At 44.1% G+C, this 108206-nt stretch overlaps 2 protein-coding genes across 4 annotated transcripts; one reads left to right on the forward strand and one right to left on the reverse strand.

Moving 5' to 3' along the window:
* Nucleotides 1–11029: 11029 nt before the first annotated feature.
* On the forward strand, nucleotides 11030–57443 carry LOC138769513 (galectin-5-like). Its single transcript, XM_069948048.1, has 5 exons — nucleotides 11030–11113; nucleotides 31071–31097; nucleotides 31204–31292; nucleotides 35643–35808; nucleotides 56947–57443. Exons 2-5 carry the CDS (start codon nucleotides 31080–31082, stop codon nucleotides 57088–57090), a joined length of 417 nt encoding a protein of 138 aa, XP_069804149.1. The 5' UTR covers nucleotides 11030–11113; nucleotides 31071–31079; the 3' UTR covers nucleotides 57091–57443.
* LOC138769512 (32 kDa beta-galactoside-binding lectin lec-3-like) lies at nucleotides 53769–92869 on the reverse strand. Of its 3 annotated transcripts, XM_069948045.1 has the most exons (7): nucleotides 92837–92869; nucleotides 88309–88393; nucleotides 81565–81603; nucleotides 81384–81478; nucleotides 71425–71596; nucleotides 56246–56318; nucleotides 53769–53888 (listed from the first exon to the last, which is right to left on the reverse strand). In XM_069948045.1, exons 3-6 carry the CDS (start codon nucleotides 81580–81582, stop codon nucleotides 56265–56267), a joined length of 339 nt encoding a protein of 112 aa, XP_069804146.1. In that variant the 5' UTR covers nucleotides 81583–81603; nucleotides 88309–88393; nucleotides 92837–92869; the 3' UTR covers nucleotides 53769–53888; nucleotides 56246–56264. The 3 variants fall into 3 exon arrangements, with proteins under 3 accessions (XP_069804146.1, XP_069804147.1, XP_069804145.1); XM_069948046.1 differs by lacking the exon at nucleotides 56246–56318; XM_069948044.1 differs by lacking the exons at nucleotides 53769–53888; nucleotides 56246–56318 and adding an exon at nucleotides 67097–67313.
* Nucleotides 92870–108206: the final 15337 nt, after the last annotated feature.

The raw sequence follows: 108206 nt of genomic DNA on the forward strand, positions 1-108206 counted from the left end.
GGATTTGAACGCTTATCGAGTATTTATCGAATATTCGCGGGATATTCATACGAATATCGTATATTCGAATATCTCACGATTCGATCGAATATCTATTCGCTTATCACTAGATCTTACATATAATATCTATAAATCAATGGCGGCTTCTGGGGCACTGTTATGGTAAACTGCTTTATCTTTCTATTCTGTGCTGCATAATATCCTTCTATAAGTTATCAGTATCCTTCTCCACTCCAAGGTGGGTAAAACAGGCGCAGGTCCAAGAGGTAATAGTGATATATATAAAATATCATAAAATTTATTAAAAGAATTATGCCAGCGACACAACGCGTTTCGAGACCGGTCCGGTCTCTTTATCAAGTGTCTAAGACACTGTCTTTAATCCCTGTGGGGATTAGTCGGGAGTGGCTGCGGTTCATTTACATGTCATCAGTAAGAGTTGTTTCTTAGCACAACCTACTCAGGTGACAGTTCTATGTGCTTACTTTCACCACTTCAGCCCTGTCTGAATTACGCTATGGAGAGCTGTCTTATATTTTGTTTCTATAAGCTATGACATGGATTATATTTCACCACACAATAAATGAACCACATATATGGTTTCCAATATATATTATCATGGGGCACCTCTACCAAATAATGTTCTACAAAATACAAAAAAACATGACCCACAACTGATCTGAGACACTCACTTTCCCTTTTCTTCTCCATCCGGACCAGTCCACCATGACAATTTCTTCCAGCTATAATTCATCCCTTCGGAACTTTATTTTCTTGCTCCCCATTATAGGGTCCTAAACAGTAGAAATTCTGCTGTCTGTTGCAATAAAGCAGGTAGGTGTGTAGGATCCCCCTGTATGTATAATACCCTGCTGTGGCAGGGTAATAATGCCCCTCATATATTAATAATACTCTCTGCTGTACCCCCCCATACAGTAATAATGCCCCATGCTGAGTCTGCCATATAGAATTACTGTCCCCTGCTCTGTCCGCCATATAGTAATAATGTCCCCTGCTGTATCTTCCATATAGTAATAATGCCCCCTGTTGTGTCCCCCATATAGTAATAATGCCCCTGATGTGCCTTCCATATAGTAATAATGTCTCCTGCTGTATCCTTCGTACAGTAATAATGTCTCCTGCTGTGCCTTCATATAGTAATAATGTCTCCTGATGTGCCCCCATATAGTAATAATGCCTCCTGCAGTGCCCCCATATAGTAATGATGTGTCCTGCTGTGCCCCCATATAGTAATAATGTCTCCTGCTGTGCCCCCACATATAGCAATAATGTCTCCTGCTGATCCCCCATATAGTATAATGTCTCCTGCTGTGCCCTCCATATAGTCCCCTGCTGTATCCTCCATATAGTAATAAAGACCCTGCTGTGCCCCCATATCGTAATAATTTCTCCTGCTGTGCCCCGTATGATAATAATGCCTCCTGCTGTGCCCCCATATAGTAATAATGTCTCCTGCTGTGCCCTCCATATAGTCCCCAGCTGTATCCTCCATATAGTAATAATGTCCCTGCTGTGTCCCCATATAGTAATAATGCCTCCTGCTGTGCCCCCATATAGTAATAATGCCTCCTGCTGTATCCTCCATATAGTAATAATGTCCTCTGCTGTATCCTCCATATACTAATAATGCTCCTGCTGTCAATCCCATATACAGGGCCAGCTCCAGGTTTTTGTGGGCCTTTGGGCGACAGGGCCTCAGTGGGCCTCTCATCCATCCAACCACTGTGCACAATCACTGGAGACACCAATAACTTATACAAACACACATTACTGAGGCACACTTACTGACAGACAGGGCCGCATTTACCTTTAGACACCCATGATCCGGTGCCCGGAAAAGGAGGCAGCACCAGGGAGCAGCGGGAAGGAAACAACTTTTTTTGGTTTTGTGTTTATTTTTTTGTTATTGGTCAGGTCTGGTTTGGCGGTGTTATCAAGTCACAGCATGGCGGTATTGTTCAGGTCTGGTGTATCGGTATTGCTCAGGTCTGGTATGGTGGTGTTATTCAGTTACAGTATGGTGGTATTGGTCAGGTCTGGTATGGTGGTGTTATTCAGTTACAGTATGGTGGTATTGTTCAGGTCTGGTGTATCGGTATTGCTCAGGTCTGGTATGGTGGTGTTATTCAGTTACAGTATGGTGGTATTGGTCAGGTCTGGTATGGCGGTGTTATTCAGTCACAGTTTGGCGGTATTGGTCAGGTCTGGTGTGGTGGTGTTAAATGTGACGCCTGGAGCTATTACCTACCAATCTACCAATCCTGTGGTGAGAAGTCCTTCAGACAATATGCAGACGGCTCTAATCATTGATTCAATGCGTAAATTTGTTTCTGTTTAAGCAGTAAAAAAACATGAAAAATGTGATTCAGACAATGTTTGTACATGTAAAGAAATGCATGTGGCCGAAACCACGCTCCCATTTCTTCCCTAGTAGTCATGTGCTGCTACCAGGATTATTGAGCATATGCTTATTGGTTACTGCATGAAGTGTCTGGTTTTGGCTGCATGTAGTGGCGTACAGTAAATGTGGAAATGCGGCCTTAGAACGGGTTCACACTACGTGAAACACCAGCAAATTGAAACAACGGCCGTCATTTATGTGAGAGATACGTTGTGTGAACTTGGCCTAAGACTGATCAGATATCAATATGATGTTTAGAAACTAGAAAATCATGATGCTAATAGCTGAGTGAAAATGGGGCGTCTACAGGTTTAGCGCCTAGGTCAGCAGCAGCTTTTAATTTAACCCTGGACATAGACACATACTTACTGGCAGACACATTTCTGACTGACACACATTTACTGACTGATGCCCACATACACACAGCCCTTACAGCTTAGTCTTCTCCCTCTTCATCTCTGTTGGGCTTTTCTCCACACTGTAGTATTGAGGACCTGTGGGTCATGTGATCAGGTCCTTCACCCCTTTCTCTCTGCAGTTCGCTTACAGGTCCTGCTTCGTCTCCTGTGTCTTCTGGTGTTCAGCGCTCACCCTGCACTACAGTGAGCAGGCTGCACATCAGAATACCAGGCTTCACTCCCTCTCTGGGCCCCTGGAGGCACTGGTGTCTGTGGTGTGGTGAAGCCAGCCCTTCCCATATAATAATAATAATAATAATGTTTTCTGTTGTGGCCCCATATAGTACTACTGTCCCCTGCTGTGCCCTCCATAGTAATTATCCCCCTACTGTGCCCTCCATAGTAATAATCCCCCTGCTGTGCCCTCCACAGTAATGATGACCCTCCTGCTGTGTTTTCTATAGTAATAATGTCCCATCTGCTGTGCCGCTTATAGTAAAAATGCTTGTTGTGCCCCTCATAGTAATAATGCTCCCCCCGCTGTGTCCTCCATAATAATAATGCCCTTCTCTGCTATTCTCTCCATAGTACTAATGCTCTTCCCTTGCTGTGCACCATTTAAAAAAAAACATCATAATCACCTAATCTATACAGCTCTTCTGTCTCTTCTAGCTGTGAAATGTGGGGACGAATATTCTAGCGGTGTGATTACATCATATCACTGTGCCTGCTGGAGATATCATGTTCCGGTGTCTCATAGGCTGCAGGCATGAAGTGCCAACAGCCTTTGGGATTAAATGGAGGAGCAGGATGCAGACAGTTCCTGATTGTGCAATCTGCTCACTTTAATGTTTAGCCCATTCACCCTGTGTTACAGTGAGCGGGGAGAACATTAAAGTGAGCAGTGCGCGGGCAAAACTTCTAAGAAAACTTAAAATGACAGTGTCACAATTCCCATCAGTGTTCTACGCACCCCTGTTGGAAACCACTGTAGTAAGTTTAGGAGCTCAGTACTGGTTCCATATAAACATACACATATGCAAAGTTATGCAGATCTGCTCCAGACAGAACAATATGTGTATTGTATTATGAATGGCGGAATAAGTGTTACTGTAATACAACCTGGGTTCTAGTTAATAATCAACTACCTCTAAAAAAGACACTGAACCTCTCCTTCATCACAAAAATGAATAAACTTTATTATTAAAAGCACATAATTTTAACAATTCATATAAAACAATGAACCACGACTGAAAGAATGGTTAAAAACTGCGAACATACAAAAGGGAGCTGCTACAGATGGACAATGTAAACTGTGGACTAATGGATAAATAATTCAGTAAAAAACAACAAAGTGCTATAGATAAGGTATATGTAAACCTGATAGTACACACATAGGTCTCTCATAAAGAGAATTATAAACAATGTAGTGAAAACGAATAGTGTTACCTAAATGGTGAATGGTAAAGGCGTCCAATGGCTGCCCCCACCCAAACGAACATTTTGGCGATGCCTTTTTCTTTTTCTCATAAAGAGGGGAATCCCCACTACTTTAAAGGCTGTTCTCCACAGATGAGAGAAAGAGGAGCAGCTCCCCACCACCAGTGACCACTGTCCCCACTTGGGGGAACCCCCCTCGCAGGCCTGAAGCACCTCCTGCACCCTACACCAGCCCCGCTCACCTACTCCTCTGCTATCTCTCCAACACTCCACAGAGGCGGAGGGGAGCAGACGGCTCCCCTCCTTTTTGCATTCTGACATTTCTATACAGGTGTAAAGGGTAAATTTAGCGGTTTTCATACCTTATTTTATATTATACGTCATGGTGCTTGTTCAAGTAAAAAATCATCTTTTATCAACTGCAGATTGTGTTTAGTGTGCGGGGCTTCGTGGCATTAGCGCCACTTAGCCCCACTTAGCCCCGCCCAAAGGGCAACAGTTGGCGCAGCCCCCTCGCTGGCCATTGGAACAGGCTGGCCGAAAAGTCTAGATCCCACCCCCTTTACGTCGGCCAACCAATGGGTGTCAAGGGGGCGGGGCCAACGGTGACGTATGATATAAAACAACGCACCATGACGTATGATATAAAATAAGGTACAAAAAACGCTAAATTTACCCTTTACACCTGTGTAGAGATGTCAGAATGCACAAAGGGGATGACAGTATCAGTTTAAGCAGGGCCTCCGGCGAAGGAGCTTAGGTGCTGGTGGGCTGGGGAAGGGTGGCAGGGGTGCTTCCCCAGCTGTGGGGACAGCTGGAAATGGTAGCAGGGAGCATCGGGAGCCGGCGGCTGATAGGCGAACTGTACTGCAGTCTGGCAGAGCAGGGGATTCCCCTCATTATTAGGGGAATCCTCAGAGTGTGCCCCAGAGAGAGGGGCAGAACAGGCGGCCGTTTAAACTTGCCACGCCACTCCTGCTTCTCTCAGCTGCAGGTAACACCCTGTAAAGAAGCTGGGACCCCCCTCCAGCCTCCACACTATGCTGGAAAACTTTCAATGACTGCAGCTTCCCTGTCCTGCCAGCATGTGGTGAGCCTTCCAGCAACAGTTCCTCTACTTTCAGGCTCCAAGGCTCACCACATGTCGGTAGGACAGAGAAGCTGAGAGTGGGTGGGGGTGTTCTCATGCAGTCAATTTTTGGCTGGCCAAATATTGAAGGGAACCACAAATCAATCACAATAATTTACTAAGTCCTGCCCTGTCCTTCCGGCCACGCGCTGGCAGGACAAGGAAGTTGAGGCTAAGAACGGGGAGGGGGTGTTTCCGGTACAGCCAATTTTCGGCTGGCCGAACACTGAAGGGAGATGGCCGGGAGGGATGCTGTCTTCACTGATCATCAGCGATCAGCACAGGTCTCTGAGTATGTCTGTGGCACTAAGAGTCCCAGCCAGCCCAGCAGGTATGTGACCAGTAGACTCACTGTTGGTCCACTGTAGTGGCCAGCCCTAATGCTCCTTTATCTAGTTAGAATGTTATAAGTTAGAATGAAAAAATGTAATAGCCAGAGTGCCAGATCTAGAAACATGGGCCCTGACACAGTTAATCCCTCAAAATTTCCTGAGGAGATTTAATGAAAATTAAGTGGGGTACTTTAGCTTTACCTGCTCTTTGCCAACAACTGGGGACAGTCCGGACAGCTGAAGGATTGCCTGAGGACAATTTTGTAGAACATGATCACTCCAGACATAAACAGGTTAGGTCCCTTTGGTGGTAGTTGCCCCTTTAAGGGTCTTAGCAATGCATGCTACTGTGACTCACACAGGAACAAACTGGATAGATCTCTCCACTACTAGTCTACTTCCACACCATAGAAGAGACCGGGCCTATTTTCCCATTGGACAGTAGAGGAACTGTGAGGTGACTCAATATCCCATTGGTGGGAACTTTCTAGAATAAAGCTATAAACATAATCACACTGTTAAACATGTAAAACATTACATAGTATTAACAATACCTTAACTCCAATTAGCTTTAATGTGCTGGACAAGGCAATGCTCAGTGGTTGCATCTTGAATGAATACAGCTGATCCGAAAACACACTAGAGGATCCCTGTATAAAAAAATACCTTCAGGGGCTGACTGGACTAGGAATGAAACTCATCAGTGGAACATGGACCCTACAAAGACCCTACTACAACATTCAGAGGCAGGATTACTGCATAAAAGGGAGTGATAACTGCCCAGGAGCTGTGACTACAGTCCTGTAACCATGACTTTTTGAGGGAAAGAGACCTCCCACACGACTATTTAATGCTGATTTGCATAGAGTGCGGGAAGTAATAAAACTACTGTTATGAACGGCCAGTAGCAACGGGTGAAATAGACAAAAAGACACAGACAGTGAGCCCTGCGCTGTTCCAGCCTACTGTTCCTGCCTACTTGCCACTGACAGCCCTAGGCGGCTGTGGACAACCACAAGGACGGTCCCTGCCCTGGTATAGGTGGTACACAAAAATAATAATAACAGACAAGACAAACAAACACAATTAAGACAAGTCGACAGTCCGGGTCACAACAATCGGGCAGTGCAGTACAAATCAGAGTCCAATAAGCAAGGTCAAAAAACAGCAACATGGTAAGGAGCAGGCAGCAAGCAGGGATGGTCAGAAATACAGGTAAAAGGGTCAGAATAAACACAGAGATTAACAGAAGCAGGCAGAGACAAGTTCAATAACCAGCAAGGAGTATACAGACTTGGGGTGTAATATAGAAGGCCAGAATACAATTGGACCATCCCCCTGATCTCCAACCACAGGCACCTGACCACAAAACACATCCATTGGAAGACCTTCCAGTCACAGATAGAATCAAAACAAGATTAACCATGAAGTGGCCAGACAAAATTAACCAGTGTTCAGACTAACGTAAAACAAAACACAGAACCAGCACAAATTCAAGAAAATCTGCACCGAGGGGAGCATCAAGCTCCGCAAAGATGCAGACCTGACAACTACATTTTCAGGCAGATGGAAGCAACGTGAAACTAGCAGTCAATATGGCAGGAAATGCTGCAGCACTTTTCAGAACATCATTATTGTAAGTCAGAATCCTAAATCCTCATGGGTTTAACACTGACCAATCCTAAAAAAAAATTGTATTTTTACTCTTACATAAAATATGGTTTTCCCATGGAATTGATATTACAACAATTATATAACAATTATAATATTTGGTTTCTTTTGTGTATGTATAAACAATAACTCTTTTTCTGTTTATTTATCCCATCACTTATCATTATAGTATCTGATATTGTAGAATGTAATAGTTATACCAGCCCAGCTGATCCTGTAATGGCTTCAGGGCACTAGGTGATTGCTTTGTAGCAGCTTGTGGTTTAGTAACAGCCATCACAAGCAATGTAACATATGACTCATAGCTCACAGGCATTATCCAAGGAGAAGTGTTCATACTTAACTCTATAGTAGATGAACACGACCGATGTACTTAAAAGTAAAAATTATGCACCTAAACCCCCCCCATGTGTTTTCTGAATAACCAATATAATCAGAGGTTTAGAAACTAATAAAACACTGATGTCTATAATTTTAACCCCTTTAAGGACACAGTGGATTCTAGCCTTAACCTCTTAAGGACGGAGCCAATTTTCGTTTTTTCCTCCTTGTGTTTAAAAGGAGCTGTCATGTTTGACAGCTGCATCCAACGGTGTTAATTAGAGGGAGCAGCGATCGGACCGCTCCCGCTAATAGCCGCGGTCCCGTGCTGCACATAGCAGTCGGGATCGCGGCAGTTCAGAGCGGGGTCGCAGCGCAGCCCCGCTCTGAACTCCTCTTAAGGACATATGACATGCGGGTACGGCAAAGTTGTATAACTTTGTAATATGTGTTATTCTGTGAATAATTGCTGAGCGCCGCACTACCCCTTTAAGGCAGGGCTGCAATGATGTTGAAATGTGTTTTGGGGGATAAAGTTCATTTTCTAGGCAAACATTCACTGTGCAAGTAATTGCTGTTAAGCTGATCACTCTTTATAACATTCTGGAGTATATGCTAATTGCCATTTCAAAAACTGAAGCAGTAGACTTTGTAAAAATTAAGTACATGGTTTTGTCTACCTGCAATGCCTGTGTTCCCGTAAAATATACGTGTTAATCGATTTAGGTCTATTGCAAGCAGTCGTTGTACTGCTACTACAGCTACTACAAACTACAACCAAAAAAGTGTAAGTGACAGGAGCAGCTGCGTGGATCCCAATCTCTCTGCCGGACCGCCGGAGGTTTCTTACCTTCCTCCATGCGGTCCGATCGGTGCTCTGCTCATTGAGTCTGCCGCAGGCAGGCTCAATGAGTAGAGCACCTATAAAACTGATTCATGCTATGCCTATTGCCGATAATTCGCCCGATCGCACGATTAACGATTTTGAATAAACAATTTTTTTTTAATAACGATAAGCGTTTAGATGGAACGATACATGGTACAGAAAAATCGTTATGCGATCGTTTAAGCCTACAGTATCTCACACATAGGTGAAATCGTTGAAAGACTGTTTACACTGAACGATGTGCAAATTTTTTGCGAACGACCATTGATAATTTGAGAACATGTTGAAAGATCAAAATTAACGATTTCTCACTCATCGTTTGATTGTTCGCTGCGTTTACATGTACAATTATCGTTCGAATTTGATCGTTATCGTGCAAAAACGAACGATAAATCGTTCCGTGTAAAAGGACCATTAGGCATAGCAACGATCAGTGCAAGCAATCTAATTATTGCATGTAAAAGTTCCCCAGTGGGACTTAAAATGTGTTAAAAAAAAAGTAAAAATGTTTTGAAAAATACCCCAAAGCCCCTCCCACAATAAAGATTAAAATCACCCCCTATCCCATTATATAAATAAAACATATAAAAATAAATGAATAAACATATTATATACCGTAGCATGTGTAATTGTCTGGTCTATTAAAATATAACAATCGTCATCTGCTACGACGAACGGCGTAAACGAAAAGAGGTGGGAAAAGTGTCAGAAATGCTGATTTTTTTTGTTACATTAAATTAAAAAAAATAATCAAAATTAATCAAAACGTCCAAGCTATACAAATATGGTATTAATAAAAACTAGAGATCATGGCGCAAAAAATGACACCCCATACAGCCCGTAGGTGAAAAACTAAAACTGTTATAATAGTCACATTAGGCCCATTTTATTAACTATTAATTGCAAAAAAAAAAAAAATAGAAAATCTGTGTAAACCTGCATATGGTTGTGTTCGGGCTGACCTATAGCATAATGGTATTATGTCATTTTTACCGCATAGTTCATTACGTAGACACAGGAACCCCCCAAACGTTATCATATTGCATTCTTTTTTTCCAGTTTCACCAATTTATATTTTCATAATGTTCCATCATACATGTTATGGTAGATTGAAAGACGCCATTACATAGTACACCTAAAAACAAGCCCTTACATGGCCCTCTAGATAGATAAATGAAAGTGCTAGAGCTCTAAGAAGGGGAGGATGAAAAACCAAAGCCCAAAAATAAAAAATTGGTGCGGCCCTTTGAGTCATTTTGGGCTTAGTCCTTAAAGGGTAAAGGACTTTGCATTTTTTTATATTGCACCTTTAAGAAAACTCAATAAAAGCTTTCACCTGGTTAAGTTTATTTTGTAACTTAATACCACTCTATAGGGACACAAGGACTAACTTATTCAACGGGTGAGTGTTGGGACCTAGGGAGGGCTTATACCACTCTGAGCGCTGTGACAAATCCCATAGCGGTACCTCACCATCATCCCATGCAAGTACCACCTAGCACAACCCTCTCTGATTATTTGATAATTAGTAAAATATAGGTAGTTTTCTGCCACACGGCACTTGTATTTTATTCCCCGAACCAATGACAGCAAATGTACCATGCCTTTTTGAATAATTAGAAGCTAGTAAAATGCAGATGCAGTTGTTTTCACACCAAAAGAATACAGAACATTGTTTAAAGGGGTTTTCCAGCGCTACAAAAACATGGCCACTTTCCCCCTACTGTTGTTTCCAGTTTGGGTGGGGTTTTGAAACCCAGTTCCATTGAAGTAAATGGAGCTTAACTGCAAACCGCACCTGAAATGTGACTACAATGGGGCACATCACAGGGGAGAGGGGGTAGCTGCAGATTGGATGGCTGCTAGGCATTATGAGGGATATCTTTTTCATGGGTTTCATTCCTCTTCACATCCTGGTGCTCTAATCCATGCATAGCTGCCATGATCAAAAAAATAATTGGTTGTCAATGAAACACACAATTTTATTATTTTTTTTTGCAGAATCAATTTTTCCTAAATTTCAGATTAAAATTGAGTTTGATCGGTTCAATTTGTTCATCCCTAGCTTGGTTTTCTTTTGCATCAAGCCCAGAATATTACAAAGTGTTCTTTTACCTAAAAAAATAAATAAATAAATAAATAAATAAATCTTGAACATCTCTGGGGAAATAAGTCACATCTAGCATACACATATACAGATGTGGCCATTAAGATGGCAAAACCACTGGGTACATACACAGGGGGTCACCTTTATATTGGGTAGGATATGTGTACATATTAGTAGTTTTGGGTGCCATAAAAACTTGAGTTCCGTAAATCAAATATACTCAAATGAATCTAGCCCACATATTTACTCAAACAAAATTATCCTTGGTGTGAAAAACTAACATTTCATTCAAATCAGATGATAATGACAAAGAAAGGTATACATGTGTTATGCTCTTCTAACATCAGCTTCAAAGGTAACAGGGTGAAGATTCCATTCACTGCTTTTTTTCACATCAAGTTTGCATTGTAAGTATAATAATGTATTTTTATTTATTTATTTGTATATATAGGTTGTATTACCAATAGAGATGAGCAAACTTCGAGTACATTCGGGTTCGTACGACCCCTAACTCTCAGCATTTGATTACCTGTGGCTTTAGCAGTCTGTACTGTCATCGCCTATGGCTCTGCATTCTTTATTGCTGCTGCAAAAATGTAGCCACTAAATAGCCCTAATAGCCCTAAAGGAGTTATTCGGGCTTAGGAAAAATATATCTGCTTTCTTTTAGAATCAGTTCCACTCTTGTCCTCAGTTTGGTAGTGGATTTGCAGTTTAGTTCAATTGTGGTGAATGAAGCAGACTTGGGGACATGGATAGTGCTGGTTTTGCATGACAGAAACTGTGTTTTTTGTGATCCTGAATAAGAGCCTTAAAAGGGCTATCCATTTGGGTAAAATACATTGTGAATCATCAGACTAGCAATTCATTCCATACATATCATTGCTTTTCTTTTTCCCAGTTCTGAGCCTGCTGCTTTTGCTGAAGACACAGAAAAATGTATGTGAGCTGTTCTCTCCATCTCCCCTTTCTTCCCCTTCTGAGACCTCTGGACAGCTGTTTGTGCTCTTTTTGAGGCTGGGAGGGTAAATCACTCTGAGGTCACAAATTATGTGACCTTAGATTACCCTCCTGGCTTCATAGAATGCAAAATTAGCTGACCAGGGACACTATTTACATGAGCCTTCTTGGAAGGGAGGGGGGAGAAGGGGTAATTGGAGAGAGCAGCTTACATACAGATTTCTATGTCTTCAGCAAAAGCAGCAGACTCAAAACTGGGGGAAGGAGACAGAAACGGTAATGACTTGTATGGATTGAATTGTTAGTCTCCAGGAAGTGGGGTGATTCAGCGTGTATTTTACCTAACTGGCTAACCTCTTTAATTTCTGGGAACACTAATGGTGCCAAATTGATCAAAATAAGCGTTTAGTGTGTGGAATCACAGCTCAGTAACATTAAAGTGAGTACATATGTATACCTATATGTGATCCAAATGTATAAACAGGTCCTCTTGCAAACCCTATATATCAAACCAAAAAGAAGGTGGGATGATACCACCAAAAAACAAATGCAGGACCAAATGTAAGGAAATATATAATTTATCTTTTATTCACATATATGTAGAAAAATAATATACAAAATACTTTAAAAACAGTATAGGAGCTGATACATGAACAGTTCCCCAGGAATTGGTGGTAGTAGATATACAAACACAATAACTATCCACAATACAAAAAATGTATACAGTAAATGGTGTTATTAATCTACATACACAGAGCACTGGGCATTGGGCATATAGCTAAGTAATATTATATGAAGTCATATGTAAAACAAATACAAATACAAAACCCATGTCCATAACCATAAATACTACCCATAGAAGTTGTCCTTAGTGCAATGACCACCATACCACTCACCCGACGCGCGTTTCGCGTATTAGCTTTATCGAGCGTGATGTCACAAGTGGCAAGCTCTCCTTATTTATATCACAGTCAACCAATCATGTACATACCCCATATGTGTTGTATATAGATATAATCAATCGCCATTATGTGTCTGCCTCGGCAGCCCGGAAGTGACGTCATCTCCGAGTCACGTGGAATCACATGACCGGAGTCAACAGTCATATATATATACCTACATGTATAAATACATAAACATATATGAGTATATATTAGCATGCGTCTTATATAAACCCCCACCTACTTAGAATTACAATACTCACAAGTGATCCGTACATAGTATACGCCAAACCGGATGTGATGAAATGTCGCGTGATCACCCCGGCTGGTCACATGACTCATGTGACCAGACTCCGGTCATATGTCCACATATCTGGAAACATCAACTATGGTATACATTCTACCACAATATTGATAATACCGCAATGACTAACTAAATTCACTACCATATAGATCCAAATTAAATATAAATTAAATATAATATAAAAAAGGGGGAATAATATGTTTACTCCCGCGGTCATGTGACCAATAAGGTCACATGACAGCGGTTCCATAATATGTGTCTAGAGACATAAACACATGTGTATGGGGACCTAAAAAAATATATATAATAAAGATGAAAAATAATAAATAATAAAATAAATAATAAAAAGTAAAAAGTAGATGAAAAAATAAATTAAATAAATAAAATAAAATATCACATAATTAAAGTGACAGTGCTCAAAATAAGTGCGCAAAAAATAAATGGTGCTCAGCGCCAGTGAAAGTGCCATGCAAAACGTGATGTGATACTTACGTAAAAACCTGTGTGCTAAAAATTCTTAATTAGTGATCTCTCAAAGACTTTGCTAGAAAAAGTAATAACATGATTATAATAATAATAAGATTCACATGATTAGGTATATATAAAATACTTTTCTAAATATAGTTGTACTAGTGTATAAATATTATTCATATTAAATTTAACAATAAATCCAGTGTAGAAGGTATATAGTATAGAGTGATATGTAATGTACATGCATAGTTGAGTGTGTAACACATAGTGCATAAATAAAGAAATGAATGAGAAATGAAAATGGATGTAAATAAAAAATAAAAAATATAAAAAATGAAGAAAATAAGAAAAATAAATGAATAAAAAATATATAAAGGGAATTTTATGTATATAATGAAATGAAATGTGAAAAATGTGTGTGAATTGTGTGATAATATCAATGTGTAAAATAATGTGTCATAAATGAGACATGAAAGAGTGACTATAGTGCAATTGGTTGACGTGTCCAAATAAAATGGACATACCGTGCAAAATTTCGTAATTACATAGTGAAGAAAATGAATGGTGCAAAAATGTGTTAAAGATAGAATGGGCATCGTCTCCCCTTCCGCATAATATAACATATAGAAAACTGTGTAATCATGTAGCCGAAGCCACCATTGGATATATCAATATATTGCTCATAATTGTTCCAGAAAATGTGTATTACACATATTGCACAGCATCACGGCCCATCCCATAAACTTAGTAGAATTGCAATGATTGTGCATATTGCACTATGCCCAATGCCACAGTACCGGATAAATAGAGGTAGGAAAGCCGGGTGGGGGAGAACAGAAAGAAGGAGGGGGGGTCACAAGGAGGTATAGCACCAGGCAAATGAAAACTGAGGCTGTTTACAATTAAGAAAAACCGACGTTGGTGTCTTGCATCCGTCTTTTCACATATGGGGGAAGAGCAGTTGACCAACCTTCAAAACCTAAAATCCTATACAAATAAATAAATGAATACATGAATGAGACACATAAAAATACCTTTATTACATGCATCACTAAAATGTCTCTACAGAGACAGTATAAAATAAAAAATAAAAAACGAAGGAAAGAAGAAGAAGAATTAAAACAAGTAAGAGAAAAAAAAAGAAAAAAGGAAAGCCCCTTACTTGGACAAAAGCGGAACAAATGATTCAAACTTCTTATCACAGACTTTTGATGACTAATCAACACCTTATTTCACTGGAACATAAGAGGAGGCAACGTAGAACAAGATCCAAAATCCTACGAATAAAAATAATAATGATGGCAGATGAACGGACCGGAGCAAAAACCATCCCTGTTACAGATAGGATACAAAGCTATTACCTTCGTTTAATCCAAATGGGGCAACTGTATTTAGAAGGTATATCCATTTAGTTTCTTTTTGAGCCAAATATTGTTTCAGATCTCCTCCACGCATATTGGCATATACATGATCAATGCCTCTAAACATTAATAATGTTTCGTCACACTGGTGAACTTGTTTGAAATGTCGAGGAATTGTTTTAAGTTCAGAGCAATCCACTATATTCTTGGCTGCTGGTATATCCAAGATATGCTCTCTTACTCGACGTTTCATCTGGCGTGACGTCATGCCTACATAAATTTTCTTACACGGGCAAACAGCATAGTATATTACCCCTTTGGTCTCACAATTTATTGAATGACAAATGGAATATTCCTTTGATCCATCTGAGCTGTAGAATCCTGTCTCATGACCCATGTTGGGGCAAGCAACACACTTGCCACATGGTGTAGAACCCCATTTCGGGCCTTTTGTCCCGAAAATGCCTTTCATTCCTCGGGGATTATAGAAACTTCTTACCATGTGGTCTCGTAAATTTCTAGATCGTCTGTATGTGATGGATGGTCTTGTGGTAATCTCTTCTCTCAAATCATGATCTGTTAACAAGATAGGCCAATATTTTTCAACTGCTGCACACATCTCAAAAATTTGTTATATATCTCACCTGAGAGTTATTTTTCGGAGTCCCATTTTTCGGCTGTAATAATGATCTTCTGTCGGAGTTTTTTGCTCTGTTATATGCCTTCTTTATAGATCTTTTGCTGTATCCTCTTTCTTGAAAACGAGATATCAGATCTTGTGCTTGACTTTCAAACAGTTCATCACTCGAGCAAATTCTCCTTGCCCTCAAGAATTGACCCACAGATATATTTTTTATGAGATGTTCTGGGTGTGACGATGTAGCGTGGAGTACCGTGTTAGCAGAGGTCTTTTTTCTAAACAGGTTGGTCTGTATGTAGCCGTCCCCATCGACCTGTAATTAAACATCCAAGAAGTCAATTACATTGCGGCTATGATGGTAAGTTAGCTTGATGTTTAAGATGTTCTGGTTCAATCGGCTGATAAATTCATCTAATTGGGCAGTTGTGCCTTGCCAGATTAGAACCACGTTGTCTATATAACGACCCCAGAGATGGACACGTTCTATTCCAGGGATGGGATCAACCTGGAAAATCTCCCTTTCCCATACCCCTAGAAATAGGTTGGCATATGAGGGGGCACATGCTGCCACCATAGCCGTTCCTTGTAGTTGTAAATAGTATGCCCCTTTAAAAAGAAAGAAATTATGCATCAGCACGAATGTCAGGGCTTCCACGATAAATGCCTGTATCTCTGGGGGATATTCGCTTGATAACAAAGATGATCTTACTGCTTTGATACCATCCTGGTGACGAATTGATGTATAAAGGGATTCCACATCACATGTCACAATACACATATCGTCTTCTAGCTGTACCCCATCCAACTTAGTCAGCAGATCTGTTGTATCCTTAATGTAGGAAGGCCGGATTTCCACTAATGGGCGTAACATTTCATCCACATACCTACACAAGGGTTCACAGAAATTCCCATTACCTGAAACGATCGGCCGTCCTGGTGGGTTGTGAATATCCTTGTGGACCTTAGGTAGCAGGTATATAGTAGGGATTGTTGGTTCTTTTACGGTGAGTGCTTCCATCTGTTTAGTGGTCAAGGCTCCATCCTCACAGGCTGCCATCATCAAACATGATAATTCTGTTTGGAAACGAGACAGGGTGTTAAACGTTAATTTTTTGTAGCAATTAACGTCTCGCAGTTGTTTGTACATCTCTTTTTCATAGAGCTGGGTAGGCCAAAGTACAACATTACCCCCCTTATCGGAGGGTTTGATCACCACTTCACTCTTTTTTGACAGGTCCCGAAGTGCCTGTCTTTGTTGTTGTGTCAGGTTATCATTGGCTATGGACACTGGGATTTTTTAAACTCCTGTGTCACCATTTTGATAAAAAGACCTATCGCAGGACATGTGCTGAAGGGGGGAAACTTTTTTGATTTTGGTACAAGAGATTTTGGGAACTTACCCGCTGATGTAGTCCCCATCTCTGGGTCTTGTTCATCCAATAAATCAACCAAGGTTTGTATTGCATCTTGTTCCATAGTTGTCTCCGCTGAGGTTCCTTTTTGAACCATTTCTTAAAAAATAGCTTCCGTCCAAATAGATGTAAGTCTTTTACCAGCTTTAGATTGAGCAGCTGGTGAAAATGATAAACCTAACTCTAAAACTTGTATTTGAGCATCAGATAATTGAACAGATGACAAGTTAATTACCTTTGCTGGTCTTTGTCCACCTTCCCGTCCTCCTGAGAATCATTGCGGTATTATCAATATTGTGGTAGAATGTATACCATAGTTGATGTTTCCAGATATGTGGACATGTGACCGGAGTCTGGTCACCTGATTGCACATGTGATCCGTGCCGGTATAACGTCCGGGACACTTCCGGTTCATGACGTTGTTCTGAGTCATGTGACCAGCCGGGGTGATCACGCGACATTTCATCACATCCGGTTTGGCGTGTACTATGTACGGATCACTGGTGAGTATTGTCATTCTAAGTAGGTGGGGGTTTATATAAGACGCATGCTAATATATACTCATATATGTTTATGTATTTATACATGTAGGTATATATATATGAGTGTTGACTCCGGTCATGTGATTCCACGTGACTCGGAGATGACGTCACTTCCGGGCTACCGAGGCAGACACATAATGGCGATTGATTATATCTATATACAACACATGTGGGGTATGTACATGATTGGTTGACTGTGATATAAATAAGGAGAGCTTGCCTCTTGTGACATCACCCTCGATAAAGCTAATACGCGAAACGCGCGTCGGGTGAGTGGTATGGTGGTCATTGCACTAAGGACAACTTCTATGGGTAGTATTTATGGTTATGGACATTGGTTTTGTATTTGTATTTGTTTTACATATCACTTTATATAATATTACTTAGCTATATGCCCAATGCCCAGTGCTCTGTGTATGTAGATTAATAACACCATTTACTGTATACATTTTTTGTATTGTGGATAGTTATTGTGTTTGTATATCTACTACCACCAATTCCTGGGGATCTGTTCATGTATTAGCTCCTATACTGTTTTTAAAGTATTTTGTATATTATTTTTCTACATATATGTAAATAAAAGATAAATTATATATTTCCTTACATTTGGTCCTGCATTTGTTTTTTGGTGGTATCATCCCACCTTCTTTTTGGTTTGATTAAAGTGAGTACAGCCAACACACACAGCCTAAGGACAGGTGTGGGGCTGTTTTAGAAGAAAGCACCTGTTTTTTTCTTAAGCCTGCTTAACCACTTTCACCTGTTTTTTCATTTTTTGGGAAATGTGAAAAATTGCCAATATTGTAAAAAAAAAAAAAAAAAAAGTAACAGGACGTTTCAGAAATTATGCTAAAATAAAGACCTAAGCTATGTTTACACAGCAATGGCTGTTGTTATTAAACACAGGTGTTGTTTTTACATAGTGTGAACATAGCCTTAAAGGGAAGGGATCAACACACATACGATCAGGTACACCTGCTGATATGTACCATTAACTGCAGACTTGGTGATTCCTGCTCCTGTCTTCTTCTTTTCCTCCCTGGCGCCAAAAAAACTGCTGGAGGTTCTTTACTATGTTGCCCCCGACACTCTTTATGTGGTTCTACAGTAGTGCCACTCCTCTAATGCAGTTTTCTGCCTGCTCAGTCTCCCTTGCTATTTCTCTTCCCATAGACTGCTATCATTCCACATTTTCCACCCCTTATGAGGATGGGGGACTCTGCCTACGTGCCACTCTTTCCACCCCTGTTCCACCCCATGTCACGTCTGCATCCTCAGTCTGTGCTTAGAAAACAAGCTGCATGTGGAACAGCAGTCACATGATCTTTGTCTCCTGTTTGAAATCCAAAGTTAATACATTATATAGAAACATCTAACTAACTTTTATTGTATTTTTTAATATAAATTAATAGAGATGAGTGAACCGGGTTCGAGTCGATCCGAACCCGAACTCTCGGCATTTGATTAGAGGTGGCTGCTGAAGTTGGATAAAGCTCTAAGGTTGTCTGGAAAACATGGATACAGCCAATGACTATATCCAAATTTTCCACATAGCCTTAGGGCTTTATCCAACTTCAGCAGCCACCGCTAATCAAATGCCGAAAGTTCGGGTTTGGATCGACTCGAGCATGCTCCAAGTTACCTCATCTCTATAAATTAATTAATTATTTAAAATGGGTGGCACGATTTTGTCATGTAAGTTTAGTAACTTAGGGTTTAAAAATGTCACATTTTCGAAATGGTTACAGAAAAAAATGACCAAAAATAAGTAAATATTAACATAATAAAAAAAAACGCTCACAATCACTTGGAAAAGTAAAAGCATTAGAACATATCAGATTTGAAGAATGAGTGAAAAAATATACCTTCAGTTGGGCGTAGCTAGGATTCATAGGGCCCCAAAGCAAATAAACTGCATGGGGCGCCATGAATCCTGTATGAGTACCCCTCCCCCCAAGCCCAAGCTCACTTCACAATGCTGGTATCAGCAGCCAGGTACTGACTCTTAATAACAGGCTGCCAGGACCATGTGATGATGTTGTGCTGGTGGTTGTGGTACAGCTGAGCCAGTGATGGTACTGTTGGGACACCAGTGCTGTTTCAGCACACAGGTATGGTGGTATACCTGCTTTGGTTAATGGCTGGCTATGCTAGTCCCCTAAAATGGTTGGTGACCTGCTGGGTTGTGATGGGTCCCTTGGACTTTTGTCACAGTGGTCCGGAGTAGGAGGATAACCCACACAGACTGTCGATACCGCGATCCACAGAAAGGGGAAAATAACCCAAGGAGTGTGTAGCCAGTGTGTGTAGGAGCTGGTGCAATGATCACTGAGCCCCAGTAGACTAAAATAACTTTACTGTCTCTGGTAATACAGGAATACCTGGCAATAGATAACTTCAGTTATACAGACTTGAGCTCACTGTATCTGTGCTGGGAGATGCTGTAAGTGTTGAGGTAGAATAGCAGTGCTTGTTTAGTTTTGTGTGGAGTACTTGAAGAAGTACTTGAAGAAGAATACTTCATAAAAGAGAATAATACTTGTTCCCATATTTTACTAAACCACCTTCTGCCCTGCAGTGTCGGGGTACCTGTCCTATGAGGGTGACACAAGCCCCAGACTATATTACCTGGGCAAAGCTAAGTGTACGAGGGTGTAGACCTTGGTTACGGTTGCTTTTCTCTATCCGGGTCAGTTCCTCTGTCCTAGGATACCGCCCTTCACTGTTAAGAGATGTTCACAGCGTGGGCTGGGGTGATCTCTGACTTGTCCTCCTATAGAGGCTTAAGGGCCCTTTTACACTGAAAGATTATCTGACAGATTATCTGCCAAAGATTTGAAGCCAAAACCAGAACTGGATTTGAAAAGAGGAGAAATCTCAGGCTTTCCTTTATGACCTGATCTCTGTTTATAGTCCATTCCTGGCTTTGGCTTCAAATCTTTGGCAGATAATCTGTCAGATAATCTTTCCGTGTAAAAGGGCCCTTACACTACATAGTGTCTGTAGTTATAGCTTAAAAGTAAAAAGTCTCTGGGTTCTCCATACACGTGTGTCTGACTACTAACATGACGCAACTGGACTGTTCCCTAAGGGTTGTGTGTGTATGTATATAGAGCAGAGATAGGTAGAAAAGAAAGAGTATCTCCTATTGGTCAGCACAGATCATGTGGTACAAAATTAGTAACCCCTTAGCAGCTACAGCTGTGCAATACATAACAGAGTTTAAACATAACACGGGCACCTTGTGGTGAAACTAAAGAATGCCCCTTCATCATCACTGAAGGGATAACTTTCTGACCGGTGCCTAAAGCACTTAACTGTGGGACACCACACAGAGGCAGCGCAGAGAGCCAACGGCTGGTTGCTCTTTCAGTCTACTGTATTTAAGTATAAGGGTCCATTAGGAGCCCTTATGGTTAAATACATAGGTGCAAGAGCAGAATAGCTTCTGCCCATATAAAGTATATATACAGGTGTGAGCGGCTAGTATACAAGAATAGGAGACTACAAGAATAGGAACTGTAACTGGTATACAGTGATGTGAAACTGGTGGTATAAGTGGTATGATGATGATGATGGAGATGATGATGAGTTGTATGATGATGAGGGGCTTGATGATGACGGGGTAGTAGTATGAAGGAGGGACTGGATGAGGGGGTAGTAGTATGATGATGGAGGGACTGGATAATGTCGGGGGTAGTAGTATGATGATGAAGGGACAGGAGGATGAGAAAGAGGGGTCGTATTATGATGATGGAGGGACAGGAGGATGACAAAGGGGGTAGTAGTGTGATGATGGAGAGGAAAGAGAATGATGAAGGGGTAGTAGTATGATGATATTGGGGCAGGGTGATGAAGGGGGTATTAGTATGATGATGGAGGAGCAGGAGGATGATGAAGGGTAGTAGTTTGTTGATGGAGGGGCAGGATGATGAAGGGATAGTATTATGATAATGATGATAACGATGATGATGAGGGACTGGATGATCCAGAGGGACTGGATGATGACGGAGTACTAATATGATGAAAGAGGGACATGATGAACATTAGTATTATAGTAGTATTATGATGATGGTGGTGGAGGGACTGGATGATGACGGGGTAGTAATATGATGATAGAGAGACTGGATAATGTTGGGGGTAATAGAAGGATGATGGAGGGACAGGATGATAAAGGGGGTAGAAGTATGATGATGGAAGGGCTGGATGATGATGGGATAGTAGTATGATGAAGGAGGGACTGGATAATGTTAGGGGTAGTAGTATGATGATGAATGGACAGGAGGATGATGAAGGGGGTAGAAGTATGATGGTGGAGAGACAGGAGGATGATGAAGGGGTAGTAGTTTGATGATGGAGAGGCAGGATGATGAAGGGGTAGTAGTATGATGATGGCAGTGAAGGATGATGAAGGGGATAGTAGTTTAATGATGAAGGGGCAGGAGGATGAGGAAGGGGGTGGTAGTAGTATGATGACGGAGGAGAAGGAGGATGATGAAGGGGGTAGTATTTTGTTGATGGAGGAGAAGGATGATAAAGGGGTAGTAGTATGATGAGTTGAAGGAACTGATTAATGACAGGGTGGTAGTATAATGATGAAGAGGCAGGAAGATGAGGAAGAGGGTAGTAGTATGATGACAGAGGAGCAGGATGATGATGAAGGGGGTAATAGTTTGTTGATGGAGGAGAAGGATGATAAAGGGGTAGTAGTATGATGATTAAGGGGCAGGAGGATGATGAAGTGGGTAGTAGTATGATGATGAAGGGGCAGGAGGATGAAGGGGGTAGTAGTATCATGATGGAGACGCACGAGAATGATGATGGGGTAGTAGTATGATGATGGAGGGGCAGGATGATGAAGGAGGTAGTAGTATGATGATGGCGGGGAAGGATGATGAGTAGTTTGATGATGTAGGGGCTCTAAAATTAAGGGTGCTTTATTGATAAATAAATAACAATATTAATAATAGGGTAGTAGTTTGTTGATGGAGGGGCAGGATGATGAAGGAGGTAGTAATATGATGATGGCGCGGAAGGATGATTAGTAGTTTGATGATGTAGGGGCTCTAAAATTAAGGGTGCTTTATTAATAAATAAATAACAATAATAATAATAATAATAATAATAATAATAGGGTAGTAGTTTGTTGATGGAGGGGAAGGATGATGAAGGGTTAGTAGATTGATGATGGAGGTGAAATATGATGAAGGGTAGCAGTATGATGATGGAGGGACAGGAGGATGACAAAAAGGGTAGTAGTATGATGACGAAGGGAGGGGCAGGAGAATTACAAAGGGGGTAGTAGTATGATGATGAAGGGGTAGGAAGAGGATGATAAGGGGGTAATAGTAGGATGATGATAAGGGGGTAGTTGTAGGATGATTATGGGGGTAGTAGTATGATGAGGGAGGAGCAGGATGATGATGAAGGGGGTAGTATTATGATGATATGAGGTGCAGCTACATCATATGGGCACAAACTACCAGTATATACAGTCAGTAAGTAGACTGATAGCTGTGGGACACAGCCTGCATGCTGCTCTGAGGCAGACCCATGCCTGCCAAAGGTTCAGTGTCATCCACAGTAATGTTACCAGCTACAACTGTATCACATCCTGCTGAGCTGTGCATCTAAGCTCATGAACTGTGATTTAATTTGCTGAGCCACTGTACCTCATCCTATCATGTGATACTGTCTGCTCAACTGTGTGGATCTAATCCTATCCAGTATGATATTGTCAACTGAACTGCTGTATCTGATCCTATCATGTTATACTGGGTGCTCAGCTGTGTGTTTAATCCTATTCAATTTCCTGTCTGCTGCCCGGCTGTATCTTTTCCTTTAATGTGATATTTTATGCTGAGCTGTATATCTAATCCTATCCTGTATATTTTCTACCATATTGCTGTATCAAATGCCATCATATTATACAGTGTGCTACTGACCTGATAGTGGGGTGTATAATATTCTGGGGACCTGATAGTGGGATGTATAATATATTGGGGAACTGATACTGGGGTGTGTAATGCTCCTTTTGTGTTGTTCTTACTGTAACATTCTAACTGGAAAATTCTGGGGAGGGGGAACACACCCAAAATAGGTTACACCTACAATAAGTCACACCCCTTGTTAGTGTCCCTGAAAAAAAAGAATTAAAATGTTGGCAACTATGCATGTTGTATCCCTGTATACTGTATAATACAGAATACAGGGACCCTATTATAAATGAGCCATGTTGTTGCCCCTCTGTAGCTATGTATGAACCATGTTGTTGCCCCTGGTCCAGGGCAAGGGGGGGGCAGTTCATGGTTTTGTTAAGTGTGTGTGTGTGTGTGGGGGGGGGGTTCCACAGTTCTTCCCAGGGGCCCATAATGAATTTAAGAAGGCCCTGGTGCATGACCCGCGGCTCTATTGATTCCTATATATCTGCTGGAAAGAACTGAGTGCTGTACTCAGCTGTCTTTGGCGGCTCTACTCTCTCTATTCTCTATAAGCAAGTCACAGATTTATTTTTTTTTTTTAGTTTTTTTTTCTTAATATACTAGACTTACAGTGGGGAAAAAAAGTATTTAGTCAGTCACCAATATTGCAAGTTCTCCCACTTAAAAAGAGGAGAGGCATCTGTAATTTACATCATAGGTAGACCTCAACTATGAGAGACAAAATGAGAAAACAAATCCCAAAAATCACATTATCTGATTTTGTAAGAATTTATTTGCAAATTATGGTGGAAAATAAGTATTTGGTCAGTGACAAAATTTCATCTCAATACTTTGTTATATATCCTTTGTTGGCAATGACAGAGGTCAAACGTTTTCTGTAAGTTTTCACAAGGTTGGCACACACTGTTGTTGGTATGTTGGCCCATTCCTCCATGCAGATCTCCTCTAGAGCAGTGATGTTTTGGGGCTGTCGCTTGGCAACACGGACTTTCAACTCCCTCCAAAGGTTTTTCTATAGGGTTGAGATCTGGAGACTAGCTAGGCCACTACAGGACCCTGAAATGCTTCTTACGAAGCCGCTCCTTCATTGCCCTGGCGGTGTGCTTTGGATCATTGTCATGTTGAAAGACCCAGCCACGTTTCATCTTCAATGCCCTTGCTGATGGAAGGAGGTTTGCACTCAAAATCTCACAATACATGGCCCCATTCATTCTCTCATGTACCCAGATCAGTCGTCCTGGCCCCTTTGCAGAGAAACAGCCCCAAAGGATGATGTTTCCACCCCCATGATTTACAGTAGGTATGGTGTTTGATGGATGCAACTCAGTATTCTTTTTTCTCCAAGCACGACAAGTTGTGTTTCTACCAAACAGTTCCACTTTGGTTTCATCAGACCATAGGACATTCTCCCAATACTCTTCTGGATCATCCAAATGCTCTCTAGCAAACTTCAGACGGGCCCAGACATGTACTGGCAGTGGGACACGTCTGGCACTGCAGGATCCCTGGCGGCGAAGTGTGTTACTGATGGTAGGCTTTGTTACATTGGTCCCATCTCTCTGCAGTTCATTCACTAGGTCCCCCCGTGTGGTTCTGGGATTTTTGCTCACCGTTCCTGTGATCATTTTGACCCCACGGGGTGAGATTTACCGTTGGAGCCCCAGATCGAGGGAGATTATCAGTGGTCTTGTATGTCTTCCATTTTCTAATTATTGCTCCCACAGTTGATTTCTTCACTCCAAGCTGGTTGCCTATTGCAGATTCAGTCTTCCCAGCCTGGTGCAGGGCTACAATTTTGTTTCTGGTGTCCTTTGACAGCTCTTTGGTCTTCACCATAGTGGAGTTTGGAGTCTGACTGTTTGAGGGTGTGCACAGGTGTCTTTTTATACTGATAACAAGTTTAAACAGGTGCCATTACTACAGGTAATGAGTGGAGGAAAGAGGAGACTCTTAAAGAAGAAGTTACAGGTCTGTGAGAGACAGAAATCTTGATTGTTTGTAGGTGACCAAAAACTTATTTTCCACCACAATTTGCAAATAAATTCTTACAAAATCAGACAATGTGATTTTCGGGATTTGTTTTCTCATTTTGTCTCTCATAGTTGAGGTCTACCTATGATGTAAATTACAGACGCCTCTCATCTTTTTAAGTGGGAGAACTTGCACTATTTGTGACTGACTAAATACTTTTTTTCCCCACTGTACGTGAGAGTCATGCTACACATATAAAATAATGATTTACTTGTCATTAAAGGGGAACTCCCATTTGAAAAAATAATTTTATATTAGAAAATATATTAAAAGTTACTGTATACAGATGGCAACTTGGAAGAATACTAGGTGCAATTGTCATTCAGGATACCGGAACAGATGGGTGGCAAAACATGGCCTATTTATTATTCCATAAGTTTCAAAATGTATGTACTTTTTTTTTTATCATAGGCTAACTTTCTTTTGACATATCCATTGCATATTTCATGCGTACGTTATTCATAGACAGCAAAGAGAAAAAAAAGTATATGTCTGGCATTCGTCTTACAAAGTATACAAAAACGGGGTCAACCATGCAAAAACATAATCACAATGGACACTGTGGGGGAGATTTATGAAAGGGTAAATATACAACTGGTGTAAACTGCCCACAGCAACCAATCACAGCTCAGCTTTCTGCTCTGGTAAAATATAAGAGGAGCTGTGATTGGTTGCTGTGGGCAGTTTACACCAGGTGTATATTTTCATAAATCTCCCCCTGTGTGTATATGCTGCGCTATAGAAGTCAATGGATATGTTGTATTGTACATCCTTTTTGTTTTAGGTAAAGGAAGTACATGTCCAACGTAAATAAAAAAATATGTAAGGACCTAGCCATAGAGGTTGTGAGGAATATGGACAATCTTGTCTTAATTTATGTTATATCTGAAGTCATATTATTTGTGGTGTGCTTTTATATGTATTATTTCAGTGGATATTTTATATATTAAGGCTATGTTCACACTACGTAAGTTTCCGGCCGTAGCGCGCTCCGTGAATAAGCGGCCGGAGATTTACGTAGTTTGCGTACAATGGAAAGTATACGATCTACGGCCGCACAGTTCACACTACTTAAGAACTTACGCCCGGATCGTATGTGGCGCCGTAAAAAATTAACCAGACCATTGTTTTAGGACGGAAATGCTGTAACTTACGCCCATAGCGTTACATGCGGTCCCGTACGGAGTGGTGATTTCTTCATTTTGCAAGCTTTTTGAGCCGATCCAAAAGGTTCTGTGGGGTGTCCGGGGCTAGGCGAAGATATCCAAGTAAAAGACCGCTGTCAGATCGCTACGTACGCCGCTCGGGAAGCGTACGTATCTTACGGGCATAAGTTCGCGGACGTAGCCGGCCGCAACTTGCGTAAATTCTGGCTGGAGTTTTACACGTATGTGTCCGGCCACGAAAAATATGCGGCCGGACATATACGTAGCGTGAACATAGCCTTAAGGAGAAGTCCGGCCGTAACAAACTTTTGACAGTGGGCAGGGTTAAAAATGACAATTAAGGATTGCTGACCTCTCCCCGTGCCCGCGATGCACCATCTGACTGGTTCTGTGACCCCCGCCGGAAGGGAGTTTAAATGCCTGCTCTGGCTGACGGACAGCCCGCTCAGCTAATCAGTGACTACAGTGGTGTCCCGTCCCAGTTTCTGACTGGCTGAGAGGCCAGCCCATCAGCCGGGTCATCATGTCATCATGGATATCCTTGAGCCCGGCACTGGAGAGGCAGGAGTATAGGTGAGTTACTATTGTTTGTTATGTTCCCCCCGTGCCCCGCCGTTTGGAAAAAAAAATCATGTGTCCGGATTCTCCTCTAAGTGTAATAGTACTTTTGTGCAGGCCCAGAGGGGCTGATCCAAGTTAATAATATGCAACTATTGATTAGTGTGGAGTCAGGCCGTCTGTTTAACTTCTGGAAAAGGCCAAATGCTCTCTCCAAGGGGCACTAAGGATGGAGCTGCCAAAGAGTTAGGGTCCTATTACACGGAGTGATTTATAACGATTAACAACTAACGATAAACGATCACAATCGAGATTGTTTATCGCTAACCTTAAATCGTTCACCATATTACACAGAACGATAATCGTTAGTGGCGATCATTACTACGATCAATATTGCGATCGTTACTATGATTGTTTACTCCTTCTGATCCCTGCAAAACAATGAACAATGTGCAATTACACTGAACGATTAGTTAACAAATGCGGAACGTATTTGGAATTACAGCGAACGATTAGGTAACGATTAGTAAACGATTAACGATAATTCTAGGTTTAGATCTAAATCAACGATCAACGACATACGAACAATTTTTTGATCTTTGCCTGCAATTACACAGAACAATTATCGTTTAAATTCGAACAATTTATCGATTTTGGGCACTATAATCGTCCCGTGTAATAGGGCCCTTAGATTGTGGAAATTGCACATCCAAGGCAGGCTCACTGACTCCGTTGCCAGCACGGAAGGGATTCTCTTTTAATAAAGAAATAACATTATGGAATCCTTCATAACCTGCTCCAACGTATAGCCATAGAAGCAATTTCATAGCTATGGATAAGATAAGGACATTGCAGGGAGTCCAAACATGTTCTGTCTACCTGTCCTCGTTATCACATAAGGAGGATCTCCGCCCTGGATATAATGTTTGATATGCTATGAATCAGAATGTTGAGATATGAAATATGAAGAAGGGCTGGGTTCCATACCTTCTCGGGGGCTCCTGGAAAAGTATCTTTTTGATATTTTCAGGTGTGTCCCCATAAGGAGGATGGCTGAAGTTCTGCCCAGAGGGGCTGAGTCAAAGATGTGAGGTGACCCCTCCTCAGGTCAACCCTGACTATACTATACAGCGCATCTCAATGCTAAATATGCGAACTTCCTTATTTATCCTTTTTGTTTTCCTTGTTTGAAGTGTCTGTATGTCTTTTGTTACCATCTTTTGTAACCCAAATACTGTACCCTTTTATGCTTTAAACCGAAAAGTTTGATGGTTTGTCTCGTACCCTTCACTTAAACAAACCTAGTTAGCTCTGTGAAGAGTGCATGCGCGGTGTGCCACCGTGTGTTGTATGACCGAGTGGCTTACTCTACCGTGTGGGTGTGTCTGTTTGCAAGTAGAACACTTTGGGGTTCCCTGTCTCCCCAATAACTCAACAGACAGAGTGGTGGAAGCAAAGTTTTCTGGAAATGGCTGGCGGGTCCCACCCAGAAAAGTCTCGGGAGTGCTTTGTGTTTGTGTGTGGTGTATGCTCGACAGGTAACATTTGACGCCACTTCTGTGGTGGTTGGTCGGAATATAGCTCAGCCAAATGTTAGGTTGTCGTGACGGCAGTGCCGATTGGGTACCCAGGTATGGTGGCACACTTGATTTTATTTTAGATAGGCTGGCTACACCCTTTCCCCTGTGGTCGGTAACCTGCCGGGATGCGAGGGGGTCCCTTGGGCGCTTATCATGGTGGTCCGGAGTGGAGTTGCGACCCACCCGGACTATTGGTACCGCCACCTACAGAAAGGGGAGATGACCCAAGGAAAATGCAATGGCTGTGTAGGTGCTTAGCGAATAACCAGTTGAAATAAATAAATTCTTTACTACAGGAAGACTTAATGCAGTGATAAACAGTAGGATCTTGACTTTATAATATACTTTAATCTTTAGTGACACGACCTGTGCTGAGAGCTCAAGGAGAGGTGATGCCCTGCTGATGGAGTTGTGTGCTGAGAGTAGAGGAGGTTCAGAGAGGTAGAAAGGAGGATGTCGAGAGAGTTCCAAAATAGGGTAGAAGTGTGTTCTGCCGGAACTTTAGAAGGAGAATCATTAGAATACTTGAGAATACTTGTGCCCGTGTTTTGACTCTTTGTCTTTACACCACCTATTGCCCACCAGTGTCAGGCGAACCCCCACCTAGAGGGTGACACAAGCCTCAGACCTTGTTACCTGGGATGAGCAGAGTGGTCTGAGTTCTCTGATAACACCCATGCTGCGAGATACATAGGCTTTTAGCAACTTTGCTCTAGCCGGATCAGATCCTCCTTTTTCAGGATTCTGTCCTGCACTTTTAGACTGGTTCTCGGTATGGGTTGGGATGATCCCTGACTTGTCCTTTCTAAGGATGCGTTCAGCACTGCATAGTGTGTGAAAGTACTGCTGTCAAGAAAGAATTGCTGTTGTGTCCCATGTGTGTGCGTCCACTACCAGAACTCAGACTACACGTGTAGGACAATAGCCGGCAGGTCCTGACTCAGCAAACTTTTGTGTGCATGCTTTGGTGTGTGTCTGGCAGTGGCCAGTGCTTGTATGACATTGGCTAGTGGGGGCTGACACAGCAACGTTTTAAGTTTTTGCTTTTTTGCGTATGAGTCTGGCAGTGGCCGAATATGACAGGGGCTGGTGGGTTTACACACAATGAAGTTTTGTGTTTGCTTTGGCCAGCGAACAGGGATTGTCCATGGAAAAGTGAGTGTTTGGGTGTGCTGAAGGCGTCAGGTCGTGATTTATGCTCGAGTTATGGGCCAGGACTAGGACGTAAAAGCATGAGTGTGTGAGGTGAATCAACCTTTAGGACTAGTGCAACCCAGGTGAACCGTGATCCCTGAACCCCCCCCCCCCAAAAAAAAAAAAACCTTGTCTCCCCCTTGGTCTTTTTTTTCCTAGTCACGTAACCAGGTGGGCCCGGTAGAGGTCTGCAGCCGGGGTTGCCGTGACAGAGGCCAATTCACATAGTGGAAAGTCCAACAGCACCTGTATTGGAAGAGAATGCCTCTCAACGATTTAGAAGATGGACGCACGCCAGAGGGTCTCCAATCCCAGTTAGAGACCATATACTGTTATGGAAGAATTGTTCCGACAGCATTCAATAGTGAAGAATTGGTGGAAGTTTATTCAAGCAACATACACCAAGCCATGGTGTATGTTGCTTGAATAAACTTCCACCAATTCTTCACTATTGGATGCTGTCGGAACAATTCTTCGAGGCCAATTCACGTCAGTTCAGGCTAATAACCTGACTTAGAAGGAGTGTCAGAAAGGGGACAGAATATCAGAACGCAGGGATAACATCTTTGCATCCTTCAAAATGGGTACTAACTCTGGAACAGAATTAAGAATCAGGCACACCATCAGATTCAGCGCGGTTGCGGCTAAAATCTGTATAGATGACATCTGATTTTGCAGCATGAGACAGGCAGTGGGGTAGTGTGGGGGTGTCCGTCCTGTTCTTTGAACTGGTACATGCCCTGAGTGAAGTATAGTCATATACAGAATAGAGAACAAGCAGACTAAGCATCAGCATAGGACTTGCCTACCCTTCTTATTAATGGACCCTGCTGTGGTGTAACATCCCCTGGTCCTGGTGTCCTTGTTGTTGGAGCTGAACATACCAGTACACCAGCATCAAACAAAACCTAATTGCGCCATACTGTAGCTATTTTGCATTATTTGATTGTTTTTTTCTTCGTCTGGTTCATCATATGATACAGCAGTATGACAAATGCCGTTGCAGTGTTTTTTTCTTAGTCTGATTCATCATATGATACAGCAGTATGTAAATGCTGTTCATAAAACCCTAAGTATGGCTAAAAACCTTGCAACTCTGAGTTTCTCGTAATGATTTATGTGGCTATATTGTATACTGTAGATATGTTTTCCAATAATAAAAATAATAATAATAATAATAATAATAATAATAATAATAATAATAATAATAATATATCTGTATGATATGGCTTTTAAATCTTTCTTTATATTCTCACCAACAGGAAGCAGCCATGACTCTTTATAAACCGGTATGATTTTAACCTATTTTACAATTTAATTTGTGGGCTATATCAAAGCCGGTTTCTTTCCTATTGTTGTGCTAAAGACAATTTTTTTTTTTTTTTTTTTAAATAGAAACAACCCTATCGAGCTTTTTTTATGGCAAATTTTGGACCAAATGAAAATGTCCTTATCATGGGAAACATCCCAGACTGGGCAGATAGGTATGTTTCCTCTTAGATTACCAGTTACGTTTTTGAGTTTGTATAGTGGATATGTAAGGTACAGACCATAAAATGTAGGATGCTCAGAGTTGGACTGGCCCAACACTCACTGACTTAGGCCTCATTCACACGTCCAGTGATTTTTAAAGAGCTTGATTTTAGTCCGCTAACTTAATCCGTCATCTGTGAAAAACAATCCGTGATTGCATCCTTTTTTTACATCTGTGTCCATTTTTTTCACTGATGTCCATCACATCACCCCATGTGTTCCACGGTCAGGCATAGCAAAGCTAAATGTCAGATGTAACAGAGCCGCATGTGTCAGCCCTAATCCCCCCTCAAATGTAGTAGAGCTGAATCTGTCACATCATAATCCCCCCCACCCCCGCCCCAGCTGATTGTGACACTCTGTCTCACAAAACGCCATCAATCCACCCACCCCGGAATGCTGGCAGCGCATCCCAACCCACATCCGGTGTGTCACAGAACCTTTCCCACCCCCTGGAAAGCTGAATGTGTTGGTACAGAGGTCACCCTAACCACTGGCAGTGCATCCCCATCCATAACCTCTGCCTGGTGTGTGACAGAAAATGTCCCACCCTGCAGAAAGCTACATTTCTGCAGGGCTTTTGAAAAGGTCAATGACTGCTGTGTTTGTTCACCTATTACACCCTTTAATAGGCAAGAGATAATAGGAGATCATAAAAATCTGATAAGAATCTGTTAGAAAAACATTTTAGGATCTCACTCTCACACTATCCTCTTCGGTATACAAACTCCCAATATGTATTGGCCCCTCTGTGCCTCATATAGTATTAGATGCCCCCCCCCACCCCATGTGTCCTCTCTTTCCTTCCTCCCTGCAGTATACATCTAACCACTAGAGGGGCCATGTGCACACTGCTCTGTGTCTTAATTACTCTGCACCTGTGTCTTAGCCATTTAAAGAAGCTTTCTGCACATGTGCTCTGCCTGAGCGTCAAGGTCCTTTGGTCCTGCAAAGGTGTTTGTGCATTTGCTCCGCAAAAGCGTTCCTGTATTCTCTGTCCTGGTTCCTGTGTCTCTGTCCTATTTCGGTGTTCCCACTGTGGTGTCCTCATTCCCTCGAGTTCCTGTTGTTTTATCCTGCTACCATTCCTGCATCTGGTTATCCGCCTTGTGTGAACTGCACCGTGTGACCTGCACCCATGTCTTCGTCCTCAGCATCTATCACCTGCATCCGGTGTGTCCTGTGTGCATTATTGTTTGTACTGTCAGTTTGGCAATGCGGGTTGTCCCACCCCTGGCATCTGGTCTGCCTGGACCAGCTGTCACGTGCTTTATCTATCTGAGGAGGTAGCGACCTGGCGTATACTCTGGGAACAGAGAATACGCTTAGACAACGGCCTTTGGGATAGACAGACACGTCCACTGATCCTGACAGCTGTTCCCATATATTTGAGGGCCCTAATACTGTCGACCGCCCCTCCCCCTTTGTGCTGCTCACATATAATAGATGGCCCCCATAATGTAAATACCCCCCCCCCGCTGCTCACATATAATAGATGCCCCCCCACTGTAGAGCCCCCTCTGTCCTTTTTACATATAAAAGATGGCCCCCACATTGTAAATTCCCCCTCTCTTTGCACAACTTTCCAGCTGTTGCAAAATACAGCTAAAGATAGGGGCCAAAGACATCCTTACCTACCCCTATCTCCAGGACAGTGCTACTGCCAGGGATTGGGGTATGAAGATAGGATAAAGTGTCACAGTTTCATTTTTTTTCTTCTCAGAAATCAATAGTCCAGACGATTTTAAGAAACTTTTGTAATTGGGTTTATTAGGCAAGTATGCCATTATCTGTATTCCTAAAGACTTTCCCCAGGTCCCCCCCTCCTCCCTCATTCACTGCTCATTATCAGGAAATCTCGACTGGTTTGCATCAGTCGGATCCTGTTTGTTCTATGAAGAGGGGAGGGGGGAAGATTTATGAGGGAGATTAGTTGGCTGCAGAGAGCAGAGAACAAATGATTGCACAGTGGAATCTGTGTGAAAGCTGGTATTCAGAGCTCAGAGAGGTCAGTGCTGACTTCAGAGAAGATAGCCCAGTGATGTAGCTGTAAATTAACTTTTTGTTGTCCTGTTTTAGTGCCTCATGTCCCTCCACCCCTCCCCTCTCCATGGAGAACAATGAAGACAGGGGGAGAGCTTCAAACTACTTTTTCATGATAAAAATTAATTTTTTTGGCTAATAAACCCAATTACAAAGTTTCTTACAATCTCCTGTACTATTGATTTCTGCAAAAAAAATTGTAAACAACAGTGACACTTTAAGGCTGCAGCTATGGGGGATAGGGATAGAAATATTAAAGCATACTGTATATTAAAGGAGAAATCCAGCAAAATTTTTTTTACAGTATTGTATTGCTCCCCAAAAGTTATACAAATGACCAATATACACTTATTACAGGAAATGCTTATAAAGTGCTTTTTCCCTGCACGTACTACTGCATCAAGGCGTCACTTCCTGGATAACATGGTGATATCACTTCCTGGATAACATGGTGATGTCACAACCCGACTCCCAGAGCTGTGCGGGCTGTGGCTGCTGGAGAGGATGATGGCAGGGGGACACTGAGGGACACAGGGCACTGGAGGGACACTGAGCATCCCCCTGCCATCATCCTCTCCAGCAGCCACAGCCCGCACAGCTTTGGGAGTCTGGTCGTGACATCACCATGTTATCCAGGAAGTGACATGACCATGTTATCCAGGAAGTGACATCACTATTTTATACAGGAAGTGAAGCCTTGATGCAGTAGTACGTGCAGGGAAAAAAGCACTTTATGTGCATTTCCCGTAATAAGTGTATATTGGTGATTTGTATAACTTTTGGGGAGCAATACAATACTTTAATAAACATTTTCGCTGGACTTCTCCTTTAAAACTGTTTTGTTCCTAGTAAGCTCCTTTAACCTCTTAAGGACATAGGACGTACCGGTACGTCCTATGTCCTCATTAGCACTTCAAAGCGGGGCCGCGCGGCGGCCCCGCTTTGAAGTGCCGCGATCCCGGGTGCCGCGAGTAGCCCGGGACCGCCGCTATTAGCGGGCACGGTCCGATCGCCGTGCCCGCTAATTAGCTAATCGGAGGCAGCTGTCAAAGTTGACAGCTGCCTCCGATTACCGGAGGCAACGTTTCCCTGGTGTCTAGTGGGGTAGATCGCTCCTCCGGGACCTTGTCCCGGAGGAGCGATCTCCGTTACTGATGCCGGCCGGGGACGCGTCCAAGATGGCGCCGTCCTCGGCTCGGCACTCGTTTGTTTCCGGCTGCAGCAGCCGAAAGCAAACGAGTGCCGATCTCATGGATCTCTGCAGCATATCTATGCTGCAGAGATCTCTATGAGAGATCAAAGTGTATATACTAGAAGTCCCCCAGGGGGGCTTCTAGTATATGTGTAAAAAAAAAAAAAAACGTGTTGTTAATAGTAAAAATCCCCCTCCCCTAATAAAAGTCTGAATCACCCCCCTTTCCCCAGGTTTTAAATAAAAGTAAACAAATAAATAAATAAATAAACATGTTTGGTATCGCCGCGTGCGTAATCGCCCGAACTATTAATTAATCACATTCCTGATCTCGTACGGTAAACGGCGTCAGCGCAAAAAAATCCCAAAGTGCAAAATTGCGCATTTTTGGTCGCATCAAATCCAGAAAAAATGTAATAAAAAGCGATCAAAAAGTCGTATATGCGCAATCAAGGTACCGATAGAAAGATCACATCATGGCGCAAAAAATGACACCTCGCACAGCCCCATAGACCAAAGGATAAAAGCGCTATAAGCCTGGGAATGGAGCGATTTTAAGGAATGTATATTGGTTAACAACGGTTTGAATTTTTTACAGGCCATCAGATACAATATAAGTTATACATGTTATATATCGTTTTAATCGTAACGACTTGAGGAACATGCATAACAAGTCAGTTTTACCCCAGGGCGAATGGCGTAAAAACACATTTCCCCCAAATAAAAGAAATGCGTTTTTTTTTTCAATTTCACCACACTTTGAATTTTTTTCTGGTTTCGCAGTGTACTTTATGCAAAAATTCAGCCTGTAATTGCAAAGTACAATTAGTGACGCAAGAAATAAGGGGTCATGTGGGTTTCTAGGTGGAAAAATGCAAGTGCTATGACCTTTTAAACACAAGGAGGAAAAACCGAAAACGTAAAAACGAAAATGGGCCATGTCCTTAAAGGGTTAATATTAGATATTTCAATAAAGACTCTGCTATAGGTATAGATTTAACCCAACACACATCTTTAACATAGGACTGTATCAACATTAAAACTGATGACACTGTCACCTTTCTAGGTTTGCAGTAAATCTTATGAACAGCAAAACAGGCGATATTTCTTTTCACTTCAACCCTCGTATAGATGAAAATAAAATAAGTAGAAATACCTGGAAAAATGGGTCCTGGGGTGATGAGGAAGCAGAAACGCCAATTATGCCATTCCAACGTGGGAAAAGTTTTACGGTAAGAACAGCGTTAGTAAAACAAAAAGGTTTGTCACTGTTTCCACAAACATTGCCATGCCTGTCTACAGGCTATATGTAACTACACTCATTTATTACAAGGGTATGTATCCTGGGTGTGAATGGTTTCTTCATGTTGATCAATTTTTTGGGGGGTGGAGTCTTTAATTCTTACAATGTTCCTAAGAGAAAAACTTGGCAGATGTCCAGTCCCTGAAAGATAGTTTCCTATTAACATCTACACCCAAACTGCAAGTGATATTAGCTTTGAAGAGTTATGTTTCCCAGGCATAGACTTTTTGGATACACACAAAAACACAGAAAAATACAACAGCTCACCGCAATGGCAAGATACAGACCCACTACAGACATGAAAATAGTTAAAAGCAGCCCCCCCAACTGCCAAAAAAAAAACTTCCATAAAAATAATGAGGCTCTTGGTTACCACTTGAAAATGGCGTAAACTGCCCCACCACGTTACGGTGGCCTCATGCTCGGGACACTCCTACACTGTACTATGGCCTCCATGGCATGAAATACGCCTATGCCCTGGGCATGCAAGATCCGTCTAATACCAGCAATAGTAATTACACCACCTGGGTGGGACAGGTGGAGTGCACGACCAAGTAGAGGCAGCCACTCCCCCATCTGGAACACAGAAGATAACAAAGTACTAAATAACTGGGTTATCTACAGATGAGCAAGCATGCTCATTCAAGGTTAATACTTGTTCAAGCATCAGGCTACTCGAAAGAACCAGTGTCAGGAGCTGCCCAGCTCCCCGCATCTCTTGGACGTCCCCTTGCCGACAGCATCCCTGGCAACCTTCCCGGCTGAATGGCACAGCTGCTCTGTGTGAGTGTGGCTGACTGGCAACTGACACCGCCAGTCAGACTAATGTATGTGTCCTGAGGCTGGAGTCTTAGCCCCAATCACGCCTGGGGCTGGGACTACAAGCACCATAAGTATTAGTCCATACCTGTGTCCCCTGCCTGCGATAAAGCCTTGTTTTGCAACTGTTTCTTGACCTAGTGCATTGTGTTACTGGTATCTTGACTTTGCGACTTTTGTCCTATGACTTGTCTTTTGGGTTACATTTTTGTGCTGCGCTGCCCCAAGTTACCGTCCGACACCCCTGACCCTGATTTATTGTGTATGTTTCTGTCTTGTTGGGATTGGGTAGTCAGTCATGGTAGTTGTATCACCTCTGTTCTGCGCAGACGGCCGAAGAGGAGGAGGAGGAGATGAAGAATCATGCTCTGGTGAGAACAGTGAAGTCCTCCCTGTTCGGAGTATGGGGCACATGGCTGACTTATGTTATGCTGCCTTTCCAGTTGTTACATGCATTTTGGCCAACACTGATTACTGGCTTTTTCCGTATTTTGACATGCAACAGCTTAAGTAGGTAGAAAGGCCAGTAGCCCATACTTATTTTCACTACCAGGCCTTCGTCCACAATTATGAGGATGGTCACCACCAGGGTCTCGGTCAAAGTTTTCCAAATGGTCACCACAAGGCTCTCGCCCACAATTGAATTTTTCCCAGGGGTCTCTAATAATTATGGGGCAATATCCTGGAAATGACTGGCCAAGAGACACTTCAATCATCATTCAGGCTCGAAATTCTACATTGCATTTCCTTCCTCCTCCGCTGCTCTCCTAGTCACTCTCTACACTGTATAAAGCTGCAGCAGTTTCATCTTTAGAACCGTATCTTGTCACAGTTGTACTGGGGTCTATCGTTTAAATTTTAAATTCAATTTCTTTTTTTAAATTTAAATTAAAATTTTGAATAAGTTTTTTTTTTTTACTAGGATCAACACGAATAAGAAGGGTCACCAGCCAATTTTTTTCAGAGATTTACCATCAGAGTCTTGCCCACAGTTTTTCAGTTTTATCTTTGGATCTTTCGTCTTGTATCTCTGTATTTGTTGCAGTTTAAACAGGGTCATAGACCCACGTCGTACGGGTACATCAAAGAATTCTGTCACTTAAGGACCCATGCCATACCCGTATGTCATGGAGTCCGCCGGTGCTTTGAAGTGAGCTCAGGAGCTGTATGCAGCCAGGTCCATACTGTTAATGACGAACCGCCACGATCGCTCAGCCGCCCACCATTAACCCCTGCAGTGCGACGATTGCAGCACTTGCATCAGTGTCAGGAGCTGTGCTCCTGTTATTGACTGATCGGGACCCCTGCAGTGTGACAACGGGGGTTCTGAAGAAAAAGCGGTAAAAAAACGCAGGATTGATTATTTTTATTACACTTTATTTAAAGGGGTTATCCAGCGCTACAAAAACATGGCCACTTTCTTCCAGAGACAGCCCCACTCTTGTCTCCAGCTTGGGCGGGGTTTTGCTGCTCGGTTCCATTGAAGTGAATGGAGCTTAATTGCAAACCGCACCTGAACTGGAGACAAGAGTCGTGTCTGAAACAAAATGGCCATGTTTTTGTAGCACAAGATAAAAAAGATCAATACATCTCATTTACACAAATATTGTATTACTAAAAACTAGAGATCATGGCGCAAAAAATGACACCCCATACAGCCGCATACGTGAAAAAATAGAAACCCTATAAGGGTGCATTCACAGGTACAGATCTGCAGCAGATTTGATGGCGCAGATTTGAAGCTGCAGATTCAAAGCAAATCAATTTTGGGCCATCAAATCTGCTGCAGATCCTGTACGTGTGAACGCACCCTAAGAGTAAAAAACGGGCCATTGTAATCACACCTACTTGCAAAAAAAAAGTTTTACTGTTAATAAAAAATAGTAAAACATTAGAAAAGCTATGTAAAATGCATATCGCTGTATTCAGATGGACCTATAGAATAAAGATGAAATGTCAGTTTTACATAAACACGGTAAAGCCCCCCCCCCCACACACACACACAATTTGAAGAATTGTATTTTTTTCCCCAATTTCACCCTATAAATGATATTTTGGGGGCTCTGTCATACATGGTATGGTAGATCAACAGACGCCATTACACAGTACACCTGTTCTTGAAAAAAACAAGCCCTTACACGGCCCCATAGCGGGAAAAATAAAAAAATGTTGACACCCTGGCTGGGTCTGACACCTGCCCCAGCAAGGAAGGGGTCACTTAACCCCTTCCTTTCTGGCACGGGTCCATTTGGGTCAGACTTGGACCCGCGTCAGAGTTGGGACCAGTCCACATTTTTTCCTCCGATACACACAAAAAAAAGGATATTAACCCCTTAAGGACCGGGCCTGAAATGGCCTTAAGGACCGGAGCAAATTTTATGAATATGACCTGTGTCACTTTATTCATTAATAACTTCGGGATGCTTTTACCTATCCGGCTGATTGTTTTCTCGTGACATGTTGTACTTTACATTTCTGGTAAATTGGAGTCGATACTTAAAACGAATCTTTATGAAAAAAACCCAAATAACGTGAAAAATTGTGAAAAAATGCATTTTTCCAACTTTAAAACTTTTCTGCTTATACAGAAAATGGTTATACCACATAAATTATATATTAAATAGCATAAGCAACATGTCTACTTTATGTTGGTGGCATTTATTAAACGATCTTTCATTTTTTTTTAATCAATAGGAAGCGTAAAACATTAGCAGCAAATTTCCAAATTTTCTGTAAAATTTCAAAATCAGATATTTTTAGGGACCTGTTCAGGTGGGACATGTCAAAGTGTATTTGAGGGGCCTGTATGTTAGAAAGCCCCACAAAGCACCCCATTTCAGAAACTGCACCCCCCACACTCTGCAAAAGCACATCCAGAAAGTGTTTTAACCCTTTAGGGGAGTCACAGAAATAAAAGCTAAGTGTGTAAGAAATTTGAAAATTTTTATTTTCTGTGCAGAGATTTTATTGTAATCCAATATTTTTCATAATTATAAACCTATTACCAGAGAAATGCACCCCAATATTGATTGCCCTGTTTCTGCAGTTTATAGAAATACCCCATATGTGGCCCTATTGCATTGTTTGACGCAACCAATGCGTCAGATACAAAGGAGCGCCTAGTGAATTTCAATGGCTCCGTTATATTAGGTCATTTCTGACTGTACCACTTCTGGTTGGCAGAGGCTCTGGGGTGCCAAAACCTAAAAAAACACGCTAAAGGGACACCATTTAGAAAACTACACCCCTCAAGGAATGTAACAAGGGGTGTGGTGAGCATTTGGACCCCACAAGTGCTTCACAGATTTTCCGAACAATATGGCATGAAAAAGGACAAAATTATTTTTTACACTAAAACGTTGTTCTAGCCTTCAATTTTTCATTTTCACAAAGGGATAAGAGGCAAAAAAAGACACAAACCATGTAGCGCAGTTTCTGCCGAGTACGGAAATACCCCACATGTGGCGATAAAGTGCCAAGCGGGCGCAGGAAGAGCCTCCAAAGGGAAAGAGCGCCAATTGGCCTTTGGAAGCTGGATTTCACTGGAATGGATTTCAAGGGCCATGTTGCATTTACAGAGCCCTCCTGCTGCCAAAACACTGGAAACCCCCCACAAGTGACCCCATTCTGGAAACTACACCCCTCAAGGAATCTAACAAGGGGTGCAGCGAGCATATGGACCCCACTGGTGACGGGCACAAATGTGGAAAAATGTGACGAGAAAGTGAAAATTTTCATTTTTTCACTTTTACGGCACAAATGTGGCCGTCATCAAGGGGTCCATATCCTCATTGCACCCCTTGTTAGGTTCCTTGAGGGGTGTAGTTTCCAGAATGGGGTCACTTGTGGGGGGTTTCCAGTGTTTTGGCAGCACGAGGGCTCTGTAAATGCGACATGGTGTTCATCATTCATTCTAGCCAAATCCAACCTCCAAAATCCAAATGGCGCTCCTTCCCTTCGGAGGCTTGCCCTGCGCCCACATGGCACTTTATGTCCACATGTGGGGTATTTACGGACTCAGGGGAAATTGCTCTACACATTGTGTGTTTTTATTCTCTTTTAACCCCTTGTGAAAATGATAAATTCAAGGCTAGACCAACATTATAGTGTAAAAAATGTAATATTTCATTTTCACGCCACATTGTTCCACATTTGTGCCCGTCACCAGTGGGGTCCATATGCTGACTACACCCCTTGTTACATTCCCTGAGGGGTGTAGTTTCCATAATGGGGTCACTTGTGGGGGGTTTCCAGTGTTTTGGCAGCACGAGGGCTCTGTAAATGCGACATGGCGTTCATCATCCATTCTAGCCAAATCCAACCTCCAGAATCCAAATGGCGCTCCTTCCCTTCGGAGGCTTGCCATGCACCCGCATGGCGCTTTATGTCCACATGTGGGTTATTTACGGACTCAGGGGAAATTGCTCTACACATTGTGTGTTTTTTTTCTCTTTTAACCCCTTGTGAAAATGATAAATTCAAGGCTAGACCAACATTATAGTGTAAAAAATGTAATATTTCATTTTCACGCCACATTGTTCCACATTTGTGCCCGTCACCAGTGGGGTCCATATGCTCACTACACCCCTTGTTACATTCCATGAGGGGTGTAGTTTCCATAATGGGGTCACTTGTGGGGGGTTTCAACTGTCTTGGCAACACAGGGGCCTTTTAAATGCAACATGGCCCCTCGAAATCTAATCCAGCCTCAAAAAAACAAATGGCGCTCCTTCCCTTTGGAGGCTTACCCTGCACCCGCATGGCGCTTTATGTCCACATGTTGGGTATTTCCATACCCCTACACATTTTGTGTTTTTTTTATCTTTTAGCCCCTTGTGAAAATGAAAAAATCAAGACAAGATCAATGATTTAGAGAAAAAAATTTAAAAAAATTACACTAAATGTTGGTCTAGCCTTGATTTTTTTCCATTTCCACAAGGGGTTAAAAAAGAAAATAAACGCAAAGTGTGTAGGGTAATTTCCCCTGAGTACGAAAATACCCCACATGTGGACATAATGTGCCATATGGGCACAGGGCAAGCCACCAAAGGGACAGAGCGCCATTTAGAGGCTGGAATGGAGGATGGAGGCCATGTCGCAATTACAAAGCTCCTGTGCTGCCAGGACAGTAGAAACCCCCCACAAGTGACCCCATTATGGAAACTACACCCCTCAGGGAATGTAACAAGGGGTATAGTGAGCATATGGACCCCACTGGTGACGGACAGAAAATGAAAAATTGAATTTTTTACACTAAAACATTGATGTAACTTTGAATTTTTCATGTTCACAAGGGGTTAAAAGAAAAAATAAACCACTAAAAATGTAGAGCAATTTCCCCCGATTACAGGAGTACCCCATATGTGGAAACAAAGTGCACAGAAAGCCTTCAAAGGCAAGGAGCGCAATTTGGATTTTGGAAGCTGGATTTGGCAAGAATGGAGGTCGAAGGGTTCGCAGAGCCCCCGTGCTGCCAAAACATTGTAAACCCCCCACAAGTGACCCCAACAAACTCAGGAATCTGCGTGTAAGTAAGTTAACCCCCCGCTGGCCGGAGTATACATCACCTCCTCCCTGCTACGGCTTGCTTCAGGGCTCACGGTGTCTGCTCACTTCGCGCAGCCAATCAGTGTGCTGCCCCGCCGCAACCACAGATAGGCTGAGCAGGACATCCTGCCGAGAACCTCCGAAGCAAGCTGGATCGGGGAACAGATGATGTATGCTCCGGGCAGCGGGGGGTGAACTTACATACACGCAGCAGGATGTCAAGCCCACTGCGTGTATGTATTCTCATAGGGATGAACTGACACTGGATCCGCAGCGGATTTCGCTGCGGATCCGGAGTGTGTGAAGGCACCCTTAGAGGGGTGTGTAAGTGTTATGCTTCTACACGTGAAAGTGTGTGTGTGTGTTTTATGTACTGTTTTTACATTTTTCTTTTCTTTCTTTTTTTACTTTACATTTTTTTTACTTGGCAGGCACACCGGGAGAAGGGGGGGGGACGCAGAAAAAAGAAAGAAATTTACACTAAAGAAAAAAAAAACAGCAAAGGGCAGAGGGTGGCAGGCAGGGGAGAGGGTGGCAGAAGAGGAGAGAGGGTTGCAGGAGAGGGGCGGCAGGACAGAGGAGAAAGGGTAAGAGGAGAGGGTGGTAGCAGAGAGGGGAGAGGGTGGCAGGAGAGGTTTGCAGGACGGAGGGGAGAGGAAAAGGTAGCGGCAGGACAGAGGGTGGCAGGGGCGGGGAGAGGGTGGCAGTGGAGGACAGAGTGTGGCAGTGGAGGGGAGAGGGTAAGAGGCGAGGGTAAGAGGAAAGAGTGGCAGGACAGAGGGGAGAGGTTGGCAGGACAGAGGGGAGAGGAAAGGGTAGCGGCAGGACAGAGGGTGGCAGGGGAGGGGAGAGGGTAAGACCAGGGGCGTAGCTAATGTCTCCTGGGCCCTGGTGCGAGAGGCCAACTTGGGCCCCCCCCCCCCCCCCCCCCCCTCCTTTCACGACCAAGTGATGCTATTGTTGTGTGTGTGTATATATATATATATATATATATATATATATATATATATATATATATATATATATACACACAGTGGTGCCTTGGATTATGAGCATAATTCGTTCCAGGACCGTGCTTGTAATCCAAATCCACTCTTAAACCAAAGCAAATTTTCCTATAAGAAATCATGTAAATGCAGACAGTTGGTTCCACACCCCAAATATATTTATTATTCTGTACTGTACAGTAATGGAGAGGATGGGAAACACAAGGGCTGACAGAGACTGCAGGGAGCATGAAGGAATGAGCAGGGCAGATGTGGGCACATACATGCAGCACTCTCTGTCCGGGGAGAGAGGGGTTACAGCTATGGAGAGATTACCCCCCCCCCACAGTCCTGTCCCCTGATGTAAGCCCCAGCCTGAAGGGGATCTGCTATGATTTGGAAGGTGTTTAGAGTACACTGCTGTAGACCCCGCTATGCAGGCCATGCCCCTTCTCCACTCGCGCTCCCACCCAATACAGGAAGTTCCTAAACCAAAGCAATGCTCTTAAACCAAGTCACAATTTTGAAAAACTGTGAGCTCTTAAACCAAAACGCTCTTAAACTAAGTTACTCTTAAACCAAGGTACCACTGTATATATATATATATATATATATATATATATATATATATATATATATATATACACACACACACCAAGACAGATATTACCTATTACCGCCATACTGTTACCGACCAAATCCTGTATACTGAGACCAATATTACCAGTAATACCAGTATATAGGGAGGAAACATTACCGCCACACCACAACCACTACCATCACCACCATATTGTTACTGACCAAATCCAGTACACTAAATCACCTCATCCAGTCATATAGAGGTGGCCCCAGCTCTACACAGGCTCTATACACCATATACATTACAGTGCAGTTATATCAGGTGACTCACAGGAGACGTCTTTTCTGATCGGAGTTCTTTCCTTTTCATCTTCTTCTCCATCCGTCCTGGGCCGTTATGAGAACTTCTCCGAGCCACGAATCCACGGAATCTGCCAGACAGACATATTAGGCTCCACACTCTGACACCATCTCCATCTCTCTACACACTGCACATCTGTACTGTCCCCTTTACACCCTCATTTAGTGGGTAGCCTGACTCTATGTGACCTCCTAATATATGCCCCCCTCTGTGTATTCCCTCTCCCCCTATGTTGCCCCCCCAAATAGATGGCCCCCTCTACCCCCTCCCTTATAGATGGCCCCCTCTACCCCCTCCCTTATAGATGGCCTCCTCTCCCCCCACCCTCCCTTATGAATGGCCCCCTCTCCCCCCACCCTCCCTTATAGATGGTCCCCTTCCCCCCCCCCTTCCCTTATAGATGGTCCCCTTTCCCCCCCTCCCTTATAGATGGTCCCCTTTCCCCCCCTTTATAGATGGTCCCCTTCCTCCCTCCCTTATAGATGGTCCCCTTCCCCCCCCCACCCTCATAGATGGCCCCTCTTTCCCCCCCACCCTCATAGATGGCCCCTCTTTCCCCCCCACCCTCATAGATGGCCCCCTCCTTCCCCCAACCCTCATAGATGGCCCCCCTCTTTCATCCCACCCTCATAAATGCCCCCCTCCTTCCCCCCCACCCTCATAGATGCCCCCCTCCTTCCCCCCCACCCTCATAGATGCCCCCCTCCTTTCCCCCCACCCTCATAGATGCCCCCCTCCTTTCCCCCCACCCTCATAGATGGCCCCCTCCTTTCCCCGCACCCTCATAGATGGCCCCCTCCTTTCCCCCCACCCTCATAGAGGCCCCCCCTCCTTCCCCCCACCCTCATAGATGCCCCCCCTCATAGATGCCCCCCCTCCTTCCCCCCCACCCTCATAGATGCCCCCCCTCCTTCATAGATGCCCCCCTCCTTCCCCCCCACCCTCATAGATACCCCCTCCTTCCCCCCCACCCTTATAGATGGCCCCCTCCTTCCCCCCACCCTCATAGTTGGCCCCCTCCTTTCCCCCCACCCTCATAGATGGCCCCCTCCTTTCCCCCCACCCTAATAGATGGCCCCCTCCTTTCCCCCCACCCTAATAGATGGCCCCCTCTTTCCCCCCACCCTCATAGATGGCCCCCTCCTTTCCCCCCACCCGTACAGGCTGATAAAAAAACAAAACTTAACTCACCTGACATCGCGCTCCCACGTTGATCCTCACTCCTTCGCCTTCGGTCTGTCCCCGGCTGCTGCGCGGCTGCCGCGTCTTATCCCCGGCAGCGCACGCATCCCAGAACTCCCTGCGCGCCGGAAACCGGAAGTCAGGGCCCAAGGCGCGCAGGGAGTTCTGGGATGCGCGCGCTGCCGGGGGTAAGACGTGACACCCCCGGCAGCCGCGCAGAAGCCGGGGGAAAGACGGAGCCAGTCTCTTGTGACCGCAAGCAAAACAATGCTTGCGGTCACAAGAGTGATTGATCGGGGGGGCCCCGCGGGCCCCCCTTGTGGCGGGCCCGGTCGCGGCGGCGACCCCCGCGACCACGGTGGCTACGCCACTGGGTAAGACGAGAGGGTGGCAGCAGAGAGGTGAGAGGGTGGCAGCAGGGAGGGTGGCAGGAGGGTGGGTGGCAGCAGGGAGGGTGGGTTGGTAGGTGGGTGGGTGTCAGCAAGGAGGGAGGGATGGTGGGTGCCAGCAGGGAGGGAGGGATGGTGGGTGCCGGGAGGGATGGTGGGTGCCAGCAGGGAGGGAGGGATGGTGGGTGCCAGCAGGGAGGGAGGGTGGGATGGTGGGTGCCAGCAGGGAGGGAGGGTGGGAGCGTGGGTGCCAGCAGTGAGGGATGGTGGGAGCATGGGTGCCAGCAGGGAGGGAGCGTGGGTGGGATGGTGGGTGCCAGCAGGGAGGGAGGGTGGGATGGTGGGTGCCAGCAGGGTGGGATGGTGGGTGCCAGCAGGGAGGGAGGGTGGGATGGTGGGTGCCAGCAGGGAGGGTGGAATGGTGGGTGCCAGCAGGGAGGGTGGGAGCGTGGGTGCCAGCAGGGAGGGAGGGTGAGAGCGTGGGTGCCAGCAGGGAGGGAGCGTGGGTGGGATGGTGGGTGCCAGCAGGGAGGGAGCGTGGGTGGGATGGTGGGTGCCAGCAGGGAGGGAGCGTGGGTGGGATGGTGGGTGCCAGCAGGGAGGGAGCGTGGGTGGGATGGTGGATGCCAGCAGAGCACAGGGAGGGAGGGTGGATGCCAGCAGGGCACAGGGAGAGAGGGATGGATCGGCGGCGAAACGGGGAGGAGGAGTAAGCACCGGGCGGCGGCGTGGGGGAGAAGGAGGAAGCATGGAGCGGCTGACGGGGAGGAGGAGGAAGCGGGGGCAGCATGGAGCGGCGGCGGGGAAGAAGAGGAGGTACCGGGGAGGAGCGGGAGAGAGCACAGGGAGATCAGAGGCTGCTGATCTCCCTGTTATTGGCGGCAGCACGAGGGGGCCAGAGGAGGAGGAGGCAGTACGGGGGAGGAGGCACCCGGCGCCCGGCACACACCAGGTATGCACCGGGCGCCGGGCTCACTGCACAGTACTCCCATCATCTCCTTCTCAGCTCGCCGATTCCGGCGAGCAGAGAAGGAGATGATGGGAGAAGTAGTAACGATCGCCCATGAATGGCCGGCCGGTGGTTACCGGACAATCACGGGCGATCAAGGGGCCGGATCCATGGGCAGGTGACGCCCGGGCACAGCAGTGATTGGTGCTGTCTCGGAAACCCGGAAACAAAGTACCCGGAAACAAAGTACATTGCTATGATTGGCCGATGAGAAGTCATCGGCCAATTACAGCTATCGGCGTCACGGGGGGCAGGGAAACTGCCCCCTACGTGACACAGGAAGATGGCTGCTGATAGAATCAGCAGCCATCTTCACCGGAGTGCCGCACGATTTCGCGCGGCGCCCGTTTAAAGGGCCGGCGTACCGGTACGTCATGGGTCCTTAAGTGACAGTGATCCATGACGTGCCGGTACGTCATGGGTCCTTAAGAGGTTAAGTAAATATTGAATCTTGCCAGAAAAATGAACTTAAAATACAGCATATAGATGGAATCTCCATGCCATCTGCATTTTTAAAGACCAATTGATTTCTACGGGCCAGTCAAATCTGCAAATATGGACTGTACAAGTGACTGTCCTATTTAAGGCTATGTTCACACTACGTATATGTCCGGCCGCATATTTTCCGCGGCCGGACATATACGTGTGAAACTCCTGCCGGGACTTTACGCAAGTTGCGGCCGGATACGTACGGAACGCAAACTTACGCCCGTAGTGTGCTTACGCTTCCTGAGCGCTCTTCGTAGCGATCTGACAGCGGTCTTTTACTTGGAAATCTTCGCCTAGCCCCGGACACCCCACAGAACCTTTTGGATCGGCACAAAAAGCTTTCAAAATGAAGAAATCACCACTACGTACGGGACCGCATGTAACGCTACGGGCGTAAGTTACGGCATTTCCGTCCCAAAATAATGGTCTGGTTCATTTTTTACGGCGCCGCATACGATCCGGGCGTAAGTTCGTACGTAGTGTGAACTGTGCGGCCGTAGATCGTATACTTTACATTGTATGCAAACTACGTAAGTTTCCGGCCGCTTATTCACGGAACGCGCTACGGCCGGAAACTTACGTAGTGTGAACCCAGCCTTAATGTGGACAGGAGTTTCTGAAAATACGGATCGGGAGAAAAAGGAGTGTTGCACCTCACACCTATGGCTGACACTAATGCCACTTGGCTACATTTAGAAACCAACGCCAGGATGTTGGTATATAATTTGATCAAACCATACTGCTCCATGTACCACGTGCAGGTCCCCTGGTTCACATGGGTCCCTCCACCAGAATCTGAAAAAAACGTCTTTTCCTTCGTATAAGACTACTTTTTAACCCAGGAAAATCTTCTCAGAGATCAGGGGTCATCTTACATTCCGGGTCTCGTCTTATAGGTCGGGTACTGAAAAACTTTAGAACTGGACTAGAGAATCTGCGGTCTCCAGATGGTACCTTGGTTTAACCCTTTGAGGACCAGGCCCGAAATGGCCCAGTGGACCACGCAAATTTTGATCTTAGTGTTTTCATTTTTTTCCTCCTCCCCTTCTAAGAGCTCTAGCATTCTCAGTTTTCTATCTACACGCCATGTAAGTGCTTGCTTTTTACAGGAATAGTTGTACTTTGTAATGGAGTCTTTCATTCTACCATAACATGTATGAGGGAATTCCAAAATTATTATTTATGAAGATATAAATTGGTGAAATCAGAAAAAAGAATGCAATATGGTAACGTTTGGGGGGTTCCTTTGTCTACGTAATACACTATATGGTAAAAGCGACATGATACCATTATTCTATAGGTCAGCCCGAACACAACCATATGCAGGTTTACACTGATTTTCTAATGTAATATATATATATATATATATTGTGGACATGTCACTGGTAAAGTGCTCGAGGGGATGTACATCTCACCCAGGTTAATACATAGCGTGAGATGGTGAGTCCAGGAGGCATCTGTGCTCAGCAGTGTTATGCTGCTGAGCTATTATTTATTATTGCCGGGCCTGGACTTACATGGAATGGCAGGTAGGTTTTGGTAGTGGGACTTGCCATTCCCTTCCCCCCGATCCAGGTCAGGTTTTGGGGTCAGGTGTTTCTGACCCTAATCAGCCTGACAAGGTAAAAGCCCTGCAGAGGATCCAGTGTTTGCTCTCAGCCAGGAGTGATCAGCCTGGGTGTCTGTTTGGGAGCAGCCTGTGAACATAGCCTCTGCTGGAGCTAATACACACCTTGCGGTATTCAGGTGAAAGACGTCCTGTTTTCAAGTGTTAGATAGGTGAAGAAACCTGTTAGTAAGTGCCTAGACGGGCAAGACCTTTTTGGTTTGTTTTATTCTTAAAGCACGGTGCTGCTGTGTTTTGTTTGATGGACTGTTTATGCTGCAAATAAACGCCAAGCTGTTATTTTACAAGTCCAAGTCTGCTGTGAACTGTGTTCAAACACACCATCCCCCGGGAAGATCCCTACAATTGGTGCTGTGGAGCGGGCAAAATGGTTGCTAGGGGCAACGGTGTGCATCAACTTGGCTACAGCTGCTTATGTCCTGGGTGAAGGCTGCTGCTTCACTCCAAAAACAGTCAAGCAACATGGAGGAGATGATGAAGCAGTTAATGCAAGTGAGTCTGCAACAGCAGCAGGCTAATATGCAACAGCAACAGGCTCTGGCAGAGGCTAACCTGCGCCATGAACAGGCATTGGCCGCACACCAGCAGGCTAATAGGCAGCAAGAACAGGCTCTGAGAGACGCTAATCTGCGCCATGAACAAGCGATGGCTCAACAACAGAGACTTATTGAGCACCTAATAGCAAAGCAAGAGGCGTCTGCAGGTACTAATTCCCAGCCGGTGGCAGCGGCCGCTCCAGAGACTTTGTCTGTGAGAAGAGCTGTGCAGCGAGCGCTGCAAAAGATGACTGCTGATGACGATGTTGAGGCCTACTTAACTGTCTTTGAGCGTGTGGCTGAGCGAGAAAAGCTACCCTCCACTGAGTGGGCAGAGGTCATTGCTCCCTATTTAACAGGCGAACCTCAAAAGGCCTACTATGACCTCAGTGAGCAAGAGGTCAAGGACTATCCTCGGCTAAGAGCAGAGATACTCGCCCGACTAGGAGTTACTGCTGCTGTCCGTGCCCGGAGGGTCCGCAACTGGAGCTACAGTCTGGACAAATCAGCGAGGTCCCAGATGTATGACCTGATCCATCTGGCAAGAAAATGGTTGGAGCCAGACACTTCTACTCCTGCACAGATCCTAGAGAGGGTCGTGATGGACCGCTACCTCCGCGCACTTCCTGCCGATCTGCAACGCTTGGTGGGACAAGGCGACCCTAAGAGTGCCGACGAACTTGTCAACTTTGTGGAGAGGTTCCAGGCGACTGAGGACTACCTCCGTGATGTTCCTGCAGCACCTTCACCTCCCCGGAGTGCCAGACCTGTGCCTTCAGCTGGTAAGAGACTTCCATCTATTGGGGGAGTGTGGAGGGGTGCTGATAGAGGGAAGAGCGCTCAGGAGGCGTCTCAGGGGCAAAAGACTGGTGGTGGTCCCCGGTGGCTAAGTGGCCCTAAAAAGGACTCCCTGCCAAGGAGACCAGGCCCTATCCAGTGCTGGAGATGCCATGAGACGGGACATGTGTCTGCCCATTGCCCTCTTACCACTGAGCCCATGGAGTGTGACGCTAGCCGGCGTCAGTCGCTATTTGCGGAACCGTCTTTTGTTGCGGTCACTGGACTAGAGACTGAACCGCAAGTCTGCCACATTACCGTCAATAACTTCCCTGTTAAGGCGTTGCTGGACTCAGGAAGCCTTGTCACCTTGGTGCATGCCAGTCTGGTGACTGGGGACTTTGTGCCAAAAAGACATATGAGCGTCATGTGCATACATGGTGATACAAAGGTTTACCCTATAGTAATGGCTAATGTCGGGACTGAAATAGGCGCTGTACAGTATGAAGTGGGTGTGGTTAAAAACCTTATGCATAATGTGATATTGGGGCGTGATTTCCCATTGTTCTGGGCTCTATGGGGAAAACAACAATCCCCTGAAAGGAGTGAGGAGACCCCTAAGTCTGTTGCATTACCCACGGTAAATGATAAAAATGTACAGGATGAAAATGATGCTTTTCCTTTGCAGGTCCTGGCTGGTGAGGAAGAGGCTCCTCCCACTGAGCAGAATGTTCCAGACTTAGAGGTGTCTAGGGATAATTTTGGTACTGCACAATTACAGGACCCCACTCTCAAAAATGCTAGAGAGCAGGTCACTGTTATGAATGGGGTACCTCAGGAACCAGAAGCTGAGAAAGTTTCCACATTTTTCTATGACTAATGATCTCTTCTATAGAGTCACTAAGATTAATGATGAGGTTGTGGAACAGCTTCTTGTGCCTAAGTCGTACCGGCGACAGGTACTCGACATGGCCCATAATCATGTCCTTGGGGGCCACTTGGGGACAGATAAAACGCAGGAGAGAGTCCTCCAGAGGTTTTATTGGCCTGCGATTTATGCTGACATAAAAAAAATACTGTGAGTCGTGCCCCACATGTCAGCTTAGCGCTCCAGTGTCGCATTTTCGCAGTCCTTTGGTCCCACTCCCCATCATAGAGGTACCTTTTGACCGGATCGCAATGGACTTGGTGGGTCCCATTGTAAAGTCGGCAAGGGGACACCAGTACATTCTAGTTGTGTTAGACTACGCGACCCGCTATCCTGAGGCTGTACCCCTAAGAAACACTGCCTGTGGGGACAAAACGCTCAGCCCTCCGGTCTGAAGAAGAGGGGGGGGATATGTGGACATGTCACTGGTAAAGTGCTCGAGGGGATGTACATCTCACCCAGGTTAATACATAGTGTGAGATGGTGAGTCCAGGAGGCATCTGTGCTCAGCAGTGTTATGCTGCTGAGCTATTATTTATTATTGCCGGGCCTGGACTTACATGGAATGGCAGGTAGGTTTTGGTAGTGGGACTTGCCATTCCCTTCCCCCTGATCCAGGTCAGGTTTTGGGGTCAGGTGTTTCTGACCCTAATCAGCCTGACAAGGTAAAAGCCCTGCAGAGGATCCAGTGTTTGCTCTCAGCCAGGAGTGATCAGCCTGGGTGTCTGTTTGGGAGCAGCCTGTGAACATAGCCTCTGCTGGAGCTAATACACACCTTGCGGTATTCAGGTGAAAGACGTCCTGTTTTCAAGTGTTAGATAGGTGAAGAAACCTGTTAGTAAGCGCCCAGACGGGCAAGACCTTTTTGTTTGTTTTGTTCTTAAAGCACGGTGCTGCTGTGTTTTGTTTGATGGACTGTTTATGCTGCAAATAAACGCCAAGCTGTTATTTTACAAGTCCAAGTCTGCTGTGAACTGTGTTCAAACACACCATCCCCCGGGAAGATCCCTACAATATATATATATATATATATATATATATATATATATATATATATATATATATATATATATATATAAATTTTTTTTTTTTTTTTTTTTTTATGAAATCCTTTTTTTTGGCAATTAATTATTAATAAAATGGGCCTATTGTGACGCTTATAACGGCTTTATTTTTTCACCAACAGGGCTGTATGGGGTGTCATTTTTTTCGCCATGATCTCGAGTTTTTATTAATACCATATTTGTGAAGATTGGACGTTTTGATCACCTTTTTACAATTTTTTTTTTTTTTATATATATAATGTAACATCAAATGGGTAATCCGCTCACTTTTTTCCCTCTTTTCGTGTATGCCGTTCGCAATGATGCTTGTTATATTTTAATAGATCAGACAATTACGCACGCTACGGTATATTATATGTTTATTTATTTTTATATGTTTTATTTATATATTAGGAAAGGGGGGTGATTTAAACTTTTATTGGGGGAGGGGCTTTGGGGTAGTGTATTAGTGATATTTTTTATTTATTTTTTTTACACATTTTAAGTCCCTTTGGGGGTCTTTCACATACATTTGGTTGATTCCATACACTGATAATTGCCATGCTATAGGCATAGTATTGATCAGTGTGATAGGCGATCTGCTCATTGAGCCTGCCTACAGTATGCAGGCTCAGTGAGCAGATCGCCGATCGGACCGCACAGAGGAAGGTAAGAGACCTCCAGCGGTCCAATATAGCGATCGTGACCCCCGCAGTCACACTGTGGGGGTCCCGATCGGTCGTTGACAGAGGCAGCGTTTAAGGGGTTAATGACACACTGCAGCGCGATCGCTGCAGCCTGTCATTAACGGTGAGGTGCCGGCTGCTCAGTGCAGCCGGCCCCCACCTCCTATCAAGCGTGCTCCGCTCCGGAGCGCGCTTCATAGAAGGAGAAACACCCTGGGCGTACAGTTAGGCCCAGGGTCGTCTGGTGACAGACTTCCATGGCGTAACTGTACGTCCAGGGTCATCTAGGGGTTAAAAGTACCTTGGATTGGGAACGCTTTGCAAGAAGAGCTTACATTTTTCAAAATTGTAACTTGGTTTAAGAGCATTGCTTTGGTTGAAGAGCTCCCGGTACTGTAGGAGGGGGAGTGGAGGAGGGGCATGGTCTGCATAGCGGGGTCTACAGCACTGTACTCTGACCCAGGAAGTCTCCCTTACCTTCCAAATCATAGCAGATCCATCTCAGGCTGGGGCTTGCATCAGGGGACAGGGTTGTGGAGGTAATCTCTCCATAGCTGTAACCCCTCTCTCTCGGGACAGAGAGTGCCACATTTTTGTGCTTACATCTGCCCTGTTCATTCCTTCATGCTCCCTGCAGTCTCTGTCAGCCCTTGTGTTTCCCATCCTTTTCATTCCTGCTATAATGTGCTTGCACTCACACTCAGCTATATACACTGCTGCTATAATGTGCCTGCACTTACACTCAGCTATATACACTGCTGCTATACTATGCCTGCACTTACACTGAGACATTCAAACTGCTGTATAGAAAAGTTTCTAGTTGAGAAGAAATAGGGGTGCACAACAGGTTTTCACCCCAATAAACTGTAATAGAAAAAATCCGTAGCACTCTTTTTTCATGCAAAAGTGTTCAAAAGTTTATTTACAGCGTGCAAGAACAAGGCCAGGTAAGTATACAACATTTATCACCACACTGGTGATTATGTTATTAGGAGCTTTGTATGGCGACTAATTTGACGTTTCGACCCTCCCAGGGTCTTTCTCAACGTCGCTGTGAAGAAAAAATATGCATATAAATACCTGATACATAGGATTTGTGAGAAACATTTACAAAAGGTATATGTAAAAGAAATACAATAATCTTCTAGTAATGGCTAACAATGCATCTCGGCAATACAGAAGTAGTAGTAACGGTCATGCTGGGGTCATAAAACATGGGAGTGTGGGGTAATCGTCTATGATCTAGAGTGTATATAGTGGCTTATTTGAATAATGGGAGTAGGTAGACAGGTCTAGTATACGGAGAACAAACTCCAGATATAGTACCCTCACATAATACATACATACAACATGACTGGTGGCAAAATATATACAGTGTATACATAACATACAGTACATGACATATAGTAGATAACGTCAGAAGCATGCATATGGATAGTATATAAAACGTAAGGGATAGAGATGAGCGAACCAGGTTCGAGTCGATCCGAACCTTCGGCATTTGATTAGCGGTGGCTGCTGAACTTGGATAAAGCCCTAAGGCAATGTGGAAAACATGGATATAGTCATTGGCTGTATCTATGTTTTCCAGACAACCTTAGCGCTTTATCCAAGTTCAGCAGCCCCAGCTAATCAAATGCCGAACGTTCGGGTTCGGATCGTCTCGAACCCGAACTCGGTTTGCTCATCTCTAGTAACGGATAGTGTACAGTATAGCACATGGTTGGTTAGGTAAGCATGCACATAGAGAGGTTTTTATGGGGAAGGGGGGATGTACTGGTAAGTATGGGGGAGATACATAACAAATCCAGTAGACATGCGGACAAATAGAGGTAAACACATGAGGTAGACTCAGGAGGTAGAGAGGGAATGCAAGTATGCATAGAGTGGTGAATTCCAGTTGCAGACCGGGGTGGTATGGGGGAGAGAGAGACATGCTGTGGTTCCTACCAGTGGAGTAGTGTGCTCAGGAGCGCTATCCTGGTGCCACGTGTCACTTCTGGTGCGCTGGTCTATGCGTTCCACAGTGTGGAACGCATCGGAAATGTGCATCTGCGCACTGAATTGAATGGTATTAGAGAGAGAGGGGAGCAGGAAAGAGAAATAGGGAAGGGGGGGAAGAGGTAGAGAGAAGAGAAAATAAGAGGGATAGAGGAAAAGAGGGGGAGAGGAGAAGGGTAGGGGGTAGGTGAAGGAGTGGCTGCTCATCCTGTCCTTGACCCTCTGTGACGTCTCGCCTATGTAGGCGAGTCCACATGGGCATTTGATCATATACTGTATATCACATTGCGGCTGCTGCATGTGAAATGACCATTCACTTTGTAAAATTTACCGATTAGCGGGTGTGAGAACTGGTCTCCTTTTATGACATTAGAGCAGCTCATGCATCCCAAACATGGGAATGTGCCATTGAGTCTTGGGTTCAATAGGGTTTGTCAGGGATTTCTTTTAAGGCTCCCTATGTCGGCCCTGATGAGTGTATTACGGATATTAGGGGGGCGTTTAAGACACATTATGACCGGTTCGGCAAACTCCTTAAGTGCATATGATTTCTGGAGAATGGGCCAATGTTTCCTGACTACTTGTTGGATTTTGGGAATTACCGGGTGATTGGTTTGTTTGGAAGCGGGGGAATTGTTGGTTATGGTAAGGGGTTTTTTCTCTGTCTAGTAGTGGTTTTGGATATCCCCTGTCTTGGAACTTATTGGCCATGTTGTCTATGCATTCTGGTAACAATGTGGTATTTGAAACTATCCTGGATACTCTTTTGAACTGGGATCGGGTAGTGATAGTTTGGTGGCTTTGGGGTGACAGCTTTTAAAATGGAGTAGACTGTTCCGGTCTGTAGGGTTGGAATAGATGTCGGTGCTAAGTTGGCCTTCAGGCCCCATTCACACGTCCGTGTCAGTTTTTACTGTCAGGAAATCCTGATCAGGAGACCTCAAATGTCATCAGGAAAGTATCAGGATTTCCTGACAGTAATCCGTTTTTACCATCAGGAAACCATCAGGAAAAACCTTCAGGATTTCCTGATGAGAAAAAAAAAATAGTTCTTAATATGGTCTAGTATGCCAACATAAGGGATGATGGGAGTTGTACTTCTGCAACCTGGATGGCCACAGGCTGCAGAACTACAACAATTAGAATTCATTCATTCTAATGGAGCCGTGTCATACAGGGGAGGGAATTCCCTCCCACTGGGGGCGGGCCGGCCTACATCCAGTGCTTGAGCACCGGCCAGTTCCGGAGCATGGAACGGCGCCGTGCATGGGAACCGTGCTTCCCCGTGAAGGCGCCGTTTGATCCGTCGGTTCAGATTGAAGAGGATGTACCTGGTGGTACATCCTCTTTAAAGAAAAAGTTTCATGTTACTATGATATATGAGAAGTTTGATACAACTATAGTTACCCTTTAAGGTTTAAAAGAACTAGAAGAAAGAAACAAGAGTAATATCAGGGCTGATAGCAGGTAGGAGGTTCTTCTACAAAGAGAGATCAAAATGTTACTGTGGAATCATAATAGCAATTTTTTTTTTATGAAAATCCCGACACATTTCTAATTCTTACATACAATACTGTTACATCCTCGTATCACCTTTCTATGTGATTGCCTTCTTATTCCTCCTTTGGTCTCTTGCTCAGTGAGCAGACTGGACAGGCCTTCAGCTCACTACACATGACTCCCATTTCCCAGCAGTTCCCTGCTCCTCCCCATGGTCGCCTGTTTCATTTTACCAATGGTAGTCCGTCTTGGTAGATACTGTACTCTTTTAAGCCATAATCCTCATAACCCCTTTGCTATGACGACACAATGTTTTTTTTTCTTTTGGACTGCTTTCATTTAGCAGCCAAATAAAGTCCGTTAGTAAAAAATAACAGACGTTATTATGTGGCCGTGGTGATTGATTGACAACTGCAACTAAGTAGTGAGTGAATGTGAAAAATAGTGGCTGCCATCTTGCTGCCCATAGATCCCGCCCCCTCCCCCCCCCCACACACACCATTACTGAAAATGTGCTGCAATATACTGCTACTACTGTGCTTTGTTTTCTGGCCAATGTATACTATTTAGGAACAAATCTGTCTTTTCTGTATATTGTTTACTACCAGATGGAAATCAGGAATGAAGGAAAAGCTATCGCAGTGTATGGTGATGGAGAAAAACTTTGCAGCTATAAACATCGCCTGCCTTTCAAAGACATTGATGTTATTGAAATTGTAAGAGATGTCAACTTGACCATGATCAAGCTCTAACTCCATGGAATATACAAGAATTGGTCCATTGGGATCCTTTACCAGATCTATCATTGTATCCTTGTCAGACGGAAGTACAATCCTGAATCAATGTCGGTAACATAACACTGACATGTCATTCATGGAGGATCTTTCTATCGACCAACATTTTCCTGATTTATGTTTCCATAATGTGATGACAGGATCGGCTTCTCTCAATGATCCTCCTATAAGCTATGACATGGATTGTATTTCACCACACAATAAATGCATTGAATCACATATACCGTCTCTGGTGCTTTTAACTACTGAGAAATGTAACATGTAATGTGATCTCAGTCTTAAAATGTATTCTAATAAATGAATCATATGTATAGTGGGATCCTTCTCATATTAAGTTGACTACTGTACATTGCTATGTAAGTGTTATCATGTTAGTTAACCCCTTCAAGACAGAGCCAATTGATGCCAGGATGTCAAGGTCAATTCAATGCAATGTTCCTCCCCGCCTTCTAAGAGCCATAGCGCTTTTACTTTTCCACCTACAGGGCTAGTTGGGGTGTCATTTTTTGCGCCATGATCTTCAGTTTTTATTAATATCATATTGGTGTAGCAGAAAAAAAAAAAAAAAAAGATATTCTGATATAATTTAAAAAAATCAGCAATCCTGTTTTTTTTTTTTTTTTTTTCCGTTTACACCATTCACCGTGCGGGAACAATAGTGTTAGATTTTAATAAATCGGACAATTCTGCACACTACGATATATAATTTGTTTATTTATATATTAGTATATTAAACTTGTATATTAAACTTTTATTGGGAGGGAGGTTTATAAGGCTTTTTTTTTAGTATTTTTTAAAACTTTTTTTTTTTTTTACACTTTGTTTTCACTTTAAAACATGCAATCAATAGATTGCATATACTGATCTATGCTATACCATAGCATAGATCAGTGTTATTGGTGATCTATGCATAGAGCCTGCCTGACAGCACACTCTATACAGTACATAGATTGGTGGTTTACCCCAACTTGTTGGTACAAGCGATCGGGACTCCCACAGTATAGCTGCGGGGGTCCTGATCAATCAGTGACAGGAGCTTGTCCTGTCACTGAGGACCTTAAACACGCTATAGATCGCTATAGATTGCTGTGTTTAAGGGGTTAATGACAAGCAGCTCTCACTGCAGTGGTCCTGCAGCCCCTTCAGTGAAGAACGTATATGTACATTCATACTGCACGGGGTATGTGCAGTAGGAACGTATATGTACGGTTGCTGACGTGAAAGGGTTAAAAATACACCATGAGGGAAAGTTATCAAACTGGTGTAAAGTAGAATTGTCTTAGTTGCCCCTAGCAACCAATCAGATTCCACTTTTCATTCCTCACAGGTTCTTTGAAAAATGAAAGGTGGAATCTGATTGGTTGCTAGGGGCAACTAAGACAATTCAACTTTACACCAGTTTGATAAATCTCCCCCATGGTGTAAGTTAAGAAGCAACAAACTACTGTACATTGCATTTTAGCTGGAGCAGGTTTGATTCATGGTAAAAACATTGTTGGACTAACAAAAGTGCCTCCTCTTTATTGTTAGCTACTCCCTGATTTACAGTGCTTCTTACTATGTCTGCCAAAAACACCCATCCCCCTTAAAGTTATTGGGAACTTAGGGAACATTTAACACCTATTCACACCATTTATTCCCTATCTTTTGGTCTAGGCCTAGTTACAGTAGTTTTCAGTTCCATGTTAAAACCTGCTGCAAGAAAAATAAGCCTATTTGAGTTGGTAGGCTCACCTAGCGCAGATATGGATGGTTATTGCATGGTGTGGGTTTCTAGGAGGATTTACCCCACACTATCTCCAGTCCACTAAGGATCCTGCTCTTGTTCTAAAAAAACATTGCAGAGGTTTGGTTACATCAAATCTGGAAATAAAATAATAAAAAGTGATCCAAAAGTTGCATATACACAAGCAAACTACCAACAGAAAATACAGATCATGATGCAAAAAATTACACCTCACACAGCCCCACACACCAATATAAAAATATAAAGTTATAAAGATGGTAATAGAGCAATTTTAAATATTTATTTTATTTGAAAGGTTTTTATTTTTTAAAAGCTGTCCAATTAAATAAAAGTTATGTAAGTTACATATCATTGTGATCTTTTTTTTTTTCCAATATTTTTTTCAGTTTTGCAGCAAATTTTATTAAAAATCACAAAAATAAGCAAATAAGCTCAAATTAAGCATAAAGAATATCCACATAAATAAGTACATACTTGTGAACACTAAAGGCCCTATTACACGAAGCGATTTATGACTGTATTCGGCCGCTATGGCCGATAATAATTTTGTGTAATAGAAGACAACAATCAACCGACATACACAATGACAGCTGATTTCTTTCAATAAGCTGAAATGGCAAAAATCAGCTTGGCAACGATCTGCTGCCGGACGCTCCGTGTAATAGGAGCAACAGGGCAGACAACCCAACAAATCCCCCCCCCCCCCCCTGTTTACTGAGAATCTTCAGTGCAATACAAGGCAATAATAAATCCTTTGGAATGCAGGTACAGGCAAAAGGTAGTTGTATAGACTGGTAGAATCAGAGTGGAGTAGAGGAGCATCTTGAAGGCCCTGTCCAATATAGCTGTGTACTCTACTGGCATAGTGTAGTAGAGAAGAGAAGAAGAATATACTCGAACTCAGGTTTAGATATCTGTGATCTGACCACCTTGTGCCCTATAGTGTCGGGTGACCCTTCCTGCTAGGGTAGTACAAGGTCCCAGGTCAGTGTGCTGGGTTGAGCAGACTTTCCAGGGTATCCCAGAATAGATGTTTGTTACAGTAGGATACATAAGCGTTAGCTAAACTTTGTCCTACTGGGATCAGTACTTAGCCCCAGGTATACTGCACTGTTTCCCTGGTGTGGACAAGGTGATCCTCAGATGACGTCCTTCCTCCTGAGGGGTCTGGTACTGTATGCTAGCAGTGGTAACTTGCATTAAGAAAGTTTAAGTCTCTTTGTCCCTGACAAGGGTCCAGGCCTGAGCCAGGCCCCGGCTTCACTGCAGCAGGAACTGTCTCTCTGTGTTGCTTTCTCTAACTCAACTGACTAGAGAACACCTCCCACCAGGAACTAACCTCCCCTTTGTAGGGGCAAACTAAACTTACTGGTGATTGGTGGGGCTGTATGGTGTACAGAGAGGAGAGCTAGGATAGGAGAAAGAAAGAAGGGAGGACCTGTAATAGGGTGAAAACATACCTTACATACAACAGTTTAACCCAATGCTTTCTTCAGCTGTGCTGAAGACAAGGCATACAGGAAATACAATAGTGACACCTAGCTAGGAAAAACAAACAGTACACGTCTCCTTCATCACACTGTGAGAACCTGAGTAAGTTACTTTTCCCAGGTGCATAGAAAATGAGTGGCACACTTGTGCTGGGACTATACCTAGAATTCACTAAAACATGTGTGCTGAGAATGTAAGTATAGTTGAATAGCTGTATGCCTGCCCCTAGAGGGAGCCTAATCTGTAGGAAGCCTGCCCAGCACAGGTGAGAAGATGTCAGAAGACAACTACACTAAAAAAGAGCAAAAGAGTGAACAGATGACCGAAGCACAGTGCAACCCGCAGCAGGTATGGGATAACAGACACAACTGTTACAGGGGTCCACATTTGCAGCTTCATTACAGAAGTTTGTTCCCATGTTCAACCCTCCATAAAGTAAATGGTCCCCGTTTGCAGACCCTATAACGCTGAATGCCCCCATGTGCAGCCTTATACAATAGATAGCTTAAATGTAGCCCCCTAACAATGGATGACACAAATGTGCAGCCCAAATTCACTAGATGGCACTCATGTGCAGTCCTCATACAGTTGATAGCCTTCATGTGCAGTCAGAAAAACAAACAGTGGATGGGCCCTATGTGCAGTCCAAAAATCAGACAGTAGTTGCCCCCAGGTGTAACCCACATACCGATATCAGATGAATTCCATGTATAGCCCCATACAATGGGTGGCCAATATGTGCAGCCCTTATACGGCAGATGGCCACTATACTGTAGATAACCCCCATGTGCAGCCCCCATTGAGTGGATCGCCTGCAGTTCAAATACAGTAGATGGCCCACATGTGCAGCCCCCCATACTGCAGATGGCCACCTGTGCAGCTCTTATACAGCTGATGGCCCCCATGTGCATCCCCCCATAGAGAAAATATCCCCCATGTGCACCCCCCAAGCAGGAGATGTCCCTGCTCACCAGATGGCCCCATTGTGCAACTCCATACAGCAGATTGCTTCATTGTGAAGCCCTTATACGCCTGTATGGCATATGGGCCCTTGTGTAGCCCTCATATATTAGATGGTCCCCAAATGCAGCCCTTATACAGCAGAATATACAGGATATGACCCTTATTTACAGGCTGTATATAGTCGATGGCCCCCATGTGCAGCCCCATAAGTACCCTCACAAGTCACTTACTGTGTTTAATATGCGCCGGAGTCAGAAAGCTTACCTGCCAGTGCTTAGTTAAGTGTGTTAAGTACTGTATGTCTGAGTTGTTTGGCTGATAATAAGTACTTTATTCAGGGGCGTAGCTAATGTCTCATGGGCCCTGGTGCAAGAGGTAAACTTGCCCCCCCTCCATACAGTACCACACAACTTCAAAACCACAACCCGACCCACACTCCTGTGCCCCCATATAGTAGTTAGTCCCCTGCCCTGCTGTACCCCATATAGTAATAGTCTGCTGTGCCCTCTAAAAAGTAAAAATACCTCCTGCTGTGCACCCTTATAGTAATAATGTCTCCTGCTGTGCCCTCATATAGTAATAATGCCCCTCTGCTGTGTCCCCATATAGTAATAATGCCCCTTGCTGTGCCTACATATAGCAATAATGCCTCCTGCTGTGCCCTCCATATAGTAATAATGTTCCCTGCTGTGTCCCCTCATAGAGTAATAATGCCCCCTGCTGTGTCCTCCATATAATAATAATGCCACCTCCCTCATCTCCCTTGCTGAGTCCATCCACTGACTCAGTGGCAATTGACCCACCCGGACTATTGGTACACCCACAGAAAAATAACTCAAGTTGTGCGGCTAGTGTGTATAGGTGCTGGTGTGGATGAAAGGATGATTGAGTCCCAGTGATGTAAAAGTATAACAGCTTTACTGTACAGTCTCTAAATAGTACAAAACACTTTGTCAGCAAATAGATAAATCTTTACACGGACTATAGTGCTTGAACTGGTTTGTGCTTTGGAGATAATTGAAGAAGTACAGTAGAGATAGTTGTGGTGCTTGAAGAGTTGAAAGTAGAGTAGCGTAGAGGAGAGCAGTTTGTCAAGGGAGTCCTAACCCAATGTAGCAATGTACTGTGCCGGAATTTGAGAGAATACCTGAAATGGAGAAGTTACTTGCAGTGGCGTAGCTACCATAGATGCAGGGTAGGCAGTTGCTATGGGGCCCGTGCAGGAGGGGGCCCGGGATGCACAGGGAAGATAAGAGTCTCCTGTGTACTTCTGCTTAACCCCTTTTGTACTGCTGTGTGTAAGTGACCCAGTGTTCACTTACATGCTGCAACATATAAAAGGGTTAATGTGCAGAGGATAAGGAGAACTTTGCTTTATTCCTCTGATAACCCTTGACCTCTGTTCTCAGCTGCTGCATTTAAGTAGGAAAATGTGCCAGAGGTCAGGGGTTTTCAGTGCACCAACAGTAAAGCAGAGATCTCTTTGTCTTCCTTTTAACTCTTTTTTTGTGTTGCAGCATGTAAGTAAACTTTGGGTCACTTACACAGAAGGTAGTCTGCTCCTGCACCTATGTATTTAAGCATAAGGGCTTTTAATGGGTCCTTATAGTTAAATACAGTGGACTGACAGAGCAAGCAGCCATTGGCATTCTGTTCTGCCAGTCACTTTTGTATCTGCTTTTGCCTCTGGTCACAAGAGTTTAAGTTTTTGGCCACATCACTGAGCCCCGTTTTTTTTAAATCCTAGCTGCGTCTCTGGTTACTTGTACCCGTGTATAGACTATAGTCTGACCAAGTGTCTGGGGGTGTCCCAGTTACCTGCACTGCAAGATAGGATACGTAGACCTTCTACTGCCCTGCACCTTTTAGATTGGTTCATAGCGTGGGCTAGGTTGTTCCCAGACTCTTCTCTATCTTGTAGTGTTTAGCACTGCATAGTAGATATAGGTTAAGTACTAAAAAGAACTAAGTGTCTCTATCAGCATCTGACCACACGTGTCTTATACTCAACTCACTAAAACACACTCCCTGACGTATCCCAGACGAGGGTCCTGGCAGAGCCAGGCCCTGGCTTGGCTATAGCAGGGACGTGTGCTCTGTGTCCTTCTCCCATAGGAATCTGAGTCAGAACTGACACTACACCTCCTCCCACCAAGTAACCTTGTACAGGGGCTAAGTAAGGTACCTTGTGGGTAGTGGAAAGAAATGTGTGCAAAAGAAAGAAAAGAAGAGATAGGCTAGAGGTAAAGAGCATCTCCTATAGGTCAGCAAAACACATGGTACACATAAAACAGTAACCCTTTCCTAGCTTCAGCTATGCAATACATAAGAGCATAAAATACTGACATCTTGTGGTAAAATTTTAAAGTGTGCTACATCACCACTTAAAGGGGTTGTGTGGCGCTAAACAATTATTCACTAAATAACACACATTACAGAGTTATACAACTTTGTAATGTATGTTATGTTAGTGAATGGCCCCCTTTCCCCACCCACGCCACCACCGGAAGTGTAGTGCTCTATACTCACCTGACGTGTGTCGACCCTCGTCCGCTATCTTCCAACAATGATGTAATCTTCGGGCGGCCGGCCGAATCGCTCCGACCGTCCCTCATGCCGGCCGCCCTCTGCCGCGTCATTAGCTGCTCAGCCGCGATTGGCTGAGCACAAGGTGAGTATAGAACACTACACTTCCGGGGTGGCGTGGGTGGGGGGAAACACAGGGAAGGGGGCCATTCACTAACATAACATACATTACAAAGTTGTAAAACTTTGTAATGTGTGTTATTTAGTGAATAATTGTTTAGCGCCGCACTACCCCTTTAACTGGGAGTAAGAAACTTTTGCAACAGGTGTATAAGAGAAAGAACACCCGTGGTGGGGCACCACACCTGCACAGATTGTATCACACACGGTGGGATTATATACAGAGATCCAGCAGATGTTATGGTAACCTGCTTTCACAACACTGCAGAATGTTGTCAGACATAGAGAGGCAGGGGCACCTGCTGCAGTGCACAGTGAGTGTGTGATACTGGTAGTTGTAGTCCTCCTCTCAGGTGACATACATGCAGTGAAAGTTACCTGCTCTCATAACACTATGGTGCTGTCAGCCATGGGGCAGATGTCGCACCTGCTGCAGACATCTGATGGTGAGTGCTATGTGTACTATTGACTGACTACTGCTGTGCTGGGAGTTGCAGTCCTCCCCTCAGTGACACTGGCTCTCTCTCATGACATTGCACTCACGACTCAGGAAACAAGACCTCAAATTTGTACTCTCCAACCAGCAGTGACCCCTGCATCAGCCCAGCACCTCCCTCACCGGCTGCTCTGTATACAACACTTGGGACATCAGCTTCTTCTGAGGGAGCTCCAAGCAAAGTCCTTGGGGTGGGGTTTGGGTTGGAGCAGGTAGGGGGGTGGGTGATTGCTAAGGGAAGTCCATGAAGGGTGGGGAGAGGATTTGATGCTGATTTCTTAGGAAAATCTGTGTGTGTGTGTGTGTGTGTATATCCAGGGTTGCTTTTGGCTTACATACAGTGTGAGGGCTGCCTGTTATCTGTTGGTGTCTGAGAATCCATCCACAGTATGGAGTTTCAGGGGGGCGGGTTAAACAAGTAAGAATTGACAACTTATTTCACAAGTGGGGGGGGGGAGACAATAGCATCATTGTATCCACCTCCACGATTGCAACCAAAATTCCAAATGTCCACAAGCAAAAACATCTTTTTGGTCGAGTAGTAAATTTATTTAAAGTGACTCTGTACCCACAATCTGCCCCCCCCCCCCCCTCACAACCACTTGTACCGTCAGATAGCTGCTTTTAATACAAGATCTATCTTGGGGTCTGTTCGGCAGATGATGCACTTATTGTCCTGAACAACAATTTGTCATATTGGTGTGGCCTATAGTGTCTGTGCCCTAGGCTTGTATTGCCTCTCCGTCCCTTCTCCACGCCCTCTTCAACATTAGGAATGCTCCAGGCAGGATTTCTCCTATTCATCACTTGTCTGAACACGGCACATGGGCCTTAATGATCCAACACATGTGCAGTGTTCAGACAAGTAATGGTGAAGAGGGTGGGGAGAAGGGTCAGAGAGGCGTTGCAGGCCTAGGGCACAGACACTCTAGACCACGCCAATTTGACACAAGGCTGCAAGTTTTAAAGGACAGGACAGATCTCTCTGTCCCTATATCACTGTGTTAGTCTCTCCCTGCTCTGCTGTAATTGCCTGCTGCCATCCTGCTCCCTCCTCCACACACGGCCGACTGGCCACCTCCATTACCAAACCTCCTTATATAGAGGGAAAAGGGGAGGGGCTGACATCACAGAGGAGCCTGCAGATAATTGGCTGGGCGCTAGGGATTATGGTTAATCTTTTTTTCTCACCCAGTGACCCTCCAGACAGCATGAACGGCTGCCATTTTTTTTTTTGCAAATTTCCTTAAGGAATCGGCGGGAATTTGCTTCACAGAATGAAGCAAATTGAAAACGTGATTCGCAGCGAACCTTGATTTGCCAGATTAGTTTTGCTCATCTCTAGTTGCAATTATTGACATTACAGCGTGTGATGACAGTGATCTGAAAAATTAGATTCCGAATCCCCAATATCAAAAGCTATTTTATTTGTTCTTTCTTGTAACTATTTGAAATTTAAATAAATAAATACAATTTTAAAATAGAGAATATATTTTTTTATTTTTTCATATATTATTAAAAATATAAATAAAATGTTATTTTTAAAAATATGGTACGGCCTTGGGGACAAAATAAACTCCATGTTATGCTAATTTATACATGGGTGATTTTGAAAAATCTTTTCCTAACTATAACATTACATTTTATAAACACTCCTTTGACGATATTGTATTGCTATGGAAAGAGCAGTTTGCTATGGAAAAAGCTGATTTTATCGGCATTTTAAATGGTAATGTGTTAGGTTTAGAATTTACCGTTTATATTAGAATTGATGTAATGTTTTTAGATCTAAACATCTACATTAAAAATGGAAATATTGGAACTAATCTAATCTTTAAGACTGCTTACATCATACAGAATAATTCTGATCACTGCCACATTACAAGAGCGCTCCAAAAAAATTAGGACTTTCTAAAAAGTAACCCAAATTTAAAGCGTACATGTTGAATACACCTTTCCCACTAGCAGCGGGTGAATTTTTTTAAAAATCGCCTTTAGATTTGCGCAATAGGTCTGCTTGTATTACATTTTAATGCTGGAGAATTGTAAAATTAAAATAAAAAGGCAAAAGAAGCCAATTCTGTGAACACTTTATGGAAGCTTAAATCAGGAAAATGTTAGTCGAAAGTAATATCCTCCATGTGCTGTTACCAACATGCCTCAAAGTATTCTATCAATGACTTAAAGGAGTTATCCGGTGAAAAATGGTTTTCTTTTAAATCAACTGGTTTTAGAAAGTTACATAGATTTGTAATTTAGTTCTATTTAAAAATCTCCTGTTTTACCATACTTATCAGCTGCTGTATGTCCTGTAGGAAGTGCTGTTCTCTTTTCAGTCGGACATAGTGCTCTCTGCTGCCACCTCTGTCCATGACAGGAATTGTCCAGAGCAAGAGAGGTTTTCTATAGGAATTTGCTACTGCTCTGGACAGTTCCTGTCTCGGACAGAGATGTGAGCAGTGAGCACTGTGTCAGACTAAAAAGAAAATAGCATTTCCTGCAGGACATACAGAAGCTAATAAGACAAGAGATTTTTTATCTTTTTTTTTAAATAAATTAGAAATCTATATAATGTTCTAAAACCAGTTGATTAGAATTTTTTTTTTTTTGCTGGAACTGGTATTTTCCATGGAACTAAAATTTGATAAAGTTAATTTCGACCTCTCCGTAAAATCGAATATAATCTATTTGGTTAAAGGGCAGGCGATGTTCAAACCCGAGAAGTCTGTCTCCATCCACATACACATCAACAGTTTTTTCTGTGTTCTTGATTTCCATCTGGGAGTAAATATATAGAAAAGGCAGATGTTATTTACCAGTTCCCAAAGATTAACCAACGTGCAGTAAAAAACAAAGTCAGATAGAACAATCAGTGTGACTGCGGGGATTCCAGATTGGACAGTGACAGGAGCACAGCGGCAGTGGCAGTCCCCACGTGCCATGAAGTGAGCTCCTGAGCACACTTCATAGCGCCGCCGGACCCTCTGGCAAATTGGGATTAAAAGGGAACGCCGGCCAAATCTAAAAATCTTGTGCAGGCATAAGGTGGGGGAAATAATAAGGAAGCTTTACTTACTCGCCCCTTAGTTCTCACAGCACAGTGTCACCAGATCTCTGACAGCCGCCACAAGCTCTCTGAGAGATGGGACGTAACATAGCAGGAGTGAGAGCAGCAGGAGGCTGGCGGCTGGCAGAGAGCTGGTGACACTTAACTTGCTTAGCCATGGACATGGCTAAGCATACATTCTTTATTATGTCTCCCCAGAGTTGCCTTTCGCATTTGGCAGGGTAGGCAGCTACCAGGGGGCCTATGACTTGTAGGAGTCCCCAGTGGCAGCAGCCTACCCTGCCCAAAGATCCAGACCTGGCAGCATGCTCTCCCTAGCAGCCCAGAAGGGGGCGCACTGACTTGTAGGGGGAGTAGTAGCACTCAGGGCCTGGGCAGTGCAGTTACTGGCAGCCACCAGCCTTAGTCTGACCAGTCCTGGAGCTGCAAGCTGCTCCTCCTGCAGGTCACAGCGCACAGGAGAACCTGGCCACTTGCACGCAAAAGACCCTCGAGGAGCAACAGCAAGACAATGAGGATCCCTCCGGACAGGAGACACCCGGAACACCATTAACGGACCCGACACGATGCCTCATCCCTCCCACTTCCGGCCTACCAAGTAACTAAAACTATTAGTCCCAACTACTTCTACAACTACTACTACTCCCACTACCTATACTACTCTGACTATAATTACTACTGCTCCCAGTAATGCTGCTACTACTACTACTACACCAACTGCTACTTCTATTACTATTCCAGCTACTGCTACTACTACTCCCACTACAACTACTACAACTCCCTATACTACTACTCCCACTACAACTACTACAACTCCCTATACTACTACTCCCACTACAACTACTACAACTCCCTATGCTACTACTCCCACTACTGATACTCCCCTTATCTACTACTACACCCCATACAGTATGTACTATACCTCTACTATTCTACTATTACTACTACACTTATCCACTATACCTCTACTACTACTACTACTACCTAAAGGCTGAGTCTGATCAGCTTTGCCTATTATAGGCATATTGCACTGCAGTATAATCAGGAAATTTTACAGTAAAGTCCCCATGGTGGGACTAAAATAAAAAGGGGGAAAAACACACAAAAAAAATATATTTAAAATAAAATTTACATATAATCCCCATATCCCCAATACAATAATACGTACGTATCGGAATGCTCTGCCGCCCCCTTGGGTTTACCATGGAGATGCCATCATGCTGACAGGCATGGCTGAGCAGATTGCCTGTCAGCATGATGCATAATACAATACACTGCACTACAGCTTTACACTTTACAGTATTACACTAGTGTACAGTAATGTACACTAGTGTAAAAGTAAAAAAAAATGCACCAAAACACAAAACATCCTCCCCCCCAATAATAAAAATGCATTACATTCCCTATACAATATAAACTGTTACATAAAACAGATCAAAAACACAAAACCTATACATGTTTGGTATCGCCACATCCGTAACAGCCCAATGTATAAAACTAAATCATTAAATATATTTCTCGACACACACTGTAATAAAAAAAAAAAAAAAAAAACTGTACCCGAATAGCTGTATTTCATCAATCCACTTTAGAAAATACAGCATAAAAGAGATGAAAAAGTCATATATATATAAAACTTGGTATCAATAGAAACTACACATTTTCCCGCAAAAAATTAGCCCAAAATCGCAAAGATAAGAACACTATGGATCTTGCAAAGTGGCAACAGTTTTTGTGGGTTTTTGTTAGGAAGATAGCCGACATTACTGTGAATAGACTCTGTTCACAGTGATGGATTCCTAAACATGATCAAAGCCCCATTCTCTCTACCACCAGACGTGGTAGAGCATGGGACAATGATTGTGGACCACCCGGTATGGTCCTGGTACAAGCAATATACTTTATACCGCTGATCGCTTGTTCCAAATGCTGCCGGCACTTTTTATGCCCTGTCACCATAAATCATTGGTCACAGGGCATAAAAAGTCAGGTGCCCCAGATTACCTGTAACCCTCCCGCATTACCTGTAACCCTCCCGCATTACCTGTAACCACCTCGGATTACCTGTAACCACCCCGCATTACACCTGTAACCACCCCGCATTACCCCTGTAACCACCCCGCATTACCTGTAACCACCTCAGATCAACTGTAACCACTCCAGATTATTCATAACCACACCAGTTTACCCGTAACCATTTCAGATTAACCGTAACCACCATAGATTGCCACAAACTGCCCATAACCCCCTCGATTGTCTATCATCACCTCAAAGAGCCAGTAACCACCCAAGATTAGCAGTAAACACCCCCAAATTGCCCGTAACTACCCCAGATAGACAGCAAACACCCCCAGATTGCCCATAACCACCCCCAGATAGCCAGTAAACACCCTCACATTGCCTATAATCACCCCAGATTGCCCGTAACCACCCCAGATTGCCACAGACTGGCCGTAACCATCCTAGATTGCCACAGACTGCCCGCAACCACCCCAGATTGCCTGTCACCACCCCAGATTGCCCATAACCACCCCAGATAGCCAGTAAACACCCCCAGATTGCCCGTAAATACCTCCAGATTACCTGTAATCTTATTTTTTTTTGTAACTGTGCTATTCTAATAACCAATACTAGCTGTGGTTTTGCTCAAGCAAAATGACACTCCTTCCCTTCTCAGCCCTGCGTCGTGCCCATAAAGTGGTTTATACCCACATATGGGGTACCGTTGTACTCAGGAGAACCTACGTTACAAATTTTGGCATGCGTTTTCTCCCTTTTTCCTAGTTAAATTGAGAAATTTCAAACTAAACAAACATAATATTGGAAAAATTCTGTTTTTTTTATTCTTACTGTCTAAGGCTATGTTCACACAACGTATGAGACCAGCCGTTCCGTGACCCCGGGCGGGTCACAGAACGGCCGGTCTCTGGCCGGATCATCTGGCCGGATCATCAGCGTGCGCCCGCATCAGAGCTTACCATAGCACACAGTGAAGCAAGCGGCCGGAGCCACTCACTTCACATTGTGAACTGACCTGTCAGTTATTTGCGGGGCCGCACAGATCCCGGCCGGAGCATATACGATGTGTGTACGCTCCGGCCGGGATCCCATTGCTTAAAGCGACTCCGTACCCACAATCTGTCCCTCCCCAAACCACTTGTACCTTCGGATAGCTGCTTTTAATCCAAGATCTGTCCTGGGGTCCGTTCGGCAGGTGATGCAGTTATTGCTTTAAAAACAACTTTTAAACTTGTAGCGCTGTGTCTAATGGCCGGGGCTTACATTAGTATATGCATTAGGCTGGCACAACCTCTCCTTCCCTTCTCCCCACCCGCCTCATGATTAGGAATGCTTCAGGCAGATTGCTTCCTATTCCCCAGCTTTGTGCATAATGAACATGGGCTGGATCATTAATACACCTGTGCAAAGCCCAAACAGCAGTAAAGGTTCCTGGATCATTCCTAATGCTGAGCAGGGTGGGGAGGAAGGACCGAGAGGTGGTGCCAGGCTAATGCATATACAAATGTCAGCCCCGGCCGTTAGACGCAGCGCTGTAGGATTAAAAGTTGTTTTTTTAGGACAATAACTGCATCCCCTGCCGAACGAACCCCAAGACAGATCTTGGATTAAAAGCAACTATCTGAAGGTACAAGCGGTTTGGGGTAGACAGATTGTGGGTACAGAGTCGCTTTAATAGGCTATGTTCCGCTGCGCAAAAACTACGGCCGTTGTTGCCATCGGAAAAAATTCACCAAACAATACAACCAATTATTTTTGTAACCGTCAGTTAATAAGAATTTTGTTCTTATTTTTTGTTCTTACCGTAAAATCTTGGTCATAATGGAATGGAGATACGACATTACTTGGAACATATATCTCTTTTCCCCAGTAGCCGCTTTCATAAGAATTTGTTAATATGTATCCACTCCTCAAAAAAATCTTCAAATGAAAGGGAATATTTTCTTTTTCGTTGCTAAAAAAATCTACTGAAAACCTGAAAAAGTGACAGTGACATCAAGTTTAGTGTTGACATAGTTCTATGTAAAAGATATGTGTTACAGTAGGTTAAATCTATACTGATCTAAGGTACAGAGCATTTATTGACCCGTGGGTGAATATTACTATGACTTGTGTCCCAATACGTATAGATATAGAGAAAGAGATAGATAGATAGATAGATAGATAAGAGATAGATAGGAGATAGATAGATAGATAGATAGATAGATAGATAGATAGATAGATAGATAGATAGATAAGAGATAGATAGGAGATAGATAGATAGATAGATAGATAGATAGATAGATAGATAGATAGGAGATAGATAGATAGATAGATAGATAGATAGATAGATAGATAGATAGATAGATAGGAGATAGATAGATAGATAAGAGATAGATAGGAGATAGATAGATAGATAGATAGATAGATAGGAGATAGATAGATAGATAGATAGATAGATAGATAGATAGATACAAAAAGGATCGCCCACAGCACTCCAGATAAGTTGAAAATTCAAAAAAGTGTTTTATTCCATGATGGTGCAGCACAGCAAACAAGTCAAAAGTGCGACGTTTCGACGACCTACCGTCGTCTTTTTCAACTAGATAGATAGATAGATAGATAGATAGATACTGCCGCTGAAACGTCGCGTTTGTATGCTGCACAAGTCTTTTGAATAAACCGCACCTTTTTTGAAATTTACCAAGGAGTGCTGTGGATTTTCCTCCATTATATACACCGGTCTTTGGTCCTGACCAGGATCCGCTGGCACCTGTTATTCTCTTGAAGTCTGAAGTGCTGCTCCGATTTCCTATTTTAGATAGATAGATAGATAGAAAGGGGGGCATTTATTAAGTCCGGCGTTTTTTATGCCGGACTTAAAAATGCCCCCGCAGCTCCGGGGGTACGGAGATTTTTGTAGAGGCGGACTACCTCTACATAAATCCCGTGCGCGCTGGTGCGCACCGCCGAAAACCTACGCCAGCTGAGGACTGGAGTAGGTTTTCGGCGTATATTTGGGCGGAACGGATCTGAGTCCGCGCCCTCCGTTCCGCCCACTACATGCCCCCTTTCCGCCCCCCTGGCGTACTCGGCGGAAAGTGCCGATTTGCGAATATTTTATTCGCAAATCGGCCATTTGTGTATAAAAAAATACGCAAATCGGCACTTTCCGCCGAAAATCATCCGTTCGTAGGATGATACATGTGGCCCATAGAGTCCATTTACACAGAAAGATTATCTGACAGATTATCTGCCAAAGATCTGACGCCAAAGCCATAAACAGACTATAAACAGAGATCAGGTCATAAAGGAAAGCCTGAGATTTCTCCTCTTTTCAAATCCATTCCTGGCTTTGGCTTCAAATCTTTGGCAGATAATCTGTCAGATAATCTTTCTGTGTAAATGGACCCTTTGGTAGATAAAAGATAGATAGCTAGATAGATAGATAGATAGGAAATAGATAGATAGATAGATAGATAGATAGATAGATAGATAGATAGATAATAGATAGATAGATAGATAGATAGATAGATAGATAGATGTGGAAAGATTAGCAGCACTTCTAAGGTAGATGTGGGGTGCCCGCGGATCAGGTCTAGACCACAGACCTTGCTAGATAGTATATAAAAGTCCACAGCACTCCTCCGTAACTTCAAATCAAAGTGTAATTTATTTCAAACTCGTGCAGCATACAAAGGACACAATGTTTTAGCGGCTGCCTGCCGCCATTTTCAAGCGTGTATAGTGAAGCATATGGAAATCATTATATAGTGTCAGAAATACAAACAATTGGTGCATACGGTGCAGGTAATTGATTACATCTGTGTTTTAGGATGACGTGGGTAATCACAAGACTTACCCTCGGGATTTACATATACAAGTGATAAAAGCATGTGAAGTGTATCAAAATTAATGAAGGTAAATAAGCTTGAACGGCATATTCGGCAACTGCCATAATCATTAAACAATCTGTAATTGATATAGATAGATAGATAGATAGATAGATAGATAGATAGATAGATAGATAGATAGGAGATAGATAGATAGGAGATAGATAGATAGGAGATAGATAGATAGATAGATAGATAGATAGATAGATAGATAGATAGATAGATAGATAGATAGATAGATAGATAGATAGATAGGAGATAGAACAACAGGATGACTGCAGCACTCCAAAATGTTGAAAAATAGATTTGGGTTTTATTTGCCCATGAAACAATAGTGCAATGTTTTAGCTCTGTCAATGAGAGCTTGATTATTTATTTATATCCTTTGTGGAGACTTATTTTTTGTGCAGTGAATGTCGTTTTTAATTATATTGTGTTGGATAAATGTGACCTGACATTATAACATTATAATCTTTTTTTCCCTCTTTTTTCTCTCTCTTTTTATTTTATTTTTTTATTATTATTATTTCTTTAGGGGAGTGAGCTATTTTTTCCCCTCTAACTATTATTACTATTATTATTACTATCTATTCTAATGGTTTGGACATTTTTGAACGTGACAATTTTTATTTCCATTTTAATTTATCGGAGACATGAAAATACTGGCAACTAAAGGTTTACAGTCACTACACTAATAGATTTACATTTACACTAGTAGATTTATAAACAAGATCGGTCCTCATTTGCAGTGTATTTACCTGGCACGAGAAACTGAGCTGCCGGGCTGCATGAATTTTCCTTGTATCGTTCGTGCAGCCCTGGAAATTGACAGCATAGATTTACATATATCAGTTTTCCAGATCACAAGCAGTATGTACTTACCATCTGAGTTGCTTGTGACCCGGCATCCCGTTTTCCAGTCCTCTGGCTGAATCTTCAGGCCCCACCTCCTCCAGATGACAATCATTGTGGAGGAGGTCGCGGCCTAAAGATACAGCAGCGGCTGAGGATAGAATAGCGCCTGGATCACAAACAGCGTGCATGGTAAGTATATATTGCTTGTGATCTGGAAACTGACAGCAAACGTTTACATTCTTATGCTGTCGGTTTCTCTTTATCGTTATTGTGTAGCAGGCTCAAAAGACAAGATGAACCAAGGATTAGGCGTTTTACTACTCCTCAGCTGATTGCTGCCACCTTCACAAGTGCCAATTATTGGTCACAGGAGCCTTTCTAGCAATTCTCCTGCCCGATTATTGGCCCATGGAAAAAGGAAAATTTACGATACAAATGAATTGAAGTACTTTGTTAGCTCAGCAGTTGGCTTATCAGCCTGCTGTCTTTGAACTCCCCTCTACCTCAGAAGATTGGAAAAGCTAGATCCAGTCTTGGGAAACTGGGAGAAGTTTCCCAGGACTGGATCCAGCTTTTCCAGGCACCCAGAGCGGAGCAGCATGGAGTTCAAAGGCACCCGGCAGATAAGCCAACAACCAATGTAACAAGGCACTTTGCTTCATTTATATCAGAAATTCACTGTACCCATTAGCCAGTAGTGAAATTTGGGGGAGGCAAAGGGTGGCGGCTGCTCCCAGGTCCTCCAAGGCTGGGAACCCACTAACTGATGGATTGCTACACGTGGCAATGTGATATTTGTCTTCCAGATGAGTCCCCCGAGTTGCTGTTTAGGGCCGCAGTCACATTTTTCATGGTGACCGGGCCCTGAGCTTAGGGGAAACCTGCCTGGGGATCTGGAATTTAAGTTTCCGATCCATGGGCTGAAGTGATTTTTAGCTGTGCATATGCCTTTAAGATGTATTCTCAACTAAAGGGAACAGCACGCTATACTACAGACCTGTGCTTCCTGTGCAGGAAGCCTCTGTACAATATGTCAGCTCTACAGCAGGTGGGATATTAATTCTGTCTCTGTCAGTTAGAGGTCACCGAGCTTTCCAAGCATCCTATTCTCAGTATGATGGAGGCCATCCAGCTTTCTTAGGGTTGCTTGTATAGAGATGAGGATGATATTGGAGCCAGAAGCCTAAAATGTTTCTCTAGAAGATCCTGTGGAGACAAGTCTTGGTTTGAGAAGTTCATGATGGCCGTGCCAGATGAAGAAGACAGGAAAAGCGAACAACTTTGAATATCAAAAACATCCCCTGTGAGTCACTGGATGTAGATGCACTATGATAACCGTAGAAGATCTGCAGAACCTATATACAGCTAAATCTACTTTTAGGGTACAAACCCACTTGCCTTTTCCGCAGCGAGTCCCCTTGCTGCGTATTTGCAGCGAGACTCGCTGTGGATCCGGCCCCTATTCTTTCAATGGAAGACAAAATCGCAGCAGGGATGTACATCCCTGCTGCGACTTTGTCTGCAGCCCGCCCCATTAATCCCCCGGCCGCCAGACATTATACATTACCGGGTCCCCTTTCCTGCTTGCTTCTGGGCTCCCGGTGTCTTCACAGCCCGCCCGGCCAATCAGTGTGCTGCGGCAGGGCAGCGCACTGATTGGCCGGGCGGAACGTGCCTGGAGCCGCCGAAGCAAGCCGAAGCCGGGATCAGGTAATGTATATCCTGCCCGCCCCCCTGCAGGCCCGATCGCCCCCAGCTGCACGATCGCCCGCAGCCCCCGGCCGCACGATTGCCCCCAGCCCCGCAGCCCCCGGCCGCACGATCGCCCCCAGCCCCCGGCCACACGATCGCCCCCAGCCCCCGGCCACACGATCGCCCGGGGCTGTGGGCGATCGTGTGGCTGGGGGCTGCGGGGCTGGGGGCAATCGTGCGGCCGGGGGCTGCGGGCGATCGTGTGGCAGGGGGCTGCGGGGCTGGGGGCAATCGTGCGGCCGGAGGCTGCGGGCGATCGTGCGGCTGGGGGCTGCGGGCAATCGTGCGGCCGTGGGCTGGGGCGATCGTGCAGCCGGGGGCTGCGGGGCTGGGGGCGATCGTGTGGCCGGGGGCTGCGGGCGATCAGGGCTGCAGGGGGGCGGGCAGGATACAGTATACATTACCTGATCCTGGCTCCTGCTTGCTTCGACGGCTCCCAGCACGTCCCGCCCGGCCAATCAGTGCGCTGCCGGGAGGGCCGTGAAGACACCGGGAGCCCAGAAGCAAGCAGGAATGGGGACCCGGTAATGTATAATGTCTGGCAGCCAGGGGGTTAATGGGGCGGGCTGTTGAGGTATTATTTATTAGTTGTATATTGGTAGTATAGGTATCTGTATACTTGGTTTGGTCAGTAGCAGTATGGCAGTAACATGCATGGTGTTAACATTTGCTGTTTGTATATTGCTGCTATTTGTTAGCTATGATGACATTTAGAAAATTGAGAAAATTCTAAGCATTCAGCTATGGCACAATCCTTGTGCTGCCCGATAGATAGGAGATAGATAGATATGTGGTGTCCCACCACGGGTGTTGCTATTGGTTACATCCTTCGCAAAAGAAGGATAGCCACAGAAAGTTAAACGAATCCCAAAATGTTCTTCACCTATATAAACAACAAAAGACTTAAAACCGAAAATGTTGGTCCTCTCAAAAATAATCTGGGTGTAATGGTGGAGGGGGAAGAGGAAAAGGCTAATCTACTAAATACATTCTTCTCTACTGTATTCACAGAGGAGAATCCCATAACAGACGAAATGACTAGGGATAATGTAAATCCTCCCATAAATCTCACCTGCCTAACACAACAAGAAGTGGGGAGACGCCTTAAAAACATTAAAATCCATAAGTCACCGGGCCCAGAAGGAATCCATCCTACGTTATTCTTATATTTAAAGATTCTATAATGACAGGGATTGTTCCACAGGACTGGCGCATAGCTAATGTGGTACCAATATTTAAGAAGGGGTCAAACAGTGATCCTGGAAACTACAGGCCCGTAAGTCTAACATCTATAGTAGGTAAAGTATTTGAGGGGTTTGTAAGAGATGCTATACTGGAGTATCTTAATGAAAATAATCTTATGACGCAGCACCCGCATGGATTTATGAGGGATCGGTCCTGTCAGACTAATCTGATCGCTTCTATGAAGAGGTAAGTTATAGACTGGACCTGGGGGAGGCTGTGGATGTTGTGTATCTGGACTTTTCAAAGGCATTTGATACTGTGCCGCATGAAACGTTGGTCTACAAAATGAGGATGCTGGGACTAGGGGAAAACGTATGCAAATGGGTAAGTAACTGGTTGTGTGATAGAAAACAGAGGGTGGTCATTGATGGAACATATTCAGATTGGGTTTTAGTTACTAGTAGGGTACCACAGGGGTCAGTGTTGGGTCCACTTCTTTTTAATATTTTTATTAATGATCTTGTAGAGGGGCTACAGAGTAGAATCTCCATTTTTGCAGATGATAATAAACTGGGTAGAGTAATCAGTACAGAGGAGGATAATATCATATTACAGAGGGATTTGGAGAAGCTAGAGGCTTGGGCAGTGAAATGGCAAATGAAGTTTAATGTGGATAAATGTAAGGTTATGCACTTGGGCCGTAGAAATAATAAGTACAGTTATGTGCTAAATAATAAAACACTGGGTAAAACTACTTCCGAAAAGGACCTGGGGGTTTTGGTGGACAGTAAACTCAACTTTAGTGATCAGTGCCAGGCAGCAGCTGCCAAGGCTAATAAAATAATGGGATGCATCAAAAGAGGTATAGATGCTAAAGATGAGAACATAGTTTTTCCTCTTTATAAATCACTGGTCAGACCACATATGGAATACTGTGTACAGTTTTGGGCACTGGTATATAAGTAGGACACAGCTAAACTGGAGCGGGTGCAGAGGAGGGCAACAAAGGTCATTAACGGAATGGGTGGGTTACAGTACCAGGACAGGTTATCAAGCTTGGGGTTATTTACGCTAGAAAAAAGACGTCTTAGGGGCGATCTGATCACAATGTACAAATATATGAATGGACAGTACAGAGATCTTTGTAGTGGTCTTTTTACTCCTAGGTCTGTAACCATGACAAGGAGGCATCCTCTACGTCTAGAGGAAAGAAGATTTTATCATCAGCATCGACGCGGGTTCTTTACTGTACGAGCGGTAAGACTGTGGAACTCTCTGCCACATGAGGTTGTCATGGCCGATTCATTAAATAAGTTCAAGGGAGGCCTGGATGCTTTTCTTGAACAATATAATATTACAAGTTATGTGAATTAGATTTCCGGTGATACATTGATCCAGGGATTATTCTGGTTGCCATTGGAGTCGGGAGGGAGTTTTCTCCCTGTGGTGGGGCAATTGTTGTCTGCCTCATAGGGGTTTTTGCCTTCCCTGGATCAACACAGTAGGATTTCCCTAGGTTGAACCTGATGGACTCTTGTCTTCTTTCAACCTTATTTACTATGTTACTATGATACTATGTAGCAGTACCATATTTTTGTTGTTGCTAATATGTATATCCAGATATTGCATAGCTGTAGAAGCTACAGGGTTATTGTGTTTTGTTTGTCACATGGATCTGTACACCAATGAGAGTTCTTTCCTTTTCTAACCTATCATCAAGCACTCCTTACCCACTCACAGCACAGTTTACACATGCTGTAGGAAGGAAGTCACATAGGTAGAGGAAGTGTAGGGTCTTTTTCCCTAGACTCGGTAGAAATAGGACGCTCCCTACAGTTTCTCTTCAAGCAACACTGCTAGTCGCTACTAGAGAGGACAAGTCAGGGATCACCCCAACCCATGCCGTGGACTAGAGGAAAACAGTGCAGGACAGTATCTACACAAAGTAAAGGAACTGATCTGGATAGAGCAAAGTTGCTAGAAGCCTATGCACTCTAAAAGGTCTGGGGCTTGTATCACCCTCTAGTATGGGTCACCCGTCATTGGTGGGCAATAGGTGGTGAAAAGACCAAAGAGTCAAAACACAGGCACAAGTATTCTCTCTACTCTTAAGTCTTGTACTTATTCTACCTCTGAACTTCCGGCAGAGCACAGTACTACTTTGCGTTGAGACTCTCTAAACATCCTCCTCTCTACTCTCCTGAACTTTCTACCTCTCAGCACACAACCCAGCCAGCTCGGCTATATCTTCTGCTCCACTCTCAGTACAGATCTAGCCTATCAAGTATAACGTACCATATCAAGGCAAAGCTGTATTACCTGTTTCCTGTATCAAGTATATTCACAGTAAACAAGATTATATTTATTTTAATGGGACTCTTTGGTTCTTCACTATGCGCCGACACAGTAAGCACACTCCCTTGGGTCATCTCCCCTTTCTCTGGGTGGCAGTGCCAATAGTCAGGGTGGTTCACTACTCCACTACGGACCACCGTGATAATTGCCCAAGGGACCCCGAAACAACCCGGCAGGTTACTGTTCACAGGGGAAAAAGGTGTAGCCAGCCCACTAAAATAAAAGCAGGTGTGCTACCATACCTGTGTGCACAACTGGCACTGGCGTCACAACATAACACCAACAGGTAAGGCTTATCTCGGCCAACCACCATAGAAGTGGCGTCACATTGTTCCAGCTAACCTGTGACCGTCCGCCCCTGCTCACCGGCGAGGCGGTCACCACAGAATGATTGACAGATGATAGATCGATAGATAGATAATAAAGAGAGATAGATGATACTATAGAGAAATCAGGGAGATAGATCCAGTAGGAAATAGATATCTAGCAGCTCATGGCATATATTGTATTGCACACATATGTACCATCCTAACATGAGAACACAACCAGCTGACATCTTGTAATGACTAAAAGTTTATTACCTACACCCTCACTATATGTAGGCAGAGATAGTCAGGTTAAAGGGGTTCTCCAGGATTTAAAAAAAAAGCAACAAAAAAAACAAAGGTGGTGCTGTTTCTGGAACAAAGCAGCCATGGTTTTCTAATCTTGCACAACCCCTTTTAAAATGTAAAATGTAGAAAGTTTTCCACTGCTCTCAATCCTCATTCACAATGAGTAATGTAGCAGAATATTCCCTGTATTATTTGGAAAGCAGTGTTGTCTGCTGAGGTTCATTATGGGTAACATAATCGGTTGGGGCCCACTAAGGGTACTATTACACAAAACAATAATTTGCTGAATCGTCCCTATCTGGCAGATTATCGTTCCATGTAATAAACACAACGATCAGCCGATGATCGTTGTCATCGGCTGATCGTTGATATAGGTTCTGACCTATAATTGTCGGCCACTGACCGCGTATCGCTACGTGTAATAGCAGTGCACCGCCGGCGACTGACGATTTGCAAAAGAAATACATGACCTATGCATGTTGCAGGGCTCCTCCTGCTCCTCTTCTCCCCGGGTCCCAGTGCGGGCAGCTCCAGTGCGGCCTGTCTTAGCTGACAGGCTGCTCAGTGAATCACAGGCTGGGACCGCCGCAGCCAGTGATTGGCTGAGCACCCTGTCAGCTAAGACAGGCGCTCTGAAGCTGCAGGAGAATAGGAGCAGGAGGAGCCCTGGACCCGGAATAGGTAAAGTGTACCAGTTTAGCAAGGGCTGCAAGGACATCGGTAATTATCGGGCCGTGGAGTAGGCCCAGTAAACGAGTGCCGATCTAGCAGATCGGCGCTTGTTTACTGTTATTATCGGGTCCCTATCGGCCTGTGTAATACTCCCCTAAGACTTTCTTGTCCCCCCAGGCTGCACCCCTAGCTAAGCCCCTGCCATTAGCTTAAAAATGCTGCTGTTGCAATTGATCTTTAATCCCCGCTGCTGAGAATGAGCATCAACTGCAGATAGCAGCTCCTGAGCCCACTTCATTTACCCTGACATTTGTTATACATGGAAGTCAGTTCTCAAGAAGCCAATAAAACTTTGGTGGCCCTGTATAACTCTGAGCATACCACGTTTTATGCTCTGTACCTTACATATCCACTATACAAACTTGAAAAACTGATGGTAATTCAAAATGAAACATACATGTATCCTCCATGAGGGATGTATCCCATGAAAGTGACAGATTGTTTTTCATTATCAGTAAAATTTGCCTTAAAAATAGATTGAAATTCACCTCCCTAGAAAAAGAAATAGACGTTAGTATAACAAAATGGAAGAAAGCAGCTTTGGTATAGACCACAAGTAAAAGAAGATAAAATCATACCGGTACATGAACATTCATGGCTGCTTCCTGTGGGTGAGACTATAAAGAAAGATATAAAATATGTATCATATAAACACATTATTATTATACAAACAGACATAGACACATACAGTATGCAATATATTCATGAAATGAGAAACAGCTATGGCCAATTGTGGCCATTGTTCTAATGTTCCGAAAGGTTGAATTATTAGATGATTATGTGGGCTCCCTAAACGACTGTGGGCAACATGTACGCCCCCGCAGGATGGGTTATCCACCTAAGAGCGAAAATATAAAATGATGAAATGCTAGATGGTCTTACTCACCAAGTCCCCCTGAGTGTTTTGAGACGTCTCCTGTCTTTCTAGCTGCTGCCATTCCTGAGTTACAAGTTTTTCGAAAAGCCGATCTATATCTGATAGGAAACTACATTTCCCAATATGCATCTCCCTGCTTGGTCCATTTGCGTACTCGCCCCCTTATCTTTCTTTCCTGTATTCTGACACAAAGACAGGTACATATGCCTCTATTCACTGACAACCAGTGGAGATAGAACTATACATTTTCATATTACAGAAACCTTGGTTTAGGGACACATCTAAGTCTATGGAAGCAGCACAGGTGCATGGAGATGATGCAGATGATGTCTCCTGGGGTCGGGTAACCAAGTAAATAGACAGCTAACCCAGCAACCAGATAGGAGATCACATGTCCTGTGGGAAAGGGAGCTGAGCGTGGTCTGAGTGGACCTAGATTAGAGGATTTTACATGTCCAAAGCCGATAAAAATGAGAAAAGAACAGGTAAAGGGTGAAAGATAGGTTATACATGTATATCAAAAATAGGGTGGTATTGGGAAGGGGGATTGTTTAGAATATTTTTTTTTTCTTACCTGGAAAATCTGTTTAACACAAACAGGCGCACATGTACACCCTGCTGGGATACCGAGCTATGAAGCAAGCTCAGGAGCTAAGCTTGCTTCATAGCGAGTGTCAGGTTAGGCAGCTGTTATGGGGCCCTTGGGGGAGGGGGGCCCGGAGATGCACAGGGAAGATAAGAGCCGTCCTGTGTCCTTCTGCTTAACCCCTTATGTACTGCTGTGTGTAAGTGACCCAAAGTTTATTTACACAATGCAATACAAAAAAGGGTTAAAGAGCAGTAGACAAGGAGATCTCTGCTTCACTGCTCTGATAACCCCTGACCTGTATTGTCCTTAGCTCCTGCAGAGGTCAGGGTTATCAGTGCACTAGCCATCTCATTCTCTTTTGATTTAACCTTTTTTTTTTAAGACTTTTGTGACTGCTACTGGCCACAAAAGATTTTATTTTTTGGCCACATCACCGAGCCAATATATAAATATGCAGTACTTTGTGTTGTGCGGGGGTTTGCTATGGGGCCCCATGAATCCTAGCTACACCCCTGTTCATAGCTGGTGAGGAATGGCTGCTATTAGCATCCGGGCTCTCACCATCAATGGTGGGTCGCTGCCATTAACCCCTTAAACGCAGCAATTTGCAGTGTTTAAGTGTTAGCGACAGGAGCAGTTCGTGTCACTTACTGATCGGGACCCCTGCAGATTGCATTTTCTGATCACTGCTATGTCATTGTAATCTAATAATTGCATGTAAAAGTCCCCTGGGGGACTTAAAAAGTATAAGAAAAAAAAGCGTTTTTTTTTTAACCCCTTAAGGACAGAGCCTGAAATGGCCTTAAAGGGGTTGTCCGGCGAAAAAAAATTATTCACAGAATAACACACATTACAAAGTTATACAACTTTGTAATGTATGTTATGTCTGTGAATGGCCCCCTTCCCCGTGTCCCACCACCCCCACCCGTGTACCCGGAAGTGTGGTGCGCTATACATTACCTGTCGCGTGCCGACCACGGTCTCCGATCGTCAGCAGTGACGTCTTCTTCGGGAGCTTGGCGGATCTTCCCGAGTGCTGGCCGCCCTCTGCAGCGTCATCCGAAGCTCAGCCGCGATTGGCTGAGCATAACTGTGCTCAGCCAATCGCGGCTGAGCAGCTGATGACGTGGCCGCGTCATCAGCCGCTCAGCCGCGATTGGCTGAGCACAGTTATGCTCAGCCAATCGCGGCTGAGCTTCGGATGACGCTGCAGAGGGTGGCCGGCACTCGGGAAGATCCGACAAACTCCCGAAGAAGACGTCACTGCTGACGATCGGAGACCGTGGACGACACGACATGCGGTGAGTATAATGCACCACACTTCCGGGTCTAGCGTGGGTGGGGGGAAACACGGGGAAGGGGGCCATTCACAGACATAACATACATTACAAAGTTGTATAACTTTGTAATGTGTGTTATTCTGTGAATAATTTTTTTTCGCCGGATAACCCCTTTAAGGACAGGGACAATTGTCACTTTTGCGTTTTTGTTTTTTCCTCCTCTCCTTCTAAGACCTATAATGCTTTAAATTTTCCACCTACAGGGCTATGTGAGGGCTTGTTTTTTTCAGGAGCAGCTGTACTTTGTAATGGCATCTTTCAATCTGCCATTAAATGAATGACGGAACCCCCAAAATATCATTCATGCGGTAAACTTGGGTCAAATTTTGGGGGGCTTCCATGTTTACGTAATCCACTTTGCGGTAAAACTGTCACTTTTCCTTTATTTTATAGGTCGGTCTGAACACGGTGATATGCATATTTACTAGGTTTTCTTACGTTTTACTATTTTTATTAGCAGTAAAACTTTTTTTTTTGCAAATAGGCATATTTAAAATGGTTGTATTGTGACTCCTATAGCGCATTTATTTTTTCACTTATGGGGTCGTAGTTTTTATTAGTAACATTTTTTTCTAGATCAAATGTATTGATCGCATTTTATTAATTTTTTTTTCACTCCGTTCACCGTGCGGGAAAAGTATTGTTTTATTTTAATAGATTGGACGATTACGTATGCTACGGTGTATAATATGTTAATTAACTTTATTACTTTTTATGTGTTTTATGTATGCAATGGGAAGGGGGGGGGGTGATTTTCACTTTTATTGGGGGAGGGGCTTTGGGGCACTTTGTAAAATTTTTATTTATTTATTTATTTTACACTTTTATAGTTCCCTTAGGGAACTATCTTATACATACAATAGATCAGTAACACTGATCCCTGCTATGCCATAGCATTGCAGGGATCAGTGTTATCTGTGATCTTCTGATTCAGCCTGCCTGTGGCAGGCTGAATCAGAACACCGATCTGAGGACTGCACGGAGGAAGGTAAGAGACCTCAGGCAGTCAGGAAAAGCAATCTTTAAGTGACCGGAAATGCTCCAGTCACTTATACTTAAACGGCGCGGTCACGGCGCGATCACAGCGTTCAAGGGGTTAATGGCGGGCGGCCGCGCGATTGCGGCGGCCCGCCATTGAGGGTGAGGGCCTGGCTGCAGATAGCGGCCAGTCCTTACCCGGTATGGGGCGGGCTCAGCTCGTGAGCCCGCTCCATAGCCCGGGACCGCTCCAGGGCGTACATTTACGTCCTTCTGCGTTAAGTCCCAGGCAGTGAGGGCGTAAATGTACGCCCGTTTTCGTTGAGGGGTTAAATATGCCTAAGCCCCTCCCCCAATAAACGTATAAATAAATAAAACACATAAAAATATTAAAATTAATTAACGCATTATGTACCGTAACATCAGAAATTGTACAATCTAATAAAATAAAACAATATTAGGATTGGTGATTTTTATTACATTTTATATATAAAAAATGTAATAAAAAGTTATATATACTCCAATCTACACAAATATAATACTAATAGAGACTAGAGATAATGGCACAAAAAAAATATGCCCCATACAGTCCCGTAGGTGAAAAAATAAAAGCGCTATAGGAGTCACAATAGGGCCATTTTAAACAAACCTATTTGCAAAAAAAGATTCTATTGTTAATAAAAATTACAAAAGTACAACATTAGAAAAACTATACAGTGGGCCCTCAACATCAGTGGCGTAGCTACAATGAAGACAGGCAAGGCGACTGACAGGAAGGGGGCCCAAGGAAGCCTGCCCTGCCTTCATGGTAGGTACCCTGCTCCCCCAGGGGTCCAGAGAGGAAGAGGGACCCCCACTGCACTGTTCAGCCCCCTCACTGTAGTGCCGGGTGAGCGGGCTGAACAGAGGAGCAGGACCTGCCAGACGGCACAGGAGAGGGATGAAGGACCTTTGGGTCACATGACCCAAAGGTCCTTAATACTTCTATGTGAAGATCAGCCCGGACTACAGGAGGAGGAGGGGGGAAGCCTGGAGCTGTAAGTGCTGTGTATGTGTGTCAGTGTGTGTACATATGTATCTGTGGGTATATGTATATGTCAATATGTGTATGTAACTTTGGCTATATGTGTGTGTGTGTGTGTGTGTGTGTGTGTGTGTGTATGTCAGCAATGTCTGTAGCACTGGTGTATATGTGTGTGTTTGTGTATGTCAGCAATGTCTGTAGCACTGGTGTATATGTGTGTGTTTGTGTATGTCAGCAATGTCTGTAGCACTGGTGTATATGTTTGTGTATGTCAGTAGTGTCTCAAGTGATTGACAGGTTTGCTCCCAAAGATGTTCTGCAGCAGCTTCTATTAATGTTGGGCTCTAATAAAAGAACTCACCACTAATATCTGCTGCATTTTCTTTTATTTCTGGTTGAGTATTTCTTATTACACTGAGATGATTTCCCTGTGTACAGTCTATTCATGGTGTATACATCAGCACTAGTGTAATCACATTACAGCGTATATATGTGTGTATGTCAGTGGCGTTTCTGTATATACGTTAATGGTGCCTCTGTGTGTGTATATGTGCGTCATTGTCTGTGTTTGGCGGGGGAAGGGGGGCGTACAGGATTCATGGGGCCCCATACAGTTTTTTGCTATGGGGCCCCATGAATCCTAGCTACGCCCCTGCTCAACATACTATATTAATTGTTTCCAGGACAATCATTGTATGTTGAAACCATTGTATGTTGGGACCAAAACTCTATGGAAAACTGGTAATTGGTTCTAAATCCCCCAAAATGAGAAAAAAAAGGAAAATTTAAAGGAAAAAAAGCAGCTAATATATATTTAAACGGATCCCACGGGGTCCCAGAAAAAGAAAATAAAGCCGTCATCACCTGGTGCCCAGGTAAAGAGCAGTACAGGACATGTAGTATCACACTATACTGTAGAGAGAAGATACCAGACACACAGCAGTACAGGACATGTAATATCACACTGTACTGTAGAGAGGAGATACCAGACACACAGCAGTACAGGACATGTAGTATCACACTGTTCTGTAGAGAGGAGATACTAGGCACACACAGCAGTACAGGACATGAAGTATCACACTGTACTGTAGAGAGGGGATACTAGACACACAGCAGTACAGGACATGTAGTATCACACTGAACTATAGAGAGGAGATACCAGACACACAGTAGTACAGGACATGTAGTATCACACTGTACTATAGAGAGGAGATACCAGACACACAGCAGTACAGGACATCTGTATCCCAGGTGGTAGTCTTAATTAAAAGACAAGTGCGGGTGGGGCGATTTTTTTGTAAAAGTGCCAGGGAGGGAGAGGATGAAAGAATTAGATTTGCATTTCCAGGGAAATACATGGGAGAAAGTTATCAAACTAAAAAGTTGTATTTTTTGGTGTAAAATGGCCAGATGCAAATTAATTTATTCGCATCTGGCCATTTTACGCCACCTTCGCCAGTGGGGCGGGGAGGGGGTGTGGAGGGGGCAGAACGGGGGGGGGGGCTAGGTGGACTCAGGGTCCGCTTCATTTATAATTTTTCGTAGCTCTGAGCTGGCGTAGGTTTGAAAATATTCGCACGGCCGGCCTCCGTGCGATCAGGATTTATGTAGAGGCAATGCGCCTCTACATAAATCCCCTGAGCACCGTTGCTGCGGGGACATTTGTAAGCCAGGCGTAAAAAACGCCGGACTTCATAAATGTCCCCCATAGTGCTTGAAAAGAGCACCCCTTTAACAGTGACTTCCATTTAAGGGAAAATTTAACCCTTGATACCCTCCCTTTAAGAGTGACTTAGGTACCGTCCCTTTAAAAGCGACTTGGGTAACCTTCCTTTAAGAGCGACTTGGGTACCGTCCCTTTAAGAGCGACTTGGGTACCGTCCCTTTAAGAGCGACTTGGGTCCATCCCTTTAGGAGCGTCTTGTGTACCGCCCCTTTAAGAGCGACTTGGGTACCGCCCCTTTAAGAGCAGCTTGGGTACCGCCCCTTTAAGAGTGGCTTGGGTACTGTCCCTGTAAAAGTAAAAGAGATTTGCTACATGGCTGGCTCAGCTCTGCTACGTAGTGCAGGTGTCGGCTCTGCTACACGGCTGGCTCAGCTCTTCTATGTAGTGCGGGTATTGGCTCTGCTGCACTGCTGGCTCTGCTCCTTTACTGACTGAACTCTGCTACTTATAGCAGGTAAAGATCATTGCTTGGTTACCGTGACAATCTTACTCATGTCAGTGAGACAAAATCGTTAAGGACCTTCCATCTTCTACGTCTTCTATTGGCCAATAGTGGACATATAGTGACTGTGTGAATGTTGTGATACATTGACTGACAAGACCTTAGAATTTCTATTGGCTGCTATATTTCAGCTATTTGCATATGTGCTGTGATTGGCTGTTAGTGTTTACAGTGTGGCCATTATTTCCAATGGGCCATTATTTTCTATAGGAAATTAGGGGTCTTTAAACATACATTTCTTAAAAGCGGCAAATCCAATCACCAAAACCAAAAATAGATAGCTTACCTGTCACCGCCAAGGGCTTCGAAACGCCACTTGAAAGGAGTCTGTGTGCAAAGCGTTTCGGGCTGTATTAATCGCAGAAGAATGGCTAGAAGAAGCGGAAGAAGAAGAATCCGGATTACAATATAGTGCTTTTTCAAGCACTATAATTAACATGCTCTCACCTCCCCGAGTCCAGTGCTGATGCCGAAGTACCACACCGGTCCCCCACAAAGAGAAAAAAATAGAGAAAAGACCCGATTCAAGAAGGCTTTACACTGTTTATATTAAACAAAATAATTACAATTTTAGGTTTTCCCACTTTTTTTTTTAAATGATGGAAATAATGTGTTTAAAAACCTTGCTGAATCTGGGCCTCTGGCTTTTTCCAAGACACGCTTACATATCAACACCAGGTTGTTGTTTCAACAAAGTGAAAAGACGCAACCCATGCATGCATCTCTTTGGGTGTTTAAGCCATCTTCAGTTTAATTGAACACAGAAAGGGGATACCCCTGATGGGGTATGGGAGTGACCATCCCACCCTCACTTTGGTGACTCCCAAAAAACCTCACCCTATCGGTGCATTCACATGTCGCTCTAGAGCTACTGCGTTAAACTATTAGTGGATATTTATGCCCGTCAGTTCCATGTCGACTTTGGGAAATATGCAGTTTCAGTCTTGAACTAGGTATTTGCGCAATCAATTGTGTATTCTGTTCTGGAGTAATACTGCAGCCTTGTGGAACTTCTGTGCCAGGGCCTTGTTGTTTTGGGCCTACACGTTCCCTTCTCGACCTTTTCACTCCTGACCCAGCATCCTTAGATGCAAGTGGACGCTGGGTTGGTGGCACAAATTGTACTTGCTGCTCCTGATGATGATGTTACACATGGCTGCCAGGTGGGGTTGATCGCTTCATCTTCTTCTATCTCCTCCTCATCATAGTCAGGGACGAAGTTCTCCTCCCTCAACTTATCGTCAGCCATGCAGTACAAGCCTATACTGCGGCTACAACCTGCCCGTTCCTCATTCTGCTCACTGCTCTCATGTGACGGTCTAACTTCTCCTCCTCCATGACATTCTCTATATTGAATCTTTAGGAGTCCAGCCATTGTGAGAAACTGACAAGGGTCTGGCGTGCAGATGGTACTGGCACTGTAGTGCCAGGAATGTCACATGGACCTGCAGATGCACCCTGGCCACTGACATTGGTTGAAGGTTTTTTTTAACATGATGGTACTGTACAGCCACTCACTTTCTAGTCAGAAAAAAAGCTCTATTTTTTTATGGCTATACTGGCTGCACTGCTGATTATTATATACCCACCCAGTCCCACAATACACCCACAATAGACCATCAATACACCCACAATCGGCCCACAATCAGCCCTCCTCAGGCCTTCCCTACTCGTGGCATGTCTGTACAGGTCTCATGGGTGGAATGTGTACAATGACGTGGGCGCGAAGAGGAGCACTCTGTGACTGGCAAAACTGATCTAAGTAAGAGAAGGGGTAATTGCGTGTGTGTGTGGGAGGGGGAGCGGAGAGGGTTAATTGCAGGCAGAGGGGGTTATGTAGGTGTGTAGATGGTGAGGGACAAATGGGGTTAATTGCAGGTGTTAAGAGGGTTAAATGAAAGCGTAATTGAAGGGGGTTAATTAACTGTAAATACAACTGGGGATATTTTACTATGTGAGGGGTACAGCAGGGACATTATTACTATGGAGGACACGGAATGGGGCATTATTACTATATGGGGGCAGAGCAGGGGCATTATTACTATATTGAAGAACAGAAGGGAGCACTATTACTATATTGGGGTGCACAACAGGGGGCATTATTACTATATGGAGGGCACAGCAGGGGGCATTATTACTATATAGGGACACAGCAGGGGCATTATTACTATATGGTGGGCACATCAGGGAGCGTTAATATATGGAAGCACAGCAGGGGGTTATATTACTATATGAAGGTAGGGCTGGGGGATTAATCAAATTAATTTGATTAATTTGCCCAGGATTTTAGAATCGATTCGATTTTCAAAAAAACCCATTGTGGGCTGTGATGTGCGCGGCGGGCTGTGAGGAGAGAGGTGTGTGGCGGGCTGTGAGGAGAGAGGTGCGCAGCGGGCTGTGAGGAGAGGTGTGCGGCAGGCTGTGAGGTGCGTGGCGGGCCATGAGGAGAGAAATGCACGGAGGGCTGTGAGGAGAGAGATGCACGGTGCAGCGGGCTGTGAGGTGTGAGGTGCGTGGTGGGCTGTAATGTGAGAGGTGCGTCGTGCTGTGAGGAGAGAGCTGCGCGGTGGGCTGTGAGGAGAAAGGTGTGCGGTGGGCTGTGAGAAGAGAGGTGAACGGTGCGGCGGCTGTGAGGAGAGAGGTGCGTGGCGGGCTGTGAGGAGGGAGGTGTGCGGGGGGCTGTGAGGAGAGAGGTGCGCAGTGTGGCGGGCTGTGACGTATGTGTTGCGACGAAGTGTGCGGAAGGCAGTACGGAGATCGGCGGGCAAGCGGGTCGGGCAGTGCGCTGCGGTGTGGGGTCAAGCAAGCAGTTTCGGCAATGTGGTGTGGGGCGGGTGAACGGTTCCAGCGGTGTGTGCAGGTCCCCGATCTTTGGAGGAGGCCACAGGGACTGCAGAATAGGATGATCGCATCGCTGTGGGTGCTGGAGCTGTACAGGGGGATCGGGGGGTGCAGTGCAGACCCCTAAACCTGCTGTACAGCTCCAGTAATGGCAGCACTCACCCTATTCTGCAGTCCCTGCGACCTCCTCCAGAGACCGGGGACCTGCATGTGCATCAGGGAGGGGAGCGTGTGCGCCTATGTGAGAGGAGGAGGGCTATGTGCCCAGTCACCGCTTGTCCGCCACAGTCATCTTCAGTTACCCCCAGCTGCCCCATTCCTCCTCAGTCACCCTCCCCCCCGCTGCCTCAGTCCCCTTCAGTCACACCCAGCTGCCCCAGTCCCTCTTAGTCACTCCCTTAGTCTGCCCTAGTGCCCCTCAGTCTGCCCTAGCTGCCCCAGTCCCCCTTAGTCTGCCCAAGCTGCCCCAGTCACCCCCACTGCTTAGTCCCTCTCAGTCTGCCCCTGTCCTCCTCATTCTGCCCATCCCCCTCAGTCTGCCCCTGTCCCCTTCAGTCTGCCCCAGCTGCCCCAGTCCTCCTCCGTCTGCCCCAGTCCCTACTACACCCTTCATCTGTACCTGTACTACTACACCCCTTATCCCCTATACATCCTCCACTACTACACCCTACCTAGATGGAGGCACATAGTGGCACATATCTAGCAAAGCTACTTATATTGGGCACAGAGGGGGCTTGTATATTATATGAGGTGCAGAGGGGGCTTGTCTACTACATGGGGGTACCGGGGGAGCACTGTTACCATGGGAATCAATACAGTTGTCTCAAACGTCATTAAAATAAAATCTAATGCTGCAAGGAGAAAATTCTCTGTTTATTTAGCAAAAAAGAAAAAAAAAATCAAGATTTAAATCGAGAATCGAACACATTTTTTTTTTTTTTAATCGAGATTTTATTTTTTGGCCATATTGCCCAGCCCTATATGGAGGGGCACAGTAGAGAGCATTTTTACTATATGGGGGCACAGAAGAGGTATTATTATAATATGGGGGAACAGCAGAAAGAATTTTTACTATATGGGGGGCACAGCAGAGGACCTTATTACCATATTGGGCACAGCAGGGGGAATTATTACTATATGGGGGCACAGCAGAGAGCATTATTACTATATGGAGGCACAGCAGGGGATCCTCCATACAGGAGACAACCCACATACCTACTGAATTTACTGCACATGACACCAAATAGCAGAATTACAACTTTGGGAGCCTATAAGTGGGGAAAAGGGAAGGAAGTTGCTGGAAAAGTGTGAAGCCTAAGATGTATTTTTGGCAGGTTCTGGCAAGAACTCATCATGGTGGTTTGGGCCCAATGTAGTGAAAAAGGAAAAGCGAATGCCTCAGGTCAAAGAAGTTGTCACCTGTGGGTCAACGAATGAGCTTTTGTTTTTTTTATTGGTATTTTGTAGCACGCTACCTGGTAAGGGTGCCCTGAGAATTTTTTTTTCTCAAGAGGGGTTTGGTGATTACTGTATTTACCACCACAATTCTAAGTGTCAGCAGTTTGAAACGTAAATTAAATATAACAGATTCACTTCAAGGCTATGTTCCCACACAGTATTGCTAAGTATTTTGCAACCAAAACCAGGAGCGGTCTGAAAACACAGAAAGGCTATGTTTGCACACTGTTAAAATTGGGTGGATGGCCACCATTTATTAATAAATTACATATGTTTGAAAATAATGACAATTATTTGCCATTAAATGACGGCCATCCACTTAATTTCAACAGTGTATGAACATAGCCTTTCTGTGTTTTCAATCCACTTTTGGTTTTGGTTGCAAAATACTTAGCAATACTACTGTGTGGGAACATGGCCTAATTATTCTTAGTAATACAAGGTACTATATATATATATATATATATATATATATATATATACAGAAGTACATGTAAATAAAGTATTATACTTACAGATAGATTCTTCTTCAACCTGCTTTTTTTTAAAACTTACGTTAGAAGAGAATAGCTTTATATAGAAGCCACCTGTAACTCTTTCTTTAGGGGTGGAATTCAAGAGAACTTATGACCTTGTATTAATTGACTGATTTAAATGAAATGTTGGTTTCTCAAGGATAAGTTTCTTCTGAGTAAACATGTGAGATATATTACAGCTGGCATGACTAGTACATGTGCTTTACCTGCCAGCGTAAATCATGTTCTCACGGCACCCAAAACAACTAATACGTACACATATCCTACCCAATATAAAGGGGACCCTTGTGTATATACCCAGTGCTATTGAACCCCAGTTTGTATGTGTATGCTACACAAAAAAAAAGAGCTATTCCCCTAGAAAAGTCTTAGAGATATCGAAATGGCTATCTTTTTAGCTGAAGGCAGTGGCATAGCTACTGCAGTCGCAGCGGTTGACATGGCGACTGGGCACGCCACCACCTGCCATAAACAAAAATACATGACAAAATTAGCATTTTTCTCATTTAAAATGTTCTGCGATTACCGCACAGGTGTAATCATGTAATAATTGTATTGGCAGTGTCATCACGCACGCGTCAATACTAAATATGTGTACTTTTTATTTTTATTTTTTCACTTTATTTATTATTGTATTGGGGGCTATTTCACTTTATTTATTATTTGTGCGTGTCTGTGTGTGTTATTTTTTTACACTTAATTTCATTGTCCCCCATGGATACTTCACTGCAATTGCCTAATTACAGGCATATTGCATTACAGTGTACCTATAGGTATAGTTTACCTATAGGTAAATAGGCAAAGCTAATAAGACTCAGCCTTAGGCTGAGCCTGATCAGCCACCATAGCCTCTTGACGTCACAGCAACCATCAGGGCTATGTGATCTCACCGCACACACACCCTTTATAGGGGCTGCGATAGCACTGATCGCAGCACCTTTAGGGTTTACAGTTGCTGCAGGTGCCCGGCTGTCAGTGCTGACACGGGTGCAGCACCTGCGCCTGTTTCATCCCTGTGACATACCTGCACACCCATCTACCGGAACGCTTTGCAGAACAGGACGTGTCGGTACGTGATTCAACGTGAAGGGGTTAAAGGGTTATCCAGCTCTACTAAAACATGGCCACTTTATTCCAGAGACAGCACCACTCTTGTCTCCAGTTTTGGTGTAACTTTTGTAACTCAGTTTCATTGAATTGAATGGGCCTTAGTTGCAAACCGCACCTGAACTAGAGACAAGAGTGGTGCTGTCTCTGGAAGAAAGTGGCCATGTTTCTGTAGAACCGGATAACTCTTTTTAACATTTCTGATCTTACATATGATATCTGTAACTCAATGGCTGATCTAAAAATCAATGATCCTGCTATAAGCTTTGACATGGATTGTATTTCACCACAAAATGGGGGAAATATATCAAGGGCTTTGCGCCTATTTTTAGTGAATAATTAGATTTTTCCATTTTTGGTCCAAGTTCTATTTATGAACCACTATTCAACCGGCGAATATTTTTTAAATGCAACTTTTTTTTAAACTGCCTGTTTTGAGTATTCACCCCAAAGTTCCCATAATCCGGAATTAGTGTCCAATTTATCATTTGCAACTTATGACACTAAGAATTTTTACTATAGCTAAGCACTGTTCAGGTTGACTACACGTGTCCAATCAAGAGGAAACACTTCCCTGCACCACTTAGTCCTTAATTCGGCAAATAGTAATCACATTCACCGCTATAGGATGACCTCCGTGCTGCTATGGGGTGTTGCTGAACAACCAGTACAAGTGTCCATAATATAGCAAGAAGAGAAATTGTGGCACTCACCCCAATAAGCAGTTTAAAATTCTTTATTGCAGAGCGGCTCGGTGAAGACGCTGACTAGTGACTGGGCGCCCAGTCACTAGTTAGCATCTTCACCGAGCCGCTCTGCAATAAAGGCTTTTTAAACTGCTTATTGGGGTGAGTGCCACAATTTCTCTTCTTGCTATATACTGTTCAGGTTGAGACTTTGTCCTCTATGTCGCTGCACCTGCCCTCTCATTTGCACCTCACTATTGTTCTATTTAAAGGAGTTATCCAGTGCTACAAAAACATGGCCACTTTCTTTCAGAGACAACATGACTCTTGTCTCCAGTTCAGGTGCGGTTTGCAATTAAGCTCCATTCACTTCAATGGAACTGAGCAGCAAAACCCCGCCCAAGCTGGAGACAAGAGTGGAGCTGTCTCTGGAAGAAAGTGGCCATATTTTTGTAGCACTGGACAACCCCTTTTACGGTCTGGTGCCCGTGTGTCCTGGGTTGGGTATTACCACTCCTGACCACCGTGACAAGTTGCGTCCAAAACACCAGAGCCCACCGGCTGCACACAACACCTGCACCAGCACCCCGGGTCACAGCATTATAAAATTGTCTTAATTGATTTAAATGAAATGTTAGTTTCTCAAGGATGATTTTCTTTTGAGTAAACATATGGGCTACAGTAAATACAGCTGAAAGGTCTACTACATGTGATTTACCTGCCAGCGTAACTCAAGTTTTCACGGCACCCAAAACAACTAATACGTACACATGTCCCACCCAATATAAAGGTGACCCTTACGTATGTACCCAGTGCTATTGAACCCCAGTTCCTAATTTTCATATAAGTGTATGTTATAAAAAAAAGTGAGTTATTCCCTTAGAGAGGTCTCAGAGATGTCCAAATGGCAATCTTTTAGCTAAAGGAATACTTGATAATGTTTTCGGCTTGATAAAGAAGAAGTTCAATCATTTGCATTTCATTTGGGATTATTGTGCTCTTGATTTTTTTTCTTTCGAACCAACTGGTGCCAGAAGGTGACAAAGATTTGTAAATTACTTCTAATAAAAAAATAAGTTTTCTAGTACTTATCAACTGCTGTATGTCCTGCAGGAAGTGGTGTATTCTTTCCAATCTGCAGAGCAGGAGAGGTTTTCTATGGGGATTTACTGCTGCTCTGGACAGTTCCAGTCACAGACAGAGGTGGCAGCAAAGAGCGCTGTGTCAGACTGGAGCTGATAAGCACTGGAAGGCATGAGATTTTTTTAATAGAAGTAAATTATAAATAACCTACAAAAGAGTATGATCGGCACTACAGGTCACAGAGTAGGCAACCATGAATGAATCACTGGATATGAGATACTCAGTGGTGCTCACTAAACGTATATATACACTCACCGGTTACTTTATTAGGTACACCTGTCCAACTGCACGTTACCACTTAATTTCTAATTAGCCAATCACATGGCGGCAACTCAGTGCATTTAGGCATGTAGACATGGTCAAGACAATCTCCTGCAGTTCAAACCGAGCATCAGTATGGGGAAGAAAGGTGATTTGAGTGCCTTTGAATGTGGCATGGTTGTTGGTGCCAGAAGGGCTGGTCTGAGTATTTCAGAAACTGCTGATCTACTGGGATTTTCACGCACAACCATCTCTAGGGTTTACAGAGAATGGTCCGAAAAAGAAAAAACATCCACTGAGCGGCAGTTCTGCCATGTTGATGCCAGAGGTCAGAGGAGAATGGGCAGACTGGTTCAAGCTGATAGAAAGGCAACAGCGACTCGAATAGCCAACCGTTACAACCAAGGTAGGCAGAAGAGCATCTCTGAACGCACAGCACGTCCAACTTTGAGGCAGATGAGCTACAGCAGCAGAAGACCACACCGGGTGCCACTCCTTTCAGCTAAGAACAGGAAACTGAGGCTACAATTTGCACAAGCTCATCGAAATTGGACAGTAGAAGATTGGAAAAATGTTGCCTGGTCTGATGAGTCTCGATTTCTGCTGCGACATTCGGATGGTAGGGTCAGAATTTGGCGTCAACAACATAAAAGCATGGATCCATCCTGCCTTGTATCAACGGTTCAGGCTGGTGGTGCTGGTGTCATGGTGTGGGGAATATTTTCTTGGCACTCTTTGGGCACCTTGGTACCAATTTAGCATCTTTGCAACGCCACAGCCTACCTGAGTATTGTTGCTGACCATGTCCATCCCTTTATGACCACAATGTACCCAACATCTGATGGCTACTTTCAGCAGGATAATGCGCCATGTCATAAAGCTAGAATCATCTCAGACTGGTTTCTTGAACATGATAATGAGTTCACTGTACTCAAATGGCCTCCACAGTCACCAGATCTCAATCCAATAGAGCATCTTTGGGATGTGGTGGAACTTGAGAGTCACATCATGGATGTGCAGCCGACAAATCTGCGGCAACTGTGTGATGCCATTATGTCAATATGGACCAAAATCTCTGAGGAATGCTTCCAGCACCTTGTTGAATCTATGCCACGAAGAATTGAGGCAGTTCTGAAGGCAAAAGGGGGTCCAACCCGTTACTAGCATGGTGTACCTAATAAAGTGGCCGGTGAGTGTATATCCATATCGGTAACAGTTTTTCAAATAGAGAAAGTAGTGACACTCCCTGATGAGGATTCTGATGCAGATTTCTTTTATTTATAACGCATGGACACACACTGGGGGACGCTAGGTAGATGCAGGTTACAAGCTTGTTTCGTGCGAGGGGTCTGTTGAAGCGCAGTTGCGCGAAACAAGCTTGTAACCTGCTTTTACCTGGCATCTGCCCATTATGTGTCCATGCGTTATAAAAAAATGAAATCTGCACCAGTATCTTCATCAGTGAGTGCCAATACTTTCTCTCTTTGAAAAACAGTAAATTATAAATAGCACGCAATCCATCAGCCATGATGGGCATTTTTCCCCAAGTTCTGATAACATCACGACTCGGGGAAATGCCTGCCAGCAGGCAGTCCTGGAGCCTTTAAAGGGGTTATCCAGCGCTACAAAAACATGGCCACTTTCCCCCTACTGTTGTCTCCAATTTGGGTGGGGGTTTGAAACTCAGTTCCATTGAAGTAAATGGAGCTTAATTGCAAACCGCACCTGAACTGGAGACAACAGTAGGGGGAAAAGTGGCCATGTTTTTGTACCGCTGGATAACCCTTTTAACAAGCGCTTCACAGGCATGGGGAGAGGTAAGTAATGATTCTTTATAATGTTCTCCTCTGCCTTTGCTGGCTGTGAAGTTTTTCAAATTGCCGGATTTCTCCTTCAAAGGGGTTATGAAGTGCTACAAAAACATGGCCACTTTCTTCCAGAGATAGCACCACTCTTGTCTCCAGTTTGAGTGTTGCTTTTGTAATTAAATTGAAAGGGCCTTATTTATATGACAAATTTTTGAAGCCAAAACCAGGAATGGATTTGAAAACAGAAGGAATCTTAATCTTTCCTTTATGACATGTTCTCTGTTTATAGGCTTTTCCTGGCTTTGGCTTCAAAAATCTGTCAGATAAATCTCTCTGTGTAAAGGCACCGTTAGTTGCAAACTGCACCCAAACTGGAGGCAAGAGTGGTCCTGTTTGTGGAAAAGAGTGTCCGTGTTTTTGTAGCACAGGATAACCCCCTTTAAACATTTCTGCTCTTAGGGTAGCTTCATACGTACCAGATTCGCAACGGATTTCACACTACGAGTTTGCAGCGAAATCCGCTGCAAATCAGTGCACAGCCCCATCTCAGTCACTGATTGGCTGAGCGGGACTGATGGGAGCTGGGAGAAATGCAGCTGTGGCGCAGAGCAGGTAATGTATGCTGCGGGTGGCCGGGCCGGGCTACATACTCGCACCAGAATAAAAATTCCGCTGTGGGTATGTAACCCCATTGAAGTAACAGTACCAGATTTCGCTGCAAACTTGCAGCGTGAGATCCTCTGTGAATCCAGGATGTTTGAAGCTACCCTTACTCATGATATCTGTAAATCAATGGCTGATCTATAAATCAATGATCCTCCTATAAGCTATGATATGGATTGTATTTCACCACACAATAAATGCTTTGAATCACATAAACGGTCTCTGGTGCTTTTGACTACTGAGAAATGGTAACATGTAATGTGATCTCAGTCTTACCCAGATAGTAAGTTTAGGAGCTCAGTACTGGTGCCATATAATGTATAACAATGAATGAATCATATGTATAGTGAGATCATTCTTATATTAGGTTGACTAATGTACACTCCGGGTCTATCTTGCACAGAGAAAGAATTACACCTCTCTTTCTAAGAAATATGCATCCATTTAACTACATACATATCCCACTCATTCCAGATGCACATTCCTTGCACAGGTAGGGTATCACACATCGGTTTCTATGGTATATACGCATAGTCCCTTGAGCACTACAGAAAAATCCTGTTCATGGGTCTTTCTAACTCATAAAACTAATTAAAACCTTATTTTACATGTTTCCCCATTGGAAATGATGTTAGGTCTTTTTCTTCATTTTTTTTGTTCATGCTTTTTAGTACAGTATGCCCCCCATGAGGAGACATGGTGACTGCAGTGAGTATGCACACAAGCCCCAGCTACAATGGGGGAGATTTATCAAACCTAATGTAAAGTACTGTAGAATTGGCTCAGTCGCCCCTAGAAACCAATCAGATTCCACCTTTCATTTTCCAAAGAGTCTGTGAGGAATGAAAGGTGGAATCTGATTGGTTACTAGGGGCAACTGAGCCAGTTTCACTTTACACCATGTTTGATAAATCTCCCCCATTTAATGTGTAAGGTAAGTGGGAGCAGAGCCATGAGGAGACATGGGACTGCAGGGAGAGTACACACACCCATATACAGTGCAGAGCCATGAGGAGACATGGGGCGGCAGGGAGTGTACACACACCCATATACAGTGCAGAGCCATGAGGAGACATGGGGCGGCAGGGAGTGTACACTGCCCCAGGTACAGCATGTGAGGTAAGTTGGAGCAGAGCCATGAGGAGACATGGGGCGGCAGGGAGTGTACACTGCCCTAGGTACAGCATGTGAGGTAAGTTGGAGCAGAGCCATGAGGAGACATGGGGCGGCAGGGAGTATACACTGCCCCAGCTACAGCATGTGAGGTAAGTTGGAGCAGAGCCATGAGGAGACATGGGGCGGCAGGGAGTGTACACACACCCATATACAGTGCAGAGCCATGAGGAGACATGGGGAGGCAGGGAGTGTACACTGCCCCAGGTACAGCATGTGAGGTAAGTTGGAGCAGAGCCATGAGGAGACATGGGGGGGCAGGGAGTGTACACTGCCCCAGGTACAGCATGTGAGGTAAGTTGGAGCAGAGACATGAGGAGACATGGGGCGGCAGGGAGTATACACTGCCCCAGGTACAGCATGTGAGGTAAGTTGGAGCAGAGCCATGAGGAGACATGGTGACTGCAGGAATCCCCGAGGTAATACTGATACCATACATGATAGGTAAGCTAATACTACACTATTATATGATAGCTGAGGTTCCCCCCCTTTCCCATCCCCGACACCCCCCCGCCCGGAAGTTACATAAAGTATACATACCAAATCACTGTCCCGGAAGTTACATAAAGTATACATACCAAATCACTGTCCCGGAAGTTACATAAAGTATACATACCAAATCACTGTCGACCCCATCCTCTTTACCCAGGCGCCATCTTGGGTTGATGTCGTCACAGCAGGGGGCGGGCCCCTGTGCACCAGCAGCCCTTTCATTGGATGGAGTGCTTCACATGGCTTCCAGCTTGCTCAGCCCTGATTGGCTGAGCTTGCTGGAAGCGCATGCGCACCAGCAGCCTTTTCTCTCCCATTCACTGCACCTGGAAGTGGAGATGGCGGCCAAAGATGGCGGGGACGCGGCCGGCAGGAAATTCAAACAGTGATCATTACTGGAGGGATGGTAAGTATATATTCTGTATGTGTCTGTGTTTTTTGTTTTTTTTAGGGGGGGGGGGAGAGCCGGAGAGCTCCCTTAAATGTATAGCATTATACAGACAAGCAATGGTAGAGTGCGGTCGGCACTGCCGGCGATAATAGCGTTGTGGAGCTGACTGCCAGAAATCAGACCTGTGTGTGCTGGTGCGAAGGGGTGCTCCCAAGGAGACAGGACAGCGTATACAATGCAGGTGGTAGAAAAGAGAGACTGGGGCACTCACCAAGCTTCCAAGCTGAGTTTATTGAGTTATATTATACAGACAAGACTGCTGGGGCTATAGGTCCCCCCTTCCCAAAGTCATGTCCCTCTATGCTTAGGGCTCTGGGGGAGTCTTTCTATACCTCAGCAGCTTCAGCCTCACATGCATTGGAAAGTCAGGATACTTTTGCTCTGTATCTTTGTAGTTCTGCCTGTGCTTCGGGCTGTATTTACTACTAGGCACCCGTGGTCCGGTGACTAGAGCAGCACTAGGGAGCAGGGGAAGGGAAAGAGCTTTTTTTTTAGTCTCCCACCTCCCGTTCAGACTCGCCAGTAAATCTGGTCTTTTCGAGGTGGGTATGGTGGTATTGGTCAGGTTTGGAATGGCGGTGGTATCTAGTTACAGTATGGTGGTATTGGTCAGGTCTGGTGTGGCAGTGTTGTCCAGTCATAGTATGGCAGTATTGTTTAGGTCTGGTGTGGCGGTGTTATCCAGTCACAGTATGGTGGTATTGGTCAGGTCTGGTATAGCGGTGTTAAGTGTGACGCCTGGAGCTATTACCTACCAATCTACCAAACCTGTGGTGAGAATTCCTTCAGATAATATACAGACTACTCGATTCATTGATTCAATGTGGAAATTTGTTTATGTTTTATGCAGTTAACCCCTAGACGACCCTGGACGTACAGTTACGTAATGGAAGTCTGTCACCAGACGACCCTGGACGTAACTGTACGTCCTGGGTGGTTCTCCCGCTATGAAGCGCGCTCCGGAGCGGAGCGCGCTTCATAGGAGGTGGGGGCTGGCTGCAGTGAGCAGCCGGCACCTCACCGTTAATGACAGGCTGCAGCGATTGCGCTGCAGTGTGTCATTAACTCCTTAAATGGCCTGCGGCATTTAAGTGTAAGTGACAGGGGGAGTCCCCTGTCACTTACCGATCGGGACCCCCGCAGTGTGACTGTGGGGGTCCCGATCGTTAAAACGGATCACCAGAGGTCTCTCACCTGCCTCCGTGCGGTCCGATCGGCGCTCTGGTCACTGAGCCTGCACAGGCAGGCTCAATGAGCAGATCGCCGATCACACTGATCGATGCTATGCCTATGGCATAGCATTGTACAGTGTGAGCAATCAAAGTAATGTATGTAAAAGTCCCCTAAAGGGACTTCAAATGTGTAAAAAAAAAAAAAAAGTTCAAAACACTTTTACACTACTCCAAAACCCCTCCCCCAATAAAAGCTGAAATCACCCCCCCATCCCATTATATAAATAAAATATATAAAAATAAATAAATAGATAAACATATAATATACCGTAGCGTGTGTAATTGTCCGATCTAGCAAAATATAACAAGCGTCATTGCGAACGGCAAACGGCGTAGACGAAAAGAGGGAAAAAAGTGCGCGGATTACCGATTTTATGTTACATTATATATTTAAAAATCAATAAAAATTGATCAAAACGTCCGATCTTTACAAATATGGTATTAATAAAAACTAGAGATCATGGCAGAAAAAATTACGCCCCATACAGCCCCGCAGGTGAAAAAAATAAAACTGTTATAAGCATCACAATAGGCCCATTTTATTTATAATTAATTGCCAAAAAAAAAGGATTTCATAAAATAATATATATATAACATTAGAGAATCTGTGTAACCTGCATATGGTTGTGTTCGGGGCGAGCCTATAGAATAATGGTATCATGTCGCTGTTACCATATAGTGCATTACATAGACACAGGAACCATCCAAACGTTACCATATTGCATTCTTTTTTACGAATTCACCTATTTATATCTTTATAAATAATATATTTGGGATTCCATCATATATGTTATGGTAAAATGAAAGACGCCATTACACAGTACAACTATTCCTGTAAAAAACAAGCACTTACATGGCTTGTAGATAGAAAACTGAAAGTGCTAGAGGTCTTAGAAGGGGGGAGGGAAAAACGGAAACACTAAGATCAAAATTTGCGTGGTCCACTGGGTCATTTTGGGCCTGGTCCTCAAAGGGTTAAAAACATGAAAAATGCGATTAAGACACTGTTTTTACATGTAGAGAAATGCATGTGGTCAAGACCACTCTCCCCAAGCTCCACAAGCTGGGGGAGGTGCCTAGGGCAGCAGCAGCTGATAATAAGGCTCTGCCTGTGCTGGGTCACTTTCCTCCATTAGTGAGGCATGGCTCCTCCTCTTAGCCTCTTCCTGTACCCACCCACATTCTATCTCACAGTAGGTGACTGTCCAGGTGGGTATAATGTCATACATACATACATGCACCCTCACTCACACATACATACATACATACATACATACATAAAAGCACACTCTTTCATACATACATGCACCCTCACTCACTCACACATACATACATACATACATACATACACACTCCCTCATTTATACATAGATACATGCACACTTACTCACTTACTCACTCATACATACATTCACATACACATGCTCAGTTATAACCTCCTTGATACTGGTCTCCTCACTGGCAGAAATCCTGGCTGTGCAGGGTCAGGACCTCAGATAAGGACAGCCATAGTCAGGCAATGGAGACAGATCTGCAGGGGGCCTTCCTGGTGATGACGCTGTGCAGGCTTGTGCTGCGTGTCCTCTCCTCCCTCATCCCCCAGACCCGACAGCCAGGGCAACCTCAGGGACAGCAGCAGACAGTGGAGGATACTCACCACACAGTGTAAGTGATGTTGTGCATCCTCTACTGTTTGCTTTTCTACCACGAACCCTGCTACCAGGTTAAGGCTTGTGAAGGTCCCTATGTGGTGGATAGAATAGCGCTCCCTGTAATTCACCATAAGATGGCGCCCTAGGCCATCGCCTACGCATGCCTACCCTTTGTCCCAGCCCTGGGCACAGACTGTGGCTCTGTCATGTTATGAGGCACATTGTGCAGCAATATTATACCCTAGTGGCACAGAGTGTGGTGCTATAAAGCCTGTATAGTGTCACTGGCACTATTACATCCTGGTGGTGCAGCATGTAGCAGTAATATGTCCTGGAAGTAGAGGGTGTAGCAGTATTATGTCCTGGAGGCACAGCATGTAGCAGTATAATGTCCTCGAGGCACAGCGTGTAGCAGTATTATGTCCTAGAGACGCAGGGTGTAACAGTAATGTGTCCTGGGAGTATGGTGTGGTATTATCTCATGGGAGAACAACTGTGATAGGGGAGACATAACCTAAGATCCATTGCATCCACAGTGAAGCCTTCACCTCTCCTAATAGTGTTATAGTAACAAACAATGGGATTAAAGTTAGGGCCTTATTACACAAATAGATATCTGACAGATTGTTGTAGACAAAGCCAGGAACAGACTATAAACAGAGAACAGGTTATAAAGGAAAGACTGAGATTTGTCCTCTTTTCAAATCCATTCCTGGGTTTGGCTTCAAAAATCTGTCAGACAATCTGTTGGTGTCCTTAGTGTTGTGCTTTCGGTTATTTCCCCTGGATGTAAATGAATAAGGACTGTTTACATTCTACATTTATTTTCCTTCTTTTGTTGAAAGTGTGGTTTACACATTTAAAATAGCAGTGGAAGGGGTTTGGGGATTGTTCAGACGGGACAGGGCTGAGAGGGCTTGATTTTGGGCTGGCAGAGTTGATATGCCAGGGCTGCTTTAAAGTCTCAGTCCAGCCCTGCCTCCATATAATAGATGACCCCCATGTGCAGCCCTAATATAGTAGATGGTCCCCATGTACAACCCCATACAATGGATGGCCCATATGTGCAGCACCCATACAGCAGATGGTCAACATACTGTACAAACCCCCCATGTGCAGCCCACATTTAGTAGATGTCCCCATGTGCAGCACAAATACAGTAGATGACTCCCATGTGCACCCCCCATACAAGAGATTGTCCCTATGTGCAACCCATTATATAGCACATGAACCCATTGTGCAGCTTCCATACAGCAGATGGCCCCATTGGGATGCTCCTATACACAGGCAGGCTCAATCAGCAGAGCGCCTATTACACTGATCAATGCTATGCCTATGGCATAGCATTGTACAGTGTATGCAATCTATTGATTGCAGGTAAAAGTCCCCCAGGAGGACTTAAAGTCACACTGTCACCTCCTTTGTGCATTCTGACATCTCTACACAGGTGTAAAGAGTAAATTTAGCGGTTTTCATACCTTATTTTATATCACATGTCATGGTGCTTGTTCAATTAAAAAGTAATCTTTTATCAACTGCAGATTGTGTTAAGTGGGCGGGGCCTCGCAGCATTAGCGCCACTTAGCCCCATAATGCCACAGTTGGCCCCACCCCCTCGCCGGCCATTGGAACAGGCTGGCCGAAAGGTCTAGACCCCCCCCCTTTATGTCGGCCAACCAATGGCCGTCAAGGGGCGGGGCTAACAGTGACGTTGTGGGCCGGGCTAAGTGGTGCTAATGCCGCAAGGCCACGCCCACTAAATACAATCTGCAGTTGATAAAAGAACACTTTGTACTTGAACAAACACCATGACGTATGATATGAAATATCGCTAAATAACGCAAAATTTACCCTTTACACCTGTGTAGAGATGTCAGAATGCACAAAGGGGGTGAGTGTCACTTTAAATGTGTAAAAAAAAAAAGGAAAAATGTTTTTAAAAATACCCCAAAGATCCTCCCCAATAAAAGTTTTCACCCCCTTATCCTATAATATAAATAAAACATAAAAATAAATAAATAAACAAATTATATATCACAGCATGCATAATTGTCCGATCTATTAAAATGTAACAATCGTCATAGAGAACGGCGTAAACGAAAAGAGGGAAAAAAGTGCCAGGACTGACGATTAATAAACGAAAAATAATAAAAAGTGATCAAAACGTTTGAGCTACACAAATATGGTATTAATAAAAACTAGAGATCATGTCGCAAAAAATGACACCTCATACAACCCCGTAGGTGAAAAAATAAAACCGTTCTAAGTCACAATAGGTTAATTTTTCATTAATAATTAATTGCAAAAAAAAAAAGGATTTCATAAAAAAAAAGATATATAACATAAGAGAATCTGTGTAAACCTGCATATGGTTGTGTTCTGACCGACCTATAGTATAATGGTTTCATGTCACTTTTACCATATAGTGCATTATGTAGACACAGGAACCCCCCAAAATTTATTTGCAGAAATAAATAGTCCAGGCAATTTTAAGAAACTTTGTTTTTTTGTTTTTTTTTAGGCAAATATACCAATATCTGCATTCAAAAACACTTTGCCCAGGTGTCCCCCCCCCCTCCTCTCTCTCCTTCACTGTTCATCATCAGAAAATCTCGCCTTATCTAATTTATGGAGAGGGGAGGGGGGAGTTTAGTCACCAGCAGAGAGCAGAGAACAAAGGATTACACAGCGGGACCTGTGTGAAAGCTGGTATTCAGAGGGCAGAGAAGTCAGTGCTGACTTCAGAGAAGATAGCACGGTAATGAAGCTGTAAATTAACTCTTTGTTGTCCTGTTTTAGTGCCTCATCTCTCTCCACCCCCCCCTTCTCCATAGAGTACCATGAAGACGGGGGGGGGGGGGGGGGGGTTAAACTGCTTTTTCATGAAAAAAATGCATTTTGTTTGGCTAATAAACCCAATTACAGTTTCTTAAGATTGCCTGTAATATTGATTTGTGAAAAAAAACAACAAAAAACGGCAGTGACTTCTGCTGTATCACTTTACCACAATGTTGCATGCATGAGAATATGCCAATCTGGTCTATGCCCCTCTCTAAACCAAATAGTTATATATCCAAGTCACCTCATGTCTGTCAACCAATGGGAGCAATTCCTGCAGTTTATAAAAGGGTTGACTGAAACAAGTCAGTCTTCAGGGTTCTGGCCCCTGACCAATACCCATGTCTGTTCCTGTCATCTTGTTAACAATGCGGCTGCAGTCATTCCAGTCAACTGATCAGCAAGCCACTACAAGTCCATACTGCAAGGATACATCTAAAGTATCTTCTTCGTCTATACCCGGGTTGGAGAAATTGCTTCTTGCTTCCGGGCCCCCAGACTTTTTTCCTCTTCCATCAGGCCTCCATTAGGAGATGGTGCATGCATAAGTCCCTTTAGGTGTCTTTTGACAGATCTGCAAAATTGTCCTTTGAGTATAATTGTCCTCTTCTCAAATCACAGCAATACAAACTGTGAATATTCTGAGCAGTAGAGTCATATTCTAATTAATCCATTTTCAATTATATTCAGCATGCTATGCATCCTCACTTAACCCCCTGGGGACCAGAATAACCCTTCAGAAGGTTAAGTGACGGTGCATGGCATAATGGAAACTCTTCCTTGCTGGGGCAGGTGCAATTGAAGCACAGTCTGCCCCCCAGTGGTTTACGTGGGAATTCTTAACAACAATTTTCTAGTGTGTATTGTCTTTTTTATTGCATTAGTGGTTAGTATTGAAACTGTCTAATCTATATCCATTACTTAGCCAGGACTTAATGTTAGCCTGTAAAATGGCTAACACTAAGCCCCACAATATTGCCCCAGTACCCACTGCCAAAGGGCTTCTGGGAAGAGCTGGGTACCAGTAGTCCCAGACAGTGGCGTAGCTACCATAGAAGCAGGGAAGGCGGTTGCTATGGGGCCCAGGAAAGATAAGAGCCTCCTGTGTCCTTCTACTTAACCCCTTATGTACTGCAGTGTGTAAGTGACCCAGTGTTCTCTTACATGCTGCAACACAAAAAGGGTTAATATAAGCTCAAGTCAATTAGCTCTCTGATAACCTCTGACCTCTGAACTCCTGCGGAGGTCAGGGGTTATCAGTGCAGGAGAGAGCTAATTGTCTTCTGCATTAACCCTTTGTTTGTGTTGCAGCATGTAAGGGAATGCTGGGTCACGTACACACTGCAGTACATAAGGGGTTAAGCAAAAGGTAGTCTGCTCCTTCACCTATGTATATAACCATGAAGCTCCTAATAGGCTGTTATAGTTATATTATACAGTGGATGTACAGAACAAGCAGACATTGGCTTTCTCCTCTGCCAGTCGCTGTTGTGGCTGCACGCAGGATTCTGCCTCTGGCCGCAAGAGAATTTTTTTTTTTTTGCCACATCACCGAGTATATATATATATATATATATATATATATATGGGAGGGGGACCCATACCGTTTTTTGCTATGGGGCCCCATGAATCTTAGCTACGCCCCTGGTCCCAGACATAAAAAATGGCACTCCTAGTCTAGGTGGTAGCAGGTCAGTATTGTTAGGTTGGGAACTGCCAAAATAAATGGCTCTTACTACCCTGGTATTACTAGTCTGCTGCTATTTGTTTGTTTTTAATGGGGTGCTTATGGAAAAGAAAGGGAACCCTACATGCTTTTTCTTTTTTTATATATATATTTGGA

The sequence above is a fragment of the Dendropsophus ebraccatus genome, chromosome 12 (genome assembly GCF_027789765.1).
Source record: "Dendropsophus ebraccatus isolate aDenEbr1 chromosome 12, aDenEbr1.pat, whole genome shotgun sequence".
Lineage (NCBI taxonomy): Eukaryota > Metazoa > Chordata > Amphibia > Anura > Hylidae > Dendropsophus > Dendropsophus ebraccatus.

Excerpts from the sequence above, each read along its gene's own strand:
- LOC138769513 (XM_069948048.1), top strand. Across the intron at positions 31,293-35,642 it reads ATCCCAGACTGGGCAGATAG|GTTTGCAGTAAATCTTATGA; the intron begins GTATGTTTCCTC and ends TCACCTTTCTAG. Across the intron at positions 35,809-56,946 it reads AACGTGGGAAAAGTTTTACG|ATGGAAATCAGGAATGAAGG; the intron begins GTAAGAACAGCG and ends GTTTACTACCAG.
- LOC138769512 (XM_069948044.1), bottom strand. Across the intron at positions 71,597-81,383 it reads ATCCCTCATGGAGGATACAT|GTTTTCAGTAGATTTTTTTA; the intron begins GTATGTTTCATT and ends TCACTTTTTCAG. Across the intron at positions 67,314-71,424 it reads ATTATGACCAAGATTTTACG|ATGGAAATCAAGAACACAGA; the intron begins GTAAGAACAAAA and ends ATTTACTCCCAG.